A 144,179-nucleotide genomic window follows, 5' to 3' on the forward strand; every position below is an offset into this window, starting at 1 on the left:
CTTAAAAGCAGCAAGAGAGAAACAACTCTTGTGCACAAGGGAACCTCCATAACACTATCAAAGGATTTTTCAGCAGAAAATTTGCAAGCAAGAAGGGAGTGGCACTATATATTCAAAGTGCTGAAGGAAAAACTTCCAACCAAGGATAATCTACCTAGCAAGGTTATCATTCAGAATTGAAGGAGCAATAAAGAGTACAAGTATACAGGCCCTTTAAGAACTATCTCTCAGATCACCACATTCTTGTGGGTCTTGGGATGCGAGCCCTGATGGCTTTCAAAGTTAGATATTTTGGAGGCTCAACTTCAGGTGCAGGTCAAAAAAGTTGAGGTGTCCTATCTGGGGTTCAAGCCCTTCTCTCCTCAAAGAGAAGCTCTGGGTTTTGAGTTTTCACCCAGTTTTGGGTTGCCATGCTGGGGGTAGGATTTATGATGAGATTGTGTCCTTGCCTCTCCTACCCACTTCAATGTGGTTTTCATCTCATTGGTCAGATGTGCAGTCATTGCTCATCCAGATTTTAGGGTTTTTTAAGAAGAAATTCTTCCATATGTAGCTGTAGATTCAGTATGTCCATGGAAGGAGGTAAGTTCAAGATCTTCCTACATTGCCCTTAAGCCAGAAAAAAAAATAATTATGATATATTCTCTTTATATATAACTAGTTTACTGGTGCCTCTATTAGTCCTATGAGATTTTCAGTTGAGTCTCTTGGGTTTCCTACATCAACTTTTTACTGATTATGATAATGAAAACTCCCTTGTCTTCAACAGCTGTGCCTCTTACTACAGCCATAATGCATTGAAATCTCCCTCTCTATATTTTGGTAACTGCTCCATCTGGTCTTTTTCTCTCTTCTTTGTTGCTCCTCTTTATCACCTTTCCTTCAACTGGGTAAATCTTAAGCCCATGCTAGCTTTACTGTTGTGAGTCTCTCCATTCTCATGGTAAATATTTTCAAAATCTTTATTTCTAGCCCAAATCTCTCACCTATGCCACAGATGCACATTTCCAAATTTTTTTAAGATATTGTTAAGTGAGTGTCCCACCAGTTTCTCAAAGCTGACACATTCAGTATGGACTTCCTTTTCCAATCAAATTTGTTATTTTTGTTGTTGGCAACATCAGTCCCTTTCTTCTCCAACATTACTTAAATTAGTCACTATTCTTCATCTACTATGTCCAGCCTCACATAAGGCCTAGCTCTTATTCATTGAAGCCTTCAGTGAAGCCTTCAATGTAGAGCCTGGGCTGTCTTTCCTCCTTTCCCCTTTTTAAAAAAGAGTTTATTTTATTTTTAAAATTGAAATATAATTGAAATATAACATTGGTTAATTTTAGGGTGTACAATGTATTGATTTGATATATTTATATCTTGCAATATGATTACAACTGTAGCATTAGCTAACATCTCTATCATGTCACATAATTGTTTCTTTTTTGTGGTGAGAACAATTAAGATCCAGTCTCTTAGCAACTTTGAAGTCTACAATACAGTATCATTGACTATAATCACTATGCTGTGCATTAGGTCTCCAGAACTGATTTACCTACTAGTTACAAGTTTGTACCCTTAAATATCTCCCCAATTCCCCCACCACCCAATCCCCTGGTAGCCACCATTCTACTCTGTTTCTATAAATTCAGCATTTTTAGATTCCACATATAAGTGACATTGTACAGTGTCTTTCTCTGTCTGACTTATCTCACTTAGCATCATGCCTTCAAGATCCATGCATGTAGTTGCAAATAGCAGGATATCCTTCTTTCTTGTGGCTGAATAACATTCCATTGTGTATATATACCACATCTTCTTTATCCACTCATCTAGCAATGGACACTTAGGTTGTTTCTAAGTTTTGACTATTATGAATAATGCTGCAATAAACATGGAGTATATATACATATTTTGACATCCCAGTTTCATTTCCCTTGAATATATATATCCTGAAATGGGATTTCTGGATCATATGGTAGTTCTATTTGTAATATTTGAAGAACTTTATACTATTTCCATACTGATCAATTTACATTTCCACCAATAGTGTACAAGTGTTCCCCTTCCTGCACATTTTCACCAATACTTGTTATTTCTTGTATTTTTGATGACAGTCATTCTAACAGGTGTGAGGTGATACAGTGGTTCTGACTTGCATTTCTCTGATGATTAGTGAGGTTGAGCACCTTTTCATGTACCTGTTGGCCATAAGTGTCTTCTTTGGAAAAATGTCTCTGCAGATCTTCTGCTCATTTTTAACTGGATTGTTTATTGCCACTGAGTTTTATGAGTTCTTTATATATTATGGATATTAACCTCTTATTCAATATATAGTTCACAAATATTTTCTCCCATTCCGTAGGTTGCTTTTTCATTTTTTTTATTATTTTATGGAGCGGAAGATTTTTAGTCAACAAAATATTAGCAAACTGAATCCAACAGCACACTAAAAGTATCATACACCATAATCAAGTGGAGTTTATTCCTGGGATGCAAGGATTTTTCCACATAAGTGAATCAATAAATGTGATACACAACAATAATAGAATGAAAGATAAAACTCACATGATCATCTCAATAGATGAAGACAAAAGCATTTGACAAAATACAACACATGTCATGATAAAAACCTTCACCAAATTGGGTATAGAATATACATCCTATACATCAATATAAGGTCATATGCAATAAACCCACAGCTAACATCATACTCAAAGGTGAAACACTGAAAGTTTTTCCTCTAAGATCAGGAACAAGACAAGGATTCCCACTCTCACCATTCTTATTCAACATAGTACCAGAAGTCCTAGCTAGAGCAATTAGGCAAGACAAAAAAAAAATAAGAGGCATCCAAGTCAGAAGGGAAGAAGGTTATCATTATTTGCAGAGATATGATCTTATATACAGAAAATTAAAGATTCAGTGAAAAAAACTGTTGGAACTAATCAACAAATTCAGTAAAGTTGCAAGATATACAATCAAAATATAGAAATCACTTGCATTTCTATACACTAACAATGAAATAACTGAAAAAGAAATAAAGAAATAATCCCATTAGCAAAAGTATCAAAAACAATGAAATACTTAGGAATAAATAATAATTTATTGATCATTTACTATATGCCATGGATGTGAATAAGTGTTTGTATATGCATAAACTTTTTTAATCTGTAATCTTATGAATTGTTATTATTATCTTTTCCATTTAATAAGTTAGAGGACTGAAGATCAGAGAGGTAAAGTAATTTGCTCAAGGTCACAGAGCTAGTTAATGATAGCACTGGAACCCAGATTTGTAGCCAAAGCCCTTAACCACTCCTCCATTCTGCTTTAGAGTAAGAACTTGCAGGTATAATCTAAGTTTATTTTAAAGCAGTACTTCAACAGAACATCATAAGCCTTTTTAAAACAGAGATATAAAATGGCTTCTCCATGAATCCTGCTATGTTGTAAATTTTTTTTAATGCGGGAGTTGTATTTAAAAAATAAGATACCATAAGATAGAATAGAAAAGATTATATGGTGTGATGTATTTGATTAATAAAAATTAGTTCACATTTATTAAATTCATTTGTTTGCCACTATGAATAGTTTGATAAATAGTAATTAACTTTACAAAGGTACAAAAGTTCCTCTTCCACTGTTCTTGATGAAGGCACTCTTTACTGAGTCCCTTCTCTTTATTCAATCATTACCATGGTACCTTGCCTGGAGGTTGCACTTATTACTCTTAATATGAATGTGCTAATTTCTCCTGCTCTGTACAAAAGAAAAAAATATTTACAAAGAAAAAAAAGTGGAGACATTTCTTTATTCCTCATTCCAAATTATGAATACAGTATTAATGGAGCTAGGTGTCCCAACTCAAGCTCTGATCAGAGAGAAGAACAGCTAAACACAAACTATCTCTGATACCCAGCTTGGGAGAAGCTGCCAAGGGTTTTGATTCATTCAACAATTATATTCTGAGGGGCTACTCATTCCAAGCACTGTGCTAAGGTTCAGGGATGCAAAAATGAGTAAACATGCTGCTGCTCTCAAGAAAGTCTCCTCTACTGAGCAATCTTTGACCTACAGGCCAGAGAAGGGGATAGAACATGTTTAAAATTTCCTTTTCAGGCTTTATTTTTAATGTCGTATTGTGTGAGTTTTGCACATTGTAACTGTCTCAATCTTGAAAATAAATGTGTTGATTGTAAACACATATCCATACTGTGGCCAAATACAGAAAGTAAATTACTATTTTTAAAGTTGTTGATGAGCTCTAGCTTAAAAATGCATATAAATGCATATATACATGCATACATTACACATACCAAGCACTAGGTTTTTATTTTAAATTGCAGAAAAAAGGAATAAAGCAAATAGTGAGTCTTGGAAAATATATTGACAACATGTGGAAAAATACAAGTTATACAAACAGAAACTATATCTAAATCATTTTCAGTCTCCTCTAACTGTACTACCTTCTCCCACATTCCAAATTTCCTTTTCTATTTAGTTTTTGAAATTGAAAATTTTTCAAACTAAAAGCTTTCAATTCACTTACATTTAAGTCATCAAACGTTGTTTCATGGAAGCTTTTTAATGTCAAGAATTTTTTTGTCATAAATGTTTTAAGAACTCCCTCACCTCATTTCCTTTCCCTAGAGAAACAGTGACAAACTTCAAAAGGTTCAAATTTCACTTGAAGTAAAAAAATCAAGGTTCAGAAGTTGTCTCTCTTTGGTGAAAGGATATTCTTCGTTCCTCAGTGGAATCTACAGAATGTTTGAACATTCACCTGTGGATAGTTTTTTTTTTAAGACTTACCACACTAGACAGGACACCTCCTTTTCTGTCTTGAATGGTGTTCTGTGATCTCCTGAAGGAGCTCAGACTTATGGTTTCTGCTTTGCACTGAAGGCCTGTGGTTGTCCCTACTATGCCAACAGCCCTGGTGATTCCAGGGAGGAACAGGGAAGGAGGAAGGCTACATCCTGTGGAGTCCCTGCAAGATGACAAAAGAATTCCCTGCACACCTCCTGCTTTTAGTTTCCCCCAGAGCAGGACAACCAGGACTATAAAGGAGGCACACAAAGCACTTTCCCAAAGGACCCATGCATCTCAGAAAAGCAAAATCACACAAAGTTAGAATGAAGAGAAGTTATACTTTTATCTAACTTAGCATTTCTTTTACAGCACACAAGGACTCAGAGGGGTTGTCCCAGGTGGCTATTTCCTCTCTTTCCAACCCCTGTCTCTTCCCCCTTCTATCTTTAATGTCTTCTTCTTTCCACATAGCCTAGTTTTTCAAGTCCTTTGACCAATCCCCTCTCTCTATCCAGGGAAACCCTCACCTTACCACAGGAAGAAAATTTTATTTCCCATCCTTTACCTCAGTTCCTCCCTGAACCTTGAAGACATTATTCTGTCTGGTAGTAAGATGCAATGCGTGTTCTCCTATTTTCATTGATGACCTATTTCCTTAGCTGAAAGTGAAATAGTTCTTCAACCAGCAAAGAGAACTTCAACTGATTTCCTCAATAGCAAGTTCACCTGCTGTTATAGGTTGAATTATTTGGAGAATTATTTGGACTATACTTAGAGACAGTGTCTTCACAGAAGTAACCAAGTTAGCATGAGGTCACGAGGGTGCCCCTAATCCAATTTGACTGGTGTCTTCATTTTTAAAAAAAGGGGGATATTTAGACACAAGGACACACATACAGGGAGAATGCCACATGAAGGTGGAGGCAGAGACCAGGGAGATGTATCCAGAAGGCAAGGAATGCCAAAGATTGCCAGCTAAACACCAAAAGCTGAGAGAGAGGCACAGAACAGATTTCTTCCCCACCCTCAGAAAGAACCAACCTTGGGAATACTTTGATCTCAGACCCTTATCCTCCAGAACTATAAGACACAGTTCTGTTGCTTAAACCACCCAGCTAGTGGTTCTCTACTACAGCAGCCTGAGCATAATACACCTGCCAAGAAAAGCATTCGTTCTTTCTTGGAGACAGCACAGTCTGACCTGTAGTTAGCCCGGTCCTGCCAATGAGGCTTTAAATCCTCTGTGGTCCTAGCTTATGAGAGGAACCTCCATACCAGCTGCAGAGAGTTGCTTTGCAGTCTGAGAAGGGTGGTTCCAGATCTCAGTTTTTTATGCCAAACCTCCTTTCATAGCATCAGTCCCTGGACTCACAATCTGGCCATTCTGCCCAGGGTTTTCCCCTCCAGGGCTCTTCCAGGGGAGCAGGGCACATATCCTGGCCCCTCCAGACCCACAAGTCCCACCGTTGCCTTCATCTTCCTCCTCCCAGCTGGAAGGGAGTATTTTCTAAACTCTGGGAAAGCCTTCCTTTTGTGTTCTCAGCCAAGAGATTTTGTCTGCACCTGAGATTCTTCTTCCATAGTGGGATTTAAGCTTTGGGAGAAAGCCATGTAAGATTATGCTTTATCCCTGGTTTTCTCTCTGCACAACCTTCCTCTCACCCTGAACACAGAGCCAGCTGAAATTTGAACATAAAAATTAAAAAGAATAGGAGCATACAGAAGATGGCAGTGTGGGAAGATGATGAGTTCGCATCTCCCCACAACTAGGGTGACTGCCGGCTGCTGGTGGGGGACCCTGAGGCCCAAGGAGATGGGAGGAAGCCCCAAGTGAACCAGTAGGATGTGGGAGGACTGAGGGAGGAGGATAACTGGAGGCCAGACAGGATTGGTGCCCCTGAGGCCGGGGAGATCAGGAGAGGCAGGTGGGAGGGGCACACTGGGAGTTGCGGGAGAAGAGAAGAGGGCATTTGCCCCGCCCACTCGAGCACAGAGAGCCTGCTGAGATCCCAGACTGGTCCCCTGCCCTCCAAAGTCCCCTCCAGGCCACGTGGGTCCTTGGGGACATAGGAGGGAGGCTGGGAAGATCAGGAGAGGCAGCTGGAAGCGGCCCTCTGGGAGGAGCAGGAGAGGAGTAGAGGGTATCTGCCCTGCCCACTCGAGCCCAGGAAGCCTGCTGGGCTCCCAGGCCAGTCCCCTGCCCTCCAAGGCCACCCTGGCCACACTGGTCTTGTGGGCATAGGAGGGAAGTCAGAGAGATCAGGAGAGTCAGGCAGGAGGGGTCCTCTGGAAAGTGTGGGAGAAGAGTGGAGGGCAATTGCCCCACATACTTGGGTCTGGGGAGTCTGCTGAGTTCCCAGGCTGGTCCCCTGCCCTCCAAAGCCCTCTTCAGGCCACATAGGTCCTTTGGGGCATAGGAGGGAGGCCAGGGAGATCAAGAGAGGCAATCAGGAGAAGACAACAGGGAAGAGAGAGAGGAGTGGAAGGCATTTGCCCCACCCACTCAAGCCCAGGAAGGCTGCTGGGCTCCCAGGTGAGGTCCCCCGCCCTCTGAGACCAGGGGTGGGGGGCACACCTGGGCCCCTTCTGTTTCTTGAGCCTAAGCCTCACCCCTCCCAAGTCCCAATGGCTTTTTCCAGCCCTGTGGGTTCTAAGCTTAGGCCCCAGCCACCACCCAAATCTCGCCCTTGCTTAGGTCCCACCTGCCATAACCAAAGCCTCCCCCCACCATCCCCCACCATTTTTTTCCCTCCTCTTTTTTACTATTGTGGTACTGTTTTACCTTCTGGTTGTTGATATATATATATATATATATATATATATATATATATATATATATATATATATATATATATATATATACACCTCTACCCAACAGCCTACAAAACTCCAGTGTTGGAAACCTCAGGCTAAACAACCAGTAAGAGAGGAACATAATCCCACCCATCAAAAAAAAAAATGAGATGACAAAAAATTATGTGAAAGATGAAGTAGCAAGGTAAAACTACAAGATCAAATAAATGTAGAGGAAATAGGCAACCTACCCAAAAAAGAATTCAGAGTAATTAAAGACGATCCAGAATCTCAGATAGAATGGAGACAAGGATTGAGAAAATACAAGAAATGTTTAACAAAGATCTAGAAGAACTAAAGAACAAACAAAAAGAGATGAACAACACAATAACTGGAATGAAAAATACACTAGAAGGAATCAATAACAGAATAAATGAGGCAGAAGAACAAATAAGTGAGCTAGGAGACAGAATGGTGGAAATAACTGCAGAGGAGCAGAATAATGAAAAAAGAATGAAAAGAATTGAAGACAATCCCAGAGACAACTGGGACAACACTAAACTCACCAACATTCCAATTATAGAGGTCCCAGAAGAAGAGAAAAAGAAAGGGCCTGAGAAAATATTTGAAGAGATTATAGACGAAAACTACCCTAAGGTGGGAAAGGAAATAGTGACCCAAGTCCATGAAGCACAGAGAGTCCCATACAAGATAAACCCTAGGAGAAACACACCAAGACACATATTAATCATACTAACAAAAATTAAATACAAAGAAAAAATATAAAAAGCAGCAAGGAAAAAGCAAAAACCAACATACAAAGGAATCACCATAAGGTTATCAGCTGATTTTTCAGCAGAAACTCCGCAGGCCAGAAGGGAGTAGCAGGATATACTTAAAGTGATGAAAAAGAAAAACCTACAACCAAGATTACTCTACCCAGCAAGGATCTCATTCAGATCTGATGAAGAAAGCAAAAGCTTTTCAGACAAGCAAACGCTAAGAGAATTGAGCACCACCAAACCAGCTTTACAGCAAATGCCAGAGGAACTTCTCTAGGGGGGAAACACAAGAGAAGAAAAAGACCCACAAAAACAGACCCAAAACAATTAAGAAAATGGGAAAAGGAACATGCATATCAATAATAACCTTGAATGTAAATGGAATAAATGTTCCAACCAAAAAACATAGTCTGGCTGAATGGATACAAAAACAAGACCCATATTTATGTTGACTACAAGAGATCCACTTCAGACCTAGGGACACATACAGACTGAAAGTAAAGGAATGGAAAAAGATATTCCATGCAAATGGAAATCAAAAGAAAGCTGGAATAACAATACTCATATCAAATAAAACAGACTTTAAAATAAAGACTGTTACAAGAGATAAGGAAGGACACTACATAATGATCAAGGGATCAATCCATGAAGAAGATATAACAATTATAAATATTTATGCACCCAACATAGGAGCACCTCAATACATAAGGCAAATGCTAACAACCATAAAAGGGGAAATCAATAGTAACACAAAAATAGTAGGGGACTTTAACACCCCACTTACACTAATGAATAGATCATTCAAACATAATATAAATAAGGAAACACAAGCTTTAAATGCCAAAATAGACCAGATAGATTTAATTGATATTTATGGGACATTTCACCCAAAAGTGGCAGAATAAACTTTCTTCTCAAGTGCACATGGAACATTCTCCAGGACAGAGCACATCTTGGGTCACAAATCAAGACTCAGAAAATTTAAGAAAATTGAAATTGTGTCAAGCATCTTTTCTGACCACAAGGTTATGAGGTTGGAAATCAATTACAGGAAAAAAAACTGTAAAAAACACAAATACATGAGGTTAAACAGTGTGCTAATAAATAACCAAGGGATCACTGAAGAAATCAAAGAAGAAATTTAAAAAAAATACATAGAAACAAATGACAATGAAAACACAATGACCTAAAACCATATATTAATGCATATATGAGGAATCTAGAAAAATGGTACAGATGAACCTATTTGTAGGACAGGAATAGAGATGTAGACATAGATAAAGGACATGTGGACACAGGTGGGAAGGGGAGGGTGGGACGAAATGGGAGATTAGGTTTGACATAAATACACTACCATGTGTAAAATAGGTAACTAGTAGGAACATGCTGTATAGCACAGGGAGCTCAGCTTGGTGCTCTGTGATGACCTAGATGTGTGGGATTGGTGGGGTGGGAGGGAGGTCCAAGAGGGAGGGGATATAGGTATACATACAGCTGATTCACTTCACTGTACAGCAGAAATTAACACAACAGTGTAAAGCAATTTTATTCCAATAAAAATAAGTGTGAAAAAATTGTTTTTTTAAATAAAAAATAAATGACCCAAGGTCACCTGAAAAAAAAAGACAAAAAGCGGCTGAATGGATTTTTTAAAAAGACCCATATATATGCTCACTAACAAGAGTCTCACTTCAGATCTAAAGACACACACAGACTAAAAATGAGGGCATGGATAAAGGTATTCCATGCAAATGGAAATGAAAAAAGAGTTAGGGTAGCAATATTTATATGAGACAAAATAGACTTTAAAACAAAGACTTGGGACTTCCCTCGTGGAGCAGTGGTTTGGAGTTCCCTGCCAGTACCAGGGACGTGAGTTAAAGCCCTGGTCCAGGAAGATCTCACATGCCATGGAGCAACTAGGTCCATGCACCACAAATACTGAGCCTACACTCTAGAGCCCACGAGCCACAACTACTGAGCCTGTGTGCTGCAACTACTGAAGTAGAGCCAGTGCTCCACAACAAGAGAAACCACCTGAATAAGAAGCCTGTGCACTGCAACAAAGAGTAGCCTCCGTTTGTCGCAACTAGAGAAAGCCTGCCTGCAGCAATGAAGACCAAACACAGCCAAAAATATATAAAATAAATAAATTTATCTTTAAAAGAAAGAATAGGTAACATTGATAAAAAAAAAAGACTGTAATGAGAGACAAAGAATTTCATTACATAATGATCAAGGGATCAATCCAAGAAGAAGATATGACAATTATAAATATATATGCACCCAACACAGGAGCACCTACATACATAAAGCAAATATTAAAACATATAAATGGAGAAACTGACAATAACAATAATAATAAGGGACTTTAACATCCCACTTACATGAATGGACAGATCATCCAGACAGAAAATCAATAAGAAAACACTGGCCTTAAATAACACTTACATTTGACGGACTTAACAGATATACCTGGAATATTTCATCCCAAAAGCAGCAGAATACACATTTTTTTAAAGTGCACATAGAACATTCTCCAGGATACATCAGATGCTAGGCCACACAAAAAGTTTCTGCAAATTTAAGAAAACTGAAATAAAACCAAGCATCTTTTCCAACCACAATGTTATGAGACTACAAGAAAAAAACTGCAAAAAACACAAACATGTGGCTAAACAATATGCCACTAAACAACCAATAGATCACTGAAGGAATCAAAGAAGAAATAAAAAAATACCTGGAGACAAATGAAAACACAACACTCTAAAGTCTATGGAATGCAGCAAAAACAGGTCTAAGAGGGAATTTTATGGTGATAAAAGCCTACCTCGGGAGAAAACAACAACAAAAAATCTAATAAACAACCTACCCATACACCTAAAAAAAAAAACCTAGAAAAAGAACAAACAAAATCCAAAATTAGTAAAAGGAAAGAAATCATAAAGATCAGGACAGAAATAATGTAACAGAGACTAGAAAAAACAAGAGCTCAATGAAACTAAGAGCTAGTTCTTTAAAAAGGTAAACAAAATTGATAAACCTTTAACCAGACTCATTATTAGTAAAAGGAAATAAAACATAAAGTTCAGAGCAGAAATAAATGCAAAAGAGACTAAAAAACAACAGAAAAGATCAATGAAACTAAAAGCTGGTTCTTTAAAAAGATAAACAAAATTGGTAAACTTTTAACTATATTCATCTATAAAAGGAGAGCCCAAATAAAATCACAAATGAAAAATGAGAAGTTACAACCAAAACCACAGGTGTAAAAAAGGTCATAAGAAAATACTATGAATAATTATGCACCAATAAAATGGACAAATTCCTAAAAATATATAATATCCTAAGAATGAATCAGGAAGACATAGAAAATATGAACAGACCAATTGCCAGTAATGAAATTAAAGCAGTAATTTTTAAAATTCCCAAAAACCAAAATTCCTGGACCAGGTAGCTTCACAAGTGACTCTACCAAACATTTAGAGAAGAGTTAATACCTACCTTTCTCAAACAATTCCAAGAAATTGCAGTGAAGGAATGCTTCCAAACTCATTCTATGAGGCAAGCATCACTCTGATACCAAAATAAGATAATCACAAAAAAAGAAAATTACAGGCCAATATCACAGATGAACATATAGATGCAAAAATCCTCAACAAAATATTGGCAAGCTGAATCCAACAATACAATAAAAGGATCATACACCATGATCAAGAGGGATTTATCCCAGGGATGCAAATCAATATCTACAAATCAATGTGATGTCAATTAACAAAGTGAAGAATAAAAATTGCATGATCATCCCAATAGATACAGAAAATGCTTTTTAAAAATTCAACATCCATTTGATTAAAAAAAAACTCTCAATAAAGTGGATACAGAGGGAATGTACCCCAACATAACAAAGGCTATATATGGCAAGTCCACAGTTAACACTGTAATCAACAATGAAAGCATTTCCTCTAAAATCAGGAATAAGACAAGGATGCCCACTCTTGACACTTTAATTCAACATAATATTGGAAGTCCTAGACACAGCAAACAGACAATAAAAATAAAAGGAATCCAAATTGGAAAGAAGGTAAACTGCCACTTTTTACAGATGACATGATACTATAAATAGAAAATCCTAAGGGCAACACCAGAAAATGATTAGAACTCATCACTGAACTCAGTAAATTTGCAGGATACAAAATTAGTGTATAAAAATGCAACAGATTTCTGTATACTAACAATGAACTATCATAAAGAAAAATTAAGAAAACAGTCCTATTTACAAATTGCATCAAGAAGAATAAAATATCTAGGAATAACTCTAACCAAGGAAGTAAAAGATTTGTATTCAAAAAACAATAAGACACTAATGAAAGAAATTGAAGATGACAAACAAATGGAGATATATACTGGGCTCATGTATTGGAAGAATTAATATTGTTAAAATGACCATACTACCCAAGACAATATACAGATTCAATACAATATATATCAAAACAAAAATGACATTTTTCACAGAATTAGAACAAATAATTCTAAAATGTGTATGGAACACAAAGACAGCAAATAGCCAAAACAAGCTTGAGAAAGAAGAACAAAACTGAAGGTATCATGCTCCCTGATTTCAAACTATACTACAAAGCCACAATAGTCAAAAGAGTAATAGTAGGAGTTCTGAGGAGAGTGGCTGTTTGACGTCCACTCTGAAGGTTTTTTCCTCATACAGAGAAACAGAAGAGAGCATAATAGAATTAACAACAAAATAAGACATGATGAAAGGCTCTTGGTGGTGCAGCCAGGAGTCAGTGCTGTGCCTCTGAAGTGGGAGAGTCAACTTCAGGACACGAGTCCACAAGAGACCTCCCAGCTCCACATAATATCAAGTGGCGAAAATCTCCCAGAGACCTCCATCTCAACACCAGCACCCAGTTTCAGTCAACGACCAGCAAGCCACAGTGCTGGTCACCCTATGCCAAACAACTAGCAAGACAGGAACACAACCCCACCCATTAGCAGAGAGGCTGCCTAAAAACATAATAAGGCCACAAGCACCCCAAAACACACCACCAGACATGGACCTGTCCACCAAAAAGACATGATCGAGCCTCAACCACCAGAACACAGGCACTAGTCCCCCCCACCAGGAAGCCTACACAACCTACTGAAACAACCTTAGCCACTGGGGACAGACACCAAAAACAACGGGAACTACGAATCTGCAGCCTGCAAAAAGGAGACCCCAAACACAGTAAGATAAGCAAAATGAGAAGACAGAAAAACACACAGCAGGTGAAGGAGCAAGATAAAAACCTACCAGACCTAAAAAATGAAGAGGTAATAGGCAGTCTACCTGAAAAAGAATTCAGAATAATAATAGTAAAGATGATCCAAGATTCTATTTCCAAGATCCAAAATCTTGGAAATAGAATAGAAAAAATGCAAGAAACAGTTAACAAGGACCTAGAAGAACTAAAGATGAATCAAGCATTGATTAAAAACACAATAAATGAAATGAAAAATACTCTAGATGGGATCAATAGCAGAATAACTAAGGAAGAAGAATGGATAAGTGAGGTGGAAGATAAAATAGTGGAAATAACTGATGCAGAGCAAAATAAAGAAAAAAGAATGAAAATAACTGAGGACAGTCTCAGAGACCTCTGGGACAACATTAAACGCACCAACATTCGAATTATAGGGGTTCCAGAGAAGAAGAGAAAAAGAAAGAGACTGAGAAAATATTTGAAGAGATTATAGTTGAAAACTTCCCTAATATGGGAAACGAAATAGTTAATCAAGTCCAGGAGGCACAGAGAGTCCCATACAGAATAAATCCAAGGAGAAATATGCCAAGACACATATTAATCAAACTGTCAAAAATTAAACACAAAGAAATCATATTAAAAGCAGCAAGGGAAAAACAACAAATAACACACAAGGGAATCCCCATCAGGTTAACAGCTGATCTCTCAGCAGAAACTCTACAAGCCAGAAGGGAGTGGCAGGACATAATTAAAGTGATGAAGGAGAAAAACCTGCAACCAAGATTACTCTACCCAGCAAGGATCTCATTCAGATTTGATGGAGAAATTAAAACCTTTAGAGACAAGCAAGAGCTGAGAGTTCAGCACCACCAAACCAGCTTTACAACAAATGCTAAAGGAAATTCTCTAGGCAAGAAGCATAACAGAAGGAAAAAAACTACAATAACGAACCCAAAACAATTAAGGAAATGGGAATAGGAACATACATATCAATAATTACCTTAAATGTAAATGGACTAAATGCTCCCACCAAAAGACACAGATTGGCTGAATGGATACAAAAACAAGACCCATATATATGCTGCCTACAAGAGACCCAGTTCAGACCTAGAGACACATACAGATTGAAAGTAAGGGGATGGAAAAAGATATTCCATGCAAATGGAAATCAAAAGAAAGCTAGAGTAGCAATTCTTATAACAGACAAAATAGACTTTAAAATAAAGACTATTAGAAGAGACAAAGAAGGACACTACATAATGATAAAGGGATCGATCCAAGAAGATATAACAATTGTAAATATTTATGCACCCAACATAGGAGCACCTCAATACATAAAGCAAATGCTAACAGCCATAAATGGGGAAATCGACAGTAACACACTCATAGTAGGGGACTTTAACACCCCACTTTCACCAATGGACAGATCATCCAAAATGAAAATAAATAAGGAAACACAAGCTTTAAATGATACATTAAACAAGATGGACTTAGTTGATATTTATAGGACATTCCATCCAAAAACAACAGAATACACATTTTTCTCAAGTGCTCATGGAACATTCTCCAGGATAGATCATATCTTGGGTCACAAATCAAACCTTGGTAAATTTAAGAAAATTGAAATTGTATCAAGTATCTTTTCCGACCACAATGCTATGAGACTAGACATCAATTACAGGAAAAGATCTGTAAAAAATACAAACACATGGAGGCTAAACAATACACTACTCAATAACGAAGTGATCACTGAAGAAATCGAAGAGGAAATCAAAAAATACCTAGAAACAAATGACCATGGAGACACGATGACCCAAAACCTATGGGACGCAGCAAAAGCAGTTCTAAGGGGGAAGTTTATAGCAATACAATCCCACCTTCAGAAACAGGAAACATCTCGAGTAAACAACCTGACCCTGCACCTAAAGCAATTAGAGAAAGAAGAACAAAAAAAAACCCAAAGTTAGCAGAAGGAAAGAAATCATAAAGATCAGATCAGAAATAAATGAAAAAGAAATGAAGGAAACAATAGCAAAGATCAATAAAACTAAAAGCTGTTTCCTTGAGAAGATAAACAAAATTGATAAACCATTAGCCAGACTCATCAAGAAAAAAAGGGAGGAGACTCAAATCAATAGAAGTAGAAATGAAAAAGGGGAAGTAACAACTGACACTGCAGAAATACAAAAGATCATGAGGGATTACTACAAGAAACTCTATGCCAATAAAATGGACAACCTGGAAGAAATGGACACATTCTTAGAAATGCACAACCTGCCAAGACTGAATCAGGAAGAAATAGAAAATATGAACAGACCAATCACAAGCACTGAAATTGAAACTGTGATTAAAAATCTTCCAACAAACAAAAGCCCAGGACCAGATGGCTTCACAGGCGAATTCTATCAAACATTTAGAGAAGAGCTAACACCTATCCTTCTCAAACTCTTCCAAAATATAGCAGAGGGAGGAGCAATCCCAAAGTCATTCTACGAGGCCACCATCACCTTGATACCAAAACCAGGCAAGGATGTCACAAAGAAAGAAAACTACAGGCCAATATCACTGACGAACATAGATGCAAAAATCCTCAACAAAATACTAGCAAACAGAATCCAACAGCACATTAAAAGGATCATACACCACGATCAAGTGTGATTTATTCCAGGAATGCAAGGATTCTTCAATATATGCAAATCAATCAACGTGATACACCATATTAACAAATTGAAGGAGAAAAACCATATGATCATGTCAATAGATGCAGAGAAAGCTTTTGACAAAATTCAACACCCATTTATGATAAAAACCCTGCAGAAAGTAGGCATAGAGGGAACTTTCCTCAACATAATAAAGGCCATATATGACAAACACACAGCCAACTTCATCCTCAACGGTGAAAAACTGAAACCATTTCCACTAAGATCAGGAACAAGACAAGGCTGCCCACTCTCACCACTCTTATTCAACTTAGTTTTGGAAGTTTTAGCCACAGCAATCAGAGAAGAAAAGGAAATAAAAGGAATCCAAATGGGAAAAGAAGAAGTAAAGCTGTCACTGTTTGCAGATGACATGATACTATACATAGAGAATCCTAAAGATGCTACCAGAAAAACTGCTAAAGCTAATCAATGAATTTGGTAAAGTAGCAGGATACAAAATTAATGCACAGAAATCTCTGGCATTCCTGTAAACTAATGATGAAAAATCTGAAAGTGAAATCAAGAAAACACTCCCATTTACCATTGCAACAAAAAGAATAAAATATCTAGGAATAAACCTACCTAAGGAGACAAAAGACATGTATGCAGAAAATTATAAGACACTGATGAAAGAAATTAAAGATGATACAAATAGATGGAGAGATATACTATGTTCTTGGATTGGAATAATCAATATTGTGAAAATGACTCTACTACCCAAAGCAATCTACAGATTCAATGTAATCCCTATCAAACTACCACTGGCATTTTTCACAGAACTAGAACAAAAAATTTCACAATTTGTATGGAAACACAAAAGACCCTGAATAGCCAAAGCAATCTTGTGAAAGACAAACGGAGATGGAGGAATCAGGCTCCCTGACTTCAGACTATACTACAAAGCTGCAGTAATCAAGACAGTGTGGTACTGGCATAAAAACAGAAAGATAGATCAATGGAACAGGATAGAAAGCCCAGTGATAAACCCACGCACATATGGTCACCTTATCTTTGATAAAGGAGGCAGGAATGTACAGTGGAGAAAGGACAGCCTCTTCAATAAGTGGTGCTGGGAAAACTGGACAGGGACATGTAAAAGTATGAGATTAGATCATTCCCTAACACCATACCCAAAATAAGCTCAAAATGGATTAAAGACCTGAATGTAAGGCCAGAAACTATCAAACTCTTAGAGGAAAACATAGGCAGAACACTCTATGACATAAATCACAGCAGAATCCTTTTTGACCCACCTCCTTGAGAAATGGAAATAAAAACAAAGATAAACAAATGGGACCTAATGAAACTTCAAAGCTTTTGCACAGCAAAGGAAACCATAAACAAGACCAAAAGACAACTCTCAGAATGGGAGAAAATATTTGCAAATGAAGCAACTGACAAAGGATTAACCTCCAAAATTTATAAGAAGCACATGCAGCTCAATAGCGAAAAAACAAACAACCCAATCCAAAAATGGGCAGAAGACCTAAATAGGCATTTCTCCAAAGAAGATATACAGACTGCCAACAAACACATGAAAGAATGCTCAACATCATTAATCATTAGAGAAATGTAAGTCAAAACTACAATGAGATATCATCTCACACCAGTCAGAATGGCCATCATCAAGAAATCTAGAAACAATAAATGCTGGAGAGGGTGTGGAGAAAAGGGAACACTCTTGCACTGCTGGTGGGAATGTGAATTGGTACAGCCACTATGGAGAACAGTATGGAGGTTCCTTAAAAAAGTACAAGTAGAACTACCATATGACCCAACAATCCCACTACTGGGCATATACACTGAGAAAACCATAATTCAAAATGAGTAATGTACCAAAATATTCATTGCAGCTGTATTTACATTAGCCCGGAGATGGAAACAAGTTAAGTGTCCATCATCGGATGAATGGATAAAGAAGATGTGGCACATATATACAATGGAATATTACTCAGCCATAAAAAGAAACGAAACTGAGCTATTTGTAATGAGGTGGATAGACCTAGAGTCTGTCATACAGAGTTAAGTCAAAAAGAGAAAGACAAATACCATATGCTAACACATATATATGGAATTTAAGAAACAAAAGGAAAAAAATGACATGAAGAACCTAGGGTTAAGACAGGAATAAAGACACAGACCTACTAGAAAATGGACTTGAGGATATGGGGAGGGGGAAGGGTAAGCTGTGACAAAGCAAAAGAGAGGCATGGTCATATATACACTACCAAACGTAAAATAGATAGCTAGTGGGAAGCAGCCACATAACACAGGGAGATAAACTCGGTGGTTTGTGACCACCTAGAGTGGTGGTATAGGGAGGGTGGGAGGGAGGGACACGCAAGAGGGAAGAGATATGGGCATATATGTATATGTATAACTGATTTACTTTGTTATAAAGCAGAAACTAACACACAATTGTAAAGCAATTACACTCCAATAAAGATGTTAAAAAAAAATTCTTCTTGATGTGTTTATTCCATTTCTCATCCCCCAGTCCTTACTCTCAGACCCTTTTGCAGAGTGCCTTCCGACCACATTCTAGACGGATGTCCTGTTGTGTAAGCAATTCTCCTCAACATTAATATTACTCAAAACAGCTTTAACATCATCACTCCTGCTGCCTTTGATGGTTGAGACATTGGGCTCCATTTCCAGGCTAATTCAAAGAAATCTGAGACAATACAAGACATCTATCATTACTCAAGGGCACTGACTTAAAGATAGCTGCTGCATTCTAGGCTCCCCATTTTTTCCTTTTTTCTTGGGGATGTGCTTTTCTCTTTTCAGCATCATAATCAATAGTTCACCTCTCCTTTGTAATGGATCATATGAGGCACCACTATGCTACACTGTCACCTGATATTTAGTTTGGATGTATTCTCCTGGATGGAAACAATTTTCTCTCTCTTCCATGCTTGGAATATTGAAAGGGCCTAAGCAAAATTGTCCAATTAGGTGTCAAGTCACAGTCTTGCTATAGGACTAAGAAAAGAGAACACAGCCTCTGCTGCTCCCAACTCACCACAGACCAATGAAAAGCAAACTCAGTGTCCACTTGTCTTATAACAAAAGCCCATTTATTATTGAGAAAACAGACACACACAAGATTAGATCAAAGGCCCACTACTTTTCATTCATGAGGTACTATCCCTGATGAGCAACTGTAGACTTTTTTAATGACTAAAAAAGATTTTAAATACTCCCAGTTCAACAACAAGAAAGTTTCAGGAGAAATCTCATCTGAGTTTTGCTGCCCCGGGAGATGAGCTGGTTTATAGCTGTTTTATTAAAGAACTTTGAAATACAAAATGCCCCTGAGGGGTAAGAAAGGAAAGAAGAAAAACACTGTCCTTTAGGGAGACTGAGCACTGTAACATCCCTGTCCTCGCTAGGCTCCTGGGGATAGTCATCCCTCACGTGTTCACCGCCAGATACAGAGTCATAAAGGAGCAGGTAGGCTAAGCATCCACCCAACTTCTCCAGGATTCCACCACCTGGTGACCTTGTATAAATGTCAATTTCCTTGGGCTTCATTTGTCTCATCTGATACACAGGAGCTGGATCTCAGAATATCCAAGAGCTGTTTTAGATTTGAAATTTTATGACCCTTAGATGGAAGAGAGAATGGGAATACCATAACTTTAGATGTAAGAGAGAGCAAGAGAGAGAGGAAGAAATTAGGGAGTGAGGAGACAGAAAACAGAAAACCAAAAGAGCAGTATAACAAGAAACAGAAGGGTAGACAAAGTGGGGAGGTAAGGACAAAACAAAGATGAGGTCAAAACAACTTTAGTTCTAGTAAACACTAAGGATAATGATGGTTTCTATTTATTCAGCACCTACCATGCTGTATATACATTTTCTCTAATATCCACAACTTTCTGAGGTTGTATTAATATATCCATCTTACAGATGAGGAAACTGAGGTTCAGAGAGGTTTAGAAACTGCTCTAAGTTCACACTGCTAATAATTAATTAGACCGTGATTGAACCCAAGAACCCAAGCCCACCTTCCCACTATATTATACTGCCTCCTAAACCATTGTCCTAATTGTTTAGCAACAGATCCAGCGCTCACTTCTGCTTTACTTTATAAAGTGTAGTTCAAGTAGAGGATCCATGAAGAATCCAAGAAGGCAGCATCTTCAAACAACAGCAGTTTTGAATGTGCCTCTGATAGAGAAAGGAGGGATCAAGGTGAACATGCTCTAAATCATTGACAAGATGTATCACATTGTAGGGTGAATCCTACTATAGGGAGATGGTGTAGCAAAGAGAGGTACAAGCACTTGCTTAGAAATCAGGAAAGCAGGGTCTAGATTCTTGCCACAAATTTCTTAAATGGCTGTGCATGAGCCCGACCTGCCCTACCTCCTTCCAAGTACTGCAGAATACCTGGGTGCACCTGTGTTGTTAGGTAAAAGGTGTGGGATACAAGCAAGGGTTGTAAGTGAGGGGAGTGGGGAGATCAGAGCTCTTTCAGCAGAGTACACCAAGGTCCTACAAACTGCAGACATTTATTCATTGCTTTAGGAAAGTCAGGCAGAGCTTTAAGAAAATTCATGATTAAAAAAAAAAAAAACTTCAGTGAAGACAAACTAGTATGTGGGTGGGATTGCTAAAGTCTTTTCCATTTTGTGCAAGACTCAAGCCTGACTCCTGTTAAATAGAAAGCTCCTGAGTACATTTGAAAGATGGTTAGATTTACAAAAGTTCCATTTGTCCACACCCTTTCACACAGCCTTGCATTAACAAAGAAGAGTTACACGGGTATGAGTCCATGTGATATGGGAAAATGTGTAAAAGAAGAAGCAAGGCAAATGAATTTGTGCAGGCCAGGAGGCTAAGACCCAGAAAGAAAGCAGATGAGACTAAAACTGAATGCTGCAGCAGGAAAAAGAATTTAGTATGAATGGCAGCCATGAACCACCACTGGCCCCAACTCTGGTCTCCCCATCACCACGTTCCTATGGGTTCTGACTTCTCCTTATCTTCCATTCCCTTTATATTAGGAAGTACAGGAAAAGTTCAGAGGAATTTCATCTACCCGGGAACATTTTAGAGTTGATAGATTTCTTTTTTACCCTATATGCAAGGTTGGAACTAAATATCTTTCTTATTCACTGTTCCTGGATAAAGTGGCTTTTAAAAGTTATTCATATTGTCATTTCCACTTGTGCCTTCACTCACACACACAATAAAAATGAAACTGAGAACGACTGATGCTCCTCTTTTTAATGATGAATGTCACCAATTTTTATATCCTTTGGAGAAGTTTTTTCATATTCGTTTTCTTTACCTAACTTAGTTTTTCCCCTTCTTCCATCCAATCTTTTATTTCTTTCCCTTGCATTATCTGAAACTTCTATAGAGACCTAAAAGGACAAGGGCTGCTCCCTGGTCCTCACCATTACCCATGAGCCAACGCAAGCGGCAGTTCCCAACATTATGAAAATGGAAGCACCTCATTCCATTTAACTAAACATCAGCACAACCATCAGAGATTCTTTTTCGAGGACAGGCCAAAGGCAAGCAAGTTGCACTTGAACAAATAACTTCACCTAGAGAGGAAATGGCATCCATAATGACTGATGTTAAACCAAAAAGTATGTTAGGAGAGATGGTGCTAGAGGGCTTGCTGAGTAATGCAGAGATCACCACGTGGTCATTCATTCATTCAATAAACAATTATAAAACACTGACTGTGTACCAGGCCCTGGGCTAGGAAATTAGAGTTCAAGGGAAATAACCCACAGTCCCCAGACTGGAGGAGGTCAGAGTCTAGGTGGTGGGAGGCCAAAATCCAGGTGAAAAATAAATGAAAATGTAAAGTCTTCTCTTCCTCCCTCTGGAGGCCAAAATCCAGGTGAAAAATAAATGAAAATGTAAAGTCTTCTCTTCCTCCCTCTGCTTCTTGAGTTTGCAGAGACAAATGTCCCTAGGATTGCCCTGGGAGCCTTCAAAAAAGGATCAAAACTCACTCAACAAAAAAAGTTTCCTGGAGTCCAGTTTCCTGCATGTTCCATGTCAGGCTCAATCTAACCCAAACAAATATCATTTTTAGGTAGGGCATATTGGTACAACAGAGAGCCATCTGGTAATGGTTTGTTCATCTAAAAAATATATAGTATGCACCTACTATGTACTAGACACAGTGCTAGGTGCTGGGTGAAGGATACAAAGATGAATTAATCAGGGCTTCATTCCTCAAGCCACTTAACAACTGATCAAGAAGTAACAGATGGCAATCCAAGGCCCTGTGTTTGTTACTTTGCACATAAATTTATTCATTTGTGCCAAAACACCTATTTCACTCATACTGTGCACATCGTGTATGTGAAACTAAATGATGCCCAGGCTTCTCCTTGAAGAGCTCAAAGAAATATGATAAGCAGTCCATGGGATGTATACAAAAGGCACTGGGCTAGGAAATTAGAGTTCATGACATGGGGAAGGAGGATAGTTCAGGGGAGCCTTTACAAGGGAGTTGACATTAGGGTTGAGGTTTGAAGGATGAGTAAAAATTAACCAGGAAGAGAATGCAAAAAGGACATTCAAGAGAGAGGAAGCAACAAGTGTAAAGATATGGAGCTGTGAGAGAGTAGGGTGAATTCCATAAGGGGGAACATCTTCAGTTCTCTGAAGAAGAGGCAGGAAATGATGCTGAAAAGGTGTCTGACTACATAACCAACTCTGTCCTATACCAAAGAATGGGATCAAAGTCACCAAGGATCCTCTTTGGTACTCTTCTGTAAACATTAGTCTCACTAAAGTGAGACTAGAGTCCATGCCTTTATTGAAAGTGTTGGTATATGAAAGTATTGGTTAGGCATGGCATGTAAGCATAGTTGTAGGAATGGAAACACATCATCATTTGCTGCAGACATTAAGGACTTCTATGAAGGTAAGAGAGTTTCTTGAAAGCAAGCAGTGATTACAGTCAATAAGAGATGTGCTCCAGAGCCTCTGCCTGGTCTTTAGGCTGTGACCTGTCTTCAAGGACCGCGAATTCAGTTGTCTCAGTTCACCCAACCATCTGACAGTGAAACAGCTGTTTAGATTAAGGAGCCTAGTGATAACTTTCCAAGTGCCTCAAGGACATGGCTTATGACCTGGCCACGTGCCACGGCACCTGTCATGACAGGTTTCGAGACAAGAAGGGCTAGAGTGTGTGGGAGCCAGGCGGGGAGGGGATGTGCCAGGGGACAAGTGAACATTACAGACTTCATCAGGGAAGGAAGGAAGAGGTCCAGCTGCTGAAACCAGAGAGGTCTAGACAGATCCCCAGCAGCCTGCCTTGGGAACTGGGAACATTTTTGTTGCTTGTGTGATGCAGAGGCTGGGGAGAACCGAGGTTGTACGGGGACTCGGGGACTCATAAGAAAGGAAAACAGAGAGAAGTAGACCAAGGCTCAGTTTCTGAATAAGAGATAGGAGATGGTTCACAGGCAACATAGTGAGACTCAGGTCACGGCAGGACTGGGCATGACTTCAATGAGACTGGTTTATTGTCAAAAATAATAAAACTGAAAAGGACATGCAGAACTACAGAGCTGAGGGACAACAGTGATCCCAGGTTCTGGGGTCAAGGGGCTTTGGCTTCAGGAGCCAGTGGCCTAAGGAGCTGGAGACAAGGGACCCACAAGAGCTGTACCTCACACAAGGCTAAAAAGTAAGAGGAGCTGCACTGTCTGATTCAGACATAGCTTTCGGTTGTTTGCATTTCCAGTTCCCCCATCAGTGCCACTTTCTGTAGAGCTGCTTTTTCCCTGGAGGTGAATGTGTGAATAGATTGTTGTTTCTTCCTCCCACCTTCAACTTTAGCCAAGTTTGCAAATAGCTAAATCTAAAAACATGCTCCATACTGGTGCACTGTGTGTGTGTGTGTGTGTACACGTGCACGTGCAAGCTCACGTGCGCCTATCTGGAACTAGGTCTAGGTCGCTACAATATCCCAAGGCAATGTGAGCATAAAAATTGCTACCATTTATCAAGCACTTACTATGGACACAGTGAAGAACTCTTGAATCCCTAATCCCTATAATGCCAGAGGATAGGATTTCATTTATTCCTTTACAAGGCTAATGCTGAGCCTCTCCAGTGCTCCCCAGAACTCAGTTTATGATAGAAAATAATATAATACATGAATATAATACCATCACACCTAGGCAAGGTCTAGAAAAGTAATGTCTACACTTAGACAACTAGCCGGACCACTCTTCCTGAAATGGCTAAGTCAGCCAACCAACTGACCTGACTGATTTTGTCCAGTGAACTGACTGACTGATTGACTGGCTTGGTGGAATAACACAGTTACTTCAGCATCATGTTGCCACAGCTTTGCAATGTGTCTCTGCTGATGAAATGAAGTGAAAGGCGATGAAATTACTACAGATATTTCCCATTTCAAAGATGTTAGCCTGGATTGTTAAAACCTCAGGAACTTTTGCCATAAGCCAAACTGTATGACGTAGAATGAAAAAGGGACCCCATGGACAGATCCCTAGACTGGGTTTGCTTTTGTGCCTGGTTTTGCTTTCTTTTTTGGTTTTTTGGTTTTGGTTTTGCTTTTTTTTGTCCCTGGGTTTGCTTTTGTCCACCTAAATCTCAACTCTGGCTACTCATTAGAATCATCTACAAAGCTTTAAAAACGATTCATGGAGGAAGGTCCCCAAGACACTGATTAAACTGGTCTGGATGGGAACCTGGACAAGCGTACATATTTTTAAAACTTCCCAGGTGATGATAACAAATAGCCATGATTGAGAATCCTGGCTTTTAGTGATATGGTCCCTCTGGGCCTCAGTTTCCTGTTTATTTAACAAGAATTTTGGACCAGGTGATACCTAGGGCCCTGTACAATTCTAAGATTCCTTGCTAATTTTGATCCCATCCCCAGCTGACAGGCAGCTCTGAAAAGACCACTTTCTCTTTGGATAATTCAATTCCCAAATACTGCCAAGATGGTTGACCTACCACAGTGGGCTGGCATGTAGGTTAATGAGATCGTATTTGCCAAGTGTTTAGAGCTCTGGGGAAGGAATCTCTAATACATGCAGCTAAAGAATGATTACAGCAACATTAATGCATTTTTTTTTTTTAAGAATAGTAAACCACAGTTCACAAACTCGCATATGCCATAATTAGACTATCTTGCCTGGATGGAGAGTGGCAGAGCGGAAAGTAGATAAAAGAAGGTCTGCTCTTGTTAAGACTAGATGCCAGGTCAAGGCTTCATGAGACATGTCTATGCAATCACAATTGATATGGACTGGACTTTAATCTATGCAAAGTCCTCTCATCCCCAAGCACACCTCCGGTAGACTTGTGACCCATGTCTTTGTGGATCTACTTCCATGTAATAGGGACAGACGATTAATCTCTGGGCCTTTTCCAAGAATAAATAATCATCAGTGGGACTCTATTTCTAAGATGTTACTTCCTGTGTTGTTTTTGACACATTAAAATTAGAAGAGGTGAAATAACCTTCTTTAAGAACTGATTCATTTGACCTGCCCATGCATACGCTATAGCAACAGAAGCAGATTGCAAAGACTCTAGAGACTGAGAGATGCGAATTTGTGTCTGGCTCTCCCTTTTACAAACTCCATGACTTCTGGAAAGTCTCTTACTTTCTTCTATTTTATTTTCTTCTATTAGATAACACATGAAAAGCACCTAGCAAAATGCCTAGCATAGTTCAATAAATATTTAGTTTCCAATCTTTGTATCATACATGGGAAACCACTGGTAGATAGTATCAGGGATTTACGAGTAACAGTCACTCTGCCCAGATGGCACTGAAGGCCTCTGGTAAGCCAGATCTTTTGTTTTTCATGGCCCATCTGCAATTTAATTCATTCATCCACTGACTTACATTCATCCAGTTTCTACGTTTTGTCTAATATAGACCCAGAGACAGACTCTGTCATTAATGATCAATTAATAATTGAAAGTCTAGGGAACTTGAAACACTCCATTTTAGAGTTCTTTCCAAACAATTGGGGTGCACCAAGTGATCTGAAAATTTGTATTACTGTTTTATTTATGAATCAGTAATTCTTATCATAACATGAACTGATGAAATAAAAATTAACTTGGAATCTTGAAGAAGGCTGGATTCATGTATAGGTTTAAGCATTTCAACAAAAACACCAATAGGTTTTATTTGGAACTTGGAAAAATTATTCTAAAACTCCTCTGTTACAACAAATAGTTTAAAATGGTTTTCAGCTTTTTTGAAAAAGAAAATTAAAAAGTGTGATGCTGACAACAAAAAGAGACCAGCAGAACTGAATGGAGACTCAGGAACAGACCCAAGTCTATGCAAGAATTTAATACATGATAAAAAGAGTATCTCAGTTTAGTTGGGAGGGCAGGATTAGTCAATAAATATTGCTGGGGCCATTGGTTAACTATTTGGGAAAAAGTTCATTTGGCATCTCAATCCAAATCATTCACCACATTAAAAGGTAGATAGAATGAAATATGTTTTAAAAAAATCCGTAACACAACTCAATGGAAATACAAAGTAGTATCTCATGCATCTCTAGAAAAGACTTTCTAAGTTTAAAAGCAATTTAAAAATTAAAAGAAAAAGGAAGAAAATTTGACAACATGAAATTTTAAAACTGCATAAAAATTATGTAAAAGGCTTTTGAACTGGGAAAATTTACAACAAACAATGGTTACTCCTGATACCATCCAAATAATTTAGAAAAACACTGAGGGGCTTCCCTGGTGGCGCAGTGGTTGAGAGTCTGTCTGCCGATGCAGGGGACACGGGTTCGTGCCCGGGTCTGAGAAGATCCCACATGCCGCGGAGCGGCTGGATCCGTGAGCCATGGCCGTTGAGCCTGCGCGTCCGGAGCCTGTGCTCCGCAACGGGAGAGGCCACAACAGTGAGAGGCCCGCGTACCGCAAAAAAAAAACAAAAACAAAAACAAAAAAACAAAAAAAAAACCCACTGAGACTAGTAGGTTAAAAGTCTGTGGACATTAACAAAAAATACACACACACTTAGGGGCAGCACAGGAATAAAGATGCAGACATAGAGAATGGACTTGAGGACACGGGGAGGGTGAAGAATAAGCTGGGACAAGTGAGAGAGTGGCATGGACATACATACACTACCAAACGTAAAATAGATAGCTATTGGGAAGCAGCCGCACAGCACAGGGAGATCAACTCGGTGCTTTGTGTCCACCTAGTGGGTGGGATAGGGAGGGTGGGAGGGAGACGCAAGAGGGAGGGGATATGGGGATATACGTATACGTATAGCTGATTCACTTTGTTATACAGCAGAAGCTAACACACCATTGTAAAGCAATTATACTCCAATAAAGATGTTTTAAAAAAAAAAAAGTTAGCCAACCCAATTAGGTAATAGAATCAGCAGCAGCAGTAATAGCAGCTACAGCCATAAAAGTGCCAGATAATTTAAACTGAGGACAAGGCAGAATCTGGATATTCTTTAACACAGGGGATTATTTTAAAGAGACCATTTGCCAGAAAATGACAAAATCATTGGGAATATCAGAGGTTGGTAAAAGAGCCTTGCTACCACGTGAAGTTCTAGGACCGAGTCCATGGACTCTCCTGAACAGTGGTTTACAAGCCACTTAATACTGGTTTGTAGATTTCAAAAAGCCTAAAAATCTCTGTTTACTGTGTATACAAAACCTTTGTCCTAACTTGACCAAATGTTCTCAGAGAACCTATTTGTATTACAGTGAACTGGAAGCAGGAAGAGAAAGAGACACTGAGCCACAACTGAAACCTAAACCACAACTGAATAATGTTCCCTAAATAATAGAAATTGCATATGCTGGTGTTGCCTGATTTAACATGATACTGTATGAGGACAAGTTGAGTTAACTGTAACTTATATGAAGCCCAGAAATAAGTCAGTACCCATATAGTCCAGTCCTTGCATGAAATCACATTCAGAGAAGCACAGTTCAGAAACCAAAAGCGTATTAAAAGGAAAACACATCTTTACATGCATCTTTCTAAGAACATAGAGTGAGGTTGAATTTATAACTCACAATAACACTTCTCAAATGCCCATTTCCTCCCCACCCCAAGTCTTTCTCATTCCACAAATGCTCCACAACCTCTCATAGCCAAACTCCACCACGTTGTCTAATCTCTGTCCCTGTGTCTCTTTAAAAATCTCTGCTACTTTCCTTGGTCCTTTCAGATACTCCAATCCTTTTCCCCCCAATTTTCCTGATTCTGCTTCACAAGTCCAGAGTCTGGATGATACAGACTAAACTCTTCAGAGGAGATGGCAGGAAAAGGTAAGGAGGAATGCAGGCTAGAAGCACAAATTAATCAATCATCTACCTATCACGCATTCAATTTTCAGTTATAATTTTAAAGATGAGTCAGAAACTGACAGACCAAATTTGACGTTAATTGCTACTCATGTATTTAGGTACATTTTAGTGCAATTTTCATGGAAGTAGCATTTATGTCTTGTCTTAGTGCTCCAGCAGCCATAGCATCTAGAAGGCCTGACATATAGGAGCTATAAAATAGAGACACACTAGCTGATAAGACAATTAGAGCAGTTTGGAGGCTAGCAAAGAAATTTCCTCAAATAGCACAGCTTTGGGGCTTCTGACCTTGTCTGTTAGTTAATTCCTTGAAGAGTGTCAGTTCCTGCCTTTCCTAGACCCTTACAGATGACGTCTCTAAACGCTCCTACTCATAAACACAAGAAGAGAATGTCTAAATCCTCAGCCCATCAGTGACTGGAAGGCTCCCCTACCCGCCATCATGTTGGCCTGGTCTGTGTACTTAACATCGTGCATACTTTGGGTCTCTTGCTTTATTAATGCTGATCAAGATGAAGTAAATATAGGAAAACTTTGTTCTTGGGTTTCAAACAACATTATTCCATTACCCTGACTTCTCAGAAGCAACTTTTATGTTGTGTTATTCTATTTGTTCTAAAAGATCAAAAACAAAGTTCAACAATACATTAGATTAGCATGTTTCTTGCCTGACCTAAGTCAGCATATGCCCAACTCTAATTCAGTTCATTTAGAATGATTACCCTTGGAAAATCTAAAAGATTTAAAAGAAAGATCTTAGAACAACCATATCAATTAAAATTCTCTTTTGCTTGGAGACCAGGTGATAATGAATAGCATGTATCTCCAAGGGGACGACAATGGGAAGATGCATGTACAAAGAATAACAAATGGTTTATGAGTAATGTAAATTCACAAGAACTGTTCAATTAAGGTTTCTGAATTTTTTAAGAATTCTACTCAGTGTTAAAATCAGTGAATACAGTATTGGTTTTTATATACTGATGGATCCTTGTTAGGAGACAAAAATCGCATAAATTATTTTAGCAGAGAGAATTTAGTATAAAGAATTAAACTCTGGGCTTTCTACTGAGTTATTTGTAGTGAGGTGGATGGACCTAGAGTCTGTCATACAGAGTGAAGTAAGTCAGAAAGAGAAAAACAAATACTGTATGCTAACGCATATATATGGAATCTAAAAAAAAAAAAGGTTCTGAAGAACCTAGGGGCAGGAGAGCAATAAAGACGCAGAGGTAGAGAATGGACTTGAGGACACGGGGAGGGGGAAGGGTAAGCTGGGACGAAGTGAGAGAGTGGCATTGACATATACACTACCAAATGTAAAATAGATAGCTAGTGGGGAGCAGCTGCATTGCACGAGGAGATCAGCTCAGTGCTTTGTGACCAACTAAAGGGGTGGGATAGGGAGGGTGGGAGGGAAACACAAGAGGAGATATGGGGATATATGTGTACATATAGCTGACTCACTTTGTTATACAGCAGAAACTAACACAACATTGTAAAGCAGTTACACTCCAATAAAGATGTTTTTAAAAAAAGAATTAAACTAAGTAAAAGAATGTTTTAACTGAAAAACTAAGAATTCAAAAAAAATTAAAGAACAATAGAGTGTCATGAAACTAACAACCATAGGAAGCAGCTACCACCTCTAGGGTTAGGACAACAAAGGGAAGACGTTGGAACTATTAAAATTAGAACTTTGAACAAGGAGCCCCATGGAGCTGATATTCAGATCTCTGAAGAAAAGATGTTCCTCAGCTGTAGCAGGTGTCTCTGAGTTTGGAGGAGGGACCCCACGGGGCAGGGATTCAGACTTCTCAGAGGGGATGCTTAATGACAGCTGCTGGTGTCCCAGAGGGACACAATGAAACTTAATTCTGCAAAGGTTAGAAAATCTGCAAACTGAATTCAATTGCTTCTATGCGAATTAAGTGCCACTGTCGGAGAGTGATACTGATGAGAACCCAAGCTGACCAGAAGAATGGGAAGAACCTCCTTTCTTCTTTCTCCTCCAGATTTATAGTTCTCACTGATGCCCCCTTTGTCAGAGTCTAACAGTAAGCTAACTGACAAGAAAATCCTACTTGCAGAATCCAGCCCTAACATCACAAAGCAGAGTATAAAGGGTGGATTTGGACCTGAGACACAATCTCAGGCTCAATCTCACAAGCTGTATAACTGATGCAATCTACCCCTTTGGTACTCAGCATCCATTCACACTTATTTACATATATTTGAACTTTCATACAGCAACAAAAAGAACTCCATATTTGCACCTAACATAATGGAACTATCCTTTAGACAAGTGAAGGCATTCTCATTCTCTCCCCAAAACATGGAGACGCAAAGTCCCAACTATCATTGTATCCCTCTCTGAGCTATGTTAATTACACCTCAAATTCAGTCACAGCCATATGTAAATATTCTGTTATCTAAAGATGATGTTGTAAAGTTTACCTCCAACAAAACTTGCATAAGTTTCTAAAGAAAAGGAAAATGTGTATGTGTATGTACACACATACACCAACAAGAAAGAAGATATATAAATAGCTGCTGCAGACCTCATTTCAGCCTTTGTTGATATTTATAACCCCTTTCTTCTACATCCCATTCATGTTTTCTTTGTCCTCAGGCAGGGCCTCAGGTGGTCAGGATTCTCTACCCTACATGCAGACCAAAACTTTATTTCTGAAGACTCTAAATCTCTAGTTGTCCTATCTTTTTTTAGTTTCTGTAGTTTCCTATTAACTTTTGCTCTTGAACAGGAAGTACCAAGAAATCTCCAAAAAATTTCCTGGGTTCCAAACGTATTCCTTTGATGTAGTTTGAATGTTCATGTCCCTCCAAAATTCATACGTTGAAAACCTAATGCCCAAGGTAATGGTATTGGGAAGTGGGGCCTTTGAAAGGTGATTAGGTCATAAGGATGGAGCCCTCACAAATGGGACTAGTGTCTTTATAAAAGAGACCCCAGAGAGATCTTTTTCCCTTCTACCATGTGAGACTACATACAACAAGAATTCTGAAGCCCTGAAGAGGGCCCTCAGCTGACCATGTCTGAGACCATCCTGATCTCAGACTTTCAGCATCCAGAACTGTGAGAAATAAATTTCTGTTCTTTTTAAACTAACCAGTATATGGTATTTTGTTACCAAAAAGACTAAGACATCCTCATTTCCACTATTGTATAGCAGGAATCCAGTTCCCCACTGGAAATCAGGATCAAGCAGTAGAATAACCTCCTTCTTGACCTGTTAGTTCAACGACATGAGGACTCAAGTGGCAGTCTCAACACTTAGTTCAATAGAAACATTGTGGTGTCCCCCTTGGGAACCAAGACCACCAAACCATCTGTAAACCAGGCTTACCCAAGGTTTGTTCCTTCTCAGTCATAAGTGCATAAGGAATTCTCCATGAAGCCATAGGTATGGAAGAAAGAAAAAGACAATACACCAGCAGTTAGTGCTAAAGGAGCCTGAGGTACCTGCTCATGCAACTCCCTTGTTGTGTCATTTAGCACAAGCTCAGCTGAATTTCTTATTTGCCATTTTCCACTTGATAATTGGTTGTTATTGCTCGTACCTAAATTTAGGGCTCAGTGGCTCAGAGAACACCTGATTTATGACAGAAATCTTAGGTCACCTAGTCACTTAATGTCCAATGATTAAACATTCAGTCTCTCCTGAGGCCTAGTAGCAAATCTGGAGCTATTTCTCAAAAGAATAGCTATCTGTAAAAGAAAGCATGGGTTTGCTCAAAAGCTCTAGATTATCTGCCCTATAATTCTCCTATTAGTGCTTGTCAAAGCCCTCATAGTGCATCACTAGATTCCACAGGCTTCTCAAGTACCATCAGATCATAAACCCTAAGTGAAAAAGAAGCTTTCGTTGCAACTTGGACTTGCTACAGAGCCTTCTCTTGCTGTTCTCATTCAAAAGTAGCAGCCTACAGGTTACTCGATAGGAGGTATCAAACACTCAGATATGATACACGTTGCCTCCAAAATCCAAAAAGGCCTACCTAGCATTGTGCCTCTTTTTGTTATTTGGTAGTGCAAGGTGCAACAACTTGTCTTTCACCCTTGTGGTGGTACCTCAGAAATTTCGCTGAGTTGGTTTGGCGGGTCTCTAAATTTTCATGGGTTTATAACCCATTTTTTGTTTCTCATATGTCTTACTAAGGCATCTAAATAACTTGTTATTTCCTGTTCATCAGAGACAATAAGCATATCATCATCAATGCATCACTTCTAGCATCAGTGGGGAAATGTGATGTTGTTTAAAATGTCAAGGTGTTCTCTGTGGAAGATATTATGACAGAAAACAAGAAAATTAATGTAGTGCTGAGGAAGGACCACAAAAGTTTATTATAGGTCCTACCATGCAAAACAAACTACTTTTGTGGTTCTTGCAAATTAATATGGAGGGGGAAAAAGCATTTTCCAGGTCAATAGCTGCACACCAGATGCCAGGTTGTGATTTGCTTTACTATCTGCTTCAGTAAAGGTGCCACAACTTGAGCAGCAGCTGAAATTAAACTCAACACCTGATTAAATGTACACTATTCCATGGTCATTCTCCAAGATCCATCCCACTTCTACAGAGTCCAAACAAGCAAATTAAATAGAGATGCAACTCATATCATTGTACCTGCATCTTCCAAGTCTTTGATAGTGGCAACAATCCCTGCAATTTCTCCAGAGATGCAGTATTGCTTTTGTTTACCATCCTGGCCGGAAGGGGAAGTTCTAGGGGCATCCACGTGGTCCTTCGTATCTAATGTCTTTACTTCATAAGTCAGGGAAGCTGTGTGATGATCCTTCCAACTGACAAGTATGTCTGTTCAAATTAAGCAGTCAGTAACTTAGGAAATAACAACAGGAGTCTGCAGATCTATTGAGCCCACAGTGATTCAAATTTAGGCCAAAAAATCCCTATGTATCACTTGACCACCATACACACTACTTTGACTAGTGGACAACTGGCATTTTGGTTCCCCTGGATTTAGCATCGATTCAGAGCCTTGTAGTAATCCTTCAAAAGTCTGGGTATTTCCTTTTTCCCAGTGTTTATTCACTCTAGTAAAATGCTACAGTTCCCTTTGGAGAAAGATTTTCAGTACATGAAAAATTTTCTGACATGATCTTATACTTCAAAAAATTAGGGTTGGGCTTCCCTGGTGGCGCAGTGGTTGAGAGTCCGCCTGCCGACGCAGGGGACACGGGTTTGTGCCCCGGTCCGGGAAGATCCCACGTGCCATGGAGAGGCTAGACCCGTGAGCCATGGCCGCTGAGCCTGCGCGTCTGGAGCTTGTGCTCCGCAGCAAGAGAGGCCGCGATAGTGAGAGGCCCACGCACCGCGATGAAGAGTGGCCCCCAGGGCTTTCCTGGTGGCGCAGTGGTTGGGGGTCTGCCTGCCGATGCGGGGGGCGCGGGTTCGTGCCCGGTCCGGGAGGATTCCACATGCCACACAGCGGCTGGGCCCGTGAGCCATGGCCGCTGAGCCTGCGCGTCCGGAGCCTGTGCTCCTCAGCGGGAGAGGCCACGGCGGTGGGGGGCCTGCGTACCGCAAAAAAAAAAAAAAAAAAAAGAGTGGCTCCCACTCGCTGCAACTAGAGAAAGCCCTCGCACAGAAACGAAGACCCAACACAGCCAAAAATAAATAAATAAACAAATGTGGGGTTAAAAAAAAAATTAAGTGTACCAGAACTTGTTAAAGCTGACAGATATAAAGAAGTAACCTTAAGGATCTTACAATTTAGTAAACAGAAAAAGGAAATAATCTTATATTTCATATAACTTCAGACTGTGACAAATTCAACAAAAGGAATAAACAAGGTGATACGATAGAGATATCGGCTGGAGATTTGGGGGGGTGACACATCAGAAAATGTGGTTGACCAAGGCTACTCTAAAAATGTGAAACTGAAGTTAAAACCTGAAGAAAACAATGAAACCAGCCCTGACAAGCTGGTAGGATAACCTCCCAGGCAGAAAGAACAAGTCTGGAGGAGAGGCTGAGGTGGTACGTAGCAGAAGCACTGTGAGGCAAAGGAAGGGAGGTATGAGACGAGCTTGGAGAGACAAGTTGAGGCCAACACGCAGGTCTTTATAAGTAAGGAATTTGTACAGTAAGTTCTGCTATCCTACAACACACGCATTTCTGAAAACCACAGAGATATGCAAAATCCTACAATAAAAACACAGGGCTCATGGGAAAACAACGGGCTAAAGGTAAAAGACTCAAAAAATTCGCAACACTTTAAAAAATGATAGAAACCAAACATAGCAGCATATTTTTTAACAATTAAGTACACAGATACTACAAAAACCATGGCACTTTACCTTGAAAAAGACCTGAAGTTTGCTGGTGGAAGCGGGAGTCTGAAGGGTTGCAGCTCCGAGTTCTTCTGGAGTGGCGGAAGGAGGGTTATCTGAAACTCAGGAAAAGCTGTAACACCTGCTGTGCACAGGTGTGGCTCACAACCCTCAGTGAACTGTTGGGTGTTTTAGGTGCGGGCACCTGTGCCTCATTCACCAGGGGCAGTTCCTGCATTCACCTGGTGTTTTTCACACATAAGCAAATGTGAAACTCGCATTATGCTTAAAATTGTTCCTTACACATAGCAGTCACTTCTTCAAAAAAGCATTACAGTAGAACTGACTGTATTTTATTTTAATTGTAGGGGAAGCCATTGGGAGGTTTTTAAATAGTGAAGTGGCATGATGGGATTGTTTTAAAAGCTTACCCTGGCTGATCTGTTGCAAATGGATACAGATGGGGTAGGAATGCTGTTTACTGGGTTGGGTAAGAGAGAGGGGTAGGTTGGAGGGAAGCGGTCTAGTGGGAATGACGAGTAGGCAGTAGGCAGGTGGATCTATGCTTTCAATCTCAGTGGGAAGGTCAGAGCTAGAGATACAACCAGCATCTGGAGAGTATTTATGCAATGAGACTACATGAGATAAGCTAGGAGGGTGGAGGCCCGGGGCCTTTCTCATCACTGCAAGGATGAATTAGAGACCCTATGCATGTCCACTTTTCTTGTTCTGATTGGGTGTCTAAAGGTTTTTATATATGGTCACAGCACCATGACAAAAAAAAAAAAGAGAAAGAAAAGAAAGAAAGAGAGATGGAGGGAGGAAAAGGGAGATGAGAGGGGAGGGGAGATGAGGGGAGGGGGAGAGGGAAGAGAAGAGGGGAGAGGAGGGGAGGGGAGGGGAGGAGACACCATAAGATCCAGGACTCTGATCTATAATGCACTTATGGAAACCAAGCTGCAGCAAAGGCATAACTACATTACAGTTGGCCCTTGAACAACACAAGTTTGAACTGTGCAGGTCCACTTCCATGCAGATTTTTTCAATAGTAAATACGACAGTACTTCATGATCTGGTTGGCTGAATCTGCCCACGAGACTCCTGAGGAGCCAATTATAAAGTATCTACAGATTTTCAACTTTGCAGAGGGTTGGTGCCCCATCCGGTGCTGTTCAAGGGTCAACTGTATTTGGCAAGAATCCATGCATCTACTACACCTTCCTTCCTTTATACATAATTCTTTAACCCATTATTCAGTCTGGGATATTTTGTGGGGTTTTTGGTAGAAAGAGAAGTAAGCACTATTGTAGACTAAATAGGTATATATTTTGCATGTGTGCGTGAACACAGGTGAATTTTTTTTGCTTGAAACTTTTTCTCATACATTTATCTACTCCTAAAGTGATAACTTTTAAGTGTTTAAAGTTTCTAAAAGAATGAAGAGCCAGTCCCCTCAAGGAATAAGTTGTTAAAATGGACCACTGTCCTCCTCTAGATAAGAGCTTAATAAAATATAAATATAGTAATTTCATATATGGCATCAGAAAATCTACTTTGTCACTGATGCTATTGTATTCAAATGGCCACTGTTTCTGACAACAATTACAACCACCAGCCAGATAGGCCTCCTAACCAGGTCATGTGCTAGTACAACATCTGCTCTATCTCCAGTCCTCTGCCTATTACTAGTTTCATTTCATCCAAACTTGCTCTTCTTCCATTCCTGACTCTGGTACTTAAAAATTTTTTTAATCTGTTTATTATATTTAATAACTCTTTATCTTAGAATAGTTCTAGAGTTACCAAAAAACTGCTAAGATAGTACAGTGTTCTCATATATCCTGCACGCAGTTTCCCCTTTAATTAATATCTTATATTGGTTTGGTACATGGCACAATTAATGAACCAATATCGATTTTTTTTTTTCCCGGTACGCAGGCCTCTCACCGTTGTGGCCTCTCCCGTTGCAGAGCACATGCTCCGGATGTGCAGGCCCAGTGGCCATGGCTCACGAGCCCATCCGCTCCGCGGCATGTGGGATCTTCACGGACCGGGGCACGAACCTGTGTCCCCTGCATCGGCAGGCGGACTCTCAACCACTCTGCCACCAGGGAAGCCCCTCGATATATTATTAAACAGTGTCAATTGTTTATTCAGATCTCCTTAGTATTTACCTACTAACTTTTATCTGTTCCAGGATTCCACCAGGATACTACAGCACCTTTAGTTGCCTTGTCTCCCCAGGGTCCTCTTGACTGTGATAGTTTCTCAATCTTTCTTGACAAATGTGAGGAGTGTTGGTCAGCTATTTTATAGGATACCTATCCACTGCAATCTATCTGATATTTATTCTCATGACTGGAGTTACAGATTTTGAGGAGCAAGACCATAGATATAAAATGTCATTTTCATCACATAAAGTTCCTAGAAGAAAACAGAAAAAAAGCTCCTTGACATGGGTCTTGGCAATGATTTTTTTGGACACAACACCTAAAGCACAAGCCACAAAATCAAAAATAAACAAGTGGGACTACATCAAACTAAAAGTCGCCTGCATAAGAGAACAATCAACAAAATGAAAAGACAACCTGCAGAATGGGAAAAAATATTTGCAAACCATATATCTGAAAAGGGGTTAATAACCAAAATATATAGAGAACTCACATAACTCAACAGCACAAAATAATAATCATCATCATCCAGTTAAAATTGGGCAAAGGACCTGAATAGACATTTTTCCAAAGAAGATATACAAAAGGCCAACAAGTACATGGAAATGTGCTCAACATCACTAATCATTAAGGAAATGCAAATCAAAACCACAATAAGATATCACTTCATGCCTGTTAGAATGGCTATCATCAAAAAGACAAGAGATAACGAATGCTGGCAAGGATGTGGAGAAAAGGGAACACTTGTGCAGTGTTGGTGGGAATGTAAATTGGTATAGCCACTATGGAAAACTCCCAGTATGGAAGTTACTCAAAAAATTAAAAATAGAGCTACTATATGATCCAGCAATTCTACTTCTGGGAATATCTTTAAAGGAAACAAAAGCACTAACTCAAAAAGATATCTGCACAACCATGTACATAGCAACATTGTTTACCATAGCCAAGACATGGAAACAACCTAAGTTTCCATCAATGGATTGGTGGATATAGAAATTGTGGTATACATGATATTATTCAGCAACAAAAAAGAAGGAAATCCTGCCATTTGCAACAGCATGGATGGACTTTGAGTGCATAATGCTAAGTGAAATAAGTCAGACAAGGAAAGACCAATACTGTATGATCTCACTTATATGTGGAATCTTAAAAAAAATAAGAAAACTCATAGAAGAAAAACAGATTTGTGGTTACCAGAGCAGAGGTAGAGGTGGGGAAGGAAAAACTGGATGAAGGTGGTCAATAGGTACAAACTTTTAGTTAAAGGAAAATGACTACTAGGGATGTAATGTACAACATCATGGCCACAGATAACCCTGCTGTATGGTGTATATGAAAGCTGTTAAGAAAGTAAATCCTAAGAGTTCTCATCACAAGGAACAAAACATTTTTTTCTTTTGCTCTTTTTTTTGTATCTATATGAGATAGTGGATGTTAACTAAACTTATCGTGGTAGTCATTTCACAATATACATAAGTCAAATCATTATGCTATACACCTTAAACTTATACAGTGCTGTATGTCAATTATATCTCAATAAAACTTGGGGAAAAATAATACAGTCTCTCTGTTGTACTACCTGTCTGTCTCTTACCAAACGCTTTGTAAACATGCTCATCCTCCTGGGGTGAACTTAGTCCCAGCTCTTATGTCAGAGTCCGTGTACTGCACAGCTGCACACTGCAGCCCACCTCCGGCATTGGAGGTCTGGATCCAGGTTCTGGGTCCTTGAGTCAGCTCATTTCTGCATCATTTACTGGATCTTGTCTGGTAAAATTCTAAGATGTAATACTGTTCACTACTGTCTTTATAGTCTTAACTTACTGCCTCAAAAACATAATGTTCTATTATGTTCATCAGATATTTATCCCCAACTGTAGCTGTTTCTTCCCATCTTGAACAAGATTTACATCATACACTTAGTTCAGTCAGTACAGCCCTCTATCCAGTTTCTGTGCTTCCTTTTCTTTCTTTCTTATATGACTTATATGCTGAAATCTGGTAGCTGGTCTAAATATTGCAAACCCTATATAACCTTTGACCAAACAAACTCTAACAACTAAGGAGTAACCAGACTCAAAACCAAGGTCAGAGATTCAGTTAACTGATGTTATGTAAGAACAGATTATATAGTTTTCTGGGAGAAATCCTTCCACATTGTCTCACTTCCCAAGTTATGTATCAGCCTTGTGTATAGATGATTATTCTGTCATTTTTTCTTACACCACTTGATAAATAGCTTTCAATCTTCAGTACATAGTGAGTGATGACATCTTGACATAAAATCATCAATCAGATTTTTTCTGTATTCTGACAAATATATTCCATCACTTTAAAAGCCTATTTTATTATCAAGGAAATAAAAATGAGAGGCGCATGTATGTAGAGAATATGTCTTTCAGCATTCTTAATGAAATATTGGAAACAATTTAATTGTCCTATATAGTTAAATTATGATATAGTCATATGATGGAATTACCATGCAGTTGTTGAAAAAAATATATAGTCAAAGTGTATGTATTGACTGCAAGGAAGTTGAAAGAAAAATAGTTATGAAACATTTTGGTAACACTATGATTCCCATTTGGTAAAAAAATGCTTCTGCACTCATAAAAAATTCAAGAAAGACATTCTCTTTGAACACAACACAAAATATTAATTGCAGTTACCACTGAGATTACTAATGACTTTTATATCTTCTGTCATATCCATATTTTCTAATATCTCTACTATGAACGTGTTTAATCATGTAACAATATTTTTAACTCTTCTCTGAACTGGTGAACCATCAAATGATAGTGTTTTCATGTCATCTGTGGACTGTAATTGTTTGTATTTTTTTTTTTTTTTTTTTTTTTTTCTTTTTGCGGTATGCAGGCCTCTCACTGTTGTGGCCTCTCCCGTTGCGGAGCACAGGCTCCGGATGCGCAGGCCCAGCAGCCATGGCTCACGGGCCCAGCCGCTCCGCGGCATATGGGATCCTCCCAGATCGGGGCACGAACCCGTATCCCCTGCATCGGCAGGCGGACTCTCAACCACTGCGCCACCAGGGAGGCCCAATTGTTTGTATTTTTAATTCTAGTCCCATCCTTCGTCATAATTTAGTTGCATTGACTTCAAAACTAAGGACTCACATATTTAGGGAAAAAAGAGACAAGTTAAATATATACCATATTTTGTAAAACTATTCACATGGGAAAATATGGTAAATGGCTATTTCAGAAGGAGAGTGTTGTACACTAAAATGTTAAGAGTGGTTTGTTCTGGTTGTTATTATTTTGAATGACTTTTTTCTTTGCTTCCCTTTCTTTTCTTATTTTTCAAAATATGCTACCCTTAAAAGGTTTTTAAAAGCAGAAGACAAATGAAATGTTATTGATATTATAATGTGCCATTATTCGATGGAATTCTAAAAATGCTAGCATAAACAGAGTAGCCTGGGACAAGGAGCTTCCCAGCCTGCCCTTTTCCTGCAGGGTTCTCAGTTACATGCCATTAACTGACTCACAGTAAAAGACTTGATGGTAAAGGCAACTCAATTGTAAACCACTGGTGGCTGCGGGGACCACATCTTAGACAATTGGGGACCACTGAGTGCTCTACATAGAGTAAGGGCACAGTATTTTCGTTGAAAGAAATAATAAAGACCTCAATAGCCTTACTCAGAAGTTTCAGGAGATTGACATTCACCTGGACCCACCCTTATCAAAAATCACTTATGTATTCATTCTTTCCCCCCTAGTCTTCGACCCACCTCAATTAACTAGAACAGGCATCCAGTCCCCTGTAAGTTGCCCAGTTCCTAACCCTACCTCCACTCTGCCAATGTCTCCTGCATATCCAGAGCTTCTTTATTCTGCCCAAGACTGACTATCAGAGAAGGCTCAGCCCTCTATCTCCAATAGATGATTGGGGCCTGTCTCACTCACAGGGACTCCTCAAGCTTTTCCAAACGATAAACCTCTTCTCAAGTTCCAGAATGTAACCTCAACAACCTACAGATATAAATAATTACATAAGTACCATGATGTCCTGTTCTGCTTCCTACCACACATATTTTTAGGATCAGGCTATTATAAAACATATGCATCTTCTAGAGAGACTAATAACATGACACCCCTATAAAACTACATTTCACAAATATTTATTCAGCACGTTTTAGTGGTAGCAGGATTAATGCCAGCAAGGAATAACTTTTGTGAAGCTGCCATTTGTTTTCTTAATTTCTTCTTGAGGCAACTGCCTATGTCAATAGGAATAAGACTTAGCAGTATTCTGAAAATAATACCCATATTTTTTTTTATAAAGTGATGAACATTTTGGCATCCTCTCTAAGAAGTCAGACTTCAGGACCTCCATGAAAAAGGTACAGCTGGCATAAAGAAATAAGATCCTGAAATAAAATGGCAAGACAGGAAAGAAACCAGATAAGAGGGTCGCAGAGAAAGTAAATATTCAATAACACTTTTAATTAACTTCGGGAGAAGAAAAGATCAGAATTCACATTATAAAAACTTGAGACCATGAGGGAAAGGACAAATTTGAGACACGGTCTCAAAGCACAGAGAGAAATGATAAAGAAATGAAAACCAAGGAAAGCAGAGAAGAGAGATCTAACCTAAGAATTATATTTTTCTCTCAGGAAGCAACTAAAACAATTGGAAAAAATCAAACCTATAATTAAGCAATCCTCTAAATTTTAAAAAGAGTCTTGGGGTCTCAGATTAAAACAGTTCACCTCATTCCAGGGAAAGCCAGCTAAAAGAAATTCATCATTAGATGCAGCCTGGTAAATTTTTTAAATTAAAACAAGAAAGAAAAAAAAATCTTATAAACTTCCAGTCTGATGGAGGTAAAGGGAGAAGGAAAAGTAACACAGATTGGTCTCATTTTTAAAAATTTCTTCTACAGTGCTAAATGAAAAAAAGAAACATCTACAGCTTTTGAACAAGAACAAATTTTGTAACCAACCAAGTTGCTTTTCATGCAGAAGACAACAAAATGACATTCACAGATATGCACAGATATTAAAAATACTTCACAAACATCCTTGCTCAAAAAAACTCATAGAATATATACTGGCCAAGAATAAGTCAAAATAATAAACACTAATATCAGGAAATCATATATAGTAAGATTGATAAGTCCTTTCTGGCATTAAATTCCAAATTCAGGAATTTAGTTGGATTATCTGTACTCAGGAGGGTTCTGCCCTCTAGGGGTAAAGTTTGATGAGTCTCTCTCTGAGTTCCTCTTCATTCATTTATTAAACAAATAATCTGTAAGCACCTCCTTTGTGCCAGACACTGTGCTGGGCTCTAAGAATATAGCAGTAAATCAGATAGTTGTAATCACTTCCTTAAAAAAACCTGCAGTCTAGTGTTTCACTTCTGTTCCATTCTCAGTAGAAAAGATCATTCTTGGGTCACATGCTTCATACTACATTAAGCAAGAATCTCTTCTCATATCTGCTGTCCACTTAAAATAAAAATAGGTGTTATCATGTTCCAGCAATGTTAGGATAGTTATTTTATACTTGGGACACTGTGCCAGAAGAATTATTCTACGAAAGATCTTTGGTTTCCCCTCCACAGAAGCAGAACTGCACAGAGCAAAATAACAGTCATTTTCATTGCCAGGAAATGCAAATAATGATTTCTCCCTCTTTAAAGATCACATTTAATGAACAGAGTCATTTGAACTTTTTAACTGGAAAAAAATGCAGATATTGTTTGTCACAAAACACGTTTTCATATTGCCTTACATCCAAGAGTCAGGTTGGTTTTTGTGTTGACTATACCTTAAAATTAACTCTTATAGCAAGTAAGTACATGAAAGTGTTCATGGAGTTTATAGAGGGCCTTAACTGACCTTGGTTTCATTACCCTCTCCTTTAGCAACCTTTCCCCTATCAAACAAGAACTTAGTCCCAAGGCCTGGAATAGTTTAATTCAGTGTTCTTTTTCTCTCCCAAGGTTACATTGCAGGTGGTACAGATCTAAACAAATGAAAAACAAATACCAGAATAGTACACAACAGAGCATTCCAATACTTACACAAAATTAATAATGCAGAAAGATAAAGGTTATTTTCAAAAATCTAACACAATTTCACAAATCCCTCTTCTTTTTAGAATAATTAGACTGCCCAAATATTTTTTGTGCCAAAAATTCAGCTCTATAAATTATGTCTAACATACCCAATGTGAAATATTCTGCTGCCATTAAATAATATTTAATTAAATATTGATATTGATATTAAATATTATACTTACACAGAACCTGAAACAATATGAAACTTCAAGAAACTGATTAGCCTGATTGTGAGGAGAACTGTAATAATCAGGTTTTGATCAGAGAAGCAGAACCACTGAGGAATATATGTAATCGGTATTTATTTGGGGGATTTATCCCTACACAATTGTGGGATCTGATTAAATAATCTATGTGAGTCTGTGTTTCTGTGTCTGGTGCCTGAAGTCCACAGAGCCGACAGTTAGGAAGGGAAGATGGAAACAAAATGGAAGAAGCAAGGACAAACCAGAACCTGCTGTCAGAGTCCAGGATTTTAACCTACTAAGTTAGCCTTAACTTAGCTTTAAGCTCCATAAATTAAAAAAAAATTATGTTATTGCAGTATAGTTGATTTACAACGTTGTGTTAAATTCTGCTCTACAGCAAAGTGATTCAGTTATACATACATATACATATATATATATATATATATATATATATATATACATTCTTTTTCATGTTCTTTTCCATTATGTTTTATCATAGGATATTGAATATAGTTCCCTGTACTCTACAGTAGGACCTTGTTTATCCATTGTTGTTTATCCTTTTTGTTTATCCATGTAATTGTTTGTGTCTGCTCATCCCAAACTCTCATTCCTTCACCCCATCACCTCCCTCTTGGCAATCACAAGTCTGTTCTCTGTCTGTGAGTCTGTTTCTGTTTCATAGATAAGCTCATTTGTGTCATATTTTAGATTCCACATATAAATGATGTCATATGGTATTTGTCTTTCTCTTTCTGACTTACTAACTTACTAGGGATGATAATCTCTAGGTCCATCCATGGTAAAAATGCTTTTCAAAAGCCTCCTGCAAAGCAGCCGTGATTGGATTCATTCAAAGTTAGCTCCTTAGGAGCTAACTTTAAGCTCCTAAATTAGCCTTTTACTATTCAAGGATTCTGGCAGAAGACATGAGATAAAGTACGCTGTTACTCACAGTACAACAAGCAGCATGATCATGAGGTTTGTCTGGGTTCCCCTTGTCCCCCAAGTCCCATGGGGGCAATGCAGAGGGTCCCAGATGAATGCTGCACATACAGTGAATTTGCATCCCAGCAGAGACACTCTGAGTTTGGAAAATTCACCAAAATAAGTAAGTGTAGTAAGCAGTAAGCAAACATGTTCTTTGTCCCACACGGAGATATTATCTCATCCTCAAGGCGGGCTTGCTGTAAACACAGCCCTGAGAAATGTCCAAGTAGGAGGAGACTTGCTCTCTTGGCTCTCCCAACAAGAACATCAGTGGACACTCCTAGCCCATGGTGGATTGCCTCCCTAGCTCCTGGGAGGCTGAGCTTGAACCCATATGGATGGGCTGGAACCTGCCTCTGTCTCTCACCACCTCCAAGTCTCCAACTTTGATGATGGGTGTGTCCTGCAAGAGACCCAGTGCCCTTCACCTTAAAGCTAAACACACACCTAAGCCCAGGAGGTGGGGGTAGGGGGCGCCTGAAGGAGGATGAGGCAGGAGCTGCAGTTGATACAAGCCCAGCTGCTGTCCCATGCCAACCAGATGAGCCAGTGGATAAACGACGGCACTCACAATCTGTAACAGCGCCTCACTAAGCTTCAGAGAATCAAAAGCAAGCTGACTGCTGTTCCACTTCTGCCTTCTGAATCCTGTGCAAAATATCTCTCATGACCTATGCTAACCCAGAACCATACCGGAAAGGGAATTCTGGAAAACACAATTTCAGCTTAGCTAAATTAACCTAATACAATCCACCAAAGGCCATGGACATATGGCCTGCCCGTTACTTTCCTTCCAAAGCTATTAAACCTCATTGTCCATCTTTGGGCAACAAGACTCCTATCACTCTCGTTTCATGAAGGATTGGCTGAGAACAAAAGGGACAATGGAAACCACTAGTCATATTATATTGCAGGGGTTCCCAAGACCACCCCCAGGTTCAGTGTTTCTCTAGGAGAACTCACAGGTCTCAGCATATAATCATACTCACAGCTAAGATTTATTACAGTGAAAATATACAAAGCAAAATCAGCACAGGAAAAGCTGTATGCAGAGAAGTCTGGAAAAAACCAGGCACAAGCTTCCAAGAGCCCACTCCCAGTGGAGTCCCACAGGATGCACTTAATTATCCCAGCAGTATGTTGTAACAACACATGTGAAAAGTTGTGAGCCAGGAAAGCTCATCAGAGACTCACTGCCCAAAGTTTTCCTTGGGGGCTGGTCACGTAGGCATTCTCTGCCTAGCACATACCCAAATTCCAGACTCCCAGAAGGAAAGCAGGGGTTCAGCACAAGCCAAATCCAGTGAGCTGCTCTTATCAGTTGTAGCCATGATGAGAACCTTCTCAAAACCCAAGTTCCCAGATGCCAGGCAAAGGCCAACCATGCAAGCTGATAAGAGCAAAGTAGGAGAGCAGAGGCTGTGATTAGGAGGCTATGAACAGCGATCTAACTGGAGTGGATGATCTATGTAAGGAAAACATGGGATCCAGGACTGGAAAGATGGTTGGGGGCCAAATAGGAAGAGCTTTGAGCTACAGAACATGATTCAGGCTTTATAGAGTTGGCCACGGGAAGCTACTGAAGGCTTCTGGGCAAGTGGAGACATGATGAAAATGAGACCTAAAAAGTAAACTGGCAAAGATTATAGCAGCGTTCCTTAACTTTTGTTTTATTATTGTCCCCTAACACACACACAAGCAGCTTTCACAGGCATTTTTTTTCCCCTAATCACCACTCCCTGTGATTCTTTTTTTTTTTTTTTTTGATTTATTTTTGGCTGTGTTGGGTCTTCGCTGCTGTGCACGGGCTTTCTCTAGTTGTGGTGAGTGGGGGTTACTCTTTGTTGCGGTGGGTGGGCTTCTCACTGCGGTGGCTTCTCTTGTTGCGGAGCACGGGCTCTAGGCGCACAGGCTTCAGTAGTTGTGGCACGTGGGCTCAGTAGTTGTGGCACGCGGGCTCTAGAGCTCAGGCTCAGTAGTTGTAGCACACGGGCTTAGTTGCTCTGCGGCATGTGGGATCTTCCCTGGCCAGGGCTCAAACCCATGTCCCTTGCATTGGCAGGCAGATTCTTAACCACTGCGCCACCAGGGAAGCCCTCATGAATTTTTAATACCACAGATATACTGCTTATCTGTTTATGTACTGTATGTATATATCTATGCTTTACACACAAAAAGAGTAAATTTTTTTCAGCCCCCAAGAACCAACTTTCACCCTCTTAGGCGTGATATTTCCCCCATTGAGAATATATAGACTGTAAGATGTGTCGGACTGGAGGGTGATATATCAACAGAAGGGAGTACAAAGTATTTTTGTATTCCTTGTAGCAACCTAAGCAAGCAAGGAAAGGGAGGAGCCGGTGCCTAATGAGAGAAAACGTGTTAGATCCGAGCGCTATCTGGCGGCAGACTGAGCTAAGAGCAGGAAGGGCAACCAGGAGGACAAGGAAGGGTTCAAAGAGGTGGCCACTTCAGGGGAGATGGGGCAGCAGCTTGCGGCTGGATTTCCAGAAGGCAAGAGGCCCAACGAGGCAGACGGAACATAGTACCAGGCATCTGAAATGGTGACTGGAGCCTGCCAGCCATGATCACCCTGGAGATGTGCTACACCATGGCCAACTCACAAGAGTGCCAACAGGAGAGAGAAGAGGCTGACACAAGACAAGGTTGCTAGAAAGAGGAATGAAGCAGAAGTGAAGTCCTGGGAGCCTGGGGCAGAAGGGACAGAAGAACTGGTGTCTTCAGACAAATCTGGGACCCAGAGATCAGCGGTAGGAATCCCGCCCACAGCCCAGCAGGGCAACTGGTGACCATCCTCCGTGAGGGAGGTAGGGAGGTAGTTTAGATACCGTCTTCTTTATGTCAGCCTGACTGGTGCATTAGGAACGGGGTCAAGGCTTCTGGAAAGGAGACGCACTGGTGGTGCAAAGGGAAGTAGGAGAGCAAGGGCACGGGAAATTGGCAGGACTGGCAGAAGAGGCTCTAACCAGCACGGGCACTTACAAAGTCATTTCAGGACATGCAGCTCTAGGTGGAAGTCTGAGTAGTTATGAACCTTGGACTCTAAGAATGAGAATCAAGGCATTAACAATCTCACAAAAGAAAGAATGGTGGGGGGGAGCCATCAGCGCAAGAGAAATGTCATCAAATTTCTGGGAAATGAAAGAAGGGAAGGACAAGAGTTGTCTGATGAAGCCTTAACCAAAAATACACAGAAAAGAGGCTGCACACAATGAGAAAGACAGACTGCCCCACGGCACCCCAGAAAAGATTGTGACTCACAAATATCAAGTAGCATGGAGGTGAGAAAGGCATACAGGACCTAAAACAGAAGAATTAATTGAAGATCTGTATATGAAACAAGGCACATACACACACAGTACCCTGGAGCTCAGAACCCCTCTCACCAACTGCTTACCCCTACCCACAGCCACAAAACAAGAAAGGAAGGAAAGGACGGAGGGAGGGAGGAAGGAAACAGAGAGGAGAGGAGAGGAGAGAGGAGGAGAGGAGGGGAGACGAGGGGGGAAGGGAAGGGAGGCAGGGAGGGGAGGGGAGGGAAGATCTTTTAAAAAGATTGCAGGGCATGTCTAAGGAGAACCAGGTCGGATAGTGAGTACAGCCACCCTCAGAGCCAAGCCACGCACATGCTGATATTTGGAGGTGCCCAGTACGCAGCAGGTCTCGAGAGAAATCAGTCCAATCAAAGGATGGGGGCTCCAGGAAAGAAATCCCAGGAGGAAAAATGTGGGGAAGGTGCTGTAGAGTTCCCACAATGCTTGGATATTATAGACACTTAAGAAACAATAGGGGGCTTCCCTGGTGGTGCAGTGGTTGAGAGTCCGCCTGCCGATGCAGGGGACACGGGTTCGTGCCCTGGTTCGGGAAGATCCCACATGCCACGGAGCGGCTGGGCCCGTGAGCCATGGCCGCTGAGCCTGCGCGTCCAGAGCCTGTGCTCCGCAACGGGAGAGGCCACAGCAGTGAGAGGCCCGCATACCGCAAAAAAAAAAAAAAAAAAAAAGAAAAGAAAAAAAGAAACAATGAAGGCAGATATCATGAGGTTGGAAGATAAAAGTATACCAGGAGATGTCAGGTTTTTTTTTTTTTTATAACAAATTTAATCAGTTATACATATACATATGTTTCCATATCCCCTCCCTTTTGCGTCTCCCTCCCACCCTCCCTATCCCACCCTTCCAGGCGGTCACAAAGCACCGAGCTGATCTCCCTGTGCTATGCGGCTGCTTCCCACTAGCTATCTACCTTACGTTTGGTAGTGTATATATGTCCATGCCGCTCTTTCACTTTGTCACAGCTTACCCTTCCCCCTCCCCATATCCTCAAGTCCATTCTCTAGTAGGTCTGTGTCTTTATTCCTGTCTTACCCCTATGTTCTTCATGACATTTTTTTTCTTAAATTCCATATATATGTGTTAGCATACAGTATTTGTCTTTCTCTTTCTGACTTACTTCACTCTGTATGACAGACTCTAGGTCTATCCACCTCATTACAAATAGCTCAATTTCGTTTCTTTTTATGGATGTCAGTTTATTTATCTCTTGTAAAAATAAAATACAGTGTGTGTGTGTGAAAAAAAAAAAGTATACCAGGAGGGAAATAAAATCATAGAACACAGCTAGGTTAGAGATTAGTCAGTAATCTGAACTTTTCCATTTCAAATTGTAGAATCAATATACTGACAAAAGACTTAACTGGGATCACAGACCAGAGTGTTTATAGGATTAATCCTGACCATTTACAAAGCAAAATTACAGTTGACAAGAGTTGTAAGATGAAAAGGGGAGAGGAGAGGTGAAGTGTCTCTAATACCCTTACTTTCCAAATGAGGGTTCTAGAGATTCTTTGACAGTTGTGGGAACAAAAAATGAAAATGTAAATATATTGTTTAAAAGTACACAGGTAACCTGAGAGGATCAAAGAAGAGCAACATAAGAACACTGAGAGGAGGGAGAAGAGAAGATGAAAGGAAAGTGGCGTAGATGAGCTTGATCACCCCCTACTATAGCACAGAACCAACAGAAAACCTTGAACTGAATAAATGAGGAAAGAGCAGTATATATACATAGTAGTATTACAAGTATTACATACAAATATATATATATATATGATGGATGAAACTTCCTGGAAAAATTTAAATGGAAAATGATAAAAATGTTTAAGGCTTTAAGGCTATTGAAGGCTTTTGACACCCACCCCAGTGGGGAATGGAATAGGCTGGGAAGTGAGAGGATAAGGACTTCTTCTTTTCCTTATACTTCCACATTTTTTGACTTTTTTACCTGGTGCATTTATTGCTTTGGTAAAAAATAAAGAAATGTTTCTTTAATAAAAAGAAGTCATTTGTGTAGTAATAAGTTAGTTCTAGAAATAGGGGAGTAGCAGGAATGGAAAGGAGGGGGCAGATGTGATAGACATAATGAAGGAAGAATTATTTGGACTTGGTTGATAATTAGTTTAACATGAAAGACACAGAAAGGAAGGATATAAAAATAGTCCCAAAGTTTTGAGACTGAATAATTAGAAGAATTTTAGAGCTACTACCAAAAGCAGGGAATTTGGGAGGGCAAACTTGTCTGTGGGATATGTGATGAATATAGCTTTAGACGTTTGTGTATGAAAAGACAATGGTTTAAAAAAGTGAATTTAAATTTTTAAAATATTCCTTCATTTCAAGTATCAAAACCCAGAAGACAAATTCATTCAGCAGAAGGGGATTTTTTTTTCTCTATGTACACCTCTGGCTGTGTCTTTAAATGATGTCAGGTTGAAAAATGAAGAGAAATATACATCATCCATAGAAAATATCCAAAGACTTTACAGGGGAAGGCGACGTGCTCCATGCTCCACTGCAGGGCTGGGAGCAGGAGAGAAGGTGGGACTTAACTACCAAACATCTAAGGGGGGAAAGACAAACCAGTGCTTCAGAAAACACTGAACATCCTAAACCAGGGAAAATAAGATGATTCTAAGCCACCAAGTGACAGATGAGTAACCAAGCAGGGAATTAAATTTTAAATTCACTTTTCATCTGAGTGTTGGGGTGAGGAAGATTGTGTAGGAATGCCCTCTGCTGCTGAAAAATCAACAGGTTCAGTTAAGTAGAAGTGCAGTTTTATGTGATGCAAGTAAATTTGTGCCAACAGCACCACCCACTGTCACAAGATAGACTGCCACAGACTTGGTGGGAGATTCTTCAAAGCGCATGTGTACATACACATGTTCAAGGCGGGAAAAACATCCTCAGAGGTTTTTGATCATTAAGTATACATTCAAAATCCAGTAATAAAATGTTTTGCCCCATTTATGTCAGCTAAATTAACTAAGGATATATATTATTTGGAAGTTTCACTTATACCTAGGATGTAGAGCATCATTCTTACCCTAATAAAGGGAAAATGCTGTGTATACCACAAAAACATTTTTTGGAAACCATCTGTGGTTGGCAGAAAAATGCCCCCACTCCCACTCAAAAAAAAAATCCATGTCTTAATCCCGGGAATCTGTGAGTACATGACTTCATATGGCAAAAAGGTATTTGCAGATGTGACTTTGAAATGGAAAGAGCATCTGGACTACCCAGGCAAGACCAGTGTAAACAACAAAGGTCCTTAAAAAAGGGAAAAAGTTGGAGGCAGAGAAGATGTGAGGTCAGAAAGCAGAAATTGCAGTGAATTAATTGTTGGCTTTGAAGATGCAGGAAGGGCCCAAGAGCTAAGGAATCCAGGCATCCTCTAGAAGCTGGAATAGACAAGGAGATGGATTCTCCTCTAGAGCCTCCAGAATGGAGCACAGTCCTGCCAATGCCTTTATTTTAGTCCAGTGAGAATGCTTTTGAATTTCCAACTTCTAGAACTGTTAGATAATAATTTGTGTTATTTTAAGCCACTGAGTTTGTGATAAATATGTGGTGTCTATATATTAAAAATCAGATAGTGGCACTTCCCTGGCGGTCCAGTGGTTAAGACTCCACGATTCCAATGCAGGGAGCACAGGTTCAATCTCCCTGGTTGGGGAACTAAGATCCCGCATGCCACACGGCATGGTTAAAAAATAAAAAAATAAAAATCAGATAGATAGATACTTGAATTTGTAGTTTAAAAGTTTCCAAAAAAAAAAAAAAAAAAAAAAAGCTCATGACAGGCTTCACTGGAAAATGTACCAAACATAAAAGGAAATTTTTCATACCAGTTCTACACAAACTTGCACAAGATAGAATAGAAATACTTCCAACTTATTTTATGACTCTGATACCAAAACTAGACAAAAAAAATATTTCAATAAAAGAAAACTGCAGACCAGTATCTCTCATAGAAACATAGAAACAAAAATTCTCAAAAATATCTTAGTAACAAATCCAGCAACATAGAAAAGTGATAAAGCATTACGACAAAGTGCAGTTCATCCTGGGAACGCAAGATTGTTCAAGATTTGAAAATCAGTTGATGTAATTCACCTTATCAATAGAAAAAGAAGAAAAACCAAGAGTCTGGTTCAAGATGGCAACATAGAAGGATCCTGAATTTACCCTAAGAGACACACCAAATCTACAGCTACATAGGGAACAATTTCCTCTGTAGGGTTAAAAAAAAAAAAAAACACCTAGCTGAGTGACTCCTACACATCAAACAAATGAGGAAAAAACCCACAGCGAAGCAGGTGGGAGAGGCTGACACACAATCTCACCATAAACCCCTCCCCAGAGCGACACCCCACAATGGGGACAGAACTCAAAACCCCAAGCTTCTCCCTGAGGAGCTAAGGGTTTGAACCATACACCAGGCACCCCGATTTTTAACGCCAGCCCTGACAAACCCTCAAAATAACTGGCTTTTGAAAACCAATAGGGCTCATACCCATGAGACCTACAAGACTACAGCAAACTGAGAAACAGTTCTTAAAAGTCTGGCACAGATCACCCACCCAGGGCCCAGCACAGAGGCAGCCAACTGAAAACTGCCCACACTTTCTGTGAAAGAGACTTGTGTGAATATCTTAAGGTGTCAGCCTTAGGGGCAGGCATCTAACTGAACACACCTCTAAAGGCCTCCTGAAATATTCTCCAAAGATAAGAGGCCAGCAGGCACCGTATCTCACTCTCCCTGTGCCTCGCTCCAGGCCACTGGTATCTCCAGAAAAGAGCTTACGCACTCAATCTGGTGCTCCAGGTGTTGTGGCTGCTGCCCAGATGTGTCCAAATCTAAATCGCCTGCTCTGGCGGCCAGCGCAGCTCACATGCACAGGTCCCGTGGAACTGTAACAAATGGAGAAAGAGCTCCTAACTGGCTACCCCCAGCGCACAGCAGAGATGCAAAAGACTGAGGCATCCAGCCTCTCTGTGAAAGAGGCCTATTATATCTTCCTGGCTGAATCCTGAGGGGCAGGTTTCTAACTGAACACACAGCTTAGGGCTAACTGTAATTCTCTCCAGAGACCCTGGAGGGCAGGCACCATCTTCGTGCTCTCCCTCTGCAACGGTCCAGGTTACCGGTATCTCCCATAGGGGTGCTTGGGCACATATCTGGTGCCCCAGTTTTTAGTCTGGTGCCCTGGTTTTTGTGGATGCCGCCCAGGGGACACCCCTTGATCCCTTGGCTCTGGTGGTCAGCGCTGCTTGCCTTCCTGAGGCTGTAACAAATGTGGGGATAGTTCTTGGCAGACTGCCACTCTCAGGGCACTTCACAGATAGCAGACAAGAACACACTCCCAGTCTTTCTGTGTAAGAGGCCTATTTGCTTATCTTGGAGCTTTGATAAGAGGGCAGGCTTCTGATTTGGCACAATTATAGGGACCTGTAGAGGTGCTCTCTGGGAAAGGATGCCCGTGGGTGACATCTTTGCACACTCACTCTGCCTCGCTCCAGACTGCTAGTCTCTCCCAGGAAGGAGCTTGTGCACTTGTATGATGCAACAATTTTTGCAGCTACTGATCAGGAGACATCTCGTGGTTACCTGGCTCTGGTGGTCAGCAGGGCTTGCACTCATATGTCCCACAGGACTCTTACAAACAAATAATCCTTGACTGGTTACCCCTACTCAGGGCACAGCAGAGACAGCAGACTGAAAGGAAGAAGTAAAACTGTCATTTTTTGCAGATGACATGATACTAAAGAGAAAACCCTAAAGACTCCACTAAATAACTGCTAGAATAAATGAATTCAGTAAAGTTACAGGATCAAAAAAATAATATACATAAACCTGCTACGTTTCTATACACCTATAACAAACTATCAGGAACAGAAATTAAGAAAACAATTCCATTTACTATTGCATCAAGAAGAATAAAATACTTAGGAATAAATTTAACCAAGGAGGTGAAAAACCTCTACACTGAAAACTACAAGACATTGATGAAAGAAATTCAAGACACAATAAATGGAAAGATATTCCATGTTCATAGATTAGAATAATTAATATTGTTAAAATGTCCATATTACCCAAAGCAATCCACAGATTCAATGCAATCCCTATCAAAATTTCAATGGTATTTTTCACAGAAATAGAACAAACAATCCTAAAATTTGTATGTAACCACAAAAGACGCCGAATGGCCAAAGCAATCTGGAGAAAGAAAAACAAAGTTGGAGGCTGGAGGCAACATGCTTTCTGATTTCAAACTATATTACACAGTTACAGTAACCAAAACAGTCCGGTATTGGCATAAAAACAGACACACAAATCAGCACAACAGAATCGAGACCAGAAATAAACCTAGGGATATACGGTCAATTAATGTTTAATAAAGGAACCAAGAATATACAATGGGAAAAGAACAGTCTCTCCAATAAATAGTGCTGGGAAATTTACAGCCACATGTAAAAAAATGAAACTGGACCACTAAACTACACCATACACAAAAATTAACTCAGAACGGATTAAAGATTTCAGTGTAAGACCTGAAACCACAAACTCCTAGAAGAAAACATAGGTGGTCAGCTCCTTGACATCAGTCTTGGTGATGATTTTTTGGACACCAAAAGCAACAGCAGCAAATATAAACATGTGGGATTACATCAATCTAAAAGCTTCTGCACAGCAAAGGAAACCATCAACAAAATTAAAAGGCAACTTACAGAATGGGAGAAAATCTTTGCAAATCATATGTCTGATAAGGGGTTAATATCCGAAATATATAAAGAATTCAAATAATAATAACAACAAAAAATAATCCAATGAAAAAATGGGCAGATGATCTGAATAGACATTTTTCTATAAAAGACATATGGATGGCCAAAACAGGTACGTGATAAGGTGCTCAACAGCACTAATCAGGAAAATGTAAATCAAAACCACAATGAGATATCATCTTGCCCGTTAGAATGGCTATTATGAAAAAGACAAGAAATAACAAACGTTGACAAGAATGTGGAGAAAAGGGAACCCTTGTGTACTGTTGGTGGGAATGTAAATTTGTACAGCCCCCATGGAAAATAGCATGGAGGGTCCTCAGAAAATTAAACTACCATATGATCCAGCAGTCCCACTTCTAGGTACTTATCCAAAGAAAATGAGAACGCTAACTCAGAAAGATATATGCACCCCCATGTTCATTATTTACAGCAGTCAAGACATAGAGGCAACCTAAGTATCCATCAATGAATGAACAGACAAAGAAAAAGTGATAGCTACACACACACACACACACACACAGAGCAGAATATTATTCATCCATAAAAATGAACCTCTTGCCATTTGGGACAACGTGGATGGATCTTGAGGGAATTCTGCTCAGTGAAATAAGTCAGAGAGAGACAAATACTGCACGATCTCATTTATATGTACAATCTAAAAAGCAAACAAACAAACACTAATAGAAAAAGAGGTCAGATTTGTGGCTCTCAGAAGCAGGGGTGGGGAGTGGGGAATTGGAAGAAAGTGGTACATACTTCCAGTTATGAGATAAGTAAGTCCTGGGGATGTAACTTTCAACATAACTATACTTAACACTGCTGTCTGGCCTTTTGGAACTTGTTAGAAGAGAACCCTAAGAGCTCTCATCACCAGGAGAAACATTTTCTTCTTTTTTTTAATCTATATGAGATGATAGATATTAGCTAAACTTACTGTGATAATCATTTTTCAACATACATAAGTCACGCCGTTATGCTGTACGCCTTAAACCTATCAGTGTTGTATGTCAATTATATCTCAGTATGTGGGGCTGGGGGCAGTAGAGGCAGTTGATTCTCAACTTGGCTCTGCATTAGAACTGCCTACGGAGCTTTTGAAAAAAAATAGCATGTCATATATACACACACATAATTTCCAAAGCTCTCACGGTTATTCCGATGACCAGTCAAGCTTGTGAAAAGAACAATATCACTAATTAAGAGTTGTCAGTCGGAGAGTAGTCCATTTATTAAAATGTCTTATTAATAGCAATCACTTGCTTTTAAAAACACATTTATAAGGGAGTAAGTGAAAAAAGGAAATTGACACCAATTCAAGAAGCAGTTTGAAAGCAGAAAACTGAAAGGTAAACATTAGAAGAAAGAAGCCGCTTCTCTCTTTTTGCCTCTATATTGCCTGCTCTTTTATCTCAAAGAAGGTAGTAGATGAAAACAGGAAAAACAAGTTGATAACAGGAAAGTGAAAAGTAACACTCTGAAATTTTAGGTTAAGTTTTAAAATCAGCTTTTCTACTAAGCAACTAACATAAGCATTGCTTTAATTGATGGCCACATAAATTAAATGCCACCAATAAATCAGAGACCCCCTTCAGCTCTTCCCTCATTGCACACTGCACAGACAATTCATTTTGCATGTTGTATTTCAAGCTTTTCACCCAAAAGCCAACTATAAATTCAGTTGTCAACTGACAACACTGTCAACTGACTAGCTTGAAAAAACATATCATTGTTAAGTAGGTAAATTAAATAAGTTTTCTTTAGACATACACCCACACGTAATTCAGGAGGAAGGAAATGTTTATTATTCATTAATCCTTTGAATGCAACCACCATAATTTTTCAGGTTTAATTTAGTAGCAAACTTGATTAATAACATTTCCAGGAGTTCACAATTTCAAGGCTAAGGTTCCGATTAAGGTAATGCGGTTATCAATTTAATATAAATGAAGTTTTTAAAAAAGGCTGAAAGCAGTCTGACCTCTTAAAGGAAAATATAAATGATCCAGACTTTAGTCTTAGTAACATAAGTACACTTCAGGACTACGACAGTCAAAGAGAAGGATTTTAATGAAGATCAGAAAGGAGCACCACTATTTTCTTCTACAACATATATGTTTTGGTCATAGCATGCTAGCATGAATAAGGCAACGTGCCACGCTCTGGCGTGCAGAAAGTGCAGTGAGATGCACTGCAGGAAGGCAGTGGTGACGGTGGCAGGCACGGTGCAGGGTCTCTCCCCAGGCGCACATCAGTCATCTTCTCCACAGAGCAGCAGGAGGGCTTTCTTGTAGTCCCCAGATGTGTCCCCCTGAAACCCAAATGTACTCCATTAACCCCCATGACTCACAGAAGCCACAGAAAATAAAAACTAAGTCATATCTGGAAACAGGTTTTATTCACGTGACGTTTCTCCCAAGTGGGTAATCTCTCTGTGAGTGCCTTTCACAACAGGAATGTTTTACAGAGAATTTCCTACTGATGCAACTGATGTTTAACTTTCTAATTTTACCCCTTAAAAGCACAGTTCTACCTAAGACAGTGAAGTATGTTCTTCCCTCTAGTAACACAGAGAACAGGGAAGCTTTTACAACCATGTTCAAGTCAAGGTTTCTAAACAAACTCTAAGTCTCTCATCACAGCAGTCCCTAACCTTTTTGGCACCAGGGACCGTTTTCATGGAAGACAATTTTTCCAAGGACCGGGGGGCAGGGGATGGTTTCGGGATGATTCAAGGGCATTACACTTATTGTGCACTTTATTTCTAGTATTATTACATCAGCTCCAACTCAGATCACCAGGCATTACATCCCGGGAGTTGGGGACCCCTGTCTTATCACATAGCATATGGCTAGCTATGGGAGGCAATGCTGGGACTGCCTGGCTGTTATGGCTTCACCTCAAAGACAGAAGGGTAAGGTACATTTTGCCTTGGCTTGTGTCATGCAGGTGTGTGGGATAAGTTAACGTTTCAAGCTATGAGTCACTGGGAGAACTCTCTAGTACCCTTCAGCCCAGCACACCACACACACACAAAGTTCAACGCTTTCTCAACTGAGATGCTGCTTTGCACACAGCCCACATTCGCCTTTATCAAAGAGAAAGACCAAGACAGAGAGACAAAAAAAAGACAGAAAGACAGACAGAGACAGGAAGGAAGGAGGGAAGGATGGAAAGGATGGAGGGAGGGAGGGAGGAGAAGAAAGAATGAGGAAGTCAAAAGGCCTTAAGCCAAATTTAATTATAGGCCACAGTGTCCCTGGCTTTTAAAAGGATGAAAATGACAGTAATACTTAAGCTCTTTACTTACTCCTGATATGACCTGGTTGGTTCTTTCCTGAACTATGAACCAATACCAGAGATAAGGTGATAACAGACAATAAAGAAAGAAAACACTGATATGAAAGAAAGGAGAAACTAATAAAGACAGCTGGAACTGATAAAAGGCAGAAAGAACCAACATACTGTTACCGTGGACAAGACTGGGTTTAGTGAGTCATCTGTCACCACTAATAAATAATGCTTCTAAGCTCCCCAGGAGCCTCGGCCTTCACCGAGAGCCAATCTTTCACTAAGGAGCCATCACCCGTACTTCAGGGGACATTACGCCAAACTTTGTAACTCACAGCTCTAATCACATCCCTAAAACTCTATACTTAACACAGGAATTAGGTTCTCCCACCCATGTCTTGCAAGCTATGCACTGGTCTGCTGTGGATTTCTAAACATTTAAAGAAAGGTTCTACTACCTTAATCATGGAATAAAGAGAGGTGGCAAAATTCTTCCTAAACTCCTTCCTAATGTTAAACAGGTCGATCTCACTTCTGGAAACCACAACTCTGATAAGGGTATGATCATCTGTCCCAGCTCCCTTTAAAAAAGAACAAAAGAGAGGCACAGTGTTTAAAATGTCAATTATAGCATCAAACTCCCCTGAGTTGGGGTGAGTCAATAAAGTAAACCAATTTAGTAGAATTGAACTACCTGTTTTAAGGAGGAAAAAAACCTCAAAGTCTATCATCTAAGACATACTAGAGAGATAAATTAATTAGATAGAAGATTCAAGGCATGCACTTACCTTCATAGCATAGTAGAGGGTTTCTGCAAGGTAGGCAGGTATACTGCGAATGGATTTCACTACGAAAATAAGTAATATAATGGTCACACGCTATGCTGATGTGAAAAGGATACAGTAATTAAAATCAAAGCTGCCTTACGCTTATAGCTCTACTTAATAAATACAGTATGAAAGTAACACGGGCTCAAGAGCTGCTTATTTGCAAGCTGCTCTGATCTCCTGACTACAGAGAATCTCCATAGATACTGGCTTGAGTTTTCCTAAGAGTTCTGAGTTCTACACAGAAAGGCACGTAGGACAGGGGCTGCAAGTTTTTCAGTGCCCCTTTCTTCTATGAGCATCTTTATGCTGTAACAGTTTTGGCAGCCTGGGCTGTTGAGCCACAACCTTCTTCATCCCCAGTAAATTATACAAACGTCCTGGGAGTTTTCATTCCAATATATTCAAGCAAATAATGTAGGATTATTACCCCATCTAATCTGACAAACCTTAGACTATCTGTCTGTAATCTTAATATAGGTATTCCCTCCGTGTTCTATTGATATAGTGTTTCTTTCTTTTTTTTTTTTTTTTCTTGCGGTACGCGGGCCTCTCACTGTTGTGGCCTCTCCCGTTGCGGAGCACAGGCTCCGGACGTGCAGGCTCAGCGGCCATGGCTCACAGGCCCAGCCGCTCTGCGGCATGTGGGACCTTCCTGGACCGGGGCACGAACCCGTGTCTCCTGCATCGGCAGGTGGACTCTCAACCACTGAGCCACCAGGGAAGCCCCCGTGTTCTATTGCTATAACATCCATGATTCACACAGAGCAGCATGAGACTCACCCATTTTGGTAGAAACATCCAGATAAACTGGTAACAGAAAAGAGTATCTTCCCTGAATACGTACATATCTACTGTATGTTAGGGCTCCTCAGAACTCAGTCTGCTTAGCTTCAGAAACTTTCATAAAAATTCCTTAATATTCAAAAATAACAAATCCTTGATTGGGGGCGGTGTGTTCTTTTCCAATGCTTAAGAAAACAGCCACCAGTAACTAAAACTGTCATAACTTTTATGTGTATTCTATTATGAAGGGGTCATCTAAAAGATTTCTATTAAAATTCATTAACTGTGGACTCAAATGAAAGGTTACTGTTAGTGCTGGTTCATGCACACATTTAGCTTATTCTCCAGAAGACAGAGAGCACAAAAACTTCAACTCAACACCAAATACTCAGAACAAACAGCAGACAGAGGTTCACTCCAAACCCATATGAAAACTGGGACCACAGGGAACTCACAAACTAGATTCTCCCTGGAATTTGGTGAGTACATAATATGACAATAAACTGCACAAACTCGTTTCTCCGATGTTTCCAGGTTATTCTGAATATTTAGCTAAAATAAAATTCTAAACTATTTACTCAGAAAAATAACCACTATCACACATCTTCCATTATATCAAAGATACTTATTCTAAATCAGATTCCAATTTCTCAGTCTGCTTCAAAACTGTGAGGATGGTATTCTAAAGAAAAATAAAATTCCACAGATATCAGAAGTAACATTTACAAGCCTCTGAGATTACAATGTCCACATTTCAGGTTCACAATGAAACAGTAATACTTTTAATGCAGCTTCAAAATGATTTTTAAACAATTCTCTTAACATTTCCATAAGATTAAATGAAATAACCAGATATTTCACGTATTTCCAACATCAAGACAGATTTTGAACTGGAAATTTAGGAGTTTGCTTCACCCAAATATCATGATAAGCTCTTTTTTTATAAAGAAATAGGTGGTTATTTTCAGATACAGCTTCAACTGAATAAAATACTTTAACTCTTAATACCATGAATATCATATACATTATAAAATTACCTACCGACAGCAAGGAGCAGTTGTTCCAAATTACCAGAAGTCTCTCGGTCAATGGTTTCTTCAATTTGAAATCCTGATATAGTCATGTATTTGTCAAACACTAGAAAACAAGAAAACAATTTAAGAATCACGTAAGAATCACCCTTTCCAGAAAGATACTTCCTCTAACCAGGTACTGTCCTACCAAACACAGATCTCCCCTTTCTCCTTGCTGACAGACCTTGATTTTGTTCACAGCCTCAACATGCCAAGCCCAAAACAATGGATGATAAGTGTTCTTTGTTCACTCATTTCCCAGCCCCTCCTTACTGGTTATAACCAATGAGATCTAAAGGGAAATCTGTGGGACAGGATTCTGAAAAATCTTTCTCTTTCCCAATTAAAAGTAACAGACAGATATGGTGAGTTTACCCCTTTCTTTTCTTCTTGCTGTGAAAATGGTTGGTATGTTTGGAGCAACAGCAGTCATCGTGTGATAATGAGGTACCGAAGATGAGAAAGAGAACCAAAGCACTAAGGACAGTGGAGAAGAAAAACAGAAAGAGCCTACGTCCTGCCAAATCAGCCAAGGAATCTTACCTACAGAAAGCCCAATATTAAAGCCACTATTAGTAGGGTTTTCTGTCACTTGCCAGTGAACTTATTCCCACTTGATACCACAAGTACTGATGAATACCCAGAAGTGAGCTCTTAGGTGCCACTATCTAAGAGGAAATACTTGTAGTGAGCTACAGCTCAGTGATTTGTCACTATGAGTAACAAGCTAGAGGCCTATCTCCCTCATCACCCTGATAGCAAAGAGTGGACTAAGGATCTCTAAGTTTTGTAAAAGCTACAAGAGAAGCAGAGAATTATGAGATTTCTCAAGGTCACCAAAAGGAAGAAATTTAAAAACTGATCCATTCAGTAAGATCCTGTTATGCAGAAGGTATTTTGGCATACTGACTCTTGTATTTTCAAAATTAATCAAAGTACCTGTATCATACACATTTTTATCACTCACCCCTTCTCAAATGAGACACACTTCGTGTTCCAAAGATAGTAATAAACTTTTCTTCATCTGTTCCCCATTTAAGTTCTCCAGCCTGAAACAAAGTCTGTGAAAATTTCAACCTCAATTAATAAATTGTTCTCCCATCTCATTTCCAGGTTCTTAATCACACTTGTGTTTTATTCCCTGAATATTAATTTGTCTGATTCATCATCTTATATTTTTCAATTCTGATGTTTCCTACTCTGAAACTCAGCTCACTAAGTTTGGGGCTACTTGGGAGCTGGCCACTAAACTGTGTCAAAGCAATAGAACAGAGCAATGGTGCCAGGTTAAATGTTCCCAAAATGTCTACCATGACTTCCAGTCATTCAGGAGCAAGGATATGGTTGGTGGAAAGTTCTGATTACCTCACTGCTGATACGTCCATTTACAGACTGGGAAAGTTTAACTAGGAGCTAAGGGGTCTGCGTTTTCTGTTTTGCTTGCTCTGTAGCTGTTTAGTAATACATGATAAAACTCCATATTCTCTCTTTACAACTGAAATTTAACCAATGCTAGCTACAAAAGTTTTCCCATTTGTAAGAGATCACAATGAATTTTTAAAACATTGAGTATATAGCACAGTGCCTGGCATACAGCAGGCACTTAACATATACTTGTTGAATAGTTTGAGTGTCTACATTTACCTTTTTACATGGAAAAATGTATTTTCCAATGTCCATATCATTGCTGAAAAAATTATATACAAACATCATCATTAAATCTGAGTCCACTTATTAGGTTGTAGATTATTTATTAAAACCCAAAGAATCAATCTTTAAAATGTCTATACTACCCTTTTAATCATTTCAAGGTAAGTATACCTATTAAAGCAAGCCAAACGCAATTTGCTGAGACTACTACTCCGAGCTGCCTTTATGGCCACAAGTGGCAAAACAAATGATACGAGGTGATCAAAGCACGTGTTTGGATGTAGAAATTTTGATCACAGTATGTTTAAGAATATAGACTACGCTACTACAGATCTATTTTGTATTACACTTCCAGAGAATCATCTTTACGCTCAATTTTGAAATTAATTTATTTTAATGATAAAAATAAACAACATCAATCCTGGTCATGTGAGCATGCTCTTCAAAACTAAAAAGAGTGTTACTATGAAAGTCATGCAAGTATCTAAACCTTAGAACTATATCAGGGTGTTGTAGACCTCTCTTAAGATAACTTTTTAAATCTAATTACAAAAATTACACATGTTCATTGATAAATTTTATAAAACAGAGGAAAAACATAAATAAGGAAATTTAAATTACCAAGAATATCACCATCCCAAAGATACTGGCTACTACCTCTAGTATGTTTTCCACATACAGATGAGATATACATATACATTAATGCCTAAAAGTGGTGAAGGGCTCATCCTGTACAATACTGCAAGCACTGCTGAAGCCTCCTTTCTTATCAGTTGTTCTATATTTCTAGGGATGTTCTCTAGTAGCTGTAGCAGTTGTATGGAAGAACCTGGTGAGATGGCTATTTTTAAGTATAATCTCTTAATTTTCTTGGAAGAATTACGTTTGGGATCATTACCTAGTCTAAAACTACTACTAACTAAATCATATGCAATAACAATGACGGTATCATCATATAGAGCAATATTTTAAAGTTTTATGTTTTGTCTTGTCTTAACGTAAGGGTTAAATGAGGCTGCCTAATATCCATGGAGCTCTTCTGGATGAGGGACCCTCACACCTCCTCACCCTCCCCCTACCCTCAGTGGGGGATTTACAGTTTAGCCCAAGCAGTTTGATAACCTCTGGTTCAGTGCAAAGTACAGAGGTTTTGGAATCAAAATAGAACTGGTCCTGTCCTATCTGTGAGTCTTAGATGAGTTACTTAATCTCTTCTTGAGCCTCAGTGTCTTCACCTACACAGTAGGAATAATATTTCTATAGAGTTATTCATGGAGATTATATAACTCACATAATGAATGCACTGAACAGTGTCAGGCAATCAATAGCAGGTACTCAATAAACATTGATTCCCTTCTCCCTCCTTCCTCTAAGAGTTCAACTTTCTCTCCAGAGAAAGCATAAAACAAGGATTTGGTAGGGGAGAAAGTAAAATCAATTAAACGCATTAAAAATGTTAAAAAGTGGGGCTTCCCTGGTGGCGCAGTGGTTGAGAGTCCGCCTGCCGACGCAGGGGACACGGGTTCGTGCCCCGGTCCGGGAAGATCCCATGTGCCGCGGAGCAGCTGGGCCTGTGAGCCATGGCCGCTGAGCCTGCGCGTCCGGAGCCTGTGCTCCGCAACGGGAGAGGCCACAACAGTGAGAGGCCCGTGTATGGCAAAAAAAAAAAAAAAAAAAAAAGTTAAAAAGTTAAGTGAATTAACTATAGAATGTTCAATTCCCAGGGGAATGACTCATCGAGGCTTTTATCCTCTTCGTGTCAGGTATCAGTAGGGAAAACAATTCAAATACTTATGAAAGGGCCCCTCAGTTGTCTTGGATGACTCTCAATTAAGAAATCTGAAATTCCCATTAGTGATAACAGTCCAGGTACCCTTGCTACAAGGTATAAATGGGTGTGTTCCTTTTTTATAATGCTGAAAGGATAATTGTTTTCAACAGGCTGAATTAATTAATAACATTTTTATGAATCAAAGATCAATAGCCAGTCTGTATTCTGTGTTGTCCCTGGTCACTGAAAAGGTAAAGAAAGCCTGGATACTATTTCAGGGGTATTTTAAAGTAACTTCATAAGTCAGTTTTCAGATGTACAAAGTTTCCCCTTCAGGGTTCTGAATGGTCATGTCCCCTGCAGCAGAGGTAAGTGATGCCTATACAGCCTCAGTACTCAAAGTGTGGCCCCAGGATCAGCACGGGCATCACCTGAGGGCTTGTTAGAAATGCAGATCCCAGGCCCCACCCAGACCTACTGAGTCAGAATCTGCAGTTTAAGGAGACCCCCAAAGGATTTATAGGCACATTAAAGTCTGAGAAGCACTGCTCTAAAGTGAGTGCTCCAAGCAGAGAAATCAATGAAAACGAGGTAAAAATGTACTGTTCCCATTCAGTAGCCTCACACTGCAGCAGTGCTCTCAACACACCAGCAGCTGTGCTGGGAAATCTGCCCACCGTCCGCTAATGCAGGCCTCACTGCAGTCATCTGAGACTACTAAAGCTGCTCCTTTCACCGTGACCACGACCCCTGAAAAGCATCCAGAAGTCCCAGTCCTGAGAGCAGGAGTGTGAGAACCAGCACATCTCCTACAGACCCACAGACAGTGCAAGCCTGGAAAGCAACAAGCTCGTCTCAGCAATGAGCAAAGCCCATAACAGCCTGGGAGTACGGGTTTGTAAGGCTGCTCTAGCCCTGTTCCCTCAAGTAGGCAGGGTTAAGCAAGATCTTTCCTTCCAATCTATACTTACTAAGCCTGCTTTACGGTAGTGGTAGCAGTAGCGGAAAGGAGAGAAAGGAGCTAACGAAAGGAGAGAAAGGACCTAACAGGTAAGAATGCCAAGACTGTTGTCTAGTGAAAGAGGAAGGGCTTTGGGGTCCGATAGGCCCAGGTGGAAATTCCAGCTCCATTCCCACTCAGTGGGGGCCGTGGGCTTGTTTCTCGAACCCCTGAGCTTCAGTTTCCTTATCTAGAAAACAGAAATGATCCCCTCTATGTTAGAGTTATAAACTGGGTCACTCGTCAGCAACTCATAGTTACTAAGTGCTAACCATACGCTAGGGGCAAAGGATACAGATTGAACTGACAGCTCAGAGTGCCCTGGGTGGGCAGTCAAGTAAACAGGCAGCTTCGATGTTAGGTGGCAAGAACTGTGACAGGAAGCTTGAGATGCTATAGTCTCCCCTGTAAGGAGCACCTGACACACACCTTGGGGGTCAGGCAGGGAGACCTGAAAAGCAGCTAAAAATGTGACGACTGACCCCTGAAGAGGAATTATTTAAGGGACGTACATTGTTTTTTAGATATAATGCTATTGCACAGTTACTGAAGTATAGTGTAAACATAACTTCTGTATGCACTGGGAAACCAAAATAATTCATGTAACTTGCTTTATTGTGATAGTCACTTTAGTGTGGTGGTCTAGAACCAAACCCACAATATCTCCAAGGTAGGCCTATATTTGAAACATGTGACCAGAGAGATAGGACTACGATATGTGATTCTAGGAACCCAAGTAACTCCTTTATTACCATTTTCCAGTTTTCAGGTCTCACGTTTCAAATTTCCTAACACTTATTTCCTACATTTGACTACTTTATAAACCATACTGAGACGATAATGGAATTTAAAAGCCACTTAAGTACAAAATTTCATTAGGGAGTGACTAAAGAGCAACTGACAAAAGAACAACCCTGTTTAGAAGTCTATCAAAGGGAAGGTGGAGGAATTTTCAAATTCTACAATAACGTGTCATCTATTATGTAATAAAACACCATTTACCACTAAAATATTTTTTCTTCTTTATCCTTTTCTACGAAGAGACTGCCACATTGGCAGTAGAATCCATAACACCTGGTTTTCTTGTAAAATTCTCTATTTTGAGAATGTCCCATAATCTAAAGGAAAATAACATATCCAGGTGGAACTCATTTTTTACATGTAATTTATTTTATTTCATTTCAGCTTTGGGATAAAACATTTTGTTGGCCACCTACTTACATGCATCTTATGATTTGTAAACGATCCGTTAGACTATTTTTAGATGCTATTACAACATATTATGATTTGCCATTAGCATGGATAGTTTTTTCATTTATGTCATAATGAAGTCATCACAGATTAAGTCTCACTCACCTGAGCATCTTGTTCAACTTGTGCTTCATCAATTCCAGCATCAGGGTCTCTATTAGCCTAGAAGAGATAATATGTCATGTTATTGGATTACATGAATATTTTTGTTCTAAAGAAAAAATGGTTCCACCTAATGGTTATGCACATAAAGCTTAGGAATAATATGCATTAATTAAGATCTTATCAATCCTACAATATTTTTACATTATCACACAAACACTGTCCAAAACCAACCTGACCCTCTTGATTTTAAAATCTATGAATAAAAGAGGACAGTGATATCCAAAACAAAAAACAAACAAAAAAAACCTATGAATTAGCTATTACGAGTTCAGGTCAGATATTCTGAAACACAAACACACATTGGCACCACACAGCCAGAATCAAGCAAGTACCAGAAATAATTAAAAGAATTTTAAGGGACTTTACTTAACTAGATTCAGACCAGTCCGGCTTCAGATTTTTTAAACCACAAATAGCCTCCACCCAATACCTGAAGGAGGACCACCAACATCCTCTGGTAGTACCCTGAAGTGTCCCCCACCACATCATCTTCCAGGCTCGAGCCATATTCTGTAACAGAACAATTTCACACATTTACAGCTTCTTTCAACTAGAAAAGGATATCTTGCCCCATTAATCAAATGGAAGAGACATAAAGGAAGAAATATTTGATTAGCATAATAGTTCATGCTTCTCTGAGTACTCTGAAGACTGAAGGCAAATGTTTTCAGTGGTGAGTGGCTGGAAGAAAAGAAATTAAAGTCTCCCAAAAGCACTCAGTTCAAACCTAAATCATGACTCGGCCATTTATAAATGCTCTCAACCAACATAGTTATTAATCTGTTATTAATCAGATACATGATGGTACTGGAAAGTCTCTAAAATACAATCAATCTTAATTTTAAACTTTGTTTCCCTTTCTTTCAAATGTTTTACATGATTCATCTCCAAAGGTCTTCCACTCTCAAATATTCTGAGTTTTTTTTTTTCTCTGGGGCATGGCCATTCCTTCCCCTAGTAAGATATTTTTCCTCTGCAACATATAAAGTTAACTCTGAGAGACAACAGTGATATTTTAAAATATGCCCTTCTCCCCTCCATTTCCAGCTATTCGACATAAAGCCACAGCAAAGGGGAAAACCAGGATCTACAAGAGTCTACAGGCACTTTTCACCGTCTCTCAACCAGCTGCCATTGAAGGAAAGGAGGTATTACTCTAAGGCATTTAAACATTTCATCATTATTTGAAAGGAGACAAACTTTAAAAGCTTGACACTTCTAAAGATACAAAAGAGATACATATCTATTTCAATCAGTTGCTCAAATACAAAACCTTGAAGGAATTTTTTATTCCTTCCTCTACTCCAACACCTATATATAATCAACCATCAAATCCATTTAAATATTTCTCCTCTCTCTGATTGATTCGCCTCATACCTCCCACCAGCCTAGGCTGAGACATAACTGTCCAGCTTACCTCTCCCAACACAGCTACCTAATCAGCCTCTTAATTCAAACCTTCTTCCTCCCTCAATTGTCCCTTTGATACTCTACTATCCATTCAGGAGCTTACAATGCTTTTGAACCAAGTCCAAACTTCTAATCCAGTCATACAAAACCATCTGTAACAGAGCCTAACTGCTCTTATTCAGTTTATCTCCACAATGGACATGCACATTCCCTCCACTACAGGCACATTCTCTTTGTTTCCTCAGCATACTTGTCTCAAACTGGTCTCCATGCCATGGCAGACAGTGGGTGCACCTTGACCAAAAATGCCTTCTTGGGCCTCCCTGGTGGCGCAAGTGGTTGAGAGTCCGCCTGCCGATGCAGGGGATACGGGTTCGTGCCCCGGTCTGGGAGGATCCCATATGCCGCGGAGCGGCTGGGCCCGTGAGCCATGGCCGCTGAGCCTGCGCGTCCGGAGCCTGCGCGTCCGGAGCCTGTGCTCCGCAACGGTGGAGGCCACAACAGTGAGAGGCCCGCGTACCGCAAAAAAAAAAAAAAAAAAAAAAAAAATGCCTTCTTCACCCACTCGAAACCTATCCAGTCTTGAAACCCTGGCTCAGTGTCTGACTGCACTGTGAAGAAGCCTCTCCTGACATCCAAAGCCAAAATGACCTCTCTTCTCTGAATGAATTCTTTCATTAAACATGTTTGAATTTTACTATCCTGTAACTCTTGCAGTTTTTTCTAAGTCTCGTCATCCCTAAATAGACTGCAAACTCCTTGAGGACATGCGCTTTGTTATGTGCATCTTCTGCATCATTCATGACAGCCAGTACGTCGCTGGACACGTAGATAGTGCACAATAGCTCGCCTGACTGGATGGACCACACACAGTTACTATACCTCTTGTGGCACCCCATCTGTCACCCGGCAGCACAAAGGCTCATTCATCAATGTCAACAACCCCAGAAGGAGATATTTGAATATTATATCAGGTAAAAACTCAAGCGTGATCACCTGCAGCTGAGATACATGTATCACCTCTGCCTCAGTGGTTGGGTAAAGAGGAGCAGGAAAGAAAGATTCCAGCGCTTCAAAAGGTAATTGTTTAGTTGCCATAAATTTCACACCATTCTAACTTGCTGGGTTACAGGGTCATTTCTAAGATTAACCAACCAGTGCCAAGATAGGGACCCATCTTCCCAGCTGCAGGCACTAGGCTTGGAGGTCTGTTGACTGAGCTGACAATCTGGACAGTCTGGTCCTCTTCAGTCACGCAGAGGGCAGAGTCTTTTACAGAAAATGTGACGAGAAAAGGACTCCCTACTTTTACTGTTTATTACATTTTCTTGGTTCCATTAACAGGATATGCTTCAGATTGAAATACAGATTTTTTTTCCACGCAAAAAAATTTAAAAATCAAAAAGAAAAGACACCAAAAAGAAAAGTCAAAATACAGAGTCGTCAAGCACTCCCCTTGGCTAAAATGACATACATTACTCAGACATTATCAACTCTGATTTGGACAAGGTTTCTTTTCCTTTTTAGTAATTCTTAACTTCTACCAACATAAAACTGAAATTTTTAAGGAAGAAAAACCACTTACATCTTAAATTTAATGTGAAAGAGAAAACCTGTATATCCCAACACTCACTGTAAATCGTATATGAAAATAAGTCCCATCCTCATCAGAAGTTTCTTACAAATAGTAAAGTAGTTATAGGTATAGAAAAAGGCAGTCTCTTCCCTACTGAAAGAGAAACTAGCTTGAATCGTTGCTTATTTGTTTACTCATTCCTTCACTCATCCAGAAATCACGTATGGCCTGCCCTCCTATAACTCCAAAGAACTGCATTCACTTTAGAGAAATGATAAAGTGACAGCGGAAGTGAAGGGAGATGTAATTCGAAACAGTTACCTTCTTCATAAACTTGTTTTATGGCTCTCAGTTCTTCAGGTGTCCTTGAAGCAATAATTTCTGTCAGGACTTTTTCATTTGTCCCAGCTCCCTGTTTGGAGATTTATTTTTAATAGAAAAAAACATGTTAATAAGATTAAAAAGAAAGTGATTTTCCCAGAACAGATGTTACCCCAACTGCAGAAATAAATAAATAAATAAATATATGTGTGTGTGTATATATATATATATATATATATATATTATCCAACATAACATTCACTTCCTATATGAGTTCTATTAGTTATAGAAATATGAAATTTCAAATTAGTTTTCTTTCCAAAGACAATTTTATCCTTTTTTGCCTAATGAAAAAAATGTTTATTGTATGAATGTCTACATATATGACATATAACAGATTACATAAATTTGTAATTTTATCAGTTTAATTCTAAATAGTTTTAAAGAGAAACATTTTAATGAAACAGGAAATAATAAAAAGGCTGAAATAGTAAAAATGAGAACTCTACATAAATTTACATGGAAGGACACTGATACTTAAACAATATGTACCTCAAAACATAAACAACCCTGCCCTTAAATTAAGTTCTCTATAGATCACAGGGAAATTCTGCAACACAGGTAAAAATAAATATAGCATGGCTTGGTTATTAGGAATCAGTTATTGGATCAGCATAAAGGAATTGGGACTTGCTTTCTGGATTTTTAAAGAATAATTGTAGTTGGTTTTCCTTTTTCTGATTATAAGTCATATCTACACTACTAAATTAGAAGATACAAGCAATGACATAGCTGAACTTAATTTTAAAAGATAGCATATTTAAGCCTTCATTTCCTTATATTTCTGTTGCTTTACCGAAAAATCAAACACTGAAAGAACTAGGTTTATGCTCGGGCAGAATTTTAGCCACTGCTAATATTTCCGAAGGCTGCAAAAATGCCCATTTCCAATAACCTAATATTTTATTTATTCCAAAGAATCATTGTAGGAAAATGAAGAAGCACAGAAAGGTTCCTAACTTGATAAACTCTCTCCTCCCTCCACCTGAGCTACATCATCTCCTTGTTGTTAATTTCAGTTTGTCCATTCAAAACCTAACTACCAGTGACTGAGTTATTCCCTGTCCCATAAGTCTAAACAAATGATTCAATGTAATCACATTTATACAACATTGCAAACACCAGGCAAGGGAATACACATTTAGTTACTTGCTACAATGAAATTATATCAAGTTTACCAGCTGCTTCATTTTAGTATTCAGAAGTACAGGAAAGAAGGAAAGGGTATTAGAAAATCTTTCTTATCTCAAAATTCTCTCCAAAGCTTCATCTTTTATGCTAAAACGATTAACAATATTATTGTTCCCTAATCAGGCAACTTTCTAAACTAAAAGATAAAATACTTAATCTGTAACATTTTAAAAACATATCTCAAAATTAGAAAACAAGCATGAAAATAAAGTACAAAAGGCTGTAAAATACACTAAAATTTTAAAAAAACCACTACTACTGAGTTAACTACACAAAAAGACTAAATGACACACTTGTCATTTTCTCCCTCCTTTTCTTATTGCCTCCTACGCAGTTTTGTCCTTCAAGAAACCCTCAGTGAAATAATTCAATTTGTTTTAATATAAAAATACCATAACCTGCTGTATAAAAAAAATAAATTAAATAAAATTTTTAAAAAAAGAAATAGCTGTTAGAACAGCTAATTGTCACGTATAATGACTGTAATAGACTGATGTGATCATTTATATGTTCCAAAAAAAAACCAAATAAAATAAATAAAAAAAAATACCATATAGTAATTACCAACACAAAATAATATTATACACATGACAGGAATATTCCTCACACTCATCCTTTCACCTTAAGAGCATGCTTCAGTTCATAGGCATCATAAAGCCGAGAGGGTTTCATCAGAGCCACAATTAATTTTTCAAATTTTCCAGTCAGTTCTGATTTCAGGTCATCCAGAAGGTCCTAACTCACAGAAAATATAAATATTGGTTAACCATGCAGAAATTTTAAGGAGGTTCTTCTTAAATATGAACGATAGCCCTTTGCTCTAATGAATTCTTTACATTGCTATCTCCAAGTAGAAGACACATGAGCTAAACAACACCCTGTGGCTTTTAATAATGTACTTTTGACATCTGACCTTAAACTAAAGCAAAGCCACTCATGTGTCAAGGTATTTGTTTTTAAGATGTTTTTCTTAATCTCAGAGTTTTAAAAAAATGAATGCTTTTTATAAAAAATATTTATTTTAAAATATTTTAAAATAAGCCTAAAATATTTTTAAAATACTCTTCTGAGAAACATGTCTATCTCAAAAAAATAATTTCCCCAAAATATCATAATGCATTTTTACAAAGGACAAAATTTAGCCCACCATACCTAAACAAAACAATGTTTTCTTTTCTCTCCATATCTAGTAATATTCTAATACTTACATAATAGATTATGTTCATTACTATGCCCCTGACTACTGCAGGACAGCTGCTATTATGGGGAACATGCATAATTATAAAGATAAAAGCAGTATTTCTCATCCATTTCAGTTTCAGCACACAGGCAACTAGAATTTGTGTTTAAAATACTTGCTTTTTTTTTTCTTTGCATTTGTTTCTCGAAATAATGAACAAAAATTTTCAGAATAATAAAACTACATTTCAGTTTTTCATGTCTGTACTAATTCATTTAGTAACAAATTTAATTTTTACTTTGAATTGTTAATCAAATAAGAACATTTAAATCAATGAATTAAAAACTCATTTATTAAAATACCACTCCAAAAGGAACCAAGACTGTGACTGTGTCAGAGCAAAACATATTGCAATACAGGTTTACACCTGGAAAATAATACAACAATCCTGAGTGGGAAACACAGAAGGAAAGAAGGGCAGTTATCCCCATTGGGATCTTGCAGCACCTATACAGTGTCAAGTGAGGAAACACAATCATATGAGGATAAGTTGAGTGAGCATTTTAACCAACAGCTGATAACTAAGAAACAAACTAGAAAAGAAATAAGGAGGAATAGGAAAGTCAGAATCATAAGATTAATGATATTTACAAAAGAATATTAGTAGATTTCAAGCTAGTCTTAAAAGAGAAAGCTGCTCTCACATTCTACCTTGGGATGAAGTATAGTCTTACCCTGCCAAATAGAGTTTTAAAAGCCACAGCGATCTCCTGGCGCTGAGCATTACTGCGGGATATCAGCAGAGTCAGGATGCTCTCCTCATCGGTGCCTGCAATTATGTTCCAACCATTACATCCCGGCTGCCACATGCCCACTCACTCAATAACCTTTGTAACCAGCTCCCCAGTCACTTTAATTCCTTGCCTCATAAAATATATTTTATTAAGTAATTTATTAAACCATAAAATTTACAATATCAAAATGTTATTGTTTCCAACAATACGTACTACCCCTACACATTGTGAAGGAGATGCAAAAATTCTCCTGACTTTTTAAAAACTGAGTGCACCTAGCTTTTCTTGCAACAAATAGTTACTCAAATAACAGCTCTTCACAAGGCATGATGTGTTGGGTGTTCCAGGGGGTTGAGAAAGGAGAAAAGATATAGACCCTGGTTTCAAGTTACGAACAATTTAGGGTAAAAAATACAAAATTTTTTTTGTGAGGTAAGGTGGAATGTGACAAGGGCCTCAGGAGAGGTCCAGGTGTTAAATGGGGTTCAGAGGAGGTTCTCGTAGCTGAAAGGCAGAGGAAGACAGTTTTGGGAAAAGCTTCATGGAGAAGGTGACACCCACCCAAAACAGGCTTGAAGGATGAAAAGATTTTGACAGGCAGTGATGTAAGGAAGAAAGACAGGCTTTTAGAATCCAGGAAAAGCTCAACAGTAGGAAAATACAGAGCTTTCCTGAATAGCAGATCACCTGGCACGGTTGGATCAGAGGACACATCAGGCAGTAATGTGCGCTGAGACCGACAAGGTGGGCTGGAATACCAGGGAAGGCCTTACAAGGCCAGAAAGCCTGCACCTGATCCTGCTACAACAGGGAATCTCACAAGATGTTCAGAATGGAGAGTGATGGGGTCAGAGCCAAGTTTGAGGAAGACGAATCCCTTCCCATGGACACTGGTACAGAAGGAGCCTGAGGACAGGAGGATTAATTATATGTGGAAGTCCTCAAGATGAGAGGTTTTTAAACTGCAAAAAAGGAAAGCTGAGAAAGAGAAGACAGTGGGGTGTAAGAAACTTATAGAACTGGATATCTGATTGGACGCTGAGAGCAAAAGGCTGCACAGCTGATCACCCTCAGGAATGTCTGTTTATCTACTCAGTTAGCTACCATACAGGTAAAGCTGAAAAGCTAAAAAAACAAAGAGGCTGAATTTAACTCCTGTTTGGTTCTAGAGACTAAATACTAGGGGTGGTCAGTCATTATTTTTGTTCCTTTAATGTTTCTCTCTATATATGTTCAGCTCAAAATATTCTAAAGTTAATCTTACTGTAAAACAATGATTTTTTGTTCAGAAAAACAAATGTCACATTTTTTTTTAGAACAAAAAGAAGGCTGAATTTACCCAGGCCTTTCATGGCCTTCCGAAGAGTTTCTGCATCGGCCCGCTCATCAAATCCAGGGAAGTCAGTCACAGTGCCTCTGAGCACCTGACACAGGAAAAACAGGAATATTATTCACAGCATGACTAATACGATAGACAACATAAACAGTAAGCCGCTTGCTCTGTTTCATGTTCAGACTTTACATAAATTTATCATTTGATAAGATATATCAATATAACCCCATTTGAAATGGGAAACAGACCATTACAATGTGGATTAGCAGTGCACCAATTCAGTGCACGAGCTCTCCTGGCCCACCTGCGATACCATTAGCAGGAAGGCTGGCTTCCAAGGCCCTCTTCCTTCAGGCATCGCCCCAGTGATCAAGCTCCACCAGCACCTCCTGGTTCACGAAGGGCACTTCCTTGCAGGCTTCATTCCCGTTAAGCCTCTCGCCACTTTAATCTGGGAGCATACTGAGCCTGCATTAAAACTTGAGGCCTTTTGTGGCACATATATACAATGGAATATTACTCAGCCATAAAAAGAAACAAAATTGAGTTATTTGTAGTGAAGTGGATGGACCTAGAGTCTGTCATACAGAGTGAAGTAAGTCAGAAAGAGAAAAACAAATACAGTATGCTAACACATATATATGGAATCTAAAAAAAAAAAAATGGTCATGAAGAACCTAGGGGCAAGATGGGAATAAAGACGCAGACCTACTAGAGAATGGACTTCAGGATACGGAGAGGGGGAAGGGTAAACTGGGACAAAGTGAGAGAGTGGCATGGACATATATACACTACCAAATGTAAAACAGCCAGCTAGTGGCAAGCAGCCGTATAGCACAGGGAGATCAGCTTGGTGCTTTGTGACCACCTAAAGGGGTGGGATAGGCAGGGTGGGAGGGAAGGAGATGCAAGAGGGAGGAGATATGGGGATATATGTATACGTATAGCTGACTCACTTTGTTATAAAGCAGAAACTAACACACCATTGTAAAGCAATTATGCTCCAATGAAGATGTTAAAAAAATAAAAAAAAACCTTGAGGCCTTACCCTAGGCACTGAACTCTAAGCAATGCTCTTAATAAATCTAGTCCTGTTTCCTTATACTTACTTAGGGATTTTAAGATAACCTGGCAAAACCTGAAAAGATTTTCAGTAGCTCATGTGCCAGAAGAATACAAATTTCTGAATTTAGAACTTTTAAAGATATATTAGAAGATACTGTTTGTAAGAGTTCCTATTTTATGTTATCATATATAGTACTTTTAATCATCCAAATATTTTAATATCTCCAAAAACTGTTTGTAATATCATTAGATCTTTAGAATCAGAAGGCTTTATTAATACTGAGCCATAAATTTTTATCTTATGGTAAAGGGAGGCTCCCAGGATTTATTTTTACCAATAAATGTTCTTGAAGTACCTCACAACTCCTGTCAAGGTTCCATCCAAAACTGAGAAATAAACAGCTATAAGGGTTGGGGACTGAGAAGACTTGTCTGGTTTACAATCACTTCTGTTTCATTATGAATGCATGGAAGCACGATCACCTACAAGGAAAAAAAATTTCTCTTCCACCTTAACATCCAACTACTGCATTTGCCTACAGTATCTTAACACCAACCACATCAAAAAAAAAGAGAAAAAAAGACAACAGAGAGACATATCCATGGGGAAGAACTTGCATGGGACACAGCACCAGAGGTCAGCTCTGAGACCTCTCTTCAGTGGCACTGCATTCCGCCTCCTGAAAAAGTAGCATTCAGGGGTCCAGGAGACAGACTCCCTCCTTGACCAAACTTCAGACAGGCTCCTCAGAGCACTCTTTTTGACTAGGACTGGTCTCTAGCCTGCCAAGCCCAGTTGTAGCACGAACCCTGCTAAAGTCAGTTTACAGAGAATCCTGCAAACCTTAATATCTGTTCAAGTTCCTCATCCTCCATCTTTGACGTATAAATCCATGGGCTGCCTTTAGCAAGAATCCTATTAGGCCAGTTCAGCAAGAATCCCTCCACCCTTAATGTCTCCTCTTAGTAACTTTCCATCCACTGACCTCCTTCATCCTGCTCACTGGTTGTAAGTTCCCAGCTGCCTTTGCTATATTTGGACTTGAACCCAATCTCTTCTCTTCTATTGCAATAGGCATGACCTTTACTGCAGTAGTTTTGAAAGTCATCTTTACCATTTAACAAGTGCGAGAATAATTTTTTCTTTAACAATAGTCTCCTCTTGTTCAAGGAAAGAAGAAAGACTCTTTTTCCTCTGAACAGAGTCAGCCTTGAGAGAACCTACAGGAAAACCTTAGTGTTGTAATTATGTGGCCAAAAGCATACAATCCAAGAGAAGAGGTGTTTCCCAGTTTCATCTCCCAGCCCCAGAGTGTTGACTGGTAGCAGCTTTCATCCCCCCAAGCCATCCCCCACCCCCACAGCCAAAACAAAAGATTGTGGCCAAGTAGGAAAAGGAGGGGCAGGGAAGCCTCACTTATCTCATGTGGAGGTCATGAAACTAAGCCAGAGCTCTTCATTCTACTAAGTGGGAAAATGCGATACTGTGATTTATAATAAGAAACATATATTTGGTCTTTGTCCCCATTTCCTGCACAGACCTCCTAAAACCCTTGGAATTCCCGGAAGATAAGAGTGATAAATTTCATAATGCTAAGAGCTTGATATTCATAGCAAACCCCCTTCAATCACACCTGACTTTGTTAATGAGGTGACTTTTGGGAAGCATCTAAGGATGGGGGTTTTGGGGCTGCTTGCCCGGGGAACCAACCATGCGATTAGAGGGTTGGAACTTTCAGTCCCACACCCACAACCCCACCTCAAGGAAGAGAGAGGGGCTGGAGATCGAGTTCAATTACCAATGGCCAATGATTTAGTCAATCATGCCTATGTAATGAAGCCTCCATAAAATCCAAAAGGACACGGTTTGGAGAGCTTCCAAGCTGGTGAACACATGGAGTTGTAGGGACAGTGGCTCACTTGGAGTGGGCACTGAAGCCCCCTGCCCCTTCCCACACACCTTGCCCTAGGCATCTCTTCCATCTGGCTGATCCTGAGTTGTGTTCTTTTTATAATAAACCAGTGATCTAGTAAGTAAAATGTTTCTCTGAGATCTGTGAGCCAATGATGGGGTCATTGGAAACTCCAATCTACAGCCAGTCAGTCGGAATCAGAGGTGACAATCTGGCCTTGCAACTGGCGTCTGAAATGGGGGTGGGAGTATGAAGAGGGGTGGTCTTGCAGAACTGCACCCTCAACCTGTGGGAGCTGATGCTATCTCCAGCAGACAATGGCGGAACTGAGTTGAACAGCAAGACACCCATCTGGTACAGGAGAACTGCTTGTTGGTGTGTGGAAACCACGCCCCACATTAGAAGTGGGTTCAGAACCCTTTGAGAAATCCACCCAAAGCCAGGCTAGTCTCCATTTCCACCCTATCTAAAAAGCACAGATGCATAAGGGCCAATAAACTCCCTGCCATTTGTTCTATAGCTTGACCATATGAAAGTGAATGGTTGAATACCGGCAGCTTCAAATGGTTCAACATAATTAAAAGGAGCAATAGGTTGGGAGAGAAACTGGTAAGATTTGAGGAGATGGCCCTTCAAAATTGGTATGGGTTAGGAAAGTTATTTCTCTCAAGTCAAACTGTAGTTCCTCTCTGTTTAGTAAGACCACTTCAAATTGATGAGGAGGACACCATCAGTATCATCATAAAAATGAACAAATACCATGGGTTCTCTCACTGTGAGAACTTGGATGACTTAGTTCACCTGTCTGCTTATCTATTCACTCAACAGCCATTTTCTGAATGCCTTCCACTGCCAAGTATTGTACTAATCCCTAGGAAAAAGTCAAGATCTCTTAAGTCAAGAGAAAATGATAGGCATGTAAGTAATCAAGCGCAGTAGAGTATGTACACACAGAGGTTTCCTCAGGGTAATATGAGCACATAAAGGAGGGACTGAGACAGGAAGAGTGGAAAGAAATCAGAAAAACTTCCCCCAAATGTCTTGAAAGTTGCCTGTAATTTTGCCAGGCTGGCTCAGGAAAGTAGAAAAGGGCAGGCAGCTATTTCAGTATGTATTAAAAACATGGAAGAGGAAGCAATGTGATGCTTTGGACAAAGGGTTAAGTATTTCAACAGACTGGAACAGCAGTAAGATTGGATAGAAAAACAAACAAGGGAAAAGGTCACAGTGGGGAGGGAGGACGGCTGGAAGCCAGGCTGAGAAGAGCAGCCTTCACCCCGTTGGCAAAGGAAGCCCCTGGAGGGCATTTAAGCAAGCAGGCAAGGAACAAGGTCGACTCTGCACAGTAATATTACTAGGGCAGCAGACAAAAGGACAGAATTGTGCATGTGTGGAGACAGAAAGACTGTTTTAAAAACTACTAAACCTAAGAAGGTTAAAAAAGGCCTGATCTAAGTCAGGAGCAGTGGAAATGGAAAGGAAAAGGCAGACAGGAACAGGGCCAAGGCAGAAGGAAACCATTGAGGAGGATGATTCATTTTTTGGATAAGAAACAGGATGGCTGGTTTTGCATTTCTCCACATACTGAAAGAGAAGCAGGCTTGTCAGTTACTGGTGCACATAAGTGGTAACTAGAGCTGTGGGAGGGGGCTTCACGAAAGGCAATATTAATGGAATGGAAAGAAGAGCTGGAGAAGGGAAGGTCACCTACAATCGGAATGGCAGCTAATATCAGCTAAGGGCGGCAATGAGCTCAGAGCTTCACATGGGCCATCTCAGTGAAACCCCATTTTACAGATAAAGAAACACGCTGGCTTAGAAAGGTTTGGTGAATCACCCAGGTGACCAGCAAGCAAGCAAGTAGCAGAGCTGGCACTTGAACACATGCCATGGGACTGTGGGTTCTTAACTGTGGGCTCTACACAGCCTCCCAAAGGCAAAAAGAAAATCCAAAGAAGGTGATGGAATGGAAGACAAAGGAGAAAAATGTTCCAAGGAAAGGAAGAAAAGACAGCGCCCGAACCATAGGGCAATCAAGTAAGCGGGAAGATGGAAAAGGGTCCACTGGATTTGGCAACTAGGAGTCTTTGGTGGCGGTAAAAGCCTGATTGGAGGACACTACAGAGTGAATTGAGAGGCAGAGCATCTCTGTGAACTCCCATTTTACAAACAGGCTTTTTTAAAAAAAATACTTAATAAAAACCACACGCTTTAAAAATACTTTTTCCAGCTTATAGGCTCTGAAGAAGTTTGTAGTAGATAGAGAAACAGCGAAGAGGTTAAGAACAGAGGAGACAGGAGGAATTTGCCTTAAAAAGAAGAGACATCTGACCCCTGAGCCTGAAGGAAATGAGGTGAACAATGGAAAGAAGTGAAGTATCCTTGAGTCTCCGTAACTGTGAAGAAGACATAACTGCTGGTTGTATTTTTGAGAGCTTTCTAAAGATTGGGAAACACTCTTGCTACACTTCCATTTGATCAGTCATCGTGAAAGCTAGTAAAGCCACATAGCGGTAGTAAGGGACCAGATGTGAATCACAGGACATGACTCACACAGAGAGAACCCTTGTTTGGACATCCTGTCCAAGCTCCATTCCCACCCACACAAAACCATCTACACTGGGCAAATGGGACTCTACATGACTCACAGAGAGGGCTTCCCCTGCTTCCCATCTTTGCCACTGGCCTCAAGTTCAACATGTTCACCTTCCCCACATGAATTCCAACCGTAAGTAGCTACTGTTCCCTTCACCCATCCTCAGTTCATCCTCATTTACCTCAATCCTCTGCCACCAGTGCCGTACCAAGGGAATTATTATATACGCTCAGACAGCACGTGGCCAAAACATATAATTCGGTCTGTTAACTCTCAACTTCAAAATTATCCATTCTTTTAGCTCTATAATTTTGTTGCCTTTTTTCACTTGTTTGCTCTAAATGAAAAAGTTCTTTGCCTGCAAAGACTAGTTAGGCCAAAATAAAATGAATAAAATTAAACCAAAACACAAGTGAAGAGTTGCTTTTCTAGACACAGAATTTAAATGCACAGGACAATAATACAGAAATAACACTTCAAATTTAAAGATGAGAAAACATCACCTGGTCTGGAACATTTTAAGAGGAGAACTAAACCCTCCTTAAATTTGTCATCCAGTTCAATGAAATCAACACCTAAACAGCTACCCACCATTCCACATACTACTAAGAGCCAGAAATCATTAAGCAAAACACTACAGCTGAGCAGCTGTACAATTTTTTTTATATTAACATGTAAAGCGTTTATTATTGTTATTTTTTTTACATCTTTATTGGAGTACAATTGCTTCACAATGGTGTGTTAGTTTCTGCTTTATAACAAAGTGAATCAGCTATACATATACATATGTTCCCATATCTCCTCCCTCTTGCATCTCCCTCCCTCCCACCCTCCCTATCCCACCCCTCTAGGTGGTCACAAAGCACCAAGTTGATCTCCCTGTGCTATACGGCTGCTTGCCACTAGCTGGCTGTTTTACATTTGGTAGTGTATATATGTCCATGCCACTTTCTCACTTTGTCCCAGCTTACCCTTCCCCCTCCCCATATCCTCAAGTCCATTCTCTAGTAGGTCTGTGTCTTTATTCCTGTTTTACCCCTAGGTTCTTCGTGACATTTTTTTTCCCTTTAGATTCCATATATATGTGTTAGCATACGGTATTTGTCTTTCTCTTTCTGACTTACTTCACTCTGTATGACAGACTCTAGGTCCATCCACCTCACTGCAAATAACTCAATTTCATTTCTTTTTATGGTTGAGTAATATTCCATTGTATATATGTGCCACATCTTCTTTATCCATTCATCCGATGATGGACACTTAAGTTGTTTCCATCTCCTGGCTATTGTAAATAGAGCTGCAATGAACATTTTGGTACATGACTCTTTTTGAATTATGGTTTTCTCAGGGTATATGCCCAGTAGTGGGATTGCTGGGTCATATGGTAGTTCTATTTGTAGTTTTTTAAGGAACCTCCATACTGTTCTCCATAGTGGCTGTACCAATTCACATTCCCACCAGCAGTGCAAGAGTGTTCCCTTTTCTCCACACCCTCTCCAGCATTTATTGTTTCTAGATTTTTTGATGATGGCCATTGTACAATTGTTTTTACCTACAGTTCTTCTGTGGCTCAGGTTTCGCAAAAAGCCTTTCTCCCCCTCCCCCAAGAAAGGGTGGGGTGGGGAGGCCAAGGGCAGAGTTCTGCCTTCCTTCTCCAGTCAGAGCAGTTCAGGTCTTATCTGACAGACACAGTACAGAACAGGCCCATTAATATTTCCTTTGATAATGGGTCCCACTGATCAGCAAAGAAAAAAAATTGAAAATCACTGTACTAGGAAAGAAATGAGATGAACAAGAAAGGAGGAAAAAGCCAAGGAAACATGATTATGATTTGAGATGCAAAGTAAATTAAATATCAGAAAAAACTAGAACCTCCAAGAGGACTGAGGGGCACAACCACACACTATGAGGCGTCAGAAATAAGATCTCAAATCCTAATCTTCACTGTTGCTCAATCCCATCAAAAGAGGTGAAAATTATAGTTCAAAGCCTCAAATTCAAACTGGTCTATAACTTTTGCTAAGTTTCACATAACTTCCTTTCCCTTTCATGCTCCTTATTTTTGCTTCTTTCCATTTTGTCTTATCATCCAACTACCTTTGACCTCTCAAAGTCAGATGTAAGGAAAAAAAGCATCACTATAAAATAGTTTACATTATGTGCACAGTGGGAGAAAAGTTTTTAGAAACTTAATAAAGGTTTTGTCAACATTATTTAGATTTTTGTTGTGTTTCTTTAATGCTCCTATGGCTACCTCCCTGCTAGTATAAGAATGCCTTCCCTTGGCAAAAATACTAATAAAGTGGAAAGTTTAACTGTCCGTGAATAATGGTGATACCTTTGAGTCAGTAAATTGGGCAAATGTATTAACCTCCGAAGAAGGGGCTATTTTACCTAGTTGTTGAATTGGCCATTTTGCACAGAGCACGTGAAAAGCTATTTCACTAACCAATTCATTCACACTGATGCTTCAGAAAACAATCAAGTTTACAGATTTCTCATACTAGAGAAGAGTGTGCATGGATTCACAACTTTACTTCCTTTTGCATCTAAACAAGAGACAGAAATCTAATGAACTTGGCTGGTCCTAGACAAAGGGAGGAAATAAGTTAGCTTCAAATCTTTAGTTGTAGGAAGAGATAAATAATACATAATCAAATGGATGACCTATAGAGATGAAAATAGATTTAAAGATCACATACACCCTGCTGTGTACTAGATAGCACCACCTAAATGTTTTATAAAGAACTCAAATTCAACAAATCTACTAACTCTGCTTTTCTCCCACCTCCAACCTGCACTCCTTTCTCAAAGAAAAGAAATTAACCACTCCATCAAGGAAGCCGCTCATCTTTACCTTAACCTGGCCCTTCACCACATCCCACTCACTCATGCATACAACTTGCCCACTCCCTCCTACAGTCCCCTCCTATCTAAAGTCCCAGCTACTGCCTAGTTTAAGCCCTTAAGATTCACCGGGATTACAGCAACAGATGACCAAGTAGTCTTCCAATGTTCTGCTTCCCTCTCCCCTCCTCAACTCCCACACCACCATCCCGCCTCTGCAGCCCCCAGAAGCACAATAGCACATTGGCCCCGGGGCTATCTTTGTTAAATACAAATCTGACCATGGCATACCCCAACTAATGACCCTCTGGTAGCTCTCCATTACCTACAAAATGGCTCATATTCTTTAGCTCCGGCTCCCCTTTCCGAGGCAGGGCTCCATCTCCCCAACTGCCTGCAGCTTCACGCCAGCAAGACCAGACTGCCTGCAGCTCCTGGCCCTGCCAAACTCCTTTACACCCCTGAGCGTGTAGTTTTGCTCCTGTGGCCTCTACATATCATGCCTTTCCCCTCCTTTGTCCCATATGACTAACGTTGGGTAAGTTAACTCAATTTCCTCTTCTGTGAAACTGAAATAGTAATATTTATTTCCAAAACTGTATTATGAGCACTAAATAATGCATAAAAAGGACTTGGCAATGCACCTGTTGTATCAATAAGTCTTAGCTCCATTGCCTTTTTTATTTCCCATGTCTAATAATACCTGACACATAGAAGGAACTCAAAAGCTTCAAACATTCATGAATGTATGCATGAATGGCAAAGTAAAGAGAACAGTTAGGAACTGGAGTCCAAAGAAAATGATACCAACTGGAATATGTATTCCTTTCAATTAATCAATTGCTTACAGATGTACATATTATACAAACCAATAAACTGAAAGATGTGTCCATAAAACACAAAGAAAAGGTCTTAGGAGCACTAATTTGGTAAACAAACAAACAAAAATCAACTGATATATTTGTGAAGTTTTAGAATAGTATACAGGTTATACGAGTAAAATTTATTTCAGAACTGGACCTCAGACTAACTTGCCAACTGTGTCCAAGGGGCACTAGCTCAAGATAAGAGAATTAAGGTTTACTAAACACCAATGAATTGCTCAGAGGCTTGCAACGCAGCCAAGCAGCTTGTGATGTAGTTCTTTCTCAGCATCCAAAATGCAGACCATAGTCAAGGAATCAGGAACTGAGAAAGACTAACCCAAAGCTGTATAGGCCATGGGTAAACAGGTAACCTGATCTAAGAACCCCCAAGGGAATCACTACAGAGAGATTTGGCCTTAAAGTGAATGGCATGAAAAGATGCACTCAATATCCAGTCAACTCCTCTGGAACGAACCTCATCTCAAATTTCCTTATTTATATTGATCCTGCTTGCTCAGCCCAGGGCCCTTGTAAATTATCATAGTGCAATGATTTCAAGCCAACCAAAAAAATTTCTATTCAAATTTTGTACAGTTTAAATATGTATCAGGCTGATAACTATGATGTTCATGAAGTTTCTAGTCAAAAATTACGAATTACGGGGCCTCCCTGGTGGCGCAAGTGGTTGAGAGTCCGCCTGCCGATGCAGGGGAGACGGGTTCGTGCCCCGGTCTGGGAGGATCCCATATGCTGCGGAGCGGCTGGGCCCGTGAGCCATGGCCGCTGAGCCTGCGCGTCCGGAGCCTGCGCGTCCGGAGCCTGTGCTCCGCAACGGGGGAGGCCACAACAGTGAGAGGCCCGCATACCGAAAAAAAAAAAAAAAAAAAAAATTACGAATTACGTACCCTAGTTTTGCTTCATGACATTCCTGATGCCCTGAATATATTAACTCTTTGTAAACAACACTATAAATTCAACTAAGTTCAGACCGCCCAAAATGTAATTTTTTAAAGTTTCATTATCCTAAAGAAAATTAAAGACATAAAAGCCTTAAATTGAATTAAAATGTATTAAATGGATCATTTGTCTACGAAATATAGCCAACTCTTGATTTTTCCAAACCAAAGAACACAGAACTATACAATGTACTTTCAAATACTTAAATAAATTAGAATATCTATGAAATAATCTGGCTGTAGCTAAATACTGAGATTAAAAAAAAAAAAAAAAAAACCTGTGTAAGCAAATAAAGCCATAGGAGAGAAATAGGTCAGGAGCCTATTTAAGAAATCCAACCCAAAATACTGTAAGTCAGATTAAAGAAATGACCCTAAAACCTAATGAAAAATTCACACTTATATAATCAGAAGTTGATTGTTGAGAGAAAAAAGATGAAGGGATTCAAAAATATTTACTATATATAGATAACTCAGGCAATCTGAACAGCTCTTTGGCTATTCCTTAGTAAATATATTCAACTAGCTTGTACCCAAATTTAACATAGTGGATTTTGTTACTGATCCAATAATCATAATAATTTATTACTCATTTAGCCTTTTATGCTAAAATAACACGGATGCTGTGGTTTCAAACCAGATAAATATAAAACCATTCAAATGAATAGTTTCAAACCTATAAAAAAGTACTGTCCAGAAATTGTTTACATGCAGGTACATTTGTAATTTATATTCTTGTATGTCATGGAGAAGATAGAGTTAACCAGTGTACTCTCTTTGAGAAAAACTGGGAAGCCTCAGGTTAGACTATTTCTCTCCAAATAACAGTTAACTGGTTGAATCCCACATATTTCAATACTAATGGATGAGGATTAGGACCAGAAGAAGGGCAGAGCTCAAGTAGTGGTACCCCACAAATGCCTCCAACTCTGAATGTATTTACATAACATGGTAAGTCACTTTTTATGTTGTTCCCAATATTTGCCCAGTATTGCCAGGCAGGTTAAGAATCTGCCTGCCAATGTAGGGGACACGGTTCGATCCCTGGTCCGGGAAGATCCCACATGCCGCAGAGCAACTAAGTCCGTGCGCCACAACTACTGAGCCTGTGCTCTAGAGCCCGCGAGCCACAACTACTGAGCCCACGTGCCACAACTACTGAAGCCCGCGTGCCTAGAGCCCACGCACCGCAATGAAGAGTAGCCCCCACTTGCCGCAACTAGAGAAAGCACAGTGCGCAGCAACGAAGACCCAATGCAGCCAAAAAATAAATTTAAAAAATAAAAAAGCAGCATTGACATGAAGTACACTCATTACAATATAATTTATAATTTACTTACAAATATATTAATATAAATATTCATAAGAGTGTAAAATATACCTAATAATATTTGTTTATATAACAAAAGAAACTCCAATGTACCTGTCAAAGATCAATCAAATTCGTAATAAGACAGTTGTGCCCGTGATCTACATATGCGATAAATGATTCCTGGATATCTGCAAACTGTTATCTGCAGGGTGGTCCCAATATTAAGTAAGAAGAGAAAACCACTGGTATGGAAGATGTAGCTCATAAACATGAAGAATCACTGTTGTGGGAGGCTACATTTTCACTTTTCATTAAATAAAAGACATTAATATTTAACAACATATTTTAAATTGCCAGAATGTGCACCTCTAAGACTCAGCCATGATGCCATTACTCTACAGATGGCCAGAGAGTGGAAGCCCATACCGCACGTCAACAAAAGGTACTACCATGGAAACTGTTTGAAACCCAACACTGAAGTACTTCAGCTTTCCTACAATTACACTGGGGTCCAAAGGAAATTTTAGACAGTAAAAGTGCAATTCCATAATGTGGGCATTCTGCACACCATCAAATGTAGGTATAAAGCCAACAAAACTTCACCTTAATATTAAATACTTTAACAAAATGTTTTACTTCCATGGTTTCCAAGGATAACTAATAACAAAACTAGTGTAAAATTCAACACTGTATCTTTCTTAATATTACTTGTAACTTTTATAACTAAAAACTGTGGCTTGGATAGAAAACAGTCCTGGTTATATTGTAATAGAGGTCGTGTACAAAATTCTATAATACAAGCCACGATTCTCCCAGGTTTTGTATATATAAGGGCTTTTACACTATTTTCATTCTTTGAAATTATCAATGTCCACATTTGGGGAAGTGTGTTCATTTATGCTATCTTGGGTAGAGTCTACATAATTAAAGGAACTGACTGAAAAACTTCAGAAATCACTGGGTAAATTTACAAAAGAGACAAGAGAAACAGCCAAAGAGCTAGGATAAAGAGAATTATTCTTTAATGCTTGCGAAATCATCATTTACATCACCACACCAGCATATCAAGATAGGAAAAATAATGCTCAGCAAAGTTAATTCCATATAAAAGTATCCTTTATCTGTTGAAGAATCTAAACCGAAGTTTCCACTTGAAGTAATATGAGACTTGGTTTATTGTAACACTCCTTAAGTGCAAAAGAGGAAGTAAGAATGGAAGTACTGTATAAATTTAATAAAATTACCAACTCCCCTTAATCCTCCCATCTTCTCTTGGAAAGGATCATGAAACCTTATTCAATTTTGATAAGTCAACCTGATTTTTTTTAAGTGAACTATACATGAAAGAGGGCATTGTTTGAGTTGGACCACTTGTTTAAAAAAAGTTTGTGGACTCTGACAAGCCAGTTAGATCGATGAGATCTTGTAAAATTAGTTTCGGGGTGGAGCTGTCGTAAGCACCGATATTTTATTCACAAAAGGCTGTACAACACGGTCAGTTTTTAAAGAGTGCTATATAAATTAAACGATTTTCCCTTCCCTACATTTTTGATAAATGTTAAGAACAGCAAAGAAAGCCGTTACTAGGTAATCAAATTCTGAAACAGTCCCCAGGCAGATTCAATTCAGAACTCGTTCCGCGAGTTCGTTACTTAGGAAAAGCAGCTCTTCGGTTTAATCTTTTTGCTTGGGGGGAAAAAAAATCAGTACCAACGACGAACAGTTCCTTTTAGTTAAGTTGGGTTGAGCGACTGGAAAAAGCTCCATTACAACTCTACTGGAAAAAACCAACGCCCACTCAGTATTCAAATACAGGAAACTTGGCGAAATAAATAAATAAAGCCAAGAAAAGAAAAAAAGAAATGCGTTCGCTTCACATGATCACAGGGAGCTGTACTTGCTCTGGTTCTAATTTCAGCCACTCTCTGGATTTTTAGGAAGGCTCCCTTTTACACATTCGCTCACGAAGAGGGAGCGCCCCCCAAATCCGGCCACGTCACCGGCGGCTGAGCCCGCTGCGCTGCAGCGCCAGGTGGGAGCAGGTTCGGGTGGGCGCTCCCTAGGAAGGGGAGCAAAGGGGAAACAGAAAGGTGTAAGAAATTCCCGAAGACAGATTCAGTTTACTCCTAAACTCCTCTGGCTTTCCAACAAATTCTAGAACTCCTGAACAGTTTACAAAGTTGGTAAATCCGAGTGCTGCGCGGGGGCGCACGGCCTTACCTGTGCCATGGCGACTGCCCAGGTCAGGAGAAGGTGACTGATGCAGGACTGCAAGAGAAGAGAGAGACGGCGGGTTCAGCGAGCCGGACTTCGCCGCCGCGGCGCCCAGACAGCCCCCCGGGCGCCGCCGCAACCCGCCCTCTCCGCAGCTCCCGGGACAGCCCTCCGCCGAGCGTCCGCGCCACCCCGGCGCCCCCGCTGCCCTCGGCGGGCTAGGCGAGCGCTCACTCACCCAGACCCGAACCTCCGGGAGAGCGGCGGCGCAGAGAGCGGGAAGAGACGCGGGCGGAGAACGCTCCAGGCAGCTGCTTTCTGCGGGTTCCAGGCAACGGAAACGGCATCGGCCCCGCCCCGCCCCCGCCGGCCCATCCCTGCGCGCCTCCGACACGCCCCTGCCCGGGCTTCAGTGCGCCTGCGTGGAGCCCGGCCAGTCCGAGTCCTTGCATCCTGGGTGGGGCGCTGCTCCCTGAGGGCCCCGGGGACAGCCTAGCCTTCGCGCATTGGGAGGGCGTGGGGAGTTGTCCAGGACTCCGTGTTTGGGATCGCTGGGGCCTCCCTCCCGTCCGTGGCCGCAGGAACGCGGGCCTCACCCGATGCTCGGACTTAACGGTGCAGGGGCATGAAGACCAGACAGTCTCTGCGGGCAAGGACAGTGCGTCTTTGACCACGGTTTAGAATTCCCAAGTTTATTTTTAAGTTTGTTTAAAAAAAAGAAGTGTCAATCGTTGCTTCCTAGATGGCCTTCTCTTAAATGTATATATAGATCGTTGGTGACTTACTTGGGAAATTTAAAAACCTCCACCTGGGGTCGGCTCCTATTTTCAGAACCAGCCTAGAACTTTCAAACAACTTAAATTTGAGCCATTCCCTATTATTAGTTAAACGTAAAATACATGAGTATGAGAGAGAGAAAGACAGACGGAGACACAGACACTACAGGAGATTGTACTAGATTGGTGCAGAGAACGCAAAGACAGAAAGACAGTGCCCTTCTCAGACTTACTAGCGTGGCGAGAGGGGAGGCACCGGGCGGGCGCCGGGAGGCAAGAGGACAGAAGCCGGCAACCCTAGACGCAGTAAGATATTCCAGGATGAGAAGCGCAAAGTGCTGTGGAGATTCAAGGTAAGAGGTAAGAATCTAGTCTGCTTGGGGGAATAAAGAAGAGCTTTTGTCATAAATTAAATACGAATGTGTTCTTTGTATAGATAGAACTTCTCATTTGCTTTCACATATGAGCCACACACTTAATCAGGCCTTGACAAAGTCACAGCAGAGTGATTGTTTGCTGGAGAGAGAGGCAAAATTGCAAAGCATGTGGAGCTCGCCACACACACACACACACACACACACACACTCCCCTTTCAGCTTGCCTTTCCTCTTCCCTGGAAGCCTCTTCCCAAGCAGGCGGCATCTCTATGTGGCCTCAGGCTCCCTAGTTTGAGCACCTCTCCCAGAGCACTGTTGACAGGCAAAGGAGTCTGAAGGCAGCCCTTTCCTCTGCATCTTTTTCTCCTCACTTATGCTTATCATTTTCTCTCTGACCTTCACCAAGAGTAGCTCCTTCAGTGTGGCCTGGAGCATTCTTTTCCCCTCACACATCCACTTACTTGAAGTCCTTTTCTTCATCATCTCTCTCAGTTTCTACTCTCAGAGTAATGGAATGACACCAGAACTCAGCAATCCTATGTTTAACGATGTTGTTGATTTTATAGGAAAATGATGCCCATCACAGGTTAACGACTTGCTGTGTCCTGCAGCTAAATAGTGATAGAATTAATGAATTATTAGACTCAGTGTTTTGATATACATACCCCAGTTGGTATTTCTTTCACTTCTAGTTACATGGATTTATTCAGTTCCTACTGTGGACCGGGCACAGTTCTAGGCACTGGGGATAGGGTAATGCAGTAAATGAGACAAAGTCCCTGCCCTCATAAATCATACATTCTGGTGGAGGGGACAGACAATAAAAAATACCTATTATGTCCAGTATGAAGTTTTCTATTAAAAAAAATAAAATGGAGCTGGGGAATCAGGCTAAGGGGAGCACTGTTTTGCAAAGGTGGTCTGAAGCTGTGGAGAAGGCCTACAGAAGAGTCTACTTCCATTAATATTACAGATAGAGCATGAATACAAATACTACAATGGGAGACAAACTGTAAATCATAAACAAGATGCATAAAATGTAATCAAAATGCAACTGGTTTCAGAAGAGAGACAGCTAATATTTTGTCAAGGGATTTAAAAAATTGATGGATGTGTCATTTGAATTAGGCTTCGAGGGAGGATATTTTGTCAGGAAATGAAGAGGAGAAAGGGTGATCTGGTTAAGTGAACAGCAAAACCAAAAGAAGGAAAGTGCTTTTGTGTGTGTGTGAATTGAATTTCTAAAATGGCTGGAGTGCAAAGTGCATAAAAACTACCACCTAAAGACTCTGCTTTGAATGGTATATTTAATTGATGGATTTTTAATGAGTGGTATTTTATAACTACTGGGTGTTATAAATGATGGGCACTCAGAAAATCTCCTTTATTATGTCTTAAAAACAGTATCTGTCATCTATCCCAGAAGTCCCTGCTCAGTGTCCAAAGGGCATCCTCAGACTCTCCACCAGATTCTTCAGTTAACTCTTTCATCCTAATTAAACTTTCCCTTTCTTGAATTTAAAATTAAAGTCTTCTTAGTGCATTGTTTTTATGTTGCTTTAATTTTAAGTATTTTGTGATAATTTTGGTTTGTTTGTTGTACAGTTCTTGTGTGCAAATAATGGATTTCAGCTATTTTCTGATGAGATAATCAGGTATCAGGTTACAGCCATACCTAAAATTTTCTTTTCATTGGGGAAATATACCAAATCTCAGATAACTAATTTACAAACCCATTTTTGTTTTGTTTGTTTGTTTGTTTGTTTTTTTGGCCAAGCTGCGCAGCTTGTGGGATCTTAGTTCCCCAACCAGGGATAGAACCCACGTACCCTACAGTGCAAGCGCGGAGTCCTAACCCCTGAACCACCAGGGAAGTCTCCAAACACATTTTTGAACCTCAATTTCTTTGTAAACTGGAGACTTTCCTGATTTCCCTCTTTACCTCAATTATTTGGATCATTCAGGAACTAGCCAATTTATTCTAAACAGGTCTAGCTTCCTTGTGTTGTAATTTCTACATGTCTCAAATCTAATATTTTCATCATATATTCATTGACCTACTGCTTTCCTTAATTATACTGATGCATAAAGAGAAAAAAAATGAGTATTAGGCTTTGTATAAGTAAGACAATTTTCCCTAATTCTAGAAGAGTTAGTCTTGTTTTTTAGAATATAAAATTCTCAATTAGTCTTCTTTTTAAATTAATTTCATTTAATAAATATAGTTGTTACAAATTATGATTACTTAAAGAAGAAGAAAAGAAGACAAGATAGTGAATTGCAAGAAATTAAGGATTAAATGAGCTAATTTGTAAAAATGCCTAGCAATTATAAGAGGATTGGTTTCATTCCTCCACAGTTCTTCCTCTTTTGAAAAACCCTCACTACCATTCTCGGCTCCTAACCTGATGATTCAGCCCCTACTCTCACATTTAAAACAAATTAATCTCTGATGGTCCCACTGCCCCATGCAACAGGACCTGTCCTATCACCAGCCAATCCCTCAGGCCTGGCAGGCCCCAGCTCTCCAGGGCCAAGCTGATGCTTCCTGGTTCCCTCCTATCCTTCCTGTACTAGAGTCTCCCATCAGTGGCCCCTATCAAGTACAGCTAAATGAGACTCCCACCCTCTATACTCCTCTCCATATGCAGGCTCCCACAGTCCCCATCTGATGTGGCCAAAGACTCCAGAAGCACCATTTGGAATTTAATTCAAGCCGCCTACGTGGCCTCATCTCATCCATCCCTGAACCTCCCAGGGTGAGAAGGTGAGGCCTCCTTCTTCTGCAGATTCTGCCCTGTCCATTTTCACCATCACTTCTACCTCCCAGAAGTAATACTGGAACATAGCCAGCATTCTAGTGGCCCCCCCAACCTTGCCCTTTAGACTTAAAGTGGTTGTAATGTCCTTTGGAGAAATAGGTCCAGATTTACTTTCAGAAACTCATCCTGAGTCAACAGTGTGAAATTATGAGGAGACTTTAATAATCTCCCCTTATTGAGATCCACATGCTCACCGGAAATTAAAGGCAGAGACTCCTCAGGAGATTTTTATCTTTAGAAGGCCTTCCACTGTTTTTATTCAAAACAATATTTATGTTTATCCAGTAAAACGTAAGTCAGCTTCCCTAGCAGGAGACTGGAATATAGGTCTTGGGTAAATAATTAGGTAAAAAAAAGTTTCTGATAGGAATCTTTCAGGAAGGATTTTTAAGCTTGATTAAGATCTTCAGAGCAATTAGTAAAAAGAAACCCAAAACTACTCAGCCTGTTTATAAAAGGACAAGCATCCTGTCTCTCTTGTTCATTGCTGAGTCCCCAACACCTAGCACAGTGCCCTTAGTAACACTTAGTACCTGCTCATAGCAGCGCAGTGAATGTTTTGAATGGATGCGTGAATGGCTGAATGAATCCACTGTGGTGTGGGTTATTAACTGTAAACCGTTGATATTCAAAATGACTAGGAAGATATAAAAAAATTTAAAAGGAAACCTTGTAAGAGAGAATTTTGCCAGTGGAATAGATGTAGTCCCAGACAGGGATTCTGAATTCTGGGGAGGACTCATCCCTGGGTGGGTAAAGTTTTGCCTTATGATCTTAGTAGTGTGTGACCTTGGACAATGATTTGATTTTTCCTAATTTGGGGTGGTGGCTAGGATTAGATGAGCTCACTTGTTTAATGCCTAAAAATAACAGGAAGAATGGTTTCAATTTCTCATCCCTCTTTCTCCTTCCAAAAACTCTCACCACGAAACCCCACCCTCATCTCTTCCATGCTGATGCTTCAGTCCCCACCCATCCCACTTAAAAACCCAAATTAAGTCCCTCTGCATCCACTGCTCCGCTGCAGCAGGCTTTACCCATCAACAGCCAGCTTCTCAGCACTGGTCCCCTACCCCCAGCCCACCCCCATTTCTGGGGCCAGTTTATGGTCCTCTCAGCATTGGTTTCTTTATCGGAAGTTTATCTTCATTCATTCAACAACTTTATTGTGTGTCATACCCTGTCATAGGCACTAAGGATACAGTGATTTAAAAAAAAAAAAAGATAGATTCTGTCTAATTACAGTGCTCGGTCTAGCAGATTAAATGAGATGACACAGAAGAATTCTGTTAACCTTAGGGTAGGAGGTAAGAGTAGGAAGCAGGCTTAAACAAGGAAAGCCTTTGCCGGGTGGGTGTGTATGTGCAGCGTGGAGGGCTGGGAGAAGGAGGGTGGGAGGGTGGTGTCCTTCCCAGAAGTCAGCCTAATGGGGATATCAAGGCACGTGATGGATGGAAGTAGTGTTATTTTTTTCCCCTTTATGCAACCTTATTATTTGGATAAGAGGGAATGAGGGTTCGCTCTCTCACACCCTGAACACTGCCATTCTCTACACGGTTCCTCCTCTAAAACTTTACTAATTCCCACCCCCGGCAGCTCCCTCCTTTTCTCCATATTCTCCTGGCATTCCAGCCACATCTGCTAGTACTCTCAGACTTCACCCACCCCTGGCCTCTCTTCCCACCCAGACTACCATCCATCCTTTCTCCTGCTTCGTTTCTTCTCTATCCTACCTATGGCCTATAGAGTAAGTCATTTCCCCACTGTCTTGTCACTTTCCTCCAGTCTACTCTCTTCACACATCCAGCTGACCTCTACCCCACCATCATCTGCCCCTACATGCAGGCTGCTGAGCACAGTGGGACCCAACAAAATCATACCATAGAGTGGCCATGAAACAGATTTGGAGTCATCCATCTCAACTGGGCCCTTGGCTTTTCTTAGTGACCCTTTAATATGTCCCTGCTCAGCTCTTTTTCCATCCCTCATCATATTTATTTTAATCTTCACTGCTCTCCTTAAGATTCTAGCCCTCATCCTTTCTCCCAGCAGATGACATTAATTCCTGCTCAGCCAGTCTCCTTGCCCTGAATTCTCACCCTACACCTACAAACTCATCTTCACCCATGCCCATTCTTACCTCCTTCTTTCTCACTCAGAGGGTGAGAGGACCCTCTTCCTACCCAAGGTTTAAGGTTCATCCTCCAGGATAATGATCTTATTCTCATCTGTATTTAAATCTTTTCCTTTCACTAGCTTCTTCTCAGGCTAAATTAACAAAGCTGTTTAAGTCAGGACTTTCTTAGTTTCAAGTGACAGAAACCCAACTCAAGCTAGTTTTGGTAAAAAGAGAGAGAGCTAAGAGCATGTCATCAGTCATACTTCAAGGTCTTGGGAAGTGAGTGCTAACTTCAACTTTATGGAAGCAGGATCCTTCCTTCCCACATTAACTTCATAGAAGTTAAAAAAGAAAAACAAAAACAGAAATGCCAATAAAGGGAAAGTGTGACTGATCACACACTCTTAGCTCTCTCTGTCTCATTTTCCTCTCTCAGAGACCAGCTTTCTTCTTGTGGCAAAAACATGGCTACAAGAAATAATAGTTCAGCATGAAATAGAGTCCTAGGTCCTCCTCCAGGGATACGCATAACAATCTGATATATATCTTTGAGTTCTGCAGGAAATAAAGCACCCACCCAGGTGGAGGATGGAATGATGATGTTGACATTTTCTGACTTCAATCAAGTAAAGCTTGGACTCCGTCAACCTTTGCCCCAATTCTACACTGAATTCTCCTCTGCTCAAGCCCCCTTCATTAATTTGCATGTACCCTTAGCTTAAAACTTCCCCAATTTTGCTATCCTGGGAGATATCCCAGGATCTTTGGGAAAGATCCCCAGTGTTCTCCTTACTTGCTGCAAGTAATAATAAATCTTTCTTTCTCCTGCTCTTTGGCTTGATTGTGTCTTTTGGCTCAATACCCACCAAGAGGCAAATCCAGTTTTCTGGTAACAGCCTCTCCACCCTCTACCCACTGTCAGTAGTAACCCCCCCACACACTGCCCCTGTTGTGAGAAATAAAAATGTCTCCCAACATTGGCAAAAGTCCCCTGCAGGGAAAAATTGTCCCCAGTTGAGAACCACTAACCTATATAAGGGGTTCCCTGCTGAGCCACAGCTCCATGTTCATTCGTTACTGTGTCACCCAGCCTGCAGCAGGCCCGGCCACAACAAAGGACACTTCCAAATCCTCATCTTCTGCTCAGACCTCTCTCCTGCGCTCTAGGCTCACATAGCTCCCTGCCTGCTTCTCATGTCTCAGCCAGGATGGGCCACAGGTAACTCACAAGCAACATGCCCAAACCGAACTTACCATTTTTCCTTCAAGACCAATTTCTTCCACATTCCCTGTCCTGGTTAAAGACATCACTGTTAAGCAGTCACTGATGCAGAATCCCGGCAATACTTCTGGATCCCTCACTTTCCCTCGCCAGCCCCTCGCACCACCACATCTAAGGTGGTAGATTCTAATAACATCCCTCCTTGTCTTGTTCCAGCTCCCTTCTACCCATTTGCTTTGCAATCATTTTCTACTGGCCTCTTAATTTCCCATCTCTCTAATTTGTCTTCTAAATGCAAATCTGATTGTGTTACTCCATGCTTAAAATCAACAGATTTTTTGCAGATCCAAATTGCTTGTGGGAAATATTCAGAATTCTTTAGCAAGATGTTACTGTGGCCTTCCTGAGTTTTTCCTCCAACTTTACTGCACTCTCTACTTTCGCGCTAATGAACCACATAAAAGTTCCTATTTTGCATTTACCTCCTCTGCCTGCCTCAAACACCCTCCCCTACATTCTTTCAGTTTCCCTGGTGAGCTGCTGTTCCTCCTTCAAGGCCCATCGCTAAGCATCTTCTTCTCAATTTTCTCTTAAGGCTCTTCTCTGGCCACGTGTGCCGACACCTTGACGGCTATCTCACGACAGACCCTGAGCTCAGCCACCCGGCTAAGCTCCTCCTGAACTTCAGACCCACACAAATGATGAAATAAAAAGTGTTTACTGTTTTAAGTCACCAAGTTAGTTTGGGGGTACTTTGTGACAGAGCAATAGAAAACCAGTTCAAACAGTTTACCTGCAGAGGTCAGCATGAACGAAATTCCAGACCCAAGTTTCAAGTGTGGGGTGCTCAGTCCTCCTAACTCAAGCCTCCAGGGGTGTTTAAACAATACCCAGGAACTGTCTTTTATTTCTCCAGTTTCTTTTTGAAACACGGTAAAACTAATTTTATTTTTAGTGGATTAACTACTCAATGTTCATACAGTAATATGCAGAGTAACAGTTCAAAATTCTATTATTATTTAATATGGCCTTAAAGACTCAGGATGGGAGTTGAGGAAACATCAAGACATTTCTTTTTCTTTTTTTCTTTGGCCGTGCCACACGGCTTGCAGGATCTTCGTTCCCCAACCAGGGATTGAACCCCGGGCCCTTGGCAGTGAGAGCATGGAGTCCTAACCACTGGACTGCCAGGGAACTCCCAGAAGCCAGCTGACTCAGGAACCTGGGGAGTAGGGCCACAAGGATCTTGACATTCAAGCTTCTATTTTTCCAATAATAGAAGTCTATAAGATACAGAGACTCTAATTCCAGTATGTTAAATAATCAGCTAGGGATGTAATTTTTTTAAATTGAAGTATAGGTGCTATACGGTATTATATAAGTTACAGGTGTACGATATAGTGATTCACAATTTTTAAAGGTTATACTCCATTTATAGTTATTATAAAATATTGGCTATATTCCACGTGTTGTACAATATATCCTTGTAGGTAATTGTTTTTTTTTTTTTTTTTGCCGTACGTGGGCCTCTCACTGTTGCGGCCTCTCCCATTGCGGAGCACAGGCTCCGGACGCGCAGGCTCAGCGGCCATGGCTCATGGGCCCAGCCGCTCTGCAGCATGTGGGATTTTCCCGGACCGGGGCACGAACCCCTGTCCCCTGCATCGGCAGGTGGACTCTCAACCACCGCACCACCAGGGAAGCCCGGTTATTTTATTTTATACCTAATAGTTTGTACCTCTTAATCCCCTACCCTCTTGCTCCTCCCACTTTCCTCACTTGTAACTACTAGTTACAAGTAATTTTGTAATTTTGATATAATTTTGATTTTATAAAGAACACTCTCCACTATAAAGAAAAGTTCTAAATCTTTCTACACAGTTAGTTTACACTAGTGTATAGGAACAGCTGAAATGTCTATCACAATGAGAATAGATAAATTGCGGTATATTCATATAATGGGATGGTATTCAGCAGTAAAAAAAGAACACAACAGGAATAATCTCAAAAACGTGTTGAACAAAAGAAAAAGAAGCAAGACACAAGAAGGATAGATTCTATCTGATCCCATTTTTATGAAGTTCAGGAACATGAAAACTAAGCTAAGTTGAGAGGAATCAAGAGTAGTTTGTTGTAGGTGTGAAGTTAACTAAAAGAGAAGCAAAAGGGCTTCCCTGGTGGCGCAGTGGTTGAGAGTCCGCCTGCTGATGCAGGGGACACGGGTTCGTGCCCCGGTCTGTGAAGATCCCACATGCCACGGAGTGGCTGGGCCCGTCAGCCATGGCCGCTGAGCCTGCGCATCCGGAGCCTGTGCTCCGCGGTGGGAGAGGCCGCAACAGTGAGAAGCCTGCGTTCCTCAAAAAAAAAAAAAAAAAAAAAAAGGAGCAAAAGAATTTCCTGGAAAGGATGGAAAGCTTCTCTATCTTGATTTGGATTATAACTACATGGGTGTAGATATTTATCAAAACTCACAATTTACTTATATTCATTATACTATATGTAAATTTTACCTCAATCTAAAAAAGACAACGTAAAAAAAAAAAAAGTAGTGCATAACACCAAAACCAAATCATGTTTCCCCTTTGGATGGATAACCTCTCTTTTAGAAGGTGTAAACAGGGAATTCAGAACACCAAACAGAAAGAGCTTTCACATCACACAAGTGAAAGAGAGTAAATATTTCCAAATAGTTTCCAAAAATTACCTTTGAGAAAAGTAAACCCCAGCCCCTGAGCCATGATAAATACTCACTGATTCATAGCACAAGCCCTGCCTTGTCTCTCAAGCTAGCTTGGATAGGAAAATCAACGTCCACCTCTGCTCACTTGGGACACTGCTCTGCTCATCAAGCACACGTTGCAGTAAGGAGACCCGCCATGCAGCAGAAAGGCCGGCAGGCAGAGCAAAGGAGTCAAGGCAGTGGGCAGGAATTAGAGGGCTCCGCGGGTGACTCAGCGTGCAGGAATCCCACAAGGACAGAGGAGGAGGGGTTTGGGCTTAGAAAGGAGACTAAGAAGGAAAAAACATATTGACGAGGCCTTCACAGCTGCAAACTGGGGCTGCCTGAGAGACAGGTGGGATCGGCTGATGGAACAGGAAGGGAGCACTGGACACGCTTAGCAGAGACTTTAGAAGGCCAGGGGCTGCGACACGAGGGGAAAGCAATTAGGAACAAGGGCTCTTCCCTCCCCTCTGCCGTGGGGACGGGGGAAAGGCAAAAACAGCATAGCTCGCTGAGACAGAAAGGCATCATGTTAGGGGAAAACCCCTTTGTAAAGAATTTGAGCTCCTGCCAATTACATACTGACACCGGGTTCCTCACTAGGTCTCCAGGGTCCTTCCCTGGCCCTGATGCTCAGCCCTCTTTATGCTTCACCTTTTCCTGGGGATGAGATCCAGACTCACAGAACTTGGTTTTATAGGGTCTTCACTATTTCCCCCAACACACATACCACAAATGCCCCTAACTTTCTTAAGGAAACACAGCTCCACCACTCCTGGTGCACACCCCCTCCTGCCCCCCTTCCCCCCCTCCAGCACTGCCAATGTTTCCCTTGGGTTGTAGACTGCATGCCATCACTCCCTCCCAACTCTTCCCTAACCACCCAGCAATCTGCCTTTCTATGGGTTCCCCAACACCAAGTACCTTCCTCTATGGTAAGCCTTGCCTCAGGGTATTGGGGCTGCCTATTTATCTTCTTTTTAACTATGAAATATCTCAAATTATAGAAAAGTAAAAAGGGATACTTTGTTCCCAATTAAACCTTGTTACAATTCATACCTTAATTAAACAGATTTTAAAATAAAGAAATAAAATGTTGTAGACACAGAATAGTATTACTATCGTTATTCTCCCTTACATATTTATGTATCTAGTGAAAAACAATGTGTAGTATTTCTTGATATGTTTCCATTTCAATGTAATTAGTAACATACTACACGTGCTTTTTAGCAATTGTTTCACTCTACTCTGTTTTGACATTACATTAACAAAGAAATTAAGACCACGAATAACAGATCATAAGAGGAAAACTAATGCATTTGACTACATTAAAATTTAAAACTCTGTTGTCTGCTCATATTTAAAAATAGAGCAGTTTTTAAAAACTGCCTGGAATAGACTGGTATACATCCCTGTAGGTGATCTGACTAGGTTTTTGTTTGTTTGTTTTTTGTTTTTTTAAATTAAATTAAATTTTTTTTTTAGACAGCAGGTCTGACTAGGTTTTACATTGTTTCTTGTTTGTTTCTTTGCTTTTGTTTTTAGCTAGCTTCCCACAGATGACTCAACCACGCTCTCACCAGGAAAGTATAAAAGAAGTTTGGCTGCCAGTTCATTTCTTTTAAAGACCAGCAATGAATCCTCCCATTGCCAGCAACACCTGCACCCCCTACTCTAATATCTCTAAATATTTCTGAGATCCTGTAGTTCAAATCAGCCTTCTTCTTAGCTTTCCTTACTGCCAGCTTTGGTTTCAATTATTAAGTCAGTTTTGCCACTCATCCACCTCCTTCTAGTTTCCAACATTCCATTGCTGCCCTATACTCTACTTACAAGTATTTCATTTTTTTGTCTTTATACGTTCATGGTTTTTTAAAAAACTCTTTACTGTTACTTTTATGTAATTTTGGGAGGGAGGGTGAGTAAACATGTTTACTCTGCCATATTTTAACCAGAAGTCTTGAAACTGCCTCTTTCTTGTCTGTGTTCCCTGTTCAGTCTGGTGGTAGCTGAGCTGAGGACTGTGTCTCATTTATCATGATAGTCTGGTGTCTTGCATATTGCCTGGCGTAGATGAGGCACTCAGTAAGAAAGTAAGGGTTTGGGCCTCCCTGGTGGCGCAAGTGGTTAAGAGTCCGCCTGCCGATGCAGGGGATACGGGTTCGTGCCCCGGTCTGGGAGGATCCCATATGCCGCGGAGCGGCTGGGCCCGTGAGCCATGGCCGCTGGGCCTGCGCATCCGGAGCCTGTGCTCCGCAACGGGAGAGGCCACAACAGTGAGAGGCCCACATACCGCAAAAAGAAAAAAAAAAAGAAAAAAAAAAAAAAAAAGAAAGTAAGGGTTTATGGAATGAATACACATGTAGCACGGTAATTTTTTTGAAATAGTAACCAATGTTTTGCTTTGTTTTTCTCTCCAGCATTTCATTTTCCCTTTTTCAGCTAGACTAATCTGTTATTACGGCTTCAGGCAATGCATGGGACAACAGAAAGCAAACTCTGCCAGGATTTTGAGTTTCAAATGTTTCGGTTGTTAGGAAAATTCAAAGGACTTACAGCATAAACAAAATATTGGAGCAAAGCATTGTGAAGCATACCTCTATCTCTCCCATAAATCTGGAAGATTGATCCAAAAGACAGTCAGAGCTCAGCTCCAGGGAGGCATCAGAGTCCTATAGAAAAAATAAATAGTGTGTCTAGACAGTTGGGACTGTTTCATCCCACTGGAATGGTTCAGGAGCCCCAGAAAATTTCCTTTGCATTCATGGATGAAAACAAGGTAAACAGAGAGAACCAGTGGATCTAAAGGAGCCTCATAGATAAGAATGAAGGTCAAGAAATGCCAGACTAGACCACTGAGTGGGGAGACAGGATGGTGCCATGTCAGTGAATACATCATGAACAGATGATGCCCGTGTGGTAGATACATCATGGACAGATGACACTGAGATCCCTCCCATCCCTGATGCTTTGACACTATGAAAGTCCCTCATTATTTAATCACAGTCCTAGGGAAATCCCCAAATTGACTGAGATTAGTTTCTGCCACCCAAGTAAAATGGAAGCTCAAGATTGAAAGTAATTTGAGTTACAAAAAAATAAAATAAAATAATCTGTACATCAGAAACTAACACAAAATTGTAAATCTACTATACTTCACTTTAAAAAAATTATATTTCCCCAATATTTCTATTGGTCAGTTGAAATTCATGTATAGTACACAAATATGGTGATTATTGACCACCAGATATTCATTTATAAATTCATGAAAAAATTCATAAGTATTTACACAACAGATGATCAAATAAGTTAATATAGCAACATCCTAAAATAAAGTACAGATTTATACTTGTGAATGACTAATCATCCATAAAATCAAGCATGTAGGTAGATTGCTTGGCTAAACTGTTTCTATTATTTGTCAATCTTAACAGAATAGATGAGAAAATACAGAAGCATCTGTCAGGAATGTATGTCAAGACTTTTGCTTTCAGCTGAGATGAAAGCCAATGCTTTCACTGAGAATGACTAGAAAAGCTGGATAAAATACACAGAACAGTACCTGTTTGAAGGCATTGAAGAACTGCTGGGGAAACTCAGACTTGAGCAATAAGATTCTGGAGAAGGACGAAACTTGGACAGGAGTGCTGGCATTCTGCAGTTGATTTTTCTTTGGGGACACTTGCCAGTTCTGAGTACCTGGCAAGGGGCCAAGAATCTAAGCCAGAGATTTGGGCAGGAGATCACCATGGGGCAGAGAAGGCAGCAGAATTGTCAGCAGTTTGGGGGGCTGGAGAGAAAAGTCAGAATCTTGTGAGGCTGGGATGCCAGTGAGAAGGGTGTCTGGAAAACTGAGTCTGACACTTGACCTGTTTTCCCAGGTTCTGACACTACATGGATCAAGACGTTAAGAAACTAAATAGAAAGTCTCTATAAAGTAGAACAGAGATTTTGCAAACTCAGAAGACTCACAGGAGGACAGAGCTACAGTGAGCACCCCAAGTCCTCAGGTAGAACTCCAGAAGGGTGTTTTAGTTGGGTCAGGTTGTGTGACTTAAACAACAAACATTTATTTCTCACAGTTGTGGAGGCTGTAAAGTCCAAGATCAAGACTCTGGCAGACACCTCAATGAGAAGCCCTCACACCACAATAAGGAGTAGCCCCCACTCGCCGCAACTAGAGAAAACCCGTGTGCAGCAACAAAGACCCAACACAGCCAAAAATATAAATAAATAAATAAAAGACTCTGGCAGATTCAGTGTCTGGCCAGAGCCAACTTCCTTGTTCATACATGACCATCTTTTTACTGTGTCCCCCCTTGTCAGAAGGGATGAGGGAGCTCTGCAGGGTCTCTTTTATAAGGGCACTAATCACATTCATGAGGGCTCCACCATCATGACCAAATCACCTCTCAAGGCTGCACCTCCTATTGCCATCACATTAGAGGGTTAGGGTTTCAACATATGAATTTGGGGGGGACATAAACATTCAGTCTATAGCAGAGGGCTACTCTCTAGGAACAGGGACAGATCAGAGATGTAAAGGAGTCTCACAAAAACTGTAATGCACTATATGTCATTCCGGAAAAGGCAAAACTGTGAAGACAATAGAAAGATCAGTAGTTGCCAGGAGTTAGGGGTAGGGAGGGATGAATAAATGGAACACAAGGGATTTTTTAGGGCAGTGAAACTACTCTGTATGACACTGTAATGATGGATACATGTCATTATACATTTGTCAAGGCCTGTAGAATGTACAACACCAAGAGTTAACCCTAACATAAACTCTGGACTTTGGGTGATAATGATGTGTCAATGTAGAATCATCCCTGGTAAAAAAAAAAGTACCATTCTACGACAAAAAGGATGTGCTACATATATACAATGGAATACTACTCAGCCATAAAAAAGAATGAAATAATGCCATTGACAGCAACATGGATGGACCTAGAGTTTATCATACTAAATGAAGTAAGTCAGAAGGAGAAAGACAAATACCATATATTGCTTATCTGTGGAATCTAAAATATGGCACAAATGAACTTATCTACAAAACAGACTCACAGACAGAGAACAGACTTGTGGTTGCCAAGGGGGTGGGGGTGGGGGAGGAGTGGACAGGAAGTTTGGGATGAGCAGATGCAAACTATTATATGTAGAATGGGTAACAACAAGCTCCTACTGTGTAGTATAGGGAACTATATACAATACCCTGTGATAAACCACAGTGGAAAAGAATATGAAAAAGTATATATATATACACATATATATATGTGTGTGTGTGTGTGTGTATATATATATATATATATATATATATATATATACGTGTTTATATATATATATATCTTTGTATATATATAACTTAATCACTTCGCTGCATGGTAGAAAGTAAAGCAACGTTGTAAGTCAACTGTACTTCGATAAAATAAATTTTTAAAAAAATGTATCACTCTGGTGAGGGACGTTGATAATGAAGGAGGCTATGCAAGGGTGCGGGCAAGAGGCAAATGGGGACTCAGTACTTTCTGCTCAGTTTTTCTGTGAACTTAAAACTGCTCTAAAAAATAAAGTCTAAAAATAAAAATCTGTAATGCAGCCTGCAGTTGGTTCTACCTCTGATTGGATTAAAGTGATCAGCTCCCTCGTAGAAGAGATAAAGCCTCTCTGGAGGAAGATTTTACCCCAAAGCCCTATAATTTTTAAAATACTATGTCTGGATCAAATTGGATCAAAATTTCCCAGGCATTCCAGGACACAGAAGCAAGTACTAAAAACCATAAAGAGAAAGATAGTAATAGAACTCTACTTAATGCTCTATGGTGACCTAACTGGGAAGGAAATCCAAAAAAAGAGGGGATATATTTATACATATAGCTGATTCACTCTGCTGTACAGTAGAAACTAACACAACATTGTAAAGCAACTATACTCCAATAAATATTAATTTTAAAAATTGCCGCAGCCACTGTGGAAAACAGTATGGAGGTTCCTCAAAAAACTGAAAATGGAGTTGTCATATGATCCAGAAATCTCATTCTGGGCATATATCCAGACAAAACTATAATTTGAAAGGATCCAGACACTCCTATGTTCATAGCAGCACTATTTACAGTAGCCAAGACATGGAAACTACCTAAATGTCCATTGACAGATGAATGGATAAAGAAGATGTGGGACATATATACAATGGTTTACTACTCAGCCATAAAAAAGAATGAAATAATGCCATTTGCAGCAACATGGATGGACCTAGAGATTATCATACTAAGTGAAGTAAGTCTGAAAAAGATAAATACCATATATTACTTACATGTGGAATCCAAAATATGACACAAATGAATTTATCTATGAAACAGAAACAGACATAGAGAACAAACTTGTGGTTGCCAAGGGGGGTGGAGGGGAATAGGTTGGAAGTTTGGGATTAGTAGATGCTAACTATTATGCATAAAATGGATAAACAACAAGGTCTTACCGTATAGCACAGTATTCAATATCCTGTGATAAACCACAATGGAAAAGAATATGAAAAAGAATGTATACATATGTATAACTGAATCACTTTGCTTTACAGCAGAAATTAACACAACATTGTAAATCAAAAAACAAACAAAAGATAGAAAGAGATATTGATCCAGATATTTTGCTTATCAAAAAAACAGTTAAATTAAGTATGATTAACATGCTCAGGGGCTTCCCTGGTGGCGCAGTGGTTGAGAGTCCGCCTGCCGATGCAGGGGACACGAGTTCGTGCCCCGGTCCGGGAAGATCCCACATGCCCCGGAGCGGCTGGGCCCGTGAGCCATGGCCACTGAGTCTGCGTGTCTGGAGCCTGTGCTCCGCAACGGGAGAGGCCACAACAGTGAGAGGCCCACGTACCAAAAAAAAAAAAAAAAAAAAAAAAAAAAAAAAAAAAAAAAACATGCTCAAGAAAAATAGATGAAAAGAATGTATATTATTAGTTAAAACTATACATATGAACTGTGGAGTGCAACACTGTACAGCTTGCAGGATTTTAGTTCCCTGACCAGGGACTGAACCCCAGGCTACTGCAGTGAAAGTGAAGAGTCCTAACCACTGGACAGCCAGGGAATTCCCATTATTCATGTCTGTATTTTCTATATCTCTCCTTAATATGTATAATCTCCATGACGACAGGAGTTTGCTTTCATCATTGCTGACTTCCCAGTGCCTAATAAAATGCCTGAACATAGTAGATGCTCAATAAATAGTTGTTGAATTAAAGAAAAAACTGTAGCTGGAATTTACCAAACTCTTTTTATGTGTGTGTGTATGTGACCAAACCAAGAACATTCTATAAGGGAAAGATTTTTATAACTCCACAACTTGCCTTCATAACTATGAGCCCTATTGTCACTTTCATCACAATCACTTTTTCCTGTTAATAATTTGTCTCATCTTTTCCAAAATTACGTGTCTACAAACGTGAATGATTATTTTGTACAAAGCATTGTTCTAAGTGATTCTTTGATTTCTCACAGAAATCCTGTGAAAAAAGTACTATTATTGCTCTCACTTTACAAATTAAAAAACTGAGGTACAAGGTAGTTAAACAAATGTTTATGGTCACATGACTAGTAAATGGCAGAGCTAGAATTTCAACTCAGATAGTCCGACTCCAGAGCCCTCACTTTTAATCACAACACTATATAGAGTATGCGTCTTGTACAACTACAGTAGCCATAGATAGTATATGTTTTGGTTAAAATGATGTAGAATCCTGACAGGTCAAATTATTTAGGTCACCTAAATGTTCTTCTGTCTTCTCATAGCCCCAAACCATAAGAATGTGAGAATTCCAATTTAACCTAAACTGAATAGAGATGTATTTTTGAATCCACGCTGCCCAATAAAGTCTGTCTAAAGTACAAAAGACCAAGAAGAAATGTGTCTAATTTTAAGTGGAAGAAAAATAGAAAATAAAAACAAGTATGTGAAATTTGACCAAAAATACTACCCAATACTAACCACCACCTAAGTTATTTTTGTAAACTTTTGCCTGGACATGCTCTAATTATTATAATTGCAACCTGTGAATTCTTAGCTGCAGAACTACAGTTAATTCACTTATCCCACCTGTGGGTAGATAACCTTGACAGAAAATCGCACCACATACATAGGTCTCTACTCTTTCCAGCAGTACTCCCTGAAGAAGCCAAGTTTTCATTCTCTAATACACGCTGTTCTTATTGATAGACACACATACCTGGTTTTCCATCTTACCAGGTAAACATTTAAGAAGTGTATTTGAAAGGAAGGTGGACTGCACGCAGGAAATCCTTCCCTGTCTCCTGTACTCCCTTTCCCAACCATGTCTTTTCACTGACAGAAAAATCTACCATTAGATTTGATTTCTCCAAATCTTCTATACAGATAAACATTTGTCATCATTTTCATAGTAGTATGAATTAATGAAATGACTCAATCTCATGGGCAGCTAGCTGTGATCAGGGACATAAAGAAGTTAGAGTTTTGACTGGGATGCAGTAAGCACAAGTCATGACAATTTTGAACATAAACTACAGGGTTGTTGTCGTTTTCTTAATCACTCAAAATGAAAACAATAATGTAATGCACCTCATAGAACTGAAGTGAAGACTGCATGAGACTAAGGAGCATAAATATGCTTAAGATAATATTACGCACACAGTAAGGGGTTAACAAATGATGAATTTTATAATTAATTATAATGATTTTGGAGATAATGGAGAAATGTTTTAAAGTCAAATATATTTTAAAAGAATTGGCAAGATGGTTAGGGCAGTAGATCTGAATAAAAATTTAATGAAAGAATAAAAAATAACCCCTCCATTCCCCGTCCAAGATCATTTTTGCTGCTTTGGATGATGTATGAAAGACTAGGAAGCATCTTGTGATCTAACTGTTTAGCATACAGACTAACTATTCATAGCTTCACAAATCTATTTAATATATTTAAGAAATTCTGTGGAATCAAAATGTCAAGTTTCTCCTTCCATTTATTGAGTTGTTCATCATCTCTCCATATGTCTATTTGCTTGTGAACAAAATACTCACCTAACATAATGCCCACCCACACAAGGTTAGGTGCACTATTGTTTTTCTCATGTGAAAATTATCTTCCTAACCATATCTAAAGGATGTGCCCATTGAGCTATTGAGCTATATTTCCCAATAATAGTCATGGATTGCACATACAAAATCCAGCATTTTCTCACTGAGTTCCTTTTGTGACCAGAAACTTGTTAAAAGATTTTATAGGTGCCATTTGGATGCAGATCAAAAATAAGCTGTCTCCCGGGATGCAGGAACTCAGGAGTTGCCTCCTTAGTGCTTTGCTCTAACCAGGGTGATGATTTCCCCTGGGCTAGTTTTCTGGTTAGCCTTGTGGAAGATTCGTTTACTCAGTCACCTGAGAAGTATGTATATTTATGAATTAGTATGACTGGAGAAAATGATCTGAAGAGACAGAAGCCTCTGTTCAAATTAGGGGACCATGCGGGGTGACAGTCCTGGCTGGAGTCCTCAATGAATCATTGATCATTGGTTAGTGGCCCTACCACTTGCCAGCTGTTTGATCTTAAGTCATTCACAGGCATCTTCCCTTTTCTCAAAAGATAAACAATACCGGGAGAGTGGAGGTTTTCTAAAATCCCTTTCTATTAATCTTACCTACGGAAGAGAAAATTGAAATTGAAGATTTTTTGTTTCTTATTAAGAGAAGCCACTTGCAAAGGCTGAGATGACAGCTACCTGTGTGGAAATAAAAGATTTTAATAAAATTAAATTACACAGACTAGTGGAAATAAAATCAAAGTCAACTAATTTTCTCAAGAATCACTCTCAAGTGTACCTTCAACGTCAAATGAATTGCCCACACAAATACAGTCAATTGATTTTTACAAAGGCACAGAGGCAATTCAAAGGATAGTTTTTAAACAGTGCTGTAACGATTGGACATCCATATGCAAAAATAAATAAAACTAGACAAAGACCTTATACATTTCACAAAAATTACCTCCAAATGGGTCATAGGAGGCTGAGCATAACTCCTTATTCCTTATGTGTGGGCTACAAATAGCAACTTCTTTCCAAAGAGTACAGTATGGAAAGGGGGAAAAAAGAATAACTTTATGGTGGAAAACCTTGACAAATACTACCTCAGCTAAGTGATCCAGATTAACAACAGCTATGTCACGTGGATAGCATATACTCCTGATACAGTTGCTGAGAACTGTGTTTGCCTCTTTGATCATCTTCCATAAAACCCATAATCCCACTCTAATCATAAGGAAAAATCAGACAAATCCCAATTGAGAGACCCAGAAAATCCTTGGCCAATGGGAGTTCCCTGGTGGCCTCATGGTTAGGATTCCTGGCTTTTCCTGGCTTTCACTGCCATGGCCCAGGTTCAATCCCTGGTCGGGGAACTGAGATCCTGCAAGTCACGCCACGTGGCCAAAAAAAACACAAAAGTTGGGAAAAAAACACCTGGCCAATAGTTCTCACAATTGTCACCAAAAACAAGGAAAGTCTAAGAAACTGTCATAGCCAAGACACGATGACTAAACGTAATGTTATATCCTGGGTGGAACCCTGGAACAGAAAAAGAACATTAGATAAAAACAAAGGAAATCTGAATAAAGAAAGGACTTTGCTTAATAATAATAATGCATCAATATTAGTTCATAATTGTGTTACATGTATCATACTAATGTAAAATGTTAACAATAGGAGAAGTTGGGTATGGGGTATATGGAACTCTCTGTACTATCCTTGCAATTTTTGGTAAATCTTAAACTATTCTAAATTAAAAATTTATTTAAAAGAATTATATGAACTTTTTGTGTATTTTCAGCAAAATGTTCACACCAATAATATTGCTTTGAATTTTTTCCTCTCTCCTTCCTTCATAGGGAATGATACACCTGCTACATAATACAATCCCACACTTTACTATTATTTGGTCCTTTGAGGATCTTTCAATTTTGGAAATAAGTTGCATCCATAGAGCTACATCTTTGAAGGTAAAATACCACCAACCGAAAACAAGGGGAAGAACAACTCACTTTGTGTGAGTATTTTACCCACAAAACAATAACAACCACAAACTATCAGGTTAGTAGTAAGAAAAAAACATCCTTAGGAGCCCCACTGGTTTTGGGATGATCTTATTTTGTAAAAGTAAATTATATGGAATGTGCCAAAAGAGGCAAAAACTACAGCAGGCTGGATTCTTTATAGCGCTGTTAGTTAATCATGCCTTATACTTTGATTTGCTGCCTGTTAAAATGTTTCCCAGGAATGTGGTCTGGCACATGCCCTGCTATGCTGAGGGTTCAGAAATTTGCATTTTGGTCCTAATTTACCCACCAACAACTGAACCTCCATTTTTTTCCACGTATAAATGTGGAGTTGGGTTGAGCTGACCTCTAAGGCCTCTTCCTGTTTTGCGATTGTAGACATAAGAGTAACTTATTACCACCGACTGACACAGTATCATGGATTTGTTTTTCAGATTACCTGGCCTCACCTGGCACATAGTGGGGTCCTGAGGGATGAGAGTATAGGATGGGTGAGAAGAAAAAAATAACAGAAGTTTCATGTAGAAAAGGAGTCTTAGAAGGGATCTGACTCCTGGTATTTGAAGAACGGTCACGTAGGAAGGGATAGCAGGTGTGTTTGGCAGAATTCCAGAGAACTTAGGGCCAGCAGACATGGAGGAGTGGCCTACATATGACCCAGTGTAACCCTTGAGGGGTGGTGGCCTCAGTCACGGCAGTCCCAAAGGAGAGCGGCTCCCTGGAGCAGCAATGACTCCTGGGAGGCTCAGGAGGCAAGTTCCCGCTCACCTGGCTGGGTTGTTTTTAGAACCGCCTTGCTTCCCTTCCCCATCTCATCCCTTTCCTCCCAATGCGCCCACCTCCACCCAGGTTCTGATACCCAGCCCTGCAATGGTTTCTACTACAAATATTTTGTGTCTGTCAAGTGTTTGGTGCAGAGAAAAAAGAGGAGCGGCACTGGTCCAGATCATTTAAAAGCCCCTTGCCATGCTGAGTCTGTAGCTACAACAGAAAGCATCAGCTCTGCATGGCTTCCCCCCTCAGCAGTCCTCCTGTTCCCTCAGCAGCCCCTCTTCTTTCCAAGTCACCATCACAGCCCTGTGTAATATCTCCCTTCACAACACAAGACATTGTTTCATAATGAAGGCAATTTCACCATGCTTGGAATTAGCTCTTATTGATGTTTTTAAATGCTTAAAATTCCTACACATTTTAACCCAGCTACCTAGGAGATCTATGTAAGAAGTCTCCCTTAAATTCACAACTTTCTTTTTTTTTTTTGCAGGGAAAGGCCTGTATTGCCAAACTGCAACATTGGAATCCAGAGAAGCTCATTTCTCCGCTCATTTGGAAACCCCGAGGCACTGAGTACACATACGGATTTTCCATCCCTTAAGTGATGTATTGGTTGAAAGCCACAATGCATTAGAGACTGGCGTTCCTGGAACAATGGCTTTTTCTCCAAGACCACAGTTCTCTTCCAGGACATCACTGAAAATGAGAAGAGCACAAACATATGCTCGGTGGGGCAGCCTTCCTGAGGAGTCCTGCCGTTTCACATTTTCCCTAACAACTCAGAAAACAAGCACTCGCAGAGAAAGGACGTAATCTGAAACATTTCTTTCTAATTCCCATCTGCTCAGAACAAACCTTGAGATCACCATTTTGCAGCCTACCACGGAAAACACAGTCTCATCAGAGAACGTACACAGCAAAGTACAGCACTTTTTTATTTCTATAGAACAAGCTGAGTACCTGCTTCACAGTTTATCAGTTCCATTGATAATGAGAACAATATAAGCAACTGCCTAGCTTCTGAGTCACATGATATTTGATTATTGTTCTTTTCCCAGACAAAGATACCAAGTAGTAAAATTATGGGCCCAGTGACGAATGACAAGCTACATTATCTCTAAGTAGGTTTCAGACTAAGTTTATCAGGGGTTACCTGTGTCTGACCAGCCACCCCAGCTGTCAAGTACTCATTGCTGTGGCAGGCTTGTTCCTCTATTTAATCCACTCCAGGGGCCCTTTCTCAGGAGGGTATAACCCAGAGAACCCACCACTGCCACTAGGGTGCTTCCCCTGTATGTAATATCGACCTCTGTTGTTGTTCTTATCCCATTTCATGGAAATCATCTGTTCACATATCTGTCCTGCACACTAGATTGTGAACTTTGAGGACTTATGTCTTCTTTATCTCCAGAGTTTCAGTGCCTAGAGCAAAATAACTGTTCAGTGTGTGTTTGTTGAGCCAGTGAACAAAACAATGAACGGCCATCAATTAGGCCCAGTGGTTTAAAAGATGCACTCTGGTGGCAGATGTCTGTGGTTTTCAGTTCTGGCTGCCCCACTTTTCAACTGTGAGACATGGCACAATTAACCCATCTGTGCCTTAGTTAATCTGTTAAGTGGGGTTAATAATAGAACTTCCTGCATAGGTTTGTTGAGTAGTGTGTATGAAGCATGTAGAAAAATGCAGGCACACTAATGTTTAATACCTGTTCACTGTGGTTGATATCGTCATTAATACGATTATTATTACTAGGCAATAATAATACCGCTACTAATACCAGAATAATTCCTGACATGGGTGCATGGTTCTTTACACCAGAGCCTTTGACAGTAAGGAGGCAAGCCAGATATATTCCCCATGCTGGACAGACAGCTGAGTGACGTTTGAAATGCACTATCATCTGTGAACAAAATGTAGCTGATATTGGGCAGCTATGAGCCAGGCATGTATTAGATGTTTTATATATGTGACCTCTTTTTTTTTCAATAGAGTTTAATTTTTAGAAGTTTTAGGTTCACAACAAAACTGAGGTGAAGGTACAGAGATTTCCAATTTACCCCCTGCTCCTACACACGCGTAGCCTCCACAGTTATCAACATCCCCAACTAGAGTGGTACATTTGTTACAACTGATGAACCTGCACTGACACATCACAATCACCTCAAGACTATAGCTTATACTTGGGTTCACTCTTGGTGTTGTACATTCTGTGGGTTTGGATAAATGTATAATGACACGTCTCCATCATTATAGTATCATACAGAGTAGTTTCACTGTGCCAAAAATCCATTGTATGTGGCCTCTTTTCATTTTCCAAACAACTATGAGAACAATTATTCTTCTTCCCATTTTTAAAAGATGAGAAAAATGAGGCTTGGAGAGGTTAAACAATTTACTAAAGATTATACATTAACAAGAGCCCATGAGCTTTCTGTTCCTGGTGGCTTCCCAGTGGAACAAGCAGAGAGCAGATGAATCACAGGAGCATGATTAATGTTCCCTAGAGCAGCACCCAATTAATGAGGACATAAGCCAGTGTCACCAGGCCTCTTCAGCCTGTGGTGCTAATGAGGTCCCATGAACAGTAACATACAAATAATGGTGGTTCTTAGGCCTCCTTCCAGCCCTGAATGAAGCCCCTTGGATATATTTCTGGCAGTTGAAGTACACAATTATTTGAAAAAATATTTTAAGGAAAATCATTATTAAATTATTACACAGTCATAATCAAGTAATAATGCACAACATTTCCCCAAGGTGTCTGAACTACACTCTACCCAGCTACAGAACTCGAAGGATGGACTTCATATATTCTAACCCATGGTCATTTCCCAAAGAGGCATTGATGTAACTGGGTGTTTTTAAATCACAACATTGTTTTTAAATCACTACAACCATCAAGTTGTAAATACTATTATCTTCATCTTAGGGGTGAAGAAACGGCATTTTTGAGAGTTAAATGCCTTGTCTAAAGTCCTATAGTTAATAAGGAGCGGAGTAGGATTGAAACTCAGATTTGCAGCTTCCACACTGACAGTCTGACAACCAGCTCTTAGCCAGTTACTGTGGAAAAGCTTTGTGATAGGCACTGTGCCAAGGGCTAGAGGTGGAAAAGTGAGTAAGACATAGTTCCTACCCTTGTTGGGAGACAGACCTATGAATAATTATAATAATATGTAAATATGGTGGTAGAAGATATACATAAAATACCACTGGAACACATGGAGTTCTTTAAAAGGATGTGACATTTGCGCTGGGTGTTGGAGGGTGAGTAGGAGTTTGCCCAGAAAGGGAAGTACGTTGTAAGCAGAAGGCAAGGCTTGTGCATGGAGTGTGAGGGAATCAGGTGGAGTGATTTCTTGATTCATGCTGCATTTTAAAAGGTGAGACATTTTAAATTATGTTATTCATGACACAATACTAATAAACCTTGCAAAAGTGTCCTTTAAACATGTCTACTCGGAAAGGCAGACATGTAGAAGAGGCAATGTCATTCATGAGGCATACCAGGACAAGTTGATTTCAAATGACAAAAATCTGTTCAAAAAAAAAACCAAAAAAACAAAAAAAAACATGTCTACTTGGTAAGTCTTAAAATATATGTAACTAATTAAAGTCACTTAAGACTGGTGTATTTTAGGACTATTATCTTGCCTTTTTGTCCTTAATTTAGCTCAGTGATTCTTGGTTGGGGCCATTTTGAACCCAGGGGCCATTTGGTAATGTCTGAAAACAGTTTTGGATGTTACAGCTTGGTGGAGGAGGGAGATGCGACTGGAATCTAGTGAACAGAGGCCAAAGATGCTACTGAACAGCCTGCAATGCACAGGCTAACCCCTACAGCAAAGAATTATCCTGCCCCAAATGTCAGTTGTGCTGAGGTTGAGAATCCCTGCTTAACTGCTTGGGAAGCCATGATTCTGTCTCAGACTACCAGCCAAGTCCAGGGCAAGAGCCCCCCTGAACCAAACCACAGACATTGCAATTTCAGAGGAATCAGCACCAGAGCTCATGAGCCCGCTCTTGCTTCACAACCTGGTGGAAAGCCTGCCCTGCATTATCTGGGTAAAGAGAGTGCACAGAGAAGACATACAAAAGAGGGTGGGTCAGGGGTCCTGAGAATCCATGGTATCACTTAAAAATCAATTCAGTAATGGTTACTTAATAAACAGAACCACCAAGCTAAGTGCTAAAGGCCCTGGCTCTTCCTGTGAAGTGACACAAGAGCCAACAATTTTTTTTTCTGTGTTGTTCTGTCTTTACTCTGTTTACTTAATAATGGCAACAGTCCACGTTACTGAGCACTTATCGGGTACCCAGCACTGTGTCAACTGCTTTATGTGAACTCTCTAACTGAACTTTGCCCCAGTGCACTATTATTTCCATAGTGTACATTTTCTCCTGCTAGAGATTTATCCTTGTTATGAGAGCAAATATTGAAGACATTCCACAAAGAGGGCAGTTATACCACCCACAAAACTACATGTGGGTATCAGTTTTCACAGGACGAGGCAGGAGAGAAAACCCAGTCATCAGACCAGCAAAGTTCAATGAGCGGTTACCGAGGACCTCTACTGTCAGGTTGCTGATATTTTCTTAGAAGGCTCTTATCCTTAAGGAGCTTGCAGAGAAAAAATATATTGATATCAGCTTCTATTCCATGAAAGTTCACATTTAGATACCCTTATAATAGATGAACCACTTACATTCCTCAATTATTTCAGACAAGCAAGGTGTTATCCTATAAGCAAAGACATGATGTTTCAGGGAACTTGGCTTACTCCAGGCCCAGTGCTGGGGTTCAAGTGGGAGGAGTTTAGTTGTAAGACTTGCATTGTTTGAGAGCCTTATTTAGGGCGAAAGGAGGCTAGAGTAGAGGAGAACAACCTAGAAGGAAAGCATAATGGCCTTACCCAAAGTCCCCTCTGCAGACTAGTCTCAGCCCTATAGAGCCGTGATTTTCAAGTGTTTTTGTCCTTGACTCCAGTGAGAAATGTGTTTTACCTGCCCCCAGCTAAAGTGTCATAAAACACTATTTACACTTTCTATATGTGACACGCTGATATTTTCTGTTCCGATTCCACTTCACTTTCTTTAATTCCGATCTTGAGCTAGCGGGTGAGCACATGTCCTGCTTTGTCCAGGGCAGTCCCAGTTGATGCCTCTTGTCCCCATGTAATTATTGATAATTCCCTCCTTACTCACTAAATTGGTTTCACAACTCATCAGCTCACGTTTCGAAAAATCCTGCTATAGAGAAAGAAGCCTCAAGCAAGGTGAAGGAACTGTTTTCCCAAAGAGAAAGAGCTGCCTCAGGGCAGAGATGGCAAAAAAGAAACAGCTTAGCAGGGGGCTGCCTTCTCCCAATTTCTAACCCAAGGTCTGGGGTGCCCGAGACCCACCCCTTTCTCAGGGCTCAGGCAGCCAGGACTGCGGTGAGATGTCGTCCCCAAGTGGTTTCTTATGGGGCAAGAGAAGAATCATTGCTTTCACCCAGAGACTCATTGAGAAACTAAAGAAAGCTAGGGAGGAGACTTGGGGCCGATAATGTGCAGGTTGGGACAATAATCCAGTAACACTGAGTTATTTCAGATAATGCTTAAGCCCAGGGTTTGAAGGAATTAGTTACCATTAATTTTCATTACTAACCAAAATATGCTACAAATAAAGGATAGTTGCTTAACAAAGTTGCTTATTCTTAATAAGCTACTCAAAAGCAAAACAACAAAGACCCTCAATTTTGTTTCCTTCAACTTAAAAAAAAAAATTTGCTCAGAGGTACAAACTTTCCAATAGCTATCCTGTGAATAACATTTAAATTTGAAGTGAACAGCATTAAAAAAAAAGTAAATATTTAAAAAAATATTATCTCCTATGGAAAAGGAAACTTTTCATTACTTCAAACTGCTTTAGATATTCATTTATTTAACTCCTTCTCCCCCATTTCCCTGTCTTAAAATACATTTGAAATGAGTGAAATCATACAGAATTTGTTATGATGCAGTAATTCAGGAGGAAATATCTGATCCATGTTCTCCCCAAATATTGTATTCTTATCAAGAAAAGAGTCGTTTTCACCACATTTTAAAAAAGTGATTTCACATTTCTGCTTGAAGTTACTAATAACAAAATATGTCAATCCTTTGTCTCTTGTAAATATTTGTTTTAAAATTCCCATTGCCGCTTCCCTCTCCTCAAAAGTCTTATTTAAGAAAACAGAAAAGCATTCTCAAAGTTGGTTGGTAACAAATGGAATTTCCAGGGTGGTTTTAGCTGCTGCTGCCGCTTTTGGGCATGGCTCTAGCGGTGCCTCAACACAAGCACAGTGATGGATATTCACACATCCTCTCATGTACTGTGCTCAGCTGTGGGCTCCAGACAACAGGCAGCTTCCGACTCTTTTTAGCTTTCCAGGCAAGAGTCCAAAAACAACTTGTTAAAATAGGCGTTTTCAGAAAGATAGAAATGAAAGAACTATAGTCCTGACCAAATGCTTTGAAACATCTTCTATACCCTTGGGTCCCTCCTCTAGAATACCAGGCTTGCTTTGGAAATGATGAGCTGGACCTTTATTGTCAACATTCTGAAGGGATGCCAGGATGCACATTCTATGATTACTTCACTGGCATAAGCCTAGATGCTGGCTAATGTAGATCAGATTCAAATAGCCCAGGGAACATCCTTGAAACCGTATGCCTGGCTACTTCATTCCTTCTGTGGCTCCTCTTGAAGCTCTTTCTTCATTTGGCATCCAGGATAGCTCTTTGGCCTGGATTTCTCCCACCTCTCTGACTGATCCTGCTCTATCTCTTTACTGGATCCTCCTCATCTCCCCACACTCTGACCATGGAGTGCATTAGGTCCAGTCTTTGGTTTGGTTCGGGTTTTTTTTTTTTTCTTACCTACTCTCACTTCTAAGTGATCTCACACATTCTCACCACACTTACTAAGCCATCTCATTCATTCTCATGGCTTCAAATGCCATCTAAATGCTAATGATTCCCAAATGCATAACTCTGAAGCCTTCCACGGTCTCCAGGCTCAATATCTGGTTGCTGACTGGATGTCCAACAGGGTTCTCAAGCTTAACGTTTTTGGCCGCGCTGCGAGGCATGCTGGATCTTAGTTCCCCAGCCAGGGATCAAACCCGCGTCCCCTGCAGTGGAAGCATGAAGTCTAAACCACTGGACCACCAGGGAAGTCCCAGGTATCTCAAGCTTAATGTGTCCACTACTGAGTTCCCATTATTGCTCCCATCTCTGAGGCTGCTCCTTGCACTGTCTCCTCCATCTCGATGGATGGCTACCCCAACTGCCCAGGTGCTCAGGCCAAGAACCTTGGAGCCGTCCATCACGCCACGCTTCCTCTCACATTCTGTATCATCAAATCTGGTTGCCCCTGCCTTAAACTGCAGCAAAATTTGACTCACCCGGTATTACCACATTACACAATTCTAAGAGGCCCCTCTGACTTTGAATGTATTGTGACAGGTGCCTCTGGAAGCCTGCTCTGTAAGATCACACCCACTGTCACCATCCTGGTCCCACCATCACCATCTCTTGCTAGTTGTATAGCAGCCTCATCACTGGCACCTCTGCTTCCACCTTTCCCCCTTTGGTCTGTCCTCAGTGATGCCACAGAGATTCTGGTAAAATATATATCATATCACTTCTCACCTCAAAACCTCCTGTGGTTTCTCAGTTTATTCTGAGTAAAAGCAAACGTTTTACAATGACTTCTAAGACCTTACATAGTATGGTCACCTACCACCAATCTGACTCATCTATCAATTCTCTGCTTCTTTCTCTCTGCCCTTGGCATGCTGATCACCTCACTGTGCCATGAGAACGCCAAGAAAACTCCTGCCATAGGCCAGGGCACTTTCTTCTCCGCCTGCCTGGAATGATCTCACCCTAAATTGCTCTCTTCCTTTAGATCTGTACTCAGACGTCACTGCTTGGTGAGGCCTGCCCTGGCCATGCTATCTAAAATTGTAACTATCCTACCCTATACTCCTTTTGCCTCCCTGCCTTATTATTATTATTTTATCAGCACATATCACTATCTAAAGTTTTGCGGGGATAAGGCATCATCCTCCAGAATCCTGCAATAAACATTGGGCATTAGATGACTTCTGTGGTGCTGTGTTCCCCAGTAGGCAGAATCCACAAGCCTAGGAATCAAGGGATGGAAGCAGAAACAGCCCGTTTACTATCACTCCCAGTGAGCTATCGATACTTGGAGAATTTGTGCTTCCTGTCCTGTTAACTCTGGGTTCTGTGGGTTTAGAGATCATGGTTCACAAAGGAGAAACTGTTCCTCCAGGGGACACAGCAAGAGCCCCATAAGCTACAGCTGCATCTTGGGTGTTTCAGGCTCCTCTTGCCAAGAGACCAGCAGACGAGAGATAGGGAACCAACCTGGCTGGGATAACTGACCCCAATCATCAGGAGGAGGTAACAGCTACTGTTACACAATGGGCCGAGGGAGGAAAATGTCAACATTTGGTGATTCATTTAGGCACCTCCACATACTCCCCCACCGAATTTTGCTAGTAAATGTACAAGTATATGAGCCATGGCCTGAGAAGGGCATGGTTCCCAGCGGCAAAATCATGATGCTAGGGAGGCCACAGAGACCAGTGGAGATGTGGAGAGTGATAGCAATCTAGAATGGATCATACGGGAGCAAGACAGTGGATTTTGGTTGCAGCCCTGAGACCAATGGCAGCAGTAGGGGCTGTTGTTCACATCCATCAATCTTCTTCTCATAAGTTTCCCCAGGAAAAGAAGTCCATCAAAATCCTGGATGATATGCTCCCAGAACTTTCATAATGAAATGACTCTGAGTGGCACAAGGGGAAGACTTTAGTGGAGGTCATCATGTGCCACCCAGATACCTTTGGGACAAAAGGACTTATTCCCCCAGCAGTTGAGAGTGCAGTCAGCAGAGGGGACTCCACTGTCAACTCTCTGGTGGAACTGCCTCAGCTGAAAAGAGTTGCCTTGCCCAAGATAATGCCCCCTTAGAAATCCCACATCCAAGACTGGTTAATGTAGTATAAAGGTTCCACCCCTGCCACCCATCTCAACTTGGGACAACTCTGAAGGGCCAGCCCAGCTTCAGAGCTCCCTGTGAGGCTGGCTGAGTCCTCTCTTCAGAATGCATTGCAGTCCAACTTTCCTCGCTGCCCAGTCACACTTTCTTCCCTTCCCTTCCCTTCCCTTCCACAAGTATAGACCCCAGGGGTTCTCCTTAAACTTTGTGCACACTAATCTCCATCTCAGATTCTTCTTCCAAGGGAACCCAACCTACCATCCCTTGAAACCCAGGAATCTTGACTACTGCATAATCCCTCATAATTGTACCTGGAAAACCAGTTCATTTGACAATGTACTATATATCTCTACACTGAGCTCATATGTGGGTTTTCTCTAAAACTCTTAGTGGAAAAGGAAGAATACCAAAATAATAGAATGTACATGTCCTTATTTATTAAAAAATAAAATTTAAGAAAGGATTTTGCTGAAAATAATCAAGGGCTATAGACTCCAGCTACACTTGTTCTTGCATGACTAATATGTTAAAGATATAATAGATACACTATATCAAGGACCATCTACCATTGCTCATGGATAGGTAAAATTGCCTGATAAGATTTCACTGGCATGCATAAAACGGAACGAAATTGGGTCATTTGTAGAGACGTGGATGGATCTAGAGACTGTCATTCAGAGTGAAGTAAGTCAGAAAGAGAAAAACAAATACCGTATATTAACGCATATATGTGGAACCTAGAAAAATGGTACAGATGAACCAGTTTTCAGGGTAGAAATAGAGACACAGATGTAGAGAACAAATGTATGGACACCAAGGGGGGAAAGTGGCGGGTGTGTGTGTGATGAATTGGGAGATTGGGATTGACATATATACACTAATATGTATAAAATGGATAACTAATAAGAATGTGCTGTATAAAAAAATAAATTAAATTAAAAAGAAACAAGATTTCACTGGCACATCACACAGCTATTGCTAGATTATTGTGCTGTAATAAATAACCTCAGAATCTCAGTGGCTAACAAAAGAGATTTGTTTCTCACTCATAATGGTACACTGTAGATCTGTTTCACATGATTTTCTCATTCCAGGATCCACATTAAAGGAGATGCCTCTCACTGGGGCATGTTGTTCTTATAGCAGAGAGAAAGAGCAACGGAAAAACCACACGATGGCTCTTACACCATCTTCCCGAATGAGGCATATGTTACTCCAGCTCACAGCTCACTGGCTGAAATAAGTTATGTGGCCAAGCCTGACAAATAAAACTCCTTCCCCAGGAAGGGATTTTGTAGAAATAAATCCACTAAAGAGGGGCAGACACCAGAGGGCAGACAGCAGAAGCAAGAAGAAGTACAAACCTGCAGTCTGTGGAACAAAAACCACATTCACAGAAAGATAGAAAAGATGAAAAGGCAGAGAGCTATGTACCAGATGAAGGAACAAGATAAAACCCCAGAAAAACAACTAAATGAAGTGGAGATAGGCATCCTTCCAGAAAATGAATTCAGAATAATGATAGTGAAGATGATCCAGGACCTCAGAAAAAGAATGGAGGCAAAAATTGAGAAGATGAAAGAAATGTTTAACAAAGACCTAGAAGGATTAAAGAACAAACAAACAGAGATAAACAATACAATAACTGAAATGAAAAGTACACTAGAAGGAATCAATAGCAGAATAACAAAGGCAGAAGAACGGATAAGTGACCTGGAAGACAGAATGGTGGAATTCACTGCTGCAGAACAGAATAAAGAAAAAAGGATGAAAAGAAATGAAGACAGCCTAAGAGACCTCAGGCACAACATTAAACGAAATGAAACAACATTCGCATTATAGGGGTCTCAGAAGGAGAAGAGAGAAAGAAAGGACCAGAGAAAATATTTGAAGAGATTATAATTGAAAACTTCCCTAACATGGGAAAGGAAATAGCCACCCAAGTCCAGGAAGTGCAGAGAGTCCCATACAGGATAAACCCATGGAGAAACATGCAGAGACACATGGTAATCAAATTGGCAAAAACTAAAGACAAAGAAAAACTACTGAAAGCAGCAAGGGAAAAATGACAAATAACATACAAGGGAACTCCCATAAGGTTAACAGCTGATTTCTCAGCAGAAACTCTATAAGCCAGAAGGGAGTGGCATGACATATTTAAAGTGATGAAAGGGAAGAACCTACAACCAAAATTACTTTACCCAGCAAGGATCTCACTCAGATTCAATAGAGAAATCAAAAGCTTTACAGAGAAGCAAAAGCTAAGAGAATTCAGCACCACCAGACCAGCTCTACAACAAATGACAAAGGAACTTCTCTAAGTGGGAAACACAAGAGAAGAAAAGGACCAACAAAAACAAACCTAAAACAATTAAGAAAATGGTAATAGGAACATACATATCAATAATTACCTTAAACGTAAATGGATTAAATGCTCCAACCAAAAGACACAGGCTTGCTGAATGGATACAAAAACAAGACCCATCTATATGCTGTCTACAAGAGACCCACTTCAGACCTAGGGACACATACAGACTGAAAGTGAGGGGATGGAAAAAGATAGTCCATGCAAACGGAAATCAAAAGAAAGCTGGAGTAACAATTCTCATATCAGACAAAATAGACTTTAAAATACAGACTGTTACAAGACACAAATAAAGACAATACATAATAGGAAGGGATCAATCCAAGAAGAAGATATAACAATTGTAAATATTTATGCACCCAACATAGGAGCACCTCAATACAGAAAGCAAATACTAACAGCCATAAATGGGGAAATTGACAGTAACAGAATCATAGTAGGGGACTTTAACATCCCACTTTCACCAATGGACAGATCATCCAAAATGAAAATAAATAAGGAAACACAAGGTTTAAATGACACACTAAACAAGATGTACCTAATTGGTATTTATAAGAAATTCCATCCGAAAACAACAGAATACACTTTCTTCTCATGTGGTCATGGAACATTCTCCAGGGTAGATCATATCTTGGGTCACAAATCGAACCTTGGTAAATTTAAGAAAATTGACATCATATCAAGTATCTTTTCTGACCACAGCACTATGAGACTAGATGTCAACTACAGGAAAAATCTGTAAAAAATACAAATATATGGAGGGTAGACAATACACTACTTAATAACCAAGAGATCACTGAAGAAATCAAAGAAGAAATTAAAAAATACCTAGAAACAAATGACAATGAAAACACCACGACCCAAAACCTATGGGATGCAGCAAAATCAGTTCTAAGAGGGAAGTTGATAGCAATACAATTCCACCTTAAGAAACAAGAAACATCCCAAATAAACAACCTAACTTTACACCTAAAGCAATTAGAGAAACAAGAACAAAAAAACCCCAAAGTTAGCAGAAGGAAAGAAATCATAAAGATCAGATCAGAAATAAATGAAAAAGAAATGAAGGAAATAATAGCAAAGATCAATAAAATGAAAAGCTGGTTCTTTGAGAAGATAAACAAAAATTGATAAACCATTAGCCAGACTCATCAAGAAAAAGAGAGGACTCAAATCAATAAAATTAGAAATGAAAAAGGAGAAGTTACAACAGACACCGCAGAAATACAAAGCATCCTAAGAGAATACTACAAGCAACTCTATGCCAATAAAATGGACAACCCGGAAGAAATGGACAAATTCTTAGAAAGGTATAACTTTCCAAGACTGAACCAGGAAGAAATAAAAAATATGAACAGACCAATCACAAGTAATGACATTGAAACTGTGATTAAAAATCTTCCAAAAGGGGTCTTCCCTGGTGGCGCAGTGGTTGAGAGTCCGCCTGCCGATGCAGGGGACACGGGTTCGTGCCCCAGTGCAGGAAGATGCCACATGCCGCGGAGCGGCTAGGCCTGTGAGCCATGGCTGCTGAGCCTGCGCGTCCGGAGCCTGTGCTCCGCAACGGGAGAGGCCATAGCAGTGAGAGGCCCACGTACTGCAAAAAAAAAAAAAAAAAAAAAAAAAAATCTTCCAACAAACAAAAGTCCAGGACCAGATGGCTTCACAGGTGAATTCTATCAAACATTTAGAGAAGAGCTAACACCTATCCTTCTCAAACTCTTCCAAAATATAGCAGAGGAAGGAACACTCCCAAACTCATTCTATGACGCCACCATCACCCTGATACCAAACCAGACAAAGATACTACAAAAAAAAGAAAATTACAGACCAATATCACTGATGAATATAGATGCAAAAATCCTCAACAATATACTAGCAAACAGAATCCAACAACATATTAAAAGGATCATACACCATGATCAAGTGGGATTTACCCCAGGGATGCAAGGATTCTTCAATATACTCAAATCAATCAATGTGATACACCATAGTAACAAAGTGAAGAAGAAAAACCATATGATCATCTCAATAGATGCAGAAAAAGCTTTTGACAAAATTCAGCACCCATTTATGATAAAAACTCTCCAGAAAGTGGGCATAGAGGGAACCTACCCCAATATAATACAGCCCATATATGACAAACCCACAGGCAACATCATTCTCAATGGTGAAAAACTGAAAGCATTTCCTCTAAGATCAGGAATAGGACAAGGATGTCCACTCTCGCCACTATTATTCAGCATAGTTTTGGAAGTCCTAGCCATGGCAACCAGAGAAGAAAAAGAAATAAAAGGAATACAAATTGGAAAAGAAGAAGTAAAACTGTCACTGTTTGCAGATGACATGATACTATACATAGAGAATCCTAAAGATGCCACCAGAAAACTACTAGAGCTAGTCAATTAATTTGGCAAAGTTGCAGGATACAAAATTAATGCACAGAAATCTCTTGCATTCCTATACACTAATGATGAAAAGTCTGCAAGAGAAATTAAGGAAACACTCCCATTTACCACTGCAACAAAAAGAATAAAATACCTAGGAATAAACCTACCTAGGGAGACAAAAGACCTGTATGCAGAAGACACTGATGAAAGAAATTAAAGATGATACAAACAAATGGAGAGATATACCATGTTCTTGGATTGGAAGAATCAATATTGTGAAAATGACTATACTACCCAAAGCAATCTACAGATTCAATGCAATCCCTATCAAATTACCAATGGCATTTTTTACAGAACTAGAACAAAAAATCCTAAAATTTGTATGGAGATACAAAATATCCCGACTAGCCAAAGCAGTTTTGAGGGGAAAAAACGGAGCTGGAGAAATCAGACTCCCTGACTTCAGACTATACTACAAATCTATAGTAATCAAGACAGTATGGTACTGGCACAAAAAAAAGAAACATAGATCAATGGAAGAAGATAGAAAGCCCAGAGATAAACCCACACATCTATGGTCAACTAATCTATGACAAAGGAGGCAAGGATATACAATGGAGAAAAGACAGTCTCTTCAATAAGTGGTGCTGGGAAAAGTAGACAGCTACTTGTAAAAGAATGAAATTAGAACACTCCGTAAGACCATACACAAAAATAAACTCAAAATGGATTAGAGACCTAAATATAAGACTGGACACTATAAAACTCTTAGAGAAAAACATAGGAAGAATACTCTTTGACATAAATCACAGCGAGATCTTTTTTGATCCACCTCCTAGACTAATGGAAATAAAAACAAAAATAAACAAATGGTACCTACTGAAACTTAAAGGCTTTTGCACAGCAAAGGAAACTACAAACAAGACAAAAAGACAACCCTCAGAATGGGATAAAATATTTGCAAGCGAATCAACAGACAAAGGATTAATCTCTAAAATATATAAACAGCTCATGCTCAATATTCAAAAAACAAACAACCCAATCCAAAAATGGGCAGAAGACCTAAATAGACATTTGTCCAAAGAAGACATACAGATGGCCAAGAAGCACATGAAAAGCTGCTCAACATCACTAATTATTAGAGAAATTCAAATCAAAACCACAATGGGAAATCACCTCACACAAGTTAGATTGGGCAGCATAAGAAAATCTACAAACAACAAATGCTGGAGAGGGTGTGGAGAAAAAGGACCCTCTTGCACTGTTGGTGGGAATGTAAATTGATACAGCCACTATGGAGAACAGTATGGAGGTTCCTTAAAAACTAAAAATAGAATTACCATATGACCCAGGAAGCCCACTACTGGGCATATACCCAAAGAAAACCATAATTCAAAAAGGCACATGCACCCCAATGTTCATTGCAGCACTATTTACAATAGCCAGGTCATGGAAGCAACCTAAACGCCCATTGACAGACAAATGGATAAAGAAGATGTGGTACATATATACAATGGAATATTACTCAGCCATAAAAAGGAACGAAATTGGTTCATTTGTAGAGATGTGGATGAATCTAGAGACTGTCATACAGAGTGAACTAAGTCAGAAAGAGAAAAACAAATATCGTATATTAACGCACGTATGTGGAACCTAGAAAAATGGTACGGATGAACCAGTTTGCAGGGCAGAAACTGAGACACAGATGCAGAGAACAAACATGTGGACACCAAGGGGGGAAAGCAGCGGGGTTGGTGGTGGTGGTTCTGTGATGAATTGGGAGATTGGGATTGATATATATACACTAATATGTATAAAATGGATAATAAAATGTGCTGTATAATAAAACAAATAAGATAAAATTCAAAAAAAAAAGAAGAGGGGCAGGCAATGTTTTGAAGAAACGATACAATCTACCACAACTGCTAACAGGAAGGTCCAGAATCCGACATCTTATGTTTTTTTAAAATAAATTTATTTATTTATTTATTTTTGGCTACATTGGGTCTTCGTTTCTGCGCGTGGGTTTTCTCTATTTGTGGTGAGCTGGGGCTCCTCTTCGTTGTGGAGTGTGGGCTTCTCATTGCAGTGGCTTCTCTTGTTGCGGAGCATGGGGTCTAGGCGCACAGGCTTCGGTAGTTGTGGCACACGGGCTCAGTAGTTGTGGCTTGAGGGCTCTAGAGCACAGGCTCAGTAGTTGTGGCACATGGGCCTAGTTGCTCTGCAGCATGTGGGATCTTCCTGGACCAGGGATCAAACCTGTGTCCCCTGCGTTGGCAGGTGGATTCTTAACCACTGCACCACAAGGGAAGTCCTCCAGAATCTGACATCTTTAATAAATGTTTAGCTTCCCTGAGTTAATCCTATACTGTAATTGTATGAAAGTAAGTTCCTGTGTCAATCAAATTGACAAAATATTCGGCAACACTCTTCCTTCAGTCATTTACTAATTCTAACATCTCAACTTTAATAAAGAATGATGGGGATGGGAGTAAATGAGGGCAGTAAAAGAGAGCTATAAATAAAACAGTGAAGTAGCAACACACTTTCCAAATTCACCCAAACGTGGTTATAGTCATCAGCCGCTTTTCTACTCTGAGTTTGGCAAACATTCAGGAGGGATGTCTGAAGATAAAGACTGGGCCTTTAAGTAAGACCATGTGAACTAACATTCTCCCTTGCTGCTTCTTATGTTTACCACTCTTATTCACCATCACCACCATCATCATCATCATTATCATCATCATTATAGATATCATGAATAGTATACTTTTCATTAGTCATGCTTCTCTCCTTCTCCCATTTGTGATGCTCTTTTATGTATCTATAGGAATCTCTTTAAATTTGTTCTGGAAGAAGATGTAAGGCTGTCATACCTATACGTGTATATATATATATATATATATATATATATATATATATATATATATATATATATATTTTTTTTTTTTTTTTTTTTTTTTTTTTTTTTTTTTGCGGTACGCGGGCCTCTCACTGTTGTGGCCTCTTCTGTTGCGGAGCACAGGCTCCGGATGTGCAGGCTCAGCGGCCATGGCTCATGGGTCCAGCCGCTCCGTGGCATGTGGGATCCTCCCGGACCGGGGCACGAACCCGTGTCCCCTGCATCGGCAGGCGGACTCTCAACCACTGCGCCACCAGGGAAGCCCTTACCTATATTATTTAGTTATTTTTAAAACAAAGTCTGGCAATGTGAGCAGTACTAAAATGAGAGCGTGAAAAAATTAAGATAAACCCAAGTTTAATCAGAAAGGTTTAATTCAGGGAAGAGTCTGGGAGTTATCATGAGTAAGTGGCAGCCTCAGGAATGGAAGAAAGGGCACTGCTGAAGGCCAGAAATGAAACCCTGTTTTTGCAAGACCACATTTAATTGAAAAATAATCAAAACATTAATCGAAACAAATATGGAGGGCCAAAATGCAGAATGAAAAATGATCTAAGCAGCAAAGAGGGGTCAAACATGGAGAAGATAAGCACAGGAAAAACCCTAGGGAGACACAGATTGACGAGCTCTCCATATTGAAGGACACTGCATGACCAGTCCCTTCCTGCCTTTCCAGAAATAATAAAGCCACGCTCCCAGACTGACCAGAGGTTAATCGTGCCACATTTCTCAGTCATGGCCATGTTACTTAATGCTAGTTTTGAAATTAAAAACACTCATATATATTAAAAAATAGAAAGCAAAATCCACACAACTTGTAAAATGACACCTGGGACTTAGAAGACATTGCTTTTTTCCAAAGAGCCAATTTATGCTAGTCCGTAGTTCTTGGGGTACACATTTACTCTCTCTCCTCTGCCATTGGGAACAAGTTGGAGAAGCACCAGCCCAGGAAATGATAATACAAGCTTTCATGGAAACCATTAGAACTAGTAACAAGAACTGTAAATCCAAGAATGTTTGTGCTTAAGGGTGAATGTGTATGGAGTTATTACATCCAGAAAATCTTCAAAACAATGCAGTGTTTCTGATATATCCCACTCTCTGGTATCACTGAAATAGCTAAAATATGCTGTTATAAAAGAAGTTTGGTTTTGGTTTTGATTTTGATAAGCCTTTTCACCCACTGAAATCACAAGCAACCTGTTTGAGGTGGCTCACCTCACACACTGAGTCTATTTTCTGGAGGGTTCTTTAAAATCTCAATACTCCCACCTGGTGGACATAAAGAGTTAAGGTCAGTCAGGGTGGCAATGTGTTCCCCAAAATATATTTGGGGGTGCCGAGTCCTCTGGTCACAATGGTGGACCCCAGGGCCCAAGGTTAAGGGCAAATGGGGGAGCACTCTGTGCTGTGGGCACACAGTGTTAAAAGGAAAGGAGGTGCGGGGAAAATGACACGGGCCTCAGAACAGCGCCTTCCTCAATCCCTGATGCCGGGATTGAGTAACTGTACATCATCGGCACAGAGCCTGCCACATGGTAAATACTTAATATTAGTAGATGCTTTTATTATCATTAGTCTAAGATGAAGACATGTGGTGGGCGCCCATGGAAATAAAAGACTAACCCAAACTCCATTTTTAAAGGGAACTGTGGTTTTCGAGGGCAGATCTGAGAGGGGAGATGAAATACAAAAGGCAGACTCTCTCTCCCAGCACAGAAGTTTCACATGAGAAAACAGAATGAGACTATGAATGTAATGAAATTTAATGAATGTGGAGAGAAGTTCTCATCTGAGGCCTGAGCTCACATCTTGTTACATATCATAAATTCCCACAGGAGAAAGGACTCAGTTAAGATTATACATATGGAACAGGCTTCGATTATAATTCAGAGATTCTCTACATGGGATAAAATCACTAGGTATAATGAATGTGAAAACACTTCAGTCCTTGCTCCCCTTGTTCTACATCACACAACCCACACTCGGAACGTCTCCAGCACATTGCTGGGCAGAAACCTCACAAGCGTAATGAATGTATAACCCTTCAGACCCTCCTGAACATCAGAGAGCTCACGCTGGAAGTAGTTAGAGTCCAACTTTGCATCTCTTTCCTCCCCAACCACTCAGATACTCATTAGCTACGTGCCCACATATTTTTGGCTCTTGATTATATCTGGGTTAGGACAAAGAGTCTGCTGTTGATCAAATCCTTTTAGTACTAACTTCTAATGGCTCATCTGGGCTTATAGACCATAGTCACAACTGTCCAAAATGTCTCTCTGTGAACTTTTGAAGTTCTAGGCAGGAAGCTGAAGGACCTCAGGGCACAAGATGTGCTTTTATCTTCCTTCCAGGAAAAGGTTGTGACTTTGTAAGATAAAGGAGGATGTGAGAAGTGACAAGCCAGCTTTCTTTATGGGTAGGGATGAATATAGATTTCTGGGATAGTGAACTCCTGCAGAGGCTGGAGTGTTTTTGCATGGCTGGATGAACTACATTTGGCAGAAAAGTGCCAACCTGAAATTTGCAGGGAAGGAAAAATGCCCAGATAAAACTGTACTCATACGGAGAATACCAGGTAGGACACGAGAAGAACAACAACGTCAGAGAAGACTAATAAGTCTTGGCAGAAAACAAGGAATTGAATTGAGAACAGTACTATGACCTCACATGTCTATATACAAATGAACAAAGTATAGGTTATGAATCAAGTTAACTTGAAATTTTAGCCAAAGGAGAGGAATGCTATGTCAGACAAAGAAGATATGGTGAAAAGGGACAAACAGCTAGAACTCGGTGATGGAAGAGTATATCATGTCTAATAGAAACACTAGCTAACATTTATGGAGCACTTACTATATGTCACATATGGTCATGTATATTCAAGGTATTTTACAGGTACTATTATCTGTATTTTGCAGACAGGAGACTGAGGCACAGAAAGGTGATGCAACTAGGATTTAAATGCAACACTCTGGCATCAGTGTCCAAGTTTTTAAGCACTGTTTCTCTAACAGATTAGAGCTATCCAATATGGGCTGAGAGAAATTCATAAGCTACAGAGTGGAATCATTGTGAGATGATCTCAGTTGGAAGTAAAATGAGAGAGAGAAAAGTGAAATCCTTATAAGATTGGCATCCCGACCAGACATCCAGACATAATAATGCAGTTTAGTTCAGAGGGAAAACTGGCACCGAGATAAATGTAGTAGAGATTGGCAATTTCGGCTCTCCAGAAAGCTGTTATCCAAATGCCCTCCCTTCCTCTGCTCAGGTCGGAGAAGCCAAGGTTGGCAGAGGCAGTTTCACACCAAGACTGCAAGGGGCGCAGATGAACCACAAAAAACAGGGTGGAAACTTTAAGTTTGGAGGCAGGCAAAATGGCCCTGTTTTCAAAAAGCAGGCAGAGTGGGTTGGGGCGAGGAATCTGTAAATTATGAAGGAAGGTTTAATGTCAACCCACATCAAAATTCTGTATTTCAAAACCTAGTTTGTGAGTATTTAGAAATGAAGCCATCTGAAAACCACTGAATCATACTTCTTATTTTGCAGGGGTGAAGATAATATTCTAGATGTAAGTCAATGGTTTCCTGTTCCTTCAACGCCAGCCTTTCCTGCCTAGAATCCACTGTGCCCGCCAGGTTAGAAAGCGTACCAACCATCTCAGCATGCCAGATGTGCTGGCAATGGGGAATCTGGAATCAGTCCTTCTGTCACCGACCAGACAGCCAGTAAAATTCTGATTGACTGCCTATTTCTACTCATTGCTGTGTTGGCCTAGATCCTATGACTAGGCTTCTAGCCCAGTTGCTTCACCTTCCTCTCTAATTCTAGTGTGTCCTGGAGGCTTACCCTTTGCTCTAACCCACTGGTCCAGCTTCCTTTAGTTCCAGCCACTGACCCATTGTCAATGGACTGATGGCCCACACAGTGTTATCTATTGCACGTCTATGTCTTTCTCTATAAGGAAAAGGAAATGGTAGAATTACTGCTTATGTGCAGTTTCGATGTTAGTAGATACTGCCAAGTTGCCCTCCAATGTATCTGTTCAGATTCACACGCCTGCCAGAGTGTATGAGAGGACTCTCTCACCCACACCCATGCCAACACCACCACTTTTTAAGTGGAATATTATCAAATTGGAGCCCTTCCAGAGGAGAGCAAACAGAATGGTAGAGTACAGCATCTTCTAAAAGAAACTTCAGATGTTTAATCTAGAAGAGAGAAATTTTAAAGAACCCACATGTGAAAGAATTCAAATTATTCTTTATCATCTCTAATGCGGGAAAAGTTCTGCTTTCCCACACACAGCTACAAGGCAAGTCCACCCACACCTGGTTCTAAATTCCATGTTATTACATGTTCCTAAAGATGCTAATGACTCAAATTATTTGTATAATGATCATAGGACAAAATACCAACTGAATAACCTATCTTTTTTGGTATCATGTTTGCTAAGGAGCTGACTGCATCTTATAAGGTAGTTGTAACAATGTAATAACTTCTCATTTTTTATTTGCACCCTGATATTAAGATGACATGTCTTAGGTAAAAATTGTTTAATAGCCAATTAATTTGTGAAAAGATGTTCAATCTCATCAATAATTTTTAAACTACAAGTAAGAGGTTTTTTTTCAAACTGTTGGACTGGAAAATATATAAAAATCCAATAAAAGCTTTTTGCAAAGGTGTAAGGAAATGAACACTTTGCTGTACTGTTGGGTAGAGTATAAATGGGTATAACCCTTCTGGAAATAAATCTAACAATGACAGAAATACAAAATGTGCACACGCTTTAACTCAAGAATTCTATTACTAGGAATTCATCCTAAGAAAATAATTATGGACATGCACAATGACTGAGTTAGTAAGGACATCCAAAGTCATTCATTTATACTAATGAATAATTGAAAACAGTCTAAATAGCCACTTATGCACAGTTTGTTATGTAAATTATGGTATTAGGTATAACGGAATACATGTAGCCATTAAAATGTTGAAGTAGATCTGTGTGCTGGATTATTTCCCATTTTACTCCACCCCCAGCTCTATTTTTCACCCTTGTCCACCCTGCCTGGTGCCCCAGGATGGGAATGAATGGATTCCTTTGTCTCTGGCTTCTGGCTGGGTTTGGTCCCTGTGAGGAACTGGTAGGAAGTGAATAGTTGGGCAGATTGTGCAATCTGAGTATTTCATCCTGTTTCCTCTCTGCTGAGTCACCCCTGGTGCCTGTGGTCCTCTTCCAAAGACCTCGGCCTCTGTCAAGTGGCCTTGTCCTGCCACTACTCTCCTAGGACCTAGTAACCACACTTCCCTTTACTCTTTAGACCTAGGGGTGATAACAGCCTCGCCCCCCCCCCACCCCGTCACTATGCTTGGGAAGCTTCACCAGCCTTTGTTGGTTCCCCTTGATCTTACCACAGTTCTGTAATACAAGTTTAGCTTCTTGACAGTTCAAAGACAAAGGAGTAAAGAAATGCAGAGAATTTCACCTTAACTAGTCCAAAATTGTATATCAAAACATATTTTGCTGCTTATGGGACACAACAAAATTTAGATGCATGCAGAATTTAAAACGCACAAAAATTTGCAGCTTTTTATACTAACTATTGTACCTTGTTTTAGAGTGCCATTTAAAAAGAAAAGTACCAAGCTGAGAGTTGAAGAAGAAAAAGTAATCTGTTACAAAACACTTTGATAATCAAATGGGAACATGTCCTGAAGTGTCAGGGTGATAATAAGGACCCCCAGACAACCATGAATTTAAATAAAGCAGTAAGAATCCCATTAAGTGGAGAAAGGTCAGGTATCTAAACAATCACATAATTACCTTTTTTAATATACTATCAAAATAAAAACATATAAGGTGATCAGCCTTAATTTTAAAACTTCAGGGAAGATTTTTAAATGAGAATAGCTTTTCTCTCAATATCAAGACATATTTCTTATACATTATGTTTCAAAACATTTTTTCTAAATATATAAGATCTTATCAAGGTTAGCTTTTAAACACTAATAATTTAGATTGTAGCTGGGACAGGAACAATCTCTAAGAAGCATTGGACTTATTTTCATAGGTAATATGGATTCCCTCTATCAACAAGGCAGAAGTTACCTTCTAAATCTGTTTTATAAAATGCAGACCAAGGCCCAGGAGTGGGTCCTGAAATCAATTTAGTGGATGGAGTGGGAAGGGGCAAGCAGTATTTTTTAATGACATAAAAGAGACTAGAAGAGAATTAGATTAAAATAGAAAATATCAGAGTGTATTTCACATAAGTATACTTTATAATGAAATGTGTTTATTTTCATGTACATGTCTGTGTACTGGGTCACAAGACAAAATGCATTTCTTACTGTGAATCTTGGTCAAAACTGTTTGAAAGTGTCTATTTTGGTCTATGATAACCTCTGCTAATACTTTTACTGCTTTCAACCAAGGCTATATAGTGAAGCTAATAAAAGCAGCAGACAGAAGTAAAGGTGAAGATCAAAGCAGAACAAATTTATAGCAAGTGTGTTAGAATAGGGAACATTTTACTGTTATTATCCTAAAGAATCTTCAAAAGGATAAAAGCCATGCTATTTGACTACCATGGCTATAATGGCATTAACTATAACTTTTGAAGCAGAGTGAGAATATGTACATGAAGAGCTGTATTGGATAATTAGTAACTTATCTTTTCTGATATTTCTCTGAGACAGGCTATTCATTAAACTATTTTCAAGAAACGTCTGGTGTGATTACAAATAACATGGTCCAAGTTAAAAAGTAACGTGGGGCTTCCCTGGTGGCGCAGTGGTTGAGCGTCCGCCTGCCGATGCAAGGGACACGGGTTCATGCCCCAGTCCGGGAAGCATCCACATGCTGCAGAGTGGCTGGGCCCGTGCGCCACGGCCGCTGAGCCTGCGTGTCTGGAGCCTGTGCTCCGCAACGGGAGAGGCCACAACAGTGAGAGGCCCGCTTACTGCAAAAAAAAAAAAAAAAAAAGTAATGTGAATAAAAATTGTGAAAAACATTGTTATATAAGAAAAGCAAATAAGAAAAACAACATACAGAGTAGGTTCCAATTTATGGTCCAAAAAATAATATACAAATATGCCAACAGGTATATGAAAATGTGCTCAGCATCACTAATTATCAGGGAAATGCAAATCAACACCATGAGATATAACTTCACACCTATTAGGAGGCTTCTTATTAAAAAACCAAAGATAACAAGTGTTGTAGAGTGTGTGGAGAAAAGGGAGCACATGTGCACTGTTGGTGGGAATGTAAATTGGTGCAGCCACTATGGAGAACAGTATGGCAATTCTTCAGAAATTTAAAAACAGAACTACCATATGACCCAGCAATGCCACTCCTGGTAATATATAAGAAAAAAAACAAAAACACTAATTCAAAAAGATACATGCACCCCACTGTTCATAGCAGCATTATTTACAATTATCAAGACTCGGAAGCAACCTAAGTGTCCATCAACAGGTGAATGGATAAATAAGATGTGGTGTATATATATGATGGAATACTACTCAGCAACAAAAAAGAATGGAATTTCACCATTTGCTGCAATATGGATGGACTTGGGGGCCATTATGCTAAGTGAAATAAGACAGAGGAAGACAAATACTGCATGATATCACATATATGTGGAATCTAAAAAATACAACAAATAGGTGAATATGACAAAAAAGAAGCAGACTCAACAGATATAGAGAACAAAGTAGTGGTTACCAGGTTGGGGGGGTGGGAGCGGGCAGTGTAAGGGCAGGGGAGTGGGAAGTACAAACTGTTGGATATAAGATAAGCTCAAGGATATATTGTACAACATGAGGAATATAGCCAATATTTTGTAATAACTTTGAAACTGTATAAAAATTTTAATAAACAAACGAACAAATAAAGGACAACTTAAACAGCCTTGCAATACTAAGGCATTTTAGAGTCTGAGCATAAAGAATTGTTTCCTATGATGTTTTGTTTGGCCAGCATGGTATTTTACAAACTTGTGGACAAGCACATCTAAAAATAGAGCAGGTATGTGCAGCCAGCCATAGTCCTCACCCCTCACCCCATGTGCACGTCTCACCCACATGTGAGTGTGCACAGTCACACACACACACACACACCTCTACAGACATACACACAACTACAAACACACACACAATCACGGAAACACACACAACTGTACATATAATCCACAATCATACACACACAAAACTACAAATACACACAACCATACAAACACACACAACCATATACACAAAACTGTATGTACAATCCAAAAACACACACAATCATACACACATACACACACAACTACAAATATACACACAACCACAAACACACACAACTGCACATACAATCCACACACTCAACCACACACACATATACTATATACATACACACAAGCACACACATATATACACACATAACCACATACATACACACAAACACACATAGCTTTATGCCTTTATGCCACCTACCTGACCTTTGAAGGAATCTGAGTTTGTGTCCCCTTTGTTAGAATTTCAACCAAACAGAGGGGACATGAAACAACTGTTAAGAAACTGAGAAGCAGCTGAAGAAAATCTATGATCCACACAAAATTAATAAGTTTAGGAGATAATGTCATCCAGAGCAACAGAGAGGGGATTACTGGAATTACTAAATTAACCCAAACATATATGTATTTGGGATACATAAAATTCCTTTTTTTTTTTTTTTTTTTTTTTTTGCGGTACGTGGGCCTCTCACTGTTGTGGCCTCTCCCGTTGCAGAGCACAGGCTCCAGACGCGCAGGCTCAGCGGCCATGGCTCACGGGCCCAGCCGCTCCGCGGCATGTGGGGTCTTCCCGGACTGGGGCACGAACCCGCGTCCCCTGCATTGGCAGGCAGACTCTCAACCACTGCGCCACCAGGGAAGCCCAAAATTCCTATTTTTATTTGTTCTCCTTCAAAGATTATGCTTTTTTTGATATTGCCTCAGACCAAAAACTGGCAGGATAATGATATGGTCATGACATCGATAACTTACATTTGTGAGTGCAATTTTAACTTTTTAAGTACTTTCACATCTGGGTACAAGGCTCTAGGACAGAAATAAGAGCAATTAAAATAATGTACAAGGCCAACAAAAACTGAAATGGCCACGTAATTAAATAACATATTTTAAAGCTCATATTGAAACATCAAAAGAAAAACACTTTAAAAAGAAAATCTCATTGGGGCTTCCCTGGTGGCACAGTGGTTGAGAGTCCGCCTGCCGATGCAGGGGACACGGGTTCGTGCCCCGGTCCGGGAAGATCCCACATGCCGTGGAGTGGCTGGGCCCGTGAGCCATGGCCGCTGAGCCTGCGCGTCCGGAGCCTGTGCTCCGCAACGGGAGAGGCCACAACAGTGAGTGGCCCGGGTACCGTAAAAAAAAAAAAAAAAAAAAAAAATCTCATTATATTGCCCACTTTAGATTCCCAGAAACCTCTCCAATTATTCCTTAGTTCCAAAGAATGTCACTGACTGTTTAATCTTTGTTCTCCTAGGATGCCATTGAGGAACAAATATATTTCCCAGAAACCTTAGGACATAGTGAGTCCCTCAAGGTGCTCCGAATCCTAAACATGTTTACTATGCAGTGTTTGGAACTCAGTAAATATAATGACTAAGAAAACCATTTTGGCTATTACAATGTGATTTCAGATGATTCTTATCAAATTTTATCATGGTCTTATGAATAATTACAAGTAGTCCAATAAAAAGCCTATATGTACTTCATGTCCCCCATAAAAATTAACACTGTGATAATCTACTGTTAGCGTAACTCATATCCAATTAGCGTCTATGTTGACTGGAAATTCATCTTTTCCAAATCTTGAAGAATTCAGAAACACCAATACATTAATAGTATGTAGGAGGAATAAATATGTTGAGTAATTTAGGCATTTGTTACCTGAGAAATTTGAAATGAACAAGCTATTATCATTTAAAAATTGAGGTGAACAGACTTTGTCCACATGAAATTATACATACATAGGTGGACACGAGAAGCGCTCTTCTTATAGCCATCCTATACGTACACACCTGTCATTCTCAGCACAAGCTTCCATCATAAAGGTGGGCTAATGTTCCAGGGCACTGCTGGAGTGGAGGCCACCGTGACCATGCTTCAAGCAATAGGAAAGAGAAAGGCAGAAAGGGCAATAGGGCATGTCCTAGCACTTTCTCCTTTTAAAGAGAGAACATTGTCCAGCAATGTTTGCTTTTAATTCATTGGCAAGGGAGTCTCACATGTACAACTCAGAATAAAATCAGGTTTCTTCCATAGAGGCTCAAGAAATATGAAAGTTGTAAGAGCTAGCTGGTTGGCCCTAATATAGCCTAACCCCTCAAGAATCATCGTAAAAGAAATAGCTTCTTGGAGAATTTTCATAGTCAGTCATCCCAAAGACATAATTAAAAGGAACATTTGTCACTTGTTTCCCAGCATCCATTCTGCCTTTTCTCAACAACAGCCCTGGTTTTCATTTGGGTAACCAGCCCTAACCCACTCTTAGTCCATGTGGTCCAGTGCAGGCCCATCCCTAGTTTTAGGGATGGAACATATTACCCAGGCTTAGGCCTGATCAGCCCACTGCTGGCCAAGTGATTGGTTCATGAGGTAAGCACATGACCTAAGCTAGTCCAATCAGAGTGAATCTCAAGACTTTTACTAGAATGTAAACCCAATGAAAGTAGGGAACTTCCTTCCTTGTCTTATTTGCACTGCTTCCACAGCATCTAAAACAATGTCTGGAACAAAGTAGATACTTAATAAATATGACTGAATTCTAAATATCTGAAAATGGAGCTAAAAGTTGAAGGAAAAATTCAATTTTAATGGCATTGTTTGAATCTCTGTACCTCAGCTAAATCTACCCCTAGGTCATTCAGTAAATAAATTTTCTTTGTTTGCTTATACCAGTTTGAGCTTGGATTTCTCTTACTTGCAACCAAAAGGCAATAGGAAAATAGGCAGGACAAGCAGTCTAATCCAGTAAGGGCTTGATAATTCATTAGGTTCAGAATATGTCAATCATTTAGCAGAAGAGATAAAAACAGACAGGCAATTTAATGAGTAGAACTTTGGAGCATGAAGAGATGAGGATTCATCCTCCAATGACATGTTTTGTTTTTTAAAAATCAGTGAGCCTTTTCAACAAATTGTGCTAGACATCCACATGCAAAAAATGAATCTAGGCACAGACCTTTTCCTTTCACAAAAATCAACTCAAAATGGATCACAGGCCTAAATGTAAAATGCAAAAGTATAAAACTCCTAGAAGGTAACATAGGAGAAAACCTAGATAAAACACCAAATCATGACCCATAAAAGAAAAAAATTGATAAGTTGGACTTTATTAAAATTAAAAACTTCTGCCCTGCAAAAGATACTGTTAAGAGAACAAAAAGACAAGTTACAAACTGGGAGAAAATACTTGCAAAGACATAACTGCAGATAAAGAACTTATATCCAAAATACGTAAAGAACACCTAAAACTCAACAGTAAGAAAAAAAACCAATTTAAAAATGAGCAAAAGATCTAAACAGACATCTCCGCAAAATACCTTACCTCATCTGTAAATCTTCTTTGGCAGATTCTTACAAAACTAAATATATTCTTACCATATGATCCAGCAATTGTGCTCCTTGGTATTTACCCGAATGGGTTGAACACTATGTCCACATGAAAACCTGAATACAGATGTTTGTAGCAGCTTTATTAATTATTACCAAAACTTGGAAGCAACAAGATGCCCTTTCAATAGGTAAATGGATTAAAAAAACGTGGTACATCCAGATAATGGAATATTATTTGAAACAAATAAATAAAAATTAATGTTTAAATAATCAATGAGAATAAATTTTATACTTAATATTCCCTCTACCTTTATATATCTTTCAAATTTCTATAACAAAAAAATTTATACAGTGTACATATCTAGAAATTCCATATCTAGGATTTTATCCTTATAGATATATGGAAACATTAATCAAAAATTTATGTCAAAGGCCCCGCCCCACCATCCAGGCCCCGCCCACCAGCCCCCAGAGGAAACGGAAGTGGTGGCGGGCCCCGGCGGAAGCCAGAGGCGCCGGGACGGGAGGGAGCCCGCGGCGGTGCGGACGGCCGGGCGATGGCCGAGAAGTTCGACCACCTGGAGGAGCACCTGGAGAAGTTCGTGGAGAACATCCGGCAGCTCGGCATCATCGTCAGTGACTTCCAGCCCAGCAGCCAGGCCGGGCTCAACCAGAAGCTGAATTTTATTGTTACTGGCTTACAGGATATCGATAAGTGCAGACAGCAACTTCATGATATTACTGTCCCTTTAGAAGTTTTTGAATACATAGATCAAGGTCGAAATCCCCAACTCTATACCAAAGAGTGCCTGGAGAGGGCTCTGGCTAAAAATGAACAAGTTAAAGGCAAGATCGACACAATGAAGAAATTTAAAAGCCTGTTGATTCAAGAACTCTCTAAAGTATTTCCTGAGGACATGGCCAAGTACCGGAGCGTCCGCGGGGAAGACCATCCTCCTTCCTAACTCCCTCCTCCGTCTGTCTGAAGGTCCTCCCAGCCCTGCACGAGTGGCCGTGACCTTCAGGCAGCCTTGACTGAGCGGCAGCCATGCTGTTTCCTGGGCCCAGCCTCCCGCCACCTTGTCCTCGTCATGGCCTCTGGGGACGGCAGGGCCTGGAGGGCGTGCGGGGCTGCGCTGCCAGCTGCCCCCTCTCCCTGACGTGCTCTGTTTGGTCCTCTAGCTCTCAGGGGACTGGTGATCACACAGCTTTGAGTGTGATGTGTATGATTCTCCATGGCCAAATAGTCTTGGAAATATTAAATATGATAGGTAAAGTAAAAGTTTAAAAAAATTCTACCTAATAGTTTTCTTTTAATATACTTTTTCTGTTCTTTTCCTTTCTTTCTTTCTTTTATGGTGTCAAAGAAAGCTAAACAAAAAAACAGAAGGAAAACTTGGTTTAATATAAGTACTTTAAGTTCGTTTTGTATTTTATATTTTTAAGTATAGTGCGTAAAGAATGTGTTCAATGGAACTGTGTTTCCATAGATTTCAGTTAGTCTAATAAAGTCTTTAAGTACTTAAAAAAAATTATGTCAAAGGATTATGTAATGTTGTTAGGAATAGCAAAAGCCAAGGAACAATTAAATATCCATTACAAAAGAACTGGATAAGTAAATTGTGCTTCCTTTACACGTGGAATACTACAGGGCAGTTAAAAAAGAAGCAGCCTCTTTGTAGAATGTAAATAAGCTCCATGAGGAAAGGAATTGTTCTTTTTTGGTTCACTAATATATCCCAAATAACTAGTATTGTGCCTAGCACCTGAAGAGTGCTCAATAAATATTTGTTGAATAATGAGTAGGGAATAATTGTTATACTTTTTTAAAGCAAGGAACAGGGACTTCCCTGGTGGCACAGTGGTTAAGAATCCGCTGGCCAATGCAGGAGACACGGGTTCAAGGAACCCGTGGAAAATCCCACATGCCGCAGAGCAACTAGGCCCATGCTCCACAACTACTGAGTCTGAGCTCTAGAGCCCAAGAGCCACAACTACTGAGCCTGCATGCCACAACTACTGAAGCCTGTGCGAATAGAGCCCATGCTCCCTAACAAGAGAAGCCACCACAATGAGAAGCCCAGGCACCGCAACAAAGAGTAGCCCCCATTCACCGCAACGAGAGAATGCCCACACACAGCAACAAAGACCCAGCGCAGCCAAAAAAAAATCCAATAAATAAATAAATAAAGCAAGGAACAAAAAATGTGGGTATAGGGTGGCTTCATTTATGTAAATTAAAAAGATATAAATATATAGGCATGAATATGTACTTTTTAACTCTACAAGGATACATATGAATCTGGTAACCAGGAAAAAGAAATGGAGACTGGTATTTAGGGAAAGGAAGAGGATTTAACCTCACTGTGGTCAACAAAAAAAATCAAAAAGGAACTGAAGAATGCTTCAATAGAAAAATGGGCAAGATATGAATAGGCAACTCACAAAAGAAGAAAGAGAAATGATCAATACTCAAACTAATAATAGAATGAATCCCAGTAAAAACAAATAATCGCTTTTACCTATCAAATTTATAGATTAAAAAGATTGTCAAAAATGCAGAGTTAACAAGGGTAGAGGGAAACGGCACATTCATTCACTGTTGATGACAGTATAAATTAGTATATCCTTTCTGGAGGGCAAATCAGCCTTCAACAATTTGTAACAAAATGTATAATAAAGTTAGATACCTTCTTTACCTTTAACCCAAGCTATCCAACTACCAAGGATAAAAGAAATGTGAAAAGTTGTTTGCACAAAGAGATTCAAAGCAATGTAGATTATGGGAATTCCCTGCTGGGCTAATGGTTAGGACTCCATGTTCTCACTGCCAAAGGGTCCAGGTTTGATCCCTGGTCGGGGAACTAAAATCCCACAAGCCGTCCAGTGCGGCCAAAAAAAAAAAAGCAATGTAGATTATTTTATATACACATGGAAAATTTTTTGTTTACCAATAGAAGACTAGGTATAATGAGCCCAATTCTACTGTTGGGTAGAGGTGTGTGGTTATTCCCCACATCACCAAGCAATTCTTGGACACCAGTTGGGTGTCCTAACAAGTCAACTCAGTTCTGACACTGTCTACCTGGAGATAGCATCAGATCCCATAGGTTGAGGGCCCAGTCCCACAAGACGGCCACCTCCCTGCCCCACCTCCCCTTCAGAAGTCAGTCGCAAGTCCAAGTTGTTACCTGTATATCTGATCAACTAGCTATAAATCAAAGGTTCCTCCAACCCTCTCCTTTGGCTCAATTAATTTGCTAGTGTGGCTCGCAGAATTCAGAGGAACATTTTACTTACTAGATGACTGGTTTATTATAAAAGGATATAACTCAGAAACAGCCAGTTGGAAGAGATGCATAGAGCAAGGTATGGGGAAAGAGTGCAGAGCTTTCATGTCTTCTCTAGATGCACGACACTCCCCAAATCTCCAAATCACCAGTTTGGAAGCTCTCTGAAGCCACCTTTTTGGAATTGTTATGGAGGCTTCAAATACATAGGTACGGTTTAAATCATTAGCCATTCATGATTAAACTCAATCCCCAGCCCTTCTCCCCTCCAAGGAGGTCAGGGGGATGGGACTGAAAGTTTCAACCCTCTAATCACAGGGTTGGTTCTCCTGGCAACCAGCCCCCATCCTTAGGTGGGGTCCAAAAGTCACCTCATTAATATAACAAAAGACACCTTTGTTGTTCTGTCACTTAGGAAATTCCAAGGCTTTTAGGAGCTCTGTGCCAGTAACAGGGACGAAGACCAAATATATATTTGTTATTATTAATCACAGTATCACAGTAAGTAAATTTTATTTTTTATTTTTTATTTTTTTCTTTTTGCGGTATGCGGGCCTCTCACTGTTGTGGCCTCTCCCGTTGCGGAGCACAGGCTCCGGATGCGCAGGCCCAGCGGCCATGGCTCACGGGCCCAGCCGCTCCGCGGCATATGGGATCCTCCCAGACCGGGGCACGAACCCGTATCCCCTGCATCGGCAGGCGGACTCTCAACCACTGCGCCACCAGGGAGGCCCCAGTAAGTAAATTTTAGTATGTATATTCAATGAAATATCATGCAGACATTTAAATTTGTTTATTTATATACCTCTGGATTTGGAAAGCTGTTCACAACATATTGTTGAGTAAAAGAAAACAGATCACAAAAGAAAACAAGAATTCCCTTTAAAAAAATGAAAAGAAAAATATCTGAAACCTGCAGAAAATGTGATATTTAAAGGTTAAACATTAGAAGTACAATCATTAAGATTAGAAATAAGATAAAAGACAAGAATACCCAATTATCACCAGTAATACTCAACATTGTACTAGCTGTCCTGGTCATTGTCATATGAAAAGAAATGAAATAAACTGCATAAATGCAGGTTGCAAAGCAACAAAACTCATTATTTGTACAATATGACTGAAAACCTAGAAAATACAAGAAAATCACCAAAAAAATACTATTCAATAAATAGAGGAGTTTAATAAGGGGCGAGATATAAGATCAATGTATAAAAGTCAACTGCTGTGGTTTATGTCAAAGAGTGTTTTTCCTACATTTTCCTCTAAGAGTTTTATAGTTTCTGGTCTTACAGCTGTAGGCATCAGGCTCCCTGACTTCAAACTATACTACAAAGCTACAGTAATCAAGACAGTATGGTACTGGAACAAAAACAGAAATGTAGATCAATGGTACAGGATAGAAGCTCAGAGATAAACCCACGCACATATGGTCACCTAATTTATGACTAAGGAGGCAAGAACATACAATGGAGAAAAGACAGCCTCTTCAATAAATGGTGCTGGGAAAACTGGACAGCTACCTGTACAAGAATGAAATTAGATCACTACCCAACACCATACACAAAAATAAACTCTAAATGGATTAAAGATCTAAATGACCCAGCAATCCCACTACTGGGCATATACCCTGAGAAAACCATAATTCAAAAGGACACATGTACCCCAATGTTCATTGCATCATTATTTACAATAGCCAGGACATAGAAACAACCTAAATGTCCAATCATAGATGAATGGATAAAGAAGATGTGGTACATATATACAATGGAATATTACTCAGCCATAAAAAAGAATGAAATTGGGTCATTTGTAGAAATATGGATGGACCTAGAGTCTGTCATACAGAGTGAAGTAAGCCAGAAAGAGAAAAACAAATATTGTATATTAACATGTATATGTGGAATCTAGAAAAATGGTACAGATGAACCTATTTGTAGGGCAGGAATAGAAACGTAGACGTAGAGAATGGACATGTAGACAAAGGGGGGGAAGGAGAGGGTGGGATGAACTGGGAGATTAGGTTTGACATAAATACACTACCGTGTGTAAAACAGATAGCTAGTGGGAACCTGCCGTACAGCACAGGAAGCTCAGCTCGGTGCTCTCTGACGACCTAGATGGATGGGATGGGGAGGGTGGGAGGAAGGTCTAAGAGGGAGGGGATATGTGTACACATATAGCTGATTCACTTCATTGTACAGCAGAAACTAACACAACATTGTAAAGCAATTTTACTCCAATAAAAATATAATAAACTCAAAAATAAAATAAAATAAAAGTCAATTGCTTTCTTTTATGAGCAATAACCACTTAATATCACCTATATATTATCAAGCAAAACTATAAAATACTTAAGCAGGAATAGCCAAGATTGCCCATATGAGGTGAACAATCTAAGCCATAATTAAAGGACTAAAAGATGCCAATTCTTCCCCAACATTAATGTATAAATTCAATGTAATCCCAACCAGAATCCAAAGGAGTTTTACTTAATGGAAACTGACAAATTCTTAACTTCTTCTTCTTTTTTTTTTTTTTTTAATATTTAAGCCTGCGAGATCTTAGTTGCAGCATGAGGGATCTAGTTCCCTGACCAGGGATCGAACCCGGGCC

General features: G+C 39.9%; 2 protein-coding genes, 2 long non-coding RNA genes and 1 other non-coding gene across 6 annotated transcripts in view; 2 read left to right on the forward strand and 3 right to left on the reverse strand.

Moving 5' to 3' along the window:
• Positions 1-56,375: 56,375 nt before the first annotated feature.
• ANXA5 (annexin A5) lies at positions 56,376-88,413 on the reverse strand. Its single transcript, XM_060105529.1, has 13 exons — positions 88,280-88,413; positions 88,048-88,095; positions 74,279-74,363; positions 72,880-72,974; positions 71,587-71,700; positions 69,715-69,805; positions 66,838-66,917; positions 66,348-66,404; positions 61,538-61,631; positions 60,539-60,634; positions 58,673-58,731; positions 58,343-58,465; positions 56,376-56,904 (listed from the first exon to the last, which is right to left on the reverse strand). The coding sequence occupies exons 2-13, from the start codon at positions 88,054-88,056 to the stop codon at positions 56,845-56,847; spliced, it is 963 nt and encodes a 320-aa protein (XP_059961512.1). The 5' UTR covers positions 88,057-88,095; positions 88,280-88,413; the 3' UTR covers positions 56,376-56,844.
• LOC132494432 (uncharacterized) lies at positions 88,054-94,964 on the forward strand. Of its 2 annotated transcripts, none has more exons than XR_009533062.1 (3): positions 88,054-89,177; positions 91,846-91,961; positions 94,697-94,964. It is a non-coding gene; the product is annotated as an uncharacterized LOC132494432 (long non-coding RNA). The 2 variants fall into 2 exon arrangements; XR_009533061.1 differs by having other exon boundaries at positions 88,060-89,170.
• On the reverse strand, positions 88,432-98,231 carry LOC132494440 (uncharacterized). The gene is made up of 3 exons (XR_009533065.1): positions 98,109-98,231; positions 89,656-89,805; positions 88,432-88,684 (listed from the first exon to the last, which is right to left on the reverse strand). It is a non-coding gene; the product is annotated as an uncharacterized LOC132494440 (long non-coding RNA).
• A 40,554-nt stretch (positions 98,232-138,785) lies between these two features.
• LOC132483522 (mediator of RNA polymerase II transcription subunit 10) lies at positions 138,786-139,368 on the forward strand. The gene has a single exon (XM_060088889.1). The coding sequence runs from the start codon at positions 138,831-138,833 to the stop codon at positions 139,236-139,238; it is 408 nt and encodes a 135-aa protein (XP_059944872.1). The 5' UTR covers positions 138,786-138,830; the 3' UTR covers positions 139,239-139,368.
• A 4,783-nt stretch (positions 139,369-144,151) lies between these two features.
• Positions 144,152-144,179, reverse strand: part of TRNAV-CAC (transfer RNA valine (anticodon CAC)) — a 73-nt gene continuing 45 nt past the window's right edge. Inside the window, exon 1 of the tRNA in view lies at positions 144,152-144,179. This exon is cut by the window's right edge and continues 45 nt beyond it. This is a non-coding gene — a tRNA (tRNA-Val).

Source organism: Mesoplodon densirostris, chromosome 1, assembly GCF_025265405.1.
Source record: "Mesoplodon densirostris isolate mMesDen1 chromosome 1, mMesDen1 primary haplotype, whole genome shotgun sequence".
Lineage (NCBI taxonomy): Eukaryota > Metazoa > Chordata > Mammalia > Artiodactyla > Ziphiidae > Mesoplodon > Mesoplodon densirostris.

What these genes read in the sequence shown, in the direction of transcription:
- ANXA5 (XM_060105529.1), bottom strand. An exon ending in AACTGAAGCATGCTCTTAAG is followed by an intron (nt 69,806 to 71,586) that starts GTGAAAGGATGA and finishes ATCTCCAAACAG; the next exon opens with GGAGCTGGGACAAATGAAAA. An exon ending in TGTTGGTGGTCCTCCTTCAG is followed by an intron (nt 66,405 to 66,837) that starts GTATTGGGTGGA and finishes TATCTCTTCTAG; the next exon opens with GCTAATAGAGACCCTGATGC.
- LOC132483522 (XM_060088889.1), top strand. Translation starts at nt 138,831, where the DNA reads ATGGCCGAGAAGTTCGACCACCTGGAGGAGCACCTGGAGAAGTTCGTG.